Source organism: Scardinius erythrophthalmus (assembly GCF_964197995.2).
Source record: "Scardinius erythrophthalmus genome assembly, chromosome: 20".
Taxonomy (NCBI): Eukaryota; Metazoa; Chordata; class Actinopteri; order Cypriniformes; family Leuciscidae; genus Scardinius; species Scardinius erythrophthalmus.
Window position 1 is genome coordinate 15,437,234 of NC_138240.1, and position 144,179 is coordinate 15,581,412.

Genomic DNA, 144,179 nt, shown 5'->3' on the forward strand with positions numbered 1-144,179 from the left:
AATAATACTGTCAGGGCAATGACCACTAGGCTATTGAGGCTAGCAATTAACTGCAATTTGATAAATCTTAGAACCTTATTGTGTAATAAACACAGGGGGAATAGAATCCGACGGCAAATAGTTCAGCTGTCGAAATCCGTTCCCCCACCCCAATGATGAGAGATGTTGATGTAGCCTATTGGCTTAAAATACGCTTATTCTATTCTGTGTGTGGATGGAGCTTAAACAGCATCAATTTGATAAATATTAGAACCTCAGAGTGTCAGAAAAATGGGGGGAACAGAATCCGACAGCAAAAAAAAAAAAAAAACAGCTGTTGGAATCCGTTCCCCCACGTCCATTATGAGAGGTGTTGATGTAATGGCTTAAAAAATGCTGATTTTATTTTTGTGTGTGGATGGAGCTTAACTTGCATCAGTTTAAAGAATATATATATATATATATATATATATATATATATATATATATATATATATATATATATATATATATATATATATATATATATATATATATTTGCCTTTTATTGTGATAGGACAGTATAGTATCAAGAAAGTTTGACGAACCGGGACTTGAACAAGAGTAGCCCAAAGCTAAAAAAAAAAAATAACAATACTGTTAGGGCAATGACCACTAGGCTATTGAGGATAGCAATTAACTGCAATTTGATAAATCTTAGAACCTTATTGTGTAATAAACACAGGGGGAACAGAATCCGACGGCAAATAGTTCAGCTGTCGAAATCCGTTCCCCCACCCCAATGATGAGAGATGTTGATGTATCGGCTTAAAATACCCTTATTCTATTCTGTGTGTGGATGGAGCTTAACTTGCATCAGTTTAAAGAATATATATATATATATATTTGCCTTTTATTGTGATAGGACAGTATAGTATCAAGAAAGTTTGACGAACCGGGACTTGAACAAGAGTAGCCCAAAGCTAAAAAAAAAAAAAACTGTCAGGGCAATGACCACTAGGCTATTGAGGCTAACAATTAACTGCAATTTGATAAATCTTAGAACCTTGTGTAATAAACACAGGGGGAACAGAATCCGACGGCAAATAGTTCAGCTGTCGAAATCCGTTCCCCCACCCCAATGATGAGAGATGTTGATGTAGCCTATTGGCTTAAAATACGCTTATTCTATTCTGTGTGTGGATGGAGCGTAAACAGCATCAATTTGACAAATATTAGAACCTCAGTGTGTCAGAAAAATGGGGGGAACAGAATCCGACGGCAAAAAAAAAAAAAAAAAAAAAACCCAGCTGTCGGAATCCGTTCCCCCACTCCCATTATGAGAGGTGTTGATGTAATGGCTTAAAAAATGCTGATTTTATTTTTGTGTGTGGATGGAGCTTAACTTGCATCAGTTTTCATATTTTTTGCCTTGTTTTATGATAGGACAGTATAGTATCAAGAAAGTTTGACGAACCGGGACTTGAACTCGGGTCGCCCAAAGCTAAAAAAAAGACATTGTCAGAGCACTGACCACTAGACTATTGAGGACAGTTATCCATCATAAGTTGATAAATCTTAGAAACTTATTGTGTAATAAACACAGGGGGAATAGAATCCGACGGCAAATAGTTCAGCTGTCGAAATCCGTTCCCCCACCCCAATGACGAGAGATGTTGATGTATCGGCTTAAAATACCCTTATTCTATTCTGTGTGTGGATGGAGCTTAACTTGCATCAGTTTAAAGAATATATATATTTTTTTTTTTTGCCTTTTATTGTGATAGGACAGTATAGTATCAAGAAAGTTTGACGTACCGGGACTTGAACAAGATAGCCCAAAGCTAAAAAATAATAATAATAATACTGTCAGGGCAATGACCACTAGGCTATTGAGGCTAGCAATTAACTGCAATTTAATAAATCTTAGAACCTTATTGTGTAATAAACACAGGGGGAACAGAATCCGACGGCAAATAGTTCAGCTGTCGAAATCCGTTCCCCCACCCCAATGATGAGAGATGTTGATGTAGCCTATTGGCTTAAAATACGCTTATTCTATTCTGTGTGTGGATGGAGCTTAAACAGCATCAATTTGATAAATATTAGAACCTCAGAGTGTCAGAAAAATGGGGGGAACAGAATCCGACAGCAAAAAAAAAAAAAAAAAAAACAGCTGTCGGAATCTGTTCCCCCACTTCCATTATGAGAGGTGTTGATGTAATGGCTTAAAAAATGCTGATTTTATTTTTGTGTGTGGATGGAGCTTAACTTGCATCAGTTTTTATATTTTTTGCCTTGTTTTATGATAGGACAGTATAGTATCAAGAAAGTTTGACGAACCGGGACTTGAACTTGGGTCGCCCAAAGCTAAAAAAAAGACAATATCAGGGTACTGACCACTAGGCTATTGAGGATAGTAAGCTATAATAATTTGATAAATCTTAGAACCTTATTGTGTAATAAACACAGGGGGAACAGAATCCGACGGCAAATAGTTCAGCTGTCGAAATCCGTTCCCCCACCCCAATGATGAGAGATGTTGATGTATCGGCTTAAAATACCCTTATTCTATTCTGTGTGTGGATGGAGCTTAACTTGCATCAGTTTAAAGAATATATATATATTTTTTTGCCTTTTATTGTGATAGGACAGTATAGTATCAAGAAAGTTTGACGAACAGGGACTTGAACAAGAGTAGCCCAAAGCTAAAAAAAAAATAATAATAATAATACTGTCAGGGCAATGACCACTAGGCTATTGAGGCTAGCAATTAACAGCAAATTTGATAAATCTTAGAACCTTATTGTGTAATAAACACAGGGGGAACAGAATCCGACGGCAAATAGTTCAGCTGTCGAAATCCGTTCCCCCACCCCAATGATGAGAGATGTTGATGTAGCCTATTGGCTTAAAATACGCTTATTCTATTCTGTGTGTGGATGGAGCGTAAACAGCATCAATTTGATCAATATTAGAACCTCAGAGTGTCAGAAAAATGGGGGGAACAGAATCCGACAGCAAAAAAAAAAAAAAAAAAAACAGCTGTCGGAATCCGTTCCCCCACTTCCATTATGAGAGGTGTTGATGTAATGGCTTAAAAAATGCTGATTTTATTTTTGTGTGTGGATGGAGCTTAACTTGCATCAGTTTTTATATTTTTTGCCTTGTTTTATGATAGGACAGTATAGTATCAAGAAAGTTTGACGAACCGGGACTTGAACTCGGGTCGCCCAAAGCTAAAAAAAAGACAATGTCAGGATACTGACCACTAGGCTATTGAGGATAGTAAGCTATAATAATTTGATAAATCTTAGAACCTTATTGTGTAATAAACACAGGGGGAACAGAATCCGACGGCAAATAGTTCAGCTGTCGAAATCCGTTCCCCCACCCCAATGATGAGAGATGTTGATGTATCGGCTTAAAATACCCTTATTCTATTCTGTGTGTGGATGGAGCTTAACTTGCATCAGTTTAATATATATATTTGCCTTTTATTGTGATAGGACAGTATAGTATCAAGAAAGTTTGACGAACCGGGACTTGAACAAGAGTAGCCCAAAGCTAAAAAAAAAAAAAAAACTGTCAGGGCAATGACCACTAGGCTATTGAGGCTAACAATTAACTGCAATTTGATAAATCTTAGAACCTTGTGTAATAAACACAGGGGGAACAGAATCCGACGGCAAATAGTTCAGCTGTCGAAATCCGTTCCCCCACCCCAATGATGAGAGATGTTGATGTAGCCTATTGGCTTAAAATACGCTTATTCTATTCTGTGTGTGGATGGAGCGTAAACAGCATCAATTTGACAAATATTAGAACCTCAGTGTGTCAGAAAAATGGGGGGAACAGAATCCGACGGCAAAAAAAAAAAAACAAAAAAAAACCCAGCTGTCGGAATCCGTTCCCCCACTCCCATTATGAGAGGTGTTGATGTAATGGCTTAAAAAATGCTGATTTTATTTTTGTGTGTGGATGGAGCTTAACTTGCATCAGTTTTTATATTTTTTGCCTTGTTTTATGATAGGACAGTATAGTATCAAGAAAGTTTGACGAACCGGGACTTGAACTCGGGTCGCCCAAAGCTAAATAAGACATTGTCAGAGCACTGACCACTAGGCTATTGAGGACAGTAATCCATTGTAATTTGATAAATCTTAGAACCTTATTGTGTAATAAACACAGGGGGAACAGAATCCGACGGCAAATAGTTCAGCTGTCGAAATCCGTTCCCCCACCCCAATGATGAGAGATGTTGATGTATCGGCTTAAAATACCCTTATTCTATTCTGTGTGTGGATGGAGCTTAACTTGCATCAGTTTAAAGAATATATATATATATATTTTTGCCTTTTATTGTGATAGGACAGTATAGTATCAAGAAAGTTTGACGTACCGGGACTTGAACAAGAGTAGCCCAAAGCTAAAAAATAATAATAATAATAATACTGTCAGGGCAATGACCACTAGGCTATTGAGGCTAGCAATTAACTGCAATTTAATAAATCTTAGAACCTTATTGTGTAATAAACACAGGGGGAACAGAATCCGACGGCAAATAGTTCAGCTGTCGAAATCCGTTCCCCCACCCCAATGATGATAGATGTTGATGTAGCCTATTGGCTTAAAATACGCTTATTCTATTCTGTGTGTGGATGGAGCTTAACTTGCATCAGTTTAAAGAATATATATATATATATTTTTGCCTTTTATTGTGATAGGACAGTATAGTATCAAGAAAGTTTGACGTACCGGGACTTGAACAAGAGTAGCCCAAAGCTAAATAATAATAATAATAATAATACTGTCAGGGCAATGACCACTAGGCTATTGAGGCTAGCAATTAACTGCAATTTAATAAATCTTAGAACCTTATTGTGTAATAAACACAGGGGGAACAGAATCCGACGGCAAATAGTTCAGCTGTCGAAATCCGTTCCCCCACCCCAATGATGATAGATGTTGATGTAGCCTATTGGCTTAAAATACGCTTATTCTATTCTGTGTGTGGATGGAGCTTAACTTGCATCAGTTTAAAGAATATATATATATATATATATATATATATATATATATATATATATATATATATATATATATATATATATATATATATATATATATATATATATATATATATATATATATATATATATATATATATATATATATATATTGCCTTTTATTGTGATAGGACAGTATAGTATCAAGAAAGTTTGACGAACCGGGACTTGAACAAGAGTAGCCCAAAGCTAAAAAAAAAGACATTATCAGGGCACTGACCACTAGGCTATTGAGGATAGTAAGCTGTCATAATTTGATAAATCTTAGAACCTTATTGTGTAATAAACACAGGGGGAACAGAATCCGACGGCAAATAGTTCAGCTGTCGAAATCCGTTCCCCCACCCCAATGATGAGAGATGCTGATGTATCGGCTTAAAATACCCTTATTCTATTCTGTGTGTGGATGGAGCTTAACTTGCATCAGTTTAAAGAAAATTTTTTTTTTTATTATTATTATTTTTTATTGTGATAGGACAGTAGCCTATCCTAGGCTATAATTGAAATTTAGGTTCGAGGTTGTATAAGAGTATGTGCTTTGTTTCTGCTGTCATCTGACACAATGGATGATGAAAATACACCAGCAAATCGTGGGTGTTGCCTAATTTGGAATTAATTTGCACAAGTTTCATTTAGGTTACATTTATTCATTTAGCAGACGCTTTTATCCAAAGCGACTTACAAATGAGAACAATATAAGCAGTTAAACTAAATAGAAGCAGTTAAACTAACCGGTTTCATAAAAGATTTTCTAAAACTAAACGGTTTCATAAAATATTTTTGAGCAGTGAGCACAATACATATTTATATAGCATAATATAAATAAATGTATATAGACAAATATGTAATTGTATAAACTATATGCTTAAATTAGTCATATTTTGTATTAATGGCAATCCTTCAGATTCAGTTGTATTGGTAGATATACCAATACCGAGTTTCTTTTTAATACATTGGGGGGGTGTTGGTATAGACCTATAATCTCCTTTTAAAAATTGCTTTCATGCATTTAGCCTACATTTCTGAGGGATTTTTGTTTTAAACAAAAAAATACCTCATTATCAAACAACAACATTCCAAACACAACATTTTCAAGATCTCTAGCCAATAAAATCTTCTCCCTGAAAATATTTGAAAATAGCCTAATATGCAGTTAAAAACGGCAATCTGTTGTCCTTTTGTCCATTTGGGAAAATATATATTTGTCATGATCAGAATTTAAAAAAATAATAATAATTCAAACTGACTCATTACACATAACTGAATAGTGTAAAGAAACTTTTGCCTTGCGTGTAATATTCCATGTACTGTACAGGTGCATGAGATCTCGCACATGCGCCTTGTCAGTAGTGCAGTCTGCAGTAGCGCGTCCGTCCTGCGCGTGCCCACCAGACTCAAGCAGCAAGGCGTCACAACAAAGCTGGTAAGCAATACATAGGTATTGCCAATTTAATACAAAGACCAAAAAGGGCATACCTAATCAAAATCATGTGGCATAAATCGGCTTGCCGAAGTTTTGCGATATCAATCTCGTTTATGTTGTCTGCGAGTTAGCTCTGAGACTAACGGCGCATGCTTTTTTATTTATTTTTTGTAAGTAATAACGCCGTAAAACTCACAGCGATATACAGGCGTACTAACTTAATGCATGTCGAAGCATTTACACGTGAAGCGTGTGTCTCTGACCGTGACCTTCCCGTCTGCGCTCAGCGACAGTGCCAAACGAGCTTTCTTATTTTAAGGGCTGTCAGACACCCGCAACATGTGCGCCTTGACTGTACAATAGACATGTTTACACGATTATTCCCGCTTTAAACACTTGAATCTATTCGCTGACAGCATGTATTTATGTTGTGTAATTACGCAATTATTTGAACACATGCATAAATTCGAATAGGCCTGGAAAATATTATAAACATCCGCTGCACGGTGGTAAATCGATCCGCCCCATATGTACAGCGGGAATGCGGCAGTTATTGGTGCATTACGTTATTTCTTGAGCATCGTAGACAAAGACTCGTGCCTATTGCCATTGTGTTGACATTGATAAGTTGTCTATTTACTGCATTAGGACGGCCTGTGATCCTAAGAAGTAAAATGAGATTATTTAATATTAGCTTAGGTAAGTTCATCTGACCCCACCCACACCTCCATAGTCTTACAGGTAGACTACAAATGAACCCATGAGGATGTCACTTCCTATATGTTTATCTTCAGCCACATCTGAATGTATGTCTTGTAATACTGGTCGAATGTGGGGTATAGATTGCATCACCAATTTTTACATTTTGTGCATGGATTTGTTGTGGTAATTTGATTTACAAACATGACAACCCACTCACCACCCACAACAACCATTAAAACACATAATAGACATCATATTCTCAGAATTGTGTAAAATGTATACATGGTGCTATTTTGTGCAATCTTGTACAATCAAGTGACATTTCAAATTGGTTAAACTGATAGTGTATAACTCAGCCAATGTTACAGCAGTCTTCAGTTTTCAAGGTAAAATGTGTCTTTGTTTTGCATAAATATGTTTGCATTAATGCTATTTTTTTTTATTGAAGGGCAGAGTAAGTATTCTTGAATGTTTAGCTCTGAACACTCTACACTGCTGGACTGTGCTTGGCTTAATCAATCTTCTTGTTTTGTTATTCCAATTTATGTATATTTGTCTAAGGTCATAGCAATCTAGATATGCTTTTTATAGTAAATAGATGTTCAGTAATTCAGCAACTGCCCACCTTTGTTTCATTTGAAAAGTTGCAATTATGATGATGATGATGATTTAATTATCCTTTGTTTAGGCCTACACATTTTCAGACATGTCAATTCCATTTATGAGTATATGTGTATGCATTGGTCCTAGGTTAGTTTAAGATGTCAGACAAGAGTGACATTGCAGCATGCCATGAATCAGCAACTGCGCTCTCTGTCACACAGTTGGTTAATCTTTCACACAAACATAAATTCTGATAAAGTATGCAATTAATAGAGATATCTCTTATGGATTTTTATTTTTAAGTTAGTAGGCTATTGTCTTTGCGTGCTTCATTCTAAAATTAAATCTTTGTCAAAAAATGTGTAATTTTCTCCTTCAGCCAACAGGGGGCCTCTTCTACATACCCAAGAAGAAATGTTAGCAAGGGCAATGAGGAAGATGTGGAGATCAGATGACAGTAAGTTTAAAAATGTTTCTTCATTTTGTACATCTAGAAATGTTTTTGACATACGTTGGAAAAGATTGCACAGGGTATATACAACCATACAGCAATTAACAATTCTTCCTTATGTCACTGGTATATTCATATATTTCAGTTGTGGAAGAGGAGATACATAGTATGCCATCAGAGGTTTTTCTCCAGCAACCTGAGGTTCAAGATGACCACTCTGATGAAGCTGCACTTCATAGTATCTTGCAGCCAGAAGGGGGAGAGATAGAAAGAACCAATGAGAAGATGGATTGCAAAGACAAACAAAACACCCAATTGTTCCAGAATGCAAGCCAGTCTGTGTCTCAAAATCTAGCTAATCATAATCAAGCATGTCAGGCAAGTGACCATGAGCATGCCGGAATGATAAAACAGGATTATAGAACTGATTTGCCTATAAATGACACTAAGGCTGACCTTGACCACAGTACTAAACTTCAGGGTAAATTGCCCTGTCCTCGATGTGAGAGAAGGTTTACAAGTAGTCAAGGCCTGCAGCGTCACATACAAACACATGCTCTTTCAACCTGCCACACACAGCGGTTTAAATGCAATCGCTGCAGAAGGACCTTCAGTACGCTGTTTAGTCGTCGGAGGCATGAGAAAAGGCATGAAAAAAGAAATAGGAAGACGAATGATCACACAATTGCCACTTGCACAGCTAGTCAGAATGTCCCTGGCAGTGGTGAACCTTTGAAAATAGCATTACAAAACCCACAGCCAAACGAGTGCATTAATGCAGCTGATGGTGAACATAGGGATGATACAAACTGTGCTTTCAAAGTCTCACACATCTGCAAGTACTGCAAAAAAGCATTTAGGACTCATACTAGTCTAAGGAGACATCAGCGCAGGATCCATGAGCGCCAGCTTCTTCCTAGGATGGTCAAAATCACTCAACCTGAAGGACAGCAGCTTGTTGAGACAGCACAGGACTGTCAGACTCCTAACCCACGGTGTGCAGAGGACATTGATCAGGAAAAGGAATACATGGTTGACATCTCCAGTAATATTTCAGAGAATCTTAGCTTCTACATAGATGGGAAAATTGTCTCAACGAGTGCTGTAAGTAACTGTGAGGTGATTGAGATGAACTCTGGGAGCTCTGCTGTGATTGGATTGAATGCTGTTATAATCAGTCCAGCTCAAATTACACAAGCTCTTAAATTAGAAACCAGTAACAGCAGTTTCATCTCTGACCTGTCAGGACAATCCTCAGCCAAAAGAAGGACGTCGACCCCACCTTTACTCCCACAAATAAAAACAGAATTAGAGTCTGAATCCATCTTGAGTACCTCATCATCTTCCTTGTCATCTTTAACATTGTCTTCTATGTCTGGAGCTCCACTGGTCACTGCTCATTTACCTCAGTGCATTGAGACAGTTGCATTTCACAAGGAAAAAACGGTCTATCTGTCTCCCAAACTCAAGCAGCTCCTGCAGAATCAGGATGGCAGTAATCAGTCGTTTGCGTTAATTGCCGATGGCCACAATCTGAGCCCTCCCTTATCCCTGACTGTTTTACCTGCAACAACAACTAGATTTAAGAGAAGGACAACCTCGCCTCCCAGCTCACAACAGCAAACCCCTGATCTGAATGTAGAAAATCAACATCAGGATTCTACAAAAGCCAAGATGTCTAAGTCGGAGAGCCACGAGTTGAGCCTTTTGGGCAATGAAGAAATTGATCCTTTAAATTTACCCATAAACAGCTCTGATGGAGCTCAAATGCAGCAACAGATCTTGCCATTGGACTGCTCTGTATCAAGAACAGGAGGAAACTCCTGTAATCAACAGCCATTGGACCTTTCCAACTCTGTAGGTAAGCGAGACAGCAGTGAAGACTTAGCGGAGTCCATTTTGGACTTAAGTATTAGTGGAAAGAGTTTAGACTGTGAGTCCACTGGAGTCTACCTCACTCAGCCTGCTTTGAGGAAGAATAAACCTAACTCTAGTATGCTTCAGAAGGTGCTTATGAATGAGTATGGTGGAGTAGACAATCCTTCTGTTGAAGATTCAGCTGCTGCAGGTGTCCTCACTGCTCCTGACCTAACAAACCTTGCAGTTGTGCCAGTGTCTGATGCAAGTCCACCAAACCCTGAAAAGCTTTTGTTTGAATTGGCTCTTCCTCCTGCCTCAATCCATTTAACCCCTCCATTGCTCGCTCCTGTCAGTATCCATCAAACTGCCCCAGTCCCTCCACGTCACTGTTCATCTTCTTCATCTCCAACTTTTGTATCCTTTCTATCAACTCCCACAGTGGAACCCAATCAGGACATTCAAACTCACCATTCAACCTTCCTGGTATCTGACACTGTACCACCCACAGCGTCTGTAGAAGACTGCGCTGATAATCCTGTACATCTCTCACAGGATGATTTGAAAGTGACAATCCCTGATTGGGTGTCCTCTGCAGCCCCTTCCCTGACTTTACAAGGCCCTCATTGGGTCGCTGATCCTGCCACATATGAAGTAACTCAAAGAACGTTGGTTGTAGATTCTGTATTAGCTTCTGACACACAGATGTTTTCTCCATCTCTGCCTGTTAATCAGTCCAACATCGCATCCTTGACTTTTCCTCCAAACACTGTTGTTATTGAGTATACAGTTGCACTGCAATCTACAGAAAATATTCTCCCAGCTCTCCAAGCTAATTCTGTTCATTGCCTCGCAGATAAAATACCTGTCGATGCATTACAACAAGAACCTTATATCCCATCTGAGCCGCAACCTCTCAGTCAAGACACCTCCCTACTTTCTGAATCATCCACACAGTCGGTTTCTATAGAGCAGTCATCAGGCTCTACAGATGGTACACCGACCCTCACGGCTTCCACTAGTGTTGTAAAAGCAGAGAGCAAAGAAGAGGGACAGGATAAAGCCCAGTCCTCTGATTGTTCTAAGCTGGAAAACACAGTTGAAGATGAATTGCCTCCCTTGCATACTTTTTGCAAGAACTTTATGTGCAATGTTTGTGAACAGCCCTTCCAGTCCATGAAGATTCTCAGCCAACACGTAGGTGAACACTCTAAGGAGTGGCCCTATAAATGTGAATTTTGTGTACAGTTGTTTAAGAGCGACACAGGTTTGCTGGAGCACCGTTCCAGTTATCATGGCATCGGTAAAATTTATGTTTGTAAAACATGTTCTAAGGAATTTGCTTTCCTCTGCAACTTGGAACAGCATCAGCGAGATCTCCATCCCGGTCAAGAGTGCTCACACACCGAAGTAGTACATGGCAAGTTAAGACCTGAAAACCATAACAGTCCCAAAACTGACATGACTGATCCAAGCCTTCCAATCAAAGAAATTAAGCAAGAATCTGACAACATAACCTTAAAAGCAGAGGAGGATGCCTTGGACGACTTGAACACTTCTGAAGAGCTGTTTACAACAATAAAAATCATGGCATCTGGAGGGATCAAACCAAAAGGCCCAGATGTACGTCTAGGCATTAATCAACACTACCCAAGTTTCAAACCACCTCCTTTTCCATACCATAATCGAACGCCAACTGGGATGACGGCTGCATCAGCCACCAACTTTACCACCCACAACATCCCTCAGACTTTCAGCACAGCCATTCGTTGCACCAAGTGTGGTAAGAGCTTTGACAACATGCCCGAACTGCACAAGCACATCTTAGCCTGTGCTAACGCTAGTGACAAAAAGCGCTACACTCCTAAAAAGAACCCTATACCACTTAAGCAGTTTGCAAAAGCACAAAATGGGGTGTTATCAACTGCAAGGATTGATAATAGTAGGCAGAATCTCTCTCAAAAGGTCGGACAACCGAAAAAACTGAACTTTCACGAATCAGCAGTTAAAATAAAAATGAATCTCCTGAATAAGAAGAAATCTCAGCTGTTGCAAAGGGGTAGACCTGCTGGTCTGAGAAAGGCCTTTGCTCAGGATGACCTAGACATTTTTGCATGTCCTCACTGTAGCAGGGAGTTCACATACAATGCTAGCTTAAAGAAACATGTAGCTTTTAGCTGCCCCATGAGGCCGGCTAGTAGAAACTCCAAGAAAAGAACACTCAATATTGCTTCAGCTCAGGAGAACAACGGGAGCCTTCGCAGACAAATTGCAAATATGAGTGCAAAGCCACAAGGGTCAAACCATGGGCCAAAAATAATAACAAAGAGTCGAATCATCAAGCAAGATGCCGCAGTTGATACCACTCAGGATTTTAGACTCAAAAGATCTTCCATTCTGTCAACATCTGTGGTTCAATCTGTTAAAAAAGGCAAGATAGTCCTCTCCTCTGTTGCTCAGGTTAATTCTCAGGAGCCGGGTGTTCGGGTACATGTATTAGGTAGAAAAATGGAGCAGGGAGTGGGCGACGTGAAGCTACAGCCCAGAAGAGAGGACCGTTTGTCTCTGAGGTTGAGAGAGAGAGTAGGAGGACCTATTACTCGCAGTGTGCAGCAGGCCAGCACCACAACAACAGTCCTTAAACAGCCAGACAGCAACAACATCATCATGCATCCTGTCATTCTTCAAGTCAAGAAATGAGAATTGTAAACTATTGACTTGAATCCGTTTTCTCTTTGTTTTTTTAAATGCCCCCTTAGTGCAACATTTACCTGTAAATATGCATCTAAATATTGGACATTGTTGAAACAAACTTAAAAATATGTCTGAAATAAGAATGTCCTTACTTTTTTTTTTAATCTTTTTAAATTCACTGGCTCAAACACAGCAGGCTGTAATATTTACATTGTAAGTATTATTTACATAGTAAGTATTATGAAATGCCATTATATATTCATATGAGAACACAGTCAACATATCAACTTGTCATATGTAAATACTTTTGCCATCTGAAACATTTTAATATGCTATCACAGTGTCATATTCACCTGTGTCAAAATGCATTGCAATACAGTCAATTACTTCCAATTATTTATTAATGTATGTATACTGTGTTTAAGAGAAGACGCGATGTGTTCAGTGAGGTTCACTGGAAAACAGGTATTTGTTGTAATGGTTTCTGGCTTCTATTTTTGTAGATTGTGTTAGTTGTGTTTTATTTGTTTGTATTGATGCAGTTTAGATTATTCATGCATGCCAGAGATTCCATATGGGTGAAGGGAAGGGTCAGAATATAATATATCTGCACCACAAGGGGCAGGAGAAATGTATATTCTGTTCACAAAGAATATGTATGAATATATTTTAAAAGTCTCTCTAGTTCTCTCCATTTCTCCCTTTTTGTGTTATTCTCCTTCTGAAATAGGCTATAAACATATTTGGTCAGCTGTCAAATGAGTAGGTCTCTTTTTTAATGCACATTGTGTAGCATTAGGGAAGATAGTTATTCATGTCTTGTTGGCCATACTGATGGTAAACAAAAAGTCTTAAAAGGGTCAATGATTTAACAATAATGATGATATAAATATGATGCATACATACACAGTGGGGAGAACAAGTATTTGATACACTGCCGATTTTGCAGGTTTTCCTACTTACAAAGCATGTAGAGGTCTGTAATTTTTATCATAGGTACAATTCAACAGTGAGAGACGGAATCTAAAAAATCCAGAAAATCATATTGTATGATTTTTAAATAATTAAATTGCATTTTATTGCATGACTTAAGCATTTGATCACCTACCAACCAGTAAGAATTCTGGCTCTCACAGACCTGTTAGTTTTTCTTTAAGAAGCCCTCCTGTTCTCCACTCATTACCTGTATTAACTGCACCTGTTTGAACTCGTTACCTGTATAAAAGACACCTGTCCACACACTCAATCAAACAAATTCCAACCTCTCCACAATGGCCAAGACCAGAAAGCTGTGTAAGGACACCAGGGATACAATTGTAGAACTGCACAAGGCTGGGATGGGCTACAGGACAATAGGCAAGCAGCTTGGTGAGAAGGCAACAACTGTTGGTGCAATTATTAGAAAATGTAAGAAGTTCAAGATGACGGTCAATCTCCCTCGGTCTGGGGCACCATGCAAGATCTCACCTCATGGGGCATCAATGATCATGAGGAAGGTGAGGGATCAGCCCAGAACTACACGGCAGGACCTGGTCAATGACCTGAAGAGAGCTGGGACCGCAGTCCCAAAGAAAACCATTAGTAACACACTATTTCGTCATGGATTAAAATCCTGCAGCGCACACAAGGTCCCCCTGCTCAAGCCAGCATCTGCTTTTCTGCAAAGGGGACAGGACGACTGCACCATATTGAGGGGAGGATGGATGGGGCCATGTATCGCGAGATCTTGGCCAACAACCTCCTTCCCTCAGTAAGAGCATTGAAGATGGGTCGTGGCTGCGTCTTCCAGCATGACAACCCGAAACACACAGCCAGGGCAACTAAGGAGTGGCTCCATAAGAAGCATCTCAAGGTCCTGGAGTGGCCTAGCCAGTGTCCAGATCTGAACCCAATAGAAAATCTTTGGAGGGAGCTGAAAGTCTTTTACAGTATTGCCCAGCGACAGCCCCGAAACCTGAAGAATCTGGAGAAGGTCTGTATGGAGGAGTGGGCCAAAATCCCTGCTGCAGTGTGTGCAAACCTGGTCAATAACTACAGGAAATGTATGATCTCTGTAATTTCTGTACCAAATATTAAGTTCTGCTTTTCTGATGTATCAAATACTTATGTCATGCAATAAAATGCAAATCATACAATGTGATTTTTCTGGATTTTTGTTTTAGATTCCGTCACTCACAGTTGAAGAGTACCTATGATACAAATTACAGACTTCTACATGCTTTGTAATTGGGAAAACCTGCAAAATCAGCAGTGTATCAAATACTTGTTCTCCCCACATAGAGAGAGAGAAAAAGAGAACTAGTAAACAGATAAAGTTAATGAACAATGAAAAGTTTACACATTGATTGTTGTGACTGAAAATGTTAAGCTTGCTAGCAGAAAGATACAGCTAAATAGTCTACTTTATAATACTTCTAATACAATGCATAATACTTTATTTATAAAAAATTTAATCCATTGCTTACTTTCTGCCTAAAAGTTTGCTTTATGGCACTAATATTCTTGACCCAACGGTTTCAGGCTTTGAAAGGGTTTCAGAAGCAACTTAATGTGAAATGTGAATGATTGAATAAATTGCTCCGTTCTAAGATCATTTTATGAATGTGATTGATTTTTTTTTTAATTACATAATATCACAAGCTAAACTACACACTGTATCTTAAACATAAATGTATCAGTTTATTTTTGTTTTATTCTACCCCAACAATTATGCATCCCAAGGGTAAAGGATGTCAGTGGCATTTCAGATGCATTCCAATACCACTCACAAGCCTGATAAACACAAACTTACTATTGTGACAATGTTACAGTGTATATCTAAATATGACTTATAACTAAAAACGAAATGTTAATGAATCATGGATAGTGTTTGTCTTGCACAACTGGTTACTTAAGTAAATATATTTATCATTCTATATATTTTACGTATGACTTTTATCATGCCAAAATAAGCTTATTCTATCTAAGTGTGTGCTGATGTTATAGTAATAATATCCACTAGGTGGCAACGTTGACTCGCCGCATGATCGCACCACCACGAAATTTACATCACAGTAGCCCACATCATTGTTTACATTTACATTTATGCATTTGGCAGAAGCTTTTAGCCAAAGCGACTTACATTGCATTTCAAGGTACACATTTACATTCTTATCAGTTCTTATCAGTTCGTGCTTGTTCTTGTTTAGAAAATATATATATTTGTAATGCATTTGCAGAAGAAAATCTTTAATTTGTCCATCATATTAAAGCACTTTGTTAACATGGATGGGTCACGGTACATTTGTAAACCCACGGTTTATAAACATTATTCAGGCTGTGCAATGTAGTTTTAACATAAGTATCACGCCATAAATGTTCCGCCCTGAAAATATTCCTTGAAAGCTGATTGGCTAAGAAAATTGGCGCTGGGGGTTGATGGACGTGTCAGGTCAAAATAAGGGCGGGACCAACAGTCCTTTAAGGCTGAAATGAGGATCCGATTTACTGCATTGTGTTATTTCTGTGAACAGTACAGATCACATTTTACTGAGAATAGAGGAAAGATTAATTTGAGACAGGTTTGATTTTACTTAAAGACATAATTTATTTACCGGCTGGTTTAATAATGTCTTTAATGTATCTATAATGCTTGATTTCTCTCCCCCATCGCCCCTCCCTCTGCCTTTCTGGGTGTAAACAAAGCCAAAAGTGGGTCATTTTGTCGTGGGATGATTTGATCTCACATAAGAATAGTAAGGGTTCTGCTTCCGTAACGAATTGTGTGAATAGCCCCCAAGTGATGTATTTGTCACTAAAACAACAAAATAAATTAAACATCGCCGTTAACGTTGCTCTGAGACATATCCGACATCTATCTTTCAGAGGAAAAAAATCTTCAGTGTTTTGTTGTTATGGGGTTGCCACGACATTAAGAAAACGCTGGTTGAGCTACACAAAAGAATGAGGATGCGCCTGCAGACGCGCTCATTCCCCACCTCCTCGGGGTGGGGGGGTTTCTTCGCTCAAACCGTTCTTCTTTTTAAACGTTTCAACACGTAGCATGAGCGAGACAGGCGTTGGTATCCAAACTAAACCAAACCAAACCTCCCCACGCCCGGTCTGAACCGGTTCGGGGGTAGTGCGCGCTCTAGGAGACTCCCTCCCCTCTCCTTTGCTGAAATTCCTGCCACGCGCTCACACACAACAAAAAAAATCCAAGCAGAGAACGAGCGCGCGCACGCCTGCGCATACGTCACTCTCTCCCCTCTGCCTTGTTCACCCCGCATCTCCCATTGGTTCCTGCGGACATCTCGAGCCTCCTCTTGTTCTCTCCCCCGATTGGTTCGCGGTGAGGACTGTGGACTGCGATTGGTTAATGTGAGTGCGAGCCCTTCTTGCTCATTGGCTGGTGCGGGCTGTGCATGAGCGCGAGGGAAAGAGTTGTAAACGCGAAGCGCGTGCTGGAAAAGACGAGGCGTAGAGCTGAGAGCGGCGCGAGCACCGGAGATCAGCAGGGGCATCACTCGTCACAACATCCAGCCTCTCATCCGCCCTCTCTCCATTTTGTCGCGATTTTTTTCGGTATATCTTTGAAGTCTGAATCGAAGTGAGCAAAACGGTACCGAGTTCTGTTGCGAGGCTTTTGTTAGCCCGTGTTGGGGGCAATTACTGTTGCCCTCAGTGGGGGGGAGCGCGTTATCATTTTTTGCTTATTTGGGAGGCAAATTTGCCGCCTCTCACCGCGTGTTCGTTAAAAATCGATTTTAGGTGCGTTTTTGCTTCATTTTGGATCTGGCTAGGGCGGATTAACTGGGTTTTGTTTTGTTTTTAAAACCGTGTTGCGGCTCTTTGTGTGGGTTCAGCTTCGTGTCCCTGTGATAAGCTACCCGAAGTTCCGCACTCCGAGCTCCAAAACATGTGTTCCCGGGTGTGGTTTATCACAGACCGGCGGATCAGCCAGGAATACCCGCAGGTCCAGATCCTGCGAGCTCTGAAGGAGCGCTGCGTCGAGGACGATGTTGAATTCCGCTATCTTCTAATGGATGAAATCGTCCTGACCATCACGGACGGACAGCTCGGTAAAAAACACCGCGCGCACATACACATTCATACACGCATACATTCCATCTGTACGAGCGCTGAAATGGTTGTTGTTTAAACTGTTGAGTTGGCTAAACTGGTCAGTGTGGATGGTTAGCATGCTTGCTTTGAGCGGATGTGCATCACCGTGTGAATGTTTTGTGTAACGTTAGATGTGCTGGTGGGTGACCGCCTAACCCACTTTCAGTCCGCCACCACAGCCTACCCGATGGATGGATCGCCGTTTAAAATAGTCGAGAAGTCGTTTTAATCTCATATCAAATATATAAATATATTCACATCAGTATTTAGATATAACCGTTTATTGTTGCACCATGTGCGCGCGAACAGTCACGAGTGTGCGGCGCGAGCGCGTTCATTATCATCACATAAAGCCTCGAGCGCAGATGGCGCGTCGTTCACAAAGACCCGTTATATCCAGGTGCTACACACGCGATGGTTTTAGGTTTTTAAAGCTTTTTTTATATGCAATCGGCAAGCTTTGATCGGAAATGAATTAAACTGGTGTGCTATGACGCATTTGCGCGAGGTTTCACAAACAACGGGGTTCAATGAAATTACCGAATCGTCACGTGCAAACCTCGACTGAAATGCGACTTTAGTCTAAAGATGTTTGGTCGGTCGTTTAGACAATTACTGATGTAATAGCATCACGGTCTGGTAGTAAAGCACTATTAAGAATACAGACAGACATTGTCTAACTTGTGGTATCCGGGATGCTTAAATATACACACCTACCTCTTCTTAGTCATAGATTATCTTGTTTTACCAGTCTAGTTTTAATAGTCACTTATATGCTTAAACATCGGAGTCAGTATTGGTTACTACCAAATATGACTTCAGGGTCACTTAAAGGCTTGAATTGATCTGACAGAACTCCTTATATAATGTGTGGGGGTCATGCTGTTAAATTAAAAGGATAGTTCACAAAAAAATCGAATCACCCTTGTGTTGTTCCAAACCATCATCATGCTGATTTTCTTCAGTGGTAAACGAGATGTTTGGCAGAATGTGAGAGGTTGGCAGCCTGAGTCACCATTCACTTTAATTGCATCTTTATTTCCATGCAATGCAAGTGAATGGTGACCTAGTCTGTCATTCTGCCTAAGGTCTTCTTGGAAGTAAAACATACTGGTTTGGAACAACATGAGGGTGAGTGAATGGTGACATTTTCATTTTCAGCTCAACTAATCCCTTTCATAATAAGCTGACAGCAAGTTGCAAAGTGTCTCGTAAGATAATAATCTGAGTTATAGACACCGGTGTTGCCATTGTGGAAGGTGGGGCTGTTTAGTTTTGTTTTTAGGTGGTGCAGATGGGCACCGGACATAAAGCATTTTGCATGGACCTGAGGTATAGGGAGTGGCTATGCACCAATGCAGCTCTGCCTTGAATCAGCTACTTTAAGTTTGGTGGTGTGACTTCGCGACATAATGGATTGCCAGTCTAACAGAAAGACCCGAATAGACAAGATGAGAAGGAGAGAAGAACTAAGACCATATTGAGCTACTTTAATGCAGGTAGACAGCTGTATGGAGAACGTGACAGCAACACAAATGGAGCAGGTTGTTGGCCTGTCATGTTTATGTCTGTGTGTGTTTAATGCGCTGTCCTGGATTCTGTCTTGGTCCAATAAAGAGGTGGTTGACAGTTGGTCAGCTCTGGGATTTAAACCCCCAGAGATCCTGACATTCTGCTGCGTTACATCATCAACGTGAGATGCATGGAACAGAGTAGGTCAGCACATAATCATGATCACTGATGTCAGTAAAAGCATTGCAATTAAAGACCATTGTTTGAGGACATGCCATAATTTCTAAATAATAATTTCCTGAATTTATTTGTGAACCTGTTGACAGGTGTGCCACAAGAGTGTGTGTTATCGTATCACCTGCTGTGTGTTACGCCACATGCAGCAATCAAACAATCAATAGGCAATCAGGGTTCAGGACTTTTGGCAGCGTGATTTTTCAGTTCGTGTGATGGTGTGAGCGATATGTGTGCATTACTTTTTGATGTCAAGTGTCCATTCCTCTAAGACATGTGAAAACTAACACCAGTTTCTCACACATGCACAAACTGCAAGCCTGCTGAAAAACAAACAAATATGCAGATAATGCATACACGTGACTGTATAAGACCGTAGTTAGTGGTAAGTGAAACTTCAAACTGGAACGATTTAATCAACTACTTCCCAAGACATTTCTTTCTATCAATAAGGTCATAGGGAAGATTTTATAGACATAGAGGAGGGTTGAGAAGTGTAGTGTTTAGATAGCAGTGGTGTCTGTTGTGCACTAAAAATGAGGTACCAGTAGTTCCCCTTGTTTATCTCAACTGGGAAAGTTGCACATTTGTAAACCCAAATGTACAGGGTTTCTATGCATTATGGAAAAATATTTGCATTTCCAGACTATTGCCCTGATTTAGTTTTCATAATTCAACAGATAATTAAGAATTTAACGAAATTAGTTATCATTCAAGAAGTGTGTTTTCATGGCAGATATTTAGTGATTCTTTACTGATTGTCAAACACGACTGAATGAATTCAAGGTGCACTTTTTCAATATGAAAATTTTTGGCTATCTTCTCATAATATTTTTAGCACAGTATTGCAGTGCCTCTAAAAGGAAGACCTTTGCAAAAATAAAAAATATACAGACTTTCGTGTGCACGAGAAACCATTAAACTTGGCATATAGGACAATGCATGGTTTTGCACACTGAGCCACCTATTGCGCCATCAGCCAATTTCCCAGTGTGGTTTCTTGGCCGCCACAGAGTATGTGTTCAAGCAGACCTAAGGCCTTGAAATATGATGTACTGCCATAGTGAAAGCTACAATTTGAACAGGCAGTTTTTACAGTACCAGTCTTTTTTAAAGACCCTTGAACTTGGCAAATAGGACAATGCACATAGTTAGCACGTATTGTGCCATCAGCCCATTCATGTCATGGTTTCTCCGTCACAGAGGATGCCTTAAATTGGACATTAGGCCTTGATATTAGAGACTGCGGTCACATTCTCCGTCTTCATTAGTTGTGGTCTCTGTTTAACAGTTTTGTCAAAATGCATTACTAGATGGAACCATTAAACAAAGAATGTAAACTGTTTACGAAAGAGTATCATAGCTTTTGCTTTTATATTATTAGTAACATAAAGGCAAACACTATTAATACTTTCTCATTTACCGTCAGCATTCAGCATATGTGCATTTATATAATTTAACAAATCTTTCAATATCTAATAAACATTTAATTTCACAAACCGTGCAGGTTTAGTCGTCAACGTGTTACTGTGCGTGACTGTCAGATCAGCTTCACTGGAGACGCACGATCAACAAACTTTAAACTCATGATTTCAAACTATGCTGTGCTATATTCAGTTGCCCACTTTCATACTCGTATCATTTTCACTGTACTGTATGTAAAATTACTGTTACCTTGTCTTTAAAAAAAAAAACATTACCAGTATGCACAAATTTACCAGATTACTAAGTTTACTTCCTTTTTATTATTTTTTCCAAACAATTTCTTGATTCTGTAATCATATTACTGTATTTTTCACGAATAAAGAAGTTACAATCTTAAGTCGATATAATTTAGAGATTTCTTTTTTAATTCATTTTCATATTATTTGGCCAGTCTGCTCTAAGATATCGGCATCAGCCTTCAAAAACCAATATCGGTCGAACACTAGTTTAATGACTATTTTGACAACTGATTGTTTAAAGCAATACTGTGTTTTAAAGTGAGAATTGATCAGTCCATAGCTTGTTCCAATATTCTCGATATAGTACATCACAAAATTGTCAAGATCACGATTTAGATCGTGATTGTTTGGTATAAGATTGTGATATGAAATTTTGGGAAGATTGCCCAGAATGCCCACCCCTAGTTATAGTATATACAAAACTAGAAATTGTAGCGCAAGCACGCAAAATATTCCTGTGCGCGTGTGAATAGTTTCTCGAGGGTTCTTGTGCATGCATATTTCTAAGTTTCTTTATTTTAGGGGCTGCTCTGTTTGTCACTTCAAGAATCAATGAAAAAACCCCATAGAAAATAAAAATATTTACAGATGACTGTATACCAATTATAAATCGTTAAATAATGCTGAATTTGCTAAATATAGTCTTAAAAATCTACAGAGAAAAGTATGAAATTTTGAAATGGAAAATGTGTAGGAACCCTGAATGCAGAAGGTGGTACACTTGAGTTAGGAACCTCAGTGTTTGATGACACTATGTAAATTCAGTGGCTGAATTTCCGGTTTCTGCTAGTGTAATAAAGCGTGGAGTATACAGGAATAAATGCCAATTCTAGCCCTTAACATGCACGATTTAGGCTGTTTGTGTATGCGAGTTGTTTATAGCGGTCCAGCTTGTTTATGAATGGTAGGCCAACACTTATTTTTGTGGTTGAAATTCTACAGGATGGATTTAAATATGGTAGTAATAATGTAGATAATTTAAATAATGTAGTTTTGAGTACTGCTCTCTCATTGGCAGCTGAATGACAAGTATTCAGAACACAAAAATGCATTTTAATTAAGTAAAAAATGGATTTTCACTTGCACTACTGTTTAAAAAGTTTAGGCCCAGCAAGATAAAAAAAATAAAAAAATATTTTATTCAGCAATGATGCATCAAATTGATCAAAAGTGACTGATCTTTTGTAACAATGCTTTACTTTTTTACTAGCTGTTTTCAACATGATAATAAGAATCAAATTCTTGAGTATAGAGTGATTTCATGTGACACTCAAGACCAGAGTAATGATACTAAAAATTCAGCTTTGCCGTCACAGGAATAAATAAGTTTTTAAAATATTTGCAAATAAAAAAATATTTTAAGGCCATCCTTAAAAATATTTTGGTTTGCAGTAACAGCAAAAAAAAAAGAAAAGAAAAAAAGGGTCGGTAGGTGATTACATAGGTATTAATTTAAACTAATTTGCATATCGTGACATCACTGACTGGGTCAGAATCAAGAAAGATGCCACTAGATATCAACTAAAGTGGATTTTCAGAGGGAAACAAATAAATTAAATTGACTTTAGAATTCACAAAATGACAGTTAATTGCATTAACATGCAATGTAATACCTATGAAAAAAGCATGTTAATGTGTTACATTAACAATGCATCTCTATTTAGTTTTTCACCGATGTCTAGGGGCTGTTTACACCAGGCCATTTCATGTGTTTTCTCAGATCGGATTGCTGTCTGATTTATCAAAACGATTCCATTTACACCTGGTCACATAAATGTGTGTTGTTGTTTTTTTGCGGATATAAATCCGATCTTCAATTTCCGCTATATGCAGATTTAATGGAGTGCACGTCACGAAAGCAACAGTTATGAGATGCATTATTTTATTGATCGTCAGCTAAAATTTCTGAATCAAAGCCCGCAATAAGAGAAAGCGGAAACAGCCCTGGTAAGATCATTTTGTTTCTTTACATTTAATGGAGATGATTGTGTGTTAAGCGTCTGCGACTTACTTTCACTTTGATTTGCGATAGTTTGCACGTTGGCTTGATGAATAGATGCTCAGATTCTCATCTGCGGCGATGCGTGTTGCAGTAGCGTCGTCATATCTGACTATAACATTACATATAGCCTATAACACGTTCTCACATGTTAATTTTTTAATAAACCATATTCAACAACATAAAAATGAAAAAATCTTTAGAGTAATTTGATAAAGCCGCAGCCATCATTACCAAGCGCGAACCATTGACAATGAATGAAACGAAGCGAACTTCGCCTGCAGGCCGTAGTGTGACATGCGTAAACCAATGGTGTAAACATAATCATAGATGACGCGCCACGGGTTTTTATTTAAAAGAAAGAACGTAGCTTATGTTTGTATGTAGGTCTAGGCAATTTATATTCACAATACTTAATAACTAATATTATTTTATTGCATTTGTATTAGTTGTTTGAAGAGTTAAAAAAAAAAAAAAATCGGTCGGTCTTAACGCAAGTTTACAACCGGCAAGTCGGTCGGACTAAAAGGGAAAATAAATAAATAATTGGGTCGGTACTAAATTGACAGGGTCGGTCGGGTTATGGCAAAGAATAATATTTTTAAGGATGGCCTAAGTGTGGTAATATTTCACAATATTATTCTTTTCACTATATTTTGAGGAAATAAATACAGCCTTTATGGGCATAAGAGAGACTAAAAAAACACACCCTTACAACCCCAAACTTTTGAGTGGCAGATTATATTGAATAATTGTGGTATTATCCAGGCACTGTTTTGTCTGTTTATATACCTGTATCTAATTCCAGCTCACCTCACCCTTACAGTTACCTCTGAAGTAGGTTAACCCTGTGTCTATACTGTGCTTAACACAGTAGGTTATCCTGAAATCCTCACTTGCTCTGGATTCAGTGTGTGAGTGTGAGAGTCAGTCATGTTTCTTAACCCACAATGACAGCTGCTGCAGGACTGACAGAAGGGGGGAAGTTAGGGGAACTGACTTTCTTCTGTTGAACACAAAAGAAGATATTTTGAAGAATGTTGGTAACCAAACAGTTGATGTAAAAAAAAAAAAATACTATGGAAGTCAATGGGGCCCATCAAATGTTTGGTTACCAACATTATAATATGTTGTGTGTTCAGCAGAAGAAAGACATTTATACAGGTGGGAACATCAACTTGTGGATGAGTAAATGATCACAGAATTTTAATTTTTGGGTGAACTGTCCCTTTAAGGGTTGATTCTCTGTGCTGCAGTGAATGTATGACTATCATTTCCTCCGGAAATTTGTCATACTGGTATGAGCGTCAGATCTGTTAGTGTACCTGGCTGGTTACAGTTGGTCTATATAATGTACTGTTTTATAGGTTTTATTGGGAATTAGTCAGGTAATTAGATTATTCAAAACCAAATAACAAATTAATGTGCAACCACCATGTTTATCAGTGTTGTGAAATACTGAGTAAGAATTGTGATGTTTTAAAACCTAGTGGACCACTGACACCATCCAAGATGGTGGACAGAGAGAAATGTCAACTACGAATATAGACTTACTTTGATGCATAAAAAAATTATCAAAAGTGACTTTTACATTGTTGCATAAGATTTTTATTTAAATGCTGTTGTTTTGAAAGAATCCTGTTTTTTTTTTTTTTTTTTTTTTTTGATAAATAAATGCAGCATTAGAGATTTCTCTAAAACAATCTTGCAGACCCCAAACTTGGTTATAATTAATATTATAATTGGTTGTAATTTTAAATGTATTTTTGCACCCAATATTTGTGTGCTCTGTATTTTTATTCTTTTTTTTTTAGTGTTATGATTGTAGGTTAGCAACATGCTAAAGTCAAATTCTATTAAAATCAGTTTCCAGTGTGTGTGCACTGTTTGTTTAGAACGTTGAGACGCTGTCTTTGTAGAGTAACTTATGAGGCTAATCTGCATAGACAGTGTGACAATTAGGATGCTGCCTATTTAGGGAATTCTCTAGGTTTTGGAACAGAGCTATTGTCCTCACAATGGTTGTTCAACAAGGTGGTAAAAAAATCTAAGCAGATGACTGTCTGTTAGTCAACATACAATACAATACAATACATAATGTTATATAATTTGGGAATCAATAATGATTGTACTTTATATATGCCCAAATCCCATATAGTCCTGTCATGCCCGTTTAACTGCATTCAAGTCCCATCTGCTTTGATCCATGAGAGGAAAAGAGAGTGCTGATGTAGCAGTTGCTAGTGAAGATGCTGAGTCGTGGTTTGTGTGTGTTGCTCCATCCTAAGATGGCGGAGAAGCAGGAGAGATTAGAAATACTGTGACGCATTCATGTTTTGCCTCTTGTTCCCTTATGGCTCCTTTTATATCCTCCGTTTTACATTTCCTGTTGTCTCTTGAATTACTTAATCACATGCTTGGCTTTATGTAATCTCTGAAATCCTTTCTTGTCATGCTCTATTTTGTGTTTTGTTTCATCCAAACAACAAAATTACATATTTGCAATTTTTAGTAAAGTTTGATTGCTTTCATCTGCTCTTGTATTTGTAATCAGTCAAAATGCAAGACTTAAGTCAAATCCAATGAGCGCTGACTTTAAAACTGATTTTAGATTTTACTAAGTGAAGGCTGGTGTTAAGTGAGCATAAACCCAAACTGGCATCTTAATTAAAAACAGAAAGCAGTGCAAACTGGGTTAGTGGGTCAGCGTGAACGCCGCAATAGCGAGGCAAAGCAAGCGACCTTCTGCAGCATTGTGTAACTGCTCTCAGAAGGAGATCCGCAATTTAGTATTAGAGAGATGCTGTCGTGTGTTTTATGAGCCAAGGCCAGCTCATATGTCATACTGAGTGTTTGTAAGTGAGCGAGCGAGAAAAAGGGGCAACACATCCAAATGAAAGTCTGGCTCTCATTGGTTTGCTCAGATACATGAGTGTAATCCCTCCACACAATACTGCGGCGGCCAAAACACAGACTGCACTGCCTGTACTGCAGCATGTGATTTATCTTCCCTTTCTTTCTCTCAGGTCTGCGGGTTGGGCAGGAAATCGTTACCTCATACCCGCAAGTTGCTGTGGTGCGTGTTCCGACCCCATGGGTCCAGTCGGACAGCGACATCACCGTACTGCGTCACCTGGAGAAGCTGGGCTGTCGTCTGGTCAACCGCCCTCAGGCCATCCTCAACTGTGTCAATAAGTTCTGGACCTTCCAGGAGCTCGCTGGGCATGGAGTGCCTCTGCCAGACACGTACTCCTACGGTGAGAGATCATCTTTGTCTGTTAATGAATCATTCCCCAATAATCACTTTGTAATAAAACAAATAAAGGAATACATTTTTCTTACTTGCATCTTATATACACCACCTTATGTAGCCTACACAACCATTCAAAAATTTGGGGTTAGTAATTTCTTTTCTTTCTTTTTTGAAAGAAATTAGTACTTTTATTCAGAAAGGATGTAAAATTGATAAATATATCAAGAAATAGCTTAATATTTTAGTGGAAACAGTGATATATAATATACTGTATCACTGTTTCCACAAAAATATTAAGCTATTTCTTGATCGCCAAGCCAGCATATTAGAATGATGTCTGAAGGATTGTGAAACTGAAGACTTAAGTAATGGCTGCTGAAAATTCATCTCTTGTTCTTCACATGAAAAAAATAAATTTTGAAATATACTAAAACATAAAACAGTTAATTTAATTGTAATATTTTTGTCTTTACTGTAATAAATACAGCCTTGATGAACATAAGAGACTTTCAAAAACATTACAAAATCTTACCACCCCCAACATTTTGAATGGTAATGTATGTGCACTCCTGTATTTTTCATTTATTCAGACATGACAACTGCTGTTTATGTGACACTCCGGTTTGTAGAATGAAACGGGAAACCCTCATCTTTACACTAAAGAAAACCAGAATGGAAAAACCAGAGAGATAGTGAAAAGGGGAGTGGGGTGTTAAACAGTGGTTACAGCTGCTGTAGTGACGTGTTCCTGGCAGAGCAGTTCTGACATACCCTGCATTTTCTCTTTTTCTTACTGAACGCTGAACGAGTTCATCTGTTCCTATCAAACCAGCCAAACAGATTCTACATCCATAATGTTCTCTTCAAAAGCATGACGAATATATTTGAGAATGCACAGGGTGCTGACACATTTAAAAGTTAGTTATACTGGCTTTGGTTTGGCTTTGAGCTTAAATTATATTTCTACCCACCTCTTAGGTTTCTCTTTCTTCTACTCTCTTTCCATATGCTCTCTGTTTGTTTCATCTTGGACACGTTTTATCAAACCAGAGGTTGCGTTAATTTAAAATCCTGTCATTTACTTGACATTGGCTCATTTCAAATGCTGTCTAGCATTGTAATATAAATACAAGGAAAACAATTCAAACCTGTTTTTTTCCCTTTAAACATCTCTAGCTTGTAGTCTGTTTTGCCAAGTTCAGGTTGTTGAAGACCGAAACATAGACTGTGACTTATATTCAGAAAGGTGCTACATTTATATCGTTAAAGCATGAATAACAGACCATACATGTCCAAAGCATGAATTGTCATTTTTAATTATTGAAATTGTTCATATTGGCTAAATTGAGATTATGTAAAATGTACACAAATAGAACGGCATAGATCTACATTCTTAAAGGGGAACTGAAAACAAATTTAAAGTATAAAAATAGACCATGAGGGAGATTTTTACAAAGTAATACAATTATTTATAGCACAACCTCTGGGTCTAACATGTGGCAGTCATGTATCTTCTGAAGAACATATTTTCCTAAAACATCTTTAAGCCATGAACCTTCAAAAACTGGCCACGTAGTTGAACTGAGTGCCATCCAGGAAATGGGAAACGTGTGTGGCAAAAGAAAAAATCTGTCAGTGTTGCAGTTCTTCTCATGTGGATATTGAATGTCGCAGTGTTGCTTGTTTCATTAGAGCTGTTTGCGTCTTGCTCAGGAATCTGGCACTCAAATTAAATATCACTTTTAATTACATTCATTACATATTCACTAAGCTGTGTGTGTGTGTATGCATGTGTCTCTAGGAGGACACGACAACTTCCGCAAGATGATTGATGAAGCTGAGCCGCTGGGTTACCCTGTGGTGGTGAAGAACGCTCGTGGACACAGAGGTATATAACTGATACTAGAACAGTCTGTGGGCATAATGGCTCTTTTGGGGACTGAAAGAAACAGGCCACATTAGACTTCAGATCTGGGTGCTGATCTTCTCAGGAGCCCTGAGAACACAAACGCCTCAAAGTTACACTGCTGGATCTCTGAAATCAAGCAGCTTAGAAACATCATCTCTTACCTTAAAAACAAAGGTTGTCTTTCTTTCTCCCAGTGCACATAAGGCGTCTTTGTCCTGCACTGCTTTTTTTTCCCCAAGCAAATTTGAGGTGTGTGTGCTGAAAGCATAATATTTTTTTACTACTGCTATTGTTTTAATGGTAGTTGCCTATGATCAGCAGCAATACAGAATTACACAAACTGCTCTGGATGAGTCTCAAGGTCAGATGAGATCTTGCCTCATTAAAGCTAAGACCAGTGGCCACACCTGAAGAAAATTATGAAAATTTCATTCACTTGTTAATGATTTAATATATAAATACTTTTTTATTTTTTTTTAAATGCTCCCAGATCAGCCCAACCAGTCTCCTAATGCGGTTTCAGAACGCTGAGTTTTTTTTATGTTCCATTCAGATCTCATCTTTAAAATATTTATGGCCTATTAGTCACTTTTTTTGCAGTCTTTTTAAAAAAAAAAAAATTTTTTAATCCGTACCTAGTTTATGATCACTACTGGATAAGTAATTTAAATGTATTGGTTGAAGGTGTTGGAGAACTGGTTATGTAAAGCAGGACGCACACATTTAAGTCAAATCTTTGTTAAAAAGGTACTGGGTTGATTGAACTACAGATGAAAATAAAATTGCTCACAATGTTGGGCTGTGACATGTTTTGAAAGATTTCCTCTGATCCAGGAGGAATAGGGTGGGGTGGCGGCAGCCTGATGGTTGAACATCTGGGAGAGTTCACAATCCTGCTGTTTCACCTTTGTGCCCTTGAGCGAGACACTTAACCCCTGGTTGCTCTAGTGGTCTCTCCCAGCAATTTGTGTCTTGCATACCTCCTTGTAACTGATAGATGACTTACCTACCAAAATTGATTATTCAACCCATGGATAAATGGCAAAATTTACAGACTTTCAGCTGTTTGCAATGAACAAATTAAACAAAAGTAATTGAAATCGCTCACCACAACAAATGTGGTTTCCCCAAATTTAACTGAAAATGCAACTTTTAATGTCTTCTGCAGTCTCAAAATGATTAAATCCCCTGAATAGAATCCCTCACAACAGCACAAATCTGCAATACAGGTGTTGTCTCAAGCACATATGATGCAACTAATCAAGGGCTTCATTAGTTGCACCAGGTGTGCTTGAGCCAAGAACACATGAATTATCTGAACTGGCTTGGTTTGGTGAGACAAATATGGCTAAGTCAAAAGGTGGCTGAGTCGAAATGGTCCAAAAAGATAGTGAAAGCACTAAATGTTCCAAGGGACACAGTTGGAAGCATTGTTTGCAAGATCAAAGTTAAAGGAACAGAGGTTACTTGCTGGACAGGTCAGAAAAAGGAATCTATCAATGGCTGAAACCAGATTTCTGGGAAGGCAGGTTCAGAAAAACCTTTAAGTGGCTGCAAAAGACCTGTGGCACAACTTGGTGGCAACAGGCACTGAGGTTTCAGCTGCACAGTAAGGCGCGTAGTAAACGCATGCCAGAACTCCAAGACGTACACCACTACTGACCCAAAAGCACAAGAAAAGTTGCCTCCAATTTGCTCAAAATCATATAAATAAGCCATAGAGATCTGTTCTGTGGAGTGATGAAGCAAAACAGGAACGTTTCATCCCTATGGATCAGCTGTATGTTTGAAGGAGGAAGAATGAAGCATATGCTGAAAAGAACACTGGTTGCGGCTCAGTGATGCTCTGGGGCTGCTTTGCATCCTCTGGCACTGGAAACCTGCAGTGTGTGGAAGGCAAGATGGATTCATTGAACTATCAGGAAATCCTAGTAGAAAACGTCATGCCGAGAAAGCTGAAGCATCATTGGACCTTCCAACAGCACACTGATCCCAAGCATACCTCAAATTTCACCAAGGCTTGGTTGCAGAAGAAGTCCTGGAAGATTCTACTGTGGCATCACGGTCACCTGACTTGAACCCCATAGAAAATCTCTGGTGGGATTTGAAGGCGGTTGCAGCACGCAAACCAAAGAAAAATATAGCTGCGAGCAGCGATTACGGGCCCAAGCCGGTGGCACCGCAACCCTGGTGCCTTTACCTAAAGGCACCGGGGTGGCGGTACCGCCGGCTTTGGCCCTTCATCGCTGCTCGCAGCTATATATATATATATATATATATATATATATATATATATATATATATATATATATATATATATATATATATATATATATATATATATATATATATATATATATATATATATATATATATATATATATATATATATACATATAAATAAATATATATATATATATATTTATATATATATATACACATATAAATATATAAAAGACAGAAAATATTACTTGACTTAACTTATTCTGATTTTATGATACACAAAATATTCCACAACAAATCCTTTAAATTTAATGTAAAAATAAAAATGAAAGTAAGCAGTGTTGGGTTCACGTAACCCTCTCATTAGAATCAAAATGTTTCAACATTTGCCATGTATTTGGATGCTAAACTATTCTTTATTATAGGCTTTGTTCTTCACTCGTGTTCCAATATTGATGGAAAAAATCATCCTCTTCACATGCGCAATAATGTGCTTGGAAACATCACAGTGGAGCGGTGCTTACTGTGAATGTACGAATTGTACTACTGACTATTTAGAGCAGTGTAATTGTTATATGTTAGGTTGACTATTTTATTATTATATTTTATTAAGGCTATAATGATCAGGCTGCGATGTCAAGATTGCAATGCTGGAATGTGTGTGTGTGTGTGTGTGTGTGTGTGCAGGGCCGTTTCTAGGCATAGGCAAACTAGGCGGTCGCCTAGGGCGCAAACAGCTGGGGGGCGCCAGTGAGAGCCCCCACCACACCAAGAGATTTTTTTCTCGTCCAAGCGAGTGGAAGAAAAATCCTTCTTTTTTTACATTTCCGATAATGGAGCATATATTTGCACTAAGTGCCTGTCTTTTTGGCAAAAAGACGCCCATCTCTAAAAATCTACAGTGGCCATAGGTCGTAGGGCGTGAAGTGCTTGAAAGTAGCTTTTGATGCGTTCGACCGAAGTTCGAATCCGCCTTTTGCCGAACTCGCTCTTCTTCTCCCTTTTCCAAACACATGAGATGTAAAATTTATAGCCTAACATAAAGGTCTCTAGCGTTATATTTTGCCAACGAACTAAAATCGAAATCGTGATATGGCTTTGTGCCTTTATAAAACAGCACAATACTTTAATTAAGTAGCCTATAGGCATTCTGTTTATGCTGCGTGATTTAAAGAAAAGTGCGCACTTTGCTCACGCGATCAGAATGGTGATCTGGTGTTTTCTCCAAAATAAAAGCTAAAGGGTTTATTTCTTGCAAGTGAAGAAATTAGGACAAAAGTATTGTAATTTTCCTATACTATAGTGTAATGTAAAATATACTTTTGAAATATTCATTTTAATTTATACAGTACATATTATTGGCTATATGGATTTTACGTCATAGGAATACTTATATATTTGCTCTTAATTTTTAGCTCTCAAAGTGCATCAGATTGATGCATTAATTTAACCTTAAAATGTACAAAATTTTCTTGCGGGGGAGCATGCCCCCGAAACCTCCTAGAGGGACAGAGGTCCACCCAACATAGTTTCACAAAATCCTATGGGAGAGAACGATCATTTATTAACTTTACTCCAGCATAGTGCAACAAAGTCCTTTTAAGTGAGTAAAACTGTTAATGCCAAATTTTAATTGGGGGGGGGGGTTCCTTATTACTCAATATGAATCTTGCCTAGGGTGCCAAAAAGGCTAGAAACGGCCCTGCGTGTGTGTGTGTGTGTGTGTGTGTGTGTGTGTGTGTGTGTATATGTGTGTTCATGTTTTTCTGTCCCGGTGGGGACTTTAACCTGAATGCACACAGACTCATGGGGACTCGTATCACAGTGGGGACCTAAATAGAGGTCCCCATGGGTAAACAAGCTTCATACAGAATGAGTTTTTTTGGAAATGTAAAAATGCAGAAAGTTTTCTGTGATGGCTAGGTTTAGGGGTAGGGTTAGTGTAAGGAGATAAAATATACAGTTTGTACAGTATAAAAATCATTAAATCTATGGAGAGTCCCCACAAAGATAGTAAACCGTGTGTGTGTGTGTGGGTGTGTGTGTGTGGCGTGGGCGCGATTGAACAGTGGACACATAAAAACATACTCCGTCATTATACAGGACGACATCCAAACTGCAAAGTCTTAACTTATGTTTGTGTACAGTCGCAATAAAACACAACATTGTGCTTTTGTAAAATAATTTCAAGCAATCCACCCCCCGAAAGGCGCTAATTTTAAAATTAAACTAAAATGCTCATGGCTGCACGGGCATTCATAACGGTGCGCATCCACGGCGAGGAACGAGCAGAACAGAGTGAACGTTTTTCAGTTAATTCCTACTTCAATAGGAATTCATTTGAAACGCTCGCTCAACCACTATCAATGTCAGTGCGGACGAACATATTTTACTTTCGTTTTTAAGTTGGCGATTCAAAAGCCCACAGCGGTGTCACACGTCGATTAACCGGTGGTAAAATATTCTCACCGTCACATACCTAGTATATTTTTATGTAGATAAAATAGGCCTACCTGATTTTGAACACAAGAGGGCAGTATAGCCCTATGTATGACTTGACTTTTATGGGACTAAATAGTACAATTACTATTTTTAAACTTATAAATAATTATTAAATTGAAAAAAAAAGAATAAAATGGGTTTAGTTGTGATATTTTTATACTTTTATATAGAAATAAATGGTGTTACATTTTTAGAAGATGAGGCTTTAAGTGTTACTTTACTTTAGTCCCTCACTATAGCAAAACCGTTTGAGATGTTTAATATCCGTTCACAATTTAGCATCTTTAATGTATCTTTATCATTTTGAAAAAGTTTGGTGTGAATAAAATAAACCAGTTAGGAAGAGTAGCTAAAAACTCAGAGTCTGAAATATCCAAAAAATCCACATTCAAACCAAAATATCTGACTTCCTTTTGCTCTGAGCTAATAACTGTAAATTAGAAAGTTGTCCGGCTCGGTGAGACCAATATATATACTGATTTTTGTAACTGTTGGTAAAACTAACCCCCCCACTTTTGTCAAACGCATGTTGAAAGTGACACACTTCCTGCTGCCAGTTGGTGGCGCTATAATTTTGACTCACAATAGTTACATCCATCTGATCGGCCTCTTACCACGAACACACTGCTAAACTTTCATCAAGATCAGTTAATGTATGCAGAAGTTATAACACTTCGTCTCCTCTCTTTTCTCGCCATAAATTTGTTTCCTCGCCACGGCCAAACCGTTCGCGATATCAAAAATCCGTCCACAATTTAACATCCTCAATGTCTTGACTTCATGCTGACTGAGTTTGGAGGTGATTGAATGAATTCTCTAGGAGGAGTACATCACATTCCAAAGCAAGCGTTTTCCAAACAACCCATAATAGCCGACTTCCTGTTGGGCTGGTGTGAAACTTGACAGAGGGAAAGTTGTTCGGCCCGATGAAATCTATATGTGTACCGAGTTTCATATTAATTCATGCAAGCGTGTTTGATATATGGACCAAGTTTTCAGACCCTGTTCAAGAGGGCGCTGTTGAGCCCCCCTGCCACGCCCGTTTCTGAAACTTTTCACATGTCTACTGGCTAATAAGTGTTATGTGTCTGTCTAGTTTCATCCAATTTCAAGCATGCTAAGAGTCTCAAACGCATCCGAAAAGAATATTAAAATTTGATGCGTTGCCACGGCAACAGTATCTAAGATATCAATAATCCTTTCACAGGTCTACATCTGCCGTGTGTTTACATTATACACATAAAGTTTGAAGCAAATCGGGTAAAAGTAAGAGGGTGACTTCAAAGCATTTTCAAAGTGACACACTTCCTGCTGCCAGTTGGTGGCGCTATAACTTTGACTCACAAAGGTCACATCCATGTGATCGGCCTCTTACAACGAACACACTGCGGAAGTTTCATCAAGATCAGTTAATGTATGCAGAAGTTATAACACACTTCCTGTGTCCCATTATTCGCCATAAATTCGTTTCCTCGCCACGGCCAAACCGTTCGAGATATCAAAAATCTGTTCTCAAGAATTCATCCTCAATGTCTTGACTTTATTCTCACCGAGTTTGGTGGCGCTCGGATGAAATCCCTAGGAGGAGTATTTCACATTCCATTGTATGCGTTTTCCAAACAACGTATAATAACCGACTTCCTGTTGGGCTTTTGTAAAATTTAGAGCACGAAAGTTGTTCGGCCCGATGAGATCTATATGTGTACTGAGTTTCATATTATTACATGCAAGCATGTTTGATTTATGGACCAAGTTTTTGGACCTCATTCCAGGGGGCGCTGTCGAGCCCCCCTGCCACGCCCCGGTACCAGCATCAGTCCGGCCCTGATGGCCGCAGGTTCTGACGTGTGTGCAAAATTTCAAGAGTTTTTGAGCATGTTAAGGGCCCCAAAAGTGGCAAAAAGGCAAAAAAAAAAAATAATCCTTACGAAAACAATAGGGCCTTCGCCCTTTCAGGGCTTGGGCCCTAATTACTGAACTGGAGGCCATTGCTCATGAGGAATGAGCTAAGATTCCTCAAACACCACCAGAAGCTGGTGTCTGGTTAAACATCTTGTTTTCAGCAGGTCATAACAGCAAAAGGGTGTTCTAAGTACTAAAGATGCTTGCCATGAAGGGGTTGAATAATTTTGAGACTGCAGAAGTCATTAAAAGTTGTATTTTCAGTTTCATTTGGCGAAACCACTTGAAACATTTGTTGCGTTGAGCTATTTCAATTACTTTTGTTTGATTTGTTCATTGCAAACAGCTGAAAGTCTGTCAATTTTGCCAATAAATCTGATTTACATTGGGGGTTGAATCATTTCAATTACAACTAATTATTTTCTCTTCCTCCTTGTGTTAATAAAAAAAAGAAACAGTTTTGCATGTGGCCAAATCCATGCTGCTACACCTGGCTGTGTATCAAGAGTGTAAAATTGTCTGTTAATGTGTGAAAGGGATGCATTTGACACTGTCCTACAAGATTGTCGTCACATGAAGGTTCACGCATTTAACCCTGGATTGTTACTCGTTCTATTTGCTCCTTATGCAGAGGAATCAATCATTGCTTTAGCTTTTAGTAACACTTTGAAACTTCTTAAATTTTACACAACTTGTTAAAAGTAGACACATTTTGTTTAGGTAGTTCCAAAAATTAATTCTGAGTACTTTTACAGTCAAAACCACACTACTGTTAAATTTGCACTTGATCATAGTTGGTCTTTAATGATGTCACATTTTGATCTGTGCAGGTAAAGCTGTGTTCCTGGCCCGGGATAAGCACCACCTCTCAGACCTATGTCATCTGATTCGACATGACGCCCCATATCTGTTTCAGGAGTATGTGAAGGAGAGCCATGGGAGGGATGTGCGGGTAGTTCTGGTCGGAGGGCGAGTGATCGGGTCCATGTTGCGCTGCTCTACCGACGGACGCATGCAGAGCAACTGTTCACTAGGTATGCAATTGTGCACCCCCCCCCCCCCAAATTTATTATTATTTTTTTTAATACCTGCTGATATTTTTTTGTGTCTGTGGATGTTTTTGTTTTTCTGTATCAACTATTTCTTTTTAATTTTATTTCCATATAAATGTAAGATTTATATAAGAAAAGTTATAGGGCTGTCCCTAAAGATTATTTTGGTAATCATGTGATTGTCGATTTTTTTGACAGTTAATCGAGTAATCAGATATAAACAATAGTCTTTATAATGACTTAAAATACATAAATAATAACAATGAGGCATTCATTTTTGCTTCAAATAATGTATCAAAAGCAAGTAATCTTATGGTTTTATAGAAAAACATTGTTAAAACGCAATATAAACAATCAATTTATGTACAATATGTAATATAACAAATGATTGCAGAGGGAACCAATGGCCTGGTGATTCTTGTTGTCCCACTTTACAGCAGTTAAAATCCTTGTTTAATATTGGCCAAACGACACTTAATTCAAATGTTAACTTAATCTTTAATATTTGGCCACTTCTTTATGATAGAAATGCTACAGACACTTTTTTCTTGAACAAGAATATGTGGACATCAAAACAAGCTAACTCAGAGCGAGAGTTTAGCTTTCATTTTGAAATCATGATTAGTTGAAATCAGTTTGCATATTTAGAAACATATTGATGTATTGTCCTGTGTTAGCGTAGGTTTATAAATGATTTACATTACAAAGCTGTTGATGGCGCACATGAACATTATAATCAACCCAAACTCACAACATTCAGAGATAGAGTTTGAGGCATGCTCCATGCATGTAAATAACAGTTCATGTGGAAAAGCGTTAACAGTGAACTGAACCATTCTGAGACACAAGTGCATGGGCCTATATATTAAACATGCAGGGCATAGATTTATTTAATTGAATTGCAGCCTTTGTGAATTCACAATAGTACTATGCTATAGTATGGTTTTAATACATCTTGCAGCCTTACAAAATGATCTAATAATGCGGTTCATGGATTCTTGTCCTTGGAATGCGCCACTTCTGGTAGTTTGCCGGTTACTCGATACGGGTAAATTGCAATCAGGGATTTTTTTTAAATCGAGTACTCTAATCAAGGAATCGTGACAGCCCTAATAATTACAATAATAAATACTATGAGTTTAATTTTCAGTTCAAGGCAATATTTATAATTTTCATATACTTTTCTTTTTTATATTTCAGCTTTATTTAATATAGAATAAAGAATATAGAATATTTAATTGTTTTAGTTAACAAAAGCAACACTGACCATAATTTCCAATTAGCCCCTCTGCTCATGATTTCACTCCTTTTTCTAGGTGGGGTGGGAATGATGTGCCCCCTTAGTGAGCAGGGGAAGCAGCTGGCCGTGCAGGTGTGCAATATTTTGGGGATGGACGTCTGCGGGATCGACCTGCTCCAGCTAAACGATGGTTCTTTTGTGGTGTGCGAGGCTAATGCCAACGTAGGCTTCATCGCATTCGACCAGGCGTGCGGGATGGACGTGGCGGGTATCGTGGCCGACTACGCCCTCTCACTCCTGCCAAACCGCCTCAGCAGGAAGATGTCGCTGCTGTCTGTGGTCTCCAGCACCAGTGAAACTAGCAGCGAGCCTGAGGTGATAATCCCCACAGAGGTGTGTATTCCCAACGAGATCTGCCCACCCGGCACTAGCTGTACCATCCCTGACGGCGTGTCGACCATGAGCACAAGCTCCACCTCCAGCGAGAGTGAGGGGGATCTAAACGAAACGGGCCCCAACCCTGTCACTGCAGATCCCGCTTACAATATCAACTCCCTCCTCGCGAGTGAGATAAAACTGTTGACTGAGTGAGCTGGAATTACAGCCACAAACACACACAGATACACAGACATCAAAGAGCAACACATACTGAAGTGGACATTAAATGCATACAGATGCACACGTGTAATCATACTAACCCTCCCTGTAAACCCCCGTCTGAGGCTGCTCCCCTGATGTTTCTTCTCCATTGACAGACTATAGAATTAAACAAGTGTACAGTGCAGTTTGGAAGTGCACCAGATAGTGTACACTCCAGTCTGGCTGTAGTGCACCAGCTGAATATGCGTTTTCCACTGTAATTTGAGGGTGCATGCACTGTAGAGTGGTTTTATCAGGACACGATTCCCAAATGTAACCTTTCAGTGACCAACAAACTGGATTCTGATGTTCATACTTTGGGTTAGGACACACACACACACACACACACACACACACACACACACACACACACAGACACACACACACACACAGACATACACTTAAGGACATATTAAAGTCTTCTGTATTATAGAGAGAGAATGAATGAATTTTGTCTGTTACAAACCTTGTGGTAAAGCCTGGCTGAAGGCATAATGCATTGCATGCATGGGGTGAGAGAAAGAAAGAGAGAAAGGAAATGAATGGACCCAAATTTCAACTGCCCACCAGGATACAAAGGCACATACCTCCCTGCCCTCAAAAAGCCCATCCAGACAGATACATAGAGGGACACCAAGAACAAAAACTGGAAAGCTGTGAATATTCTCATCCATCCCGACTCTCTTAAAAGCATGAATGAGTATGAGTTATTTTAGTCTGTTGCAATGGCTGCCTGTAGTAAATGAATTACTGCTGATCAGACAAGCGTAAAGGTTTCATTTGCTTTGCCGGTGTCTGTAAAATTGAATGACTGATGTGGGACCCATTTTGAATTGCCATCCTTAATGTGTAAGTGATGATTTGGCCTATAGGAACTTAATTGGTCAATGGGCATCTTTTACTTGGAAATTCTGTAATTGAGGCGGCCATTTTAGAAACCTCCACTGTCCACCATTTTGGATTGGTTAATGTACTCTGTTTACTGATCAATAGTATGGAACTTAGATAATGTGAACAGGGAACAATATTCTTAAAAATAAAAAAGCTGCTTTATCCAATGTCTAATTCAAACCTGCTAATGCCCACACGTCAATCTGCATGTCTGCCACTCCAAAAGCAAATCTTCCACATATTAGAGTCTGAACAGTGAGTTGCATAGAAATAGAGTAGACTTTTAAATACTAATGTTTTTACCACAAGGGCTGAACGTTTTGCCAACACTAAGCGATGACGATGAATAAGCTATTTGTCTTCAACGATTTGTTTGTACAAAAATACTGCAACAATAAAACTGAAGTGTCAACTCAAACGGGTGCTACAACTTCTCTTAATTCAGCCCAGTGGTCTAAAAGCCAATAACCTGAAAGAAAACCAGGAATTGTATTGATTTGAGCACTGCATATTCCTCAAGTCTAATTCTTCTATGTAACATTAAGTGACTCTTTTAATGTCCCTTTTCAATTTGGAAATGTCTAAAAATCCTTTCTCTGCATATTTGCATATTCAAATTTACATTGAGTCTTAAATTGCATATAACGAACTTCAAATGGACCAAACTCAATCCAAACCAGCTCAGAATGGTTTTCCATGTTAGACGTCATAGTTTAGATCAATTAAATGTGAGTTCAGACTTTAAAGGAAATACTGTTTACATTAAGATGATATATAGATTTTAGAGTTAACTCGGGGAAGCAGCCTTGATCAAATTCCTGTCCTTGGAAACGTGACATTCATGTTAGACAGTCCTGCCTATGTGTATCAATAAACAAAAGGACAAAGCGTTATAAAATATTAAGAAATGGATGCTGTAAGACCTGATGGTTAAATGCAATCTTTTTCTTGTTTGTTTTATATTTAGTGTTCTGTTGTCTTTTGTTTTCCTAATTTATAATTTTATGTTTTGTTGAGAAAAAGGACAAACTGGTTTATATGCGATAATCTTGCTTGGGAAAGGCTGAAGAGTGGCGAAGGGTTTTAGTGTGAGTTTGACTGAACAGACGTTGACCACCTGAGACACACACACACACACACACACTCTTCTCACCACCCCCTCTCAAGCGTTGTGATTTGCTGTCTTGTGTGTGATGTGTTCCATCATTCCATGCCACCAGAGACTTGCACCCTCCACCTCATCCCACTCAAGAACAAGTGTCCCTGTAAACTCTGACACTTTTCGGTGTTTGCGATAACGCACCATATGGTTGTCCAACTCTTACACACTCTGCCTCCACTTCCGGTAGAATTGAACAGGAAGTTTCTTCTCCCCTTATGTTTAGTATAATAACTGTGTGACTCCAAATCTAAATACTTCAATTCAGAATGGAGTCCTAAATCTGAACTGAGAGCTAAAATGGCGTCATCAGATCTGGCTCAGTGGAAAACACAGTCTATATGAAATAATACTCATTCTGAGTATTAAGGTACCACTATACTCCTCTGACTTTGCAATTAACTTAGCGTCACAACTAAAAAAAAAAAACAGTTGCTGCTAATGAACTGTTCTATGGAATGGAAAAGGGAAATGTTTTGAGACTCCATGTGTTCATTTCATTGCGCCTCTTGTTTTGTTTTTGTTTTCCTTTTTTTAGTGGGAACCTAAATGCCAAAAACCAAGCAATGTTGTATAATTTAAAACAAGAAATTACTAGTGATAGAACGCTAACATTGATGTTATGTGTCATTACGTAATAAAACCAATAATACCAATAAAGACATTCAAAAAATGTCCAGAACATGAAATTTGTGTCAGCTTGTCTTTATCTCACATCACAGTTGACAGACCTTTTCCATCAAACTTTTGCTATTGTTTGCCTCACTAAAGGTGCAGTCACATTTCAAACTTTTGCAGACAAAATCCAATCAATACAATAGGAATCCATGCGCTTGGGAGTTTTGTGAAAGAGTTCCCTACACAGATTTCGCAGCGGGTTAGAGTTAGTCACAAATTTTACCAGCAGAAAGGTTTGAAAGTGACTTCTGTGTGAGCTGTGCTTCGTACACCATTGACAATGGACCCTTTTTGCCAGTGAAATTTCACTAAAGTGACTGCACCTAAATTGTACATCATTATCTCCCAATATCCATTGATGATAGATTAACGAATGAATATGAGGTTAAGCAGGATGCCACCGTACAGTGTAAAGTCACTGTTTGACTGTTGATTGTGCTGTAAATTGTGGTCTCTTTTGATTCATTGTTTTTTTGGAGGTCTGTGGTGTATAGGTTTAGCGGGCAATCTCATTCCAAGTGTTTTTCAGCATGTTGTATGAGATTTTGGATTGACTCTCTCAGTCTGTTTTGTTCACTTAACCCCTGGATCAACACCTCAGCCTTCTTCCCATACTCCAGAGCCTATATACACAAACACAAAAACATAAAAGGAGTACCAAAAACAAAAAAGGAAATCTGATTTCCAAACTTATAATAAACAGACCAATGTTTCCAATTTAATCTGGTAGTACGACAAGTGTAGCTGTTTATTTGAGAGAGTTTAGCATAGTTTGATGAATGTTAATGAATGGGATGCTAACAATTTGGTGTGTAGTTGGATATGAGAGCTGGGATGTTAAACTAGTTAGTAATTAAGGATTTAAAATGTAGGGGAAGTAGAAGAAAGCCTGAAGGAGAATCCCATTACAACCAGAATAGCAGGGTCATGGCTTTAGTCATTAGTGTTATTAGTGTTAATCTGCACTGAATTCAAGAACTTAAACGTGTTTAAAGCGCAGAATGACTTTATATACACCCATGCATCCCGATCTAGATTCAAACGTTTCATCTTAGCACTTTCAATTTAATTTAGATGTTTGGGTGAGGTTTTGGTTATGCAGGGCAGTGGTGAGGAGGTTAGTGTTGAATTCTGGAGCATGAATGTATCATATGAAGTTTCTTTATAGATTATTTCATTAGTCAATCTTCATTGTTTACCTTGGTGTAGTTGTTGCATAGCAACCACAGCATAGCTAGAGAATGAGCCAACAAGACTGACTGGTCAGGGCGAGGTTTCACACTCTGTTCCTCAAACTCTGAGAGACATCTCAACATCTGATCAGCCTCTACACCCTGGGCCTCATCTATATAGACACACAAAAGAGGAATCTCAATGTCAGATACAAAGGTCACAGGTCAGTGTAGTATCTGAGAAAACTGTTTCAAGTGTCTGTATTAAATAAAAGCTTCACCACTGTTCGATCTTGCGAGGTGAGTAACCCAGGGAAATGCCTGTGAAATTGTACGATGAATTCTGTTGCATAATCTCAAATCTATGAGATATTCAGCAATATGATTCTCCATTTAGTGTTTGAAGCATAACACCTTACACAGAGTTGTTTCCATTTGACGTTGTTTGCCAGGCTGATGAATCAGCCGATATTTTCCTACTTCGAGATTGTCTGAATCGGCTGATAACCATGATCACTCGGTCCATTAAGAGAAATACTAGCTCTCCCTTGAGCCAGCTCAAAAATCCTAGTCTAGAATAGGAGTAGTCTATGAATAATTTGTTTCCAAACATTTTTAGTGTATTTCAATTAAATATTGCATGAAAATGTTCTAAAGCTTCGGGGTCAGTAAGTTTTTTTTTAATGAATGTATTCAAATTAATAACTTTATTCAACAAGATTGCATGCAATTGCTAAAAAATGACAGTAAAGACATAACATTAAAAAAGATTTCTAGCTAAAAAAAAATAATGTTCTTTTGAACTCTAATCATCGAATAATTAAAAAATGTTTTCAACAAAAATATTAAGCAACATAAGTGTTTTCAAAGTGTTTCTGGAGCCCCAAATCAGCATATTAGAATGATTTCTGAAGGATCTTGTGACACTGAAGACTGGAGTAATGATTCTGAAAATTCAGTTTTGATCACAGGAATAAATTAAACTAGAAAATGTATTTTTAAATTGTTATGATATTCCATTGTATTACTGTTGTACTGTATTGTTGCAAAAATAAAAGCAGCTAGGTAAGACTTTCAAAAACATTCTTTTTTTAACAAAAATGTATGTGTATGTATAATTGACAAGTATTCACTTATATCATTGGTTTAGTTAAACATTTCAAGTTGTGTGTATTCCGAACAAACATAAATGCACAATGAACAATAGCATTTTTATACATTAAAAATACATTGATTTGCTAGTAAATGTATTCATTTATAAATTAAATAAGAGTAATTATGATGATACCTATTGCATTTACGAGTGTCTTGACTGAACGGTGATGTAAGGCTCCACTGACATGATCAGACTGTCTGCCCTATAGAGACAATCAAAAATAAAACTGGCTAGTCTGTGTCCCTGATTGATATCAGGTCATGCTTGTTGTTGTTGCTCAGTGCAGTCACATCCAATGTGACATGCAGAGCAAGGCCGGCTGAGCTGTTTCCTGCTATAGAGTCATCAGGTCAGAAGTTATAATGTGATGTGGCTGGCCAGAGGGCGGAACCGGCGCCAGTCTACTGACCTCAGGTCAGTCGTTAAGAGGCCAGAGAGCAGGAAGGATCAAGTGTACTGACCAGTGACCAGCCAGTATGGACACAGAGCTAAGCCAGCCACGTCACTGGAAGACTTAGCCAAAACACAGCTGAGGTTAATAGGCTTAGAGAGAGAACTAGGGCAGGAGTGCGGCACGTACTAGCGGCTCTGTCATATTTGATCTTAGTCATCAGTAGAATAAAGTAGCTTTTGCTCTAGGACACAACCTCATGACATGACTCTAAATATATAGATGACCTCATACAAACTACATACAATACACACACAATCATGATGGTACAGGCTGTCGTAAAAGCTTATAAATAATTAAATCCGCACCATACAGATGTGACATTTCGTGAGAGATCATATTTATGTCAAATTTATGAACTACATTAAATAAAATTTACAAAATTATTTCATTTATTTTTATATGTATGTATATATATGCAGGATGCAGGTGAAATGGGCAGGAATTAAGAACTGATTGACTTCTGATTGACTCGGTAAATTATCTCTGAAACACCAAGGCTTGTGTTGCTTGTGTCAGCGGCGGTGAGAGTTTACCAACAGTGGTCCGAGGAGGGACTACCACAAACCAGGCTGTTGGGCACCCAAGGCTCATCAATGCATGAGGGCAACGAAGGCTATCCTATCCGGTCCAAGCCAACAGAAAGTCTACTGTGGCACAAGTCAAACAAATGTTTAATGATGGTTATGGGAGGAATGTGTCATAACACAGTGCATTGCTCTCTGATGCATATGGGGATACGTAGCCGCAGACCAATCAGAATGCCTATGATGACCCCTGACCACTGTTGAAAGTGCCTACACTGGGCACGAGCATCAGAACTGGACCCTGGAGCAGTGAAAGAAGGTCGCCTGGTGCGATGAGTCCTTTTTTTTTTTTGTTTGATGGCCAGATCCAATCCAATTGAGCATCTATGGGATATGCTGGACCAACAAGTTTGATCCATGGTGGCTCCACCTCGCAACCTACAGGACTTGAAGAATCTGCTGCTAAAGTCTTGGTGCCAAATACTTCAGGACACTTTCAGGGTCTTGTAGAGTCCATGCCTTGGCATGGAATAAAGATCTGCTTGACTTTAGTTTAGTTTACTCATTCAACCTGCATGCTAATATGTGTTTGCAGGAATTTAGCACATTATAAGCATTGAACTTGTGGGAATGAGTAAAATTATGTTCAATACCACAATCCTGAGCTAAAATCTTGGCCCTAAGACAATATATGCATTTATATATTCAGGATTATTTCAGGACTTACAGTTATAACTATATATTCAGATTTACAATTATATGGCTTCTAAATAAATATTCGGATTTACATTTACATATTCACAATTCATATATGTGACCCTGGACCACAAAACCAGTCTTATGTGTAATTTTTTTTAAATTGAGATTTATACATCATCTGAAAGCTGAATACATAATCTTTCCATTGATGTATGGTTTGTCAGGATCGGACAATATATGGCCGAGATACAACTATTTGAAAATCTGGAATCTGAGGGTACAGAAAAATCGAAACATTGAGAAAATCGCCTTTAAAGTTGTCCATTTCTATTGGCGATAGTGCTGCATCCATTCACAAAAATAAATGTTTTATATATTTAAGGTGGAAAATTTACAAAATATCTTCATGGAACATGATCTTTAATTAATATCCTAATGATTTTTGGCATAAAAGAAAAATCGATAATTTTGACCCATACAATGTTTTGTTGGCTATTGCCACAAATATACCCGTGCAACATAAGACTGGTTTTGTGATCCAGGGTCACATATTTATAAAATTTATTCCTAATTGGCCCTTCATAATATAAATACATTTGATATTTGATAAACAATGAAACCGTTACTGTCCACAGAGATGAGACTGTTTGCGGATATGTCTTTGTGTAGGTTTACTGTCTTTATGCCACTTACCAAAACATTCTTCTGGTTGAGTGCCACTCCGACTGATATCATCCATCAGCTTACACAGGTGAGAGTGCCATGAACTCGCCACCTGTACACATGCACGCAATGCGATGAGAGACGTTTCACAGACACAGATGACTCAATGTGCACTGGAGGTGGGTGTGTGTCTACCTTGGCGTAGAGCGAGAGGGCAACGTCAGGCTTGTTTTGCTTCAGAAACACATCAGCCATCAGGAAATATCCTCCAGACGTCACAGTACTGTCCAAACCAAACATCTCACTGGCATAGTACACCTGCACAAAGGAAAAAAATATAAATTAAAAAATTAATGTAGTTAGTCAGTACCTCAAAATGAACTTTGAGATAAACAAATAACTGACATAAATAACTGGACATTTTTAGTTAAAATTAAACAATAATATCTAATGCCAGTATACCACTGGTACATTATTATGAACATGCAATCCAATCACAGTGTTCCACGCATATTAGGACTTACATCATTGGCAAAGTGAGTGAGTGCAGATGTGTATTTTCCCATGGCAGCGTGCAGGCGGCCCAGGGTTCTGTGTAGCTGATGAAGGACAGTGTGACTGCAGCCTGGTGTTTTCATCACTGTCCACTCAGCCTTAGACAGATACTCATGAGCCTGGGAGAGAGAACCTAAACCTAAACACACACAAACAACATACACTATGACCAAAGTGTCCTTGATGCCTCTTGAGTTGGAGTGAGCCTGGCTATTAGAGGGCCTGTCTGTGTCTACTCAATACAACCATCTTTGATGTTTCTATTGGAATAGACATCTAGTGTTTTAAAGATTTATGCCTGGTTTCCTCAGTTGTCAAAAAGTCCACTGTGTGGATTCTCAGCAAATAAAGTGTCTATCTGTATAGACAGAAGCCTAATGATCAAGGGTGTGTCTCAATCCGCTCCCAAGTTCAACAGTGCACTGCCCATGCCCGAGGAGTTGGCTATTCCTAGGGATGCCTCACTGTCAACATTGGCAAAGTGAGTGAGAAGCATCAGCTGCTTACTATATTCACTTACTTGAATTGTCGTCATGTCATCTGTCTCTCGATTTGTGAGAAGATGAGTGCAAGTGTAAATGAAGACAAAGCTTTATTACTATTACTTTTATTTCTAATGTGCATGGAAAGAAAACAATCCTGCAAAAAGAATTATACAGGAATTAAGGGGTTTTATAAGATTGATTTGAAAAATAAATGTATTTATTCATTTATTTGTTAATGTATGCATACTAATATTAAAATAACTGTTTTCCTATTTAAATATATTTAAAAATGTAATTTATACCTGTGATGGCAAAGCATCATTACTCCAGTCTTCAATGTCACATGATCCTTCAGAAATCATTCTAATATGATGATTTGGTGGTCGATAAACATGTTTTATTATTATCAATGTTGAAAACAGGTGTGCTGCTTAATATTTTTGTGGAAACCGTTATACATTTTTGTCATGAATACAAAGTTCAAAGCATTTGTTAGAAAATAGGAATCTTTTATAACAATGTAAGTCATTGGAATTTCATGCCCCCTTTCTGGATAAAAGTATTTTGTAGAAAATAATAATAATTAAATATATGAGTAGAAATGCAAGTATATTGTTAAGTATTTTGTACCTTGTTTATTGCCTGGCTGAATAAAACAAAAAATGTACATACGTTTTTTTTGTAACAGCTATAAAGTAGATGCACTTTGATGTTGTTTATAAATGTCAGATGCATTTTGATGCAGAATTTCTTACTTCTATTTTCAGAATTTCTTGACACAGCAAACTGAGTCATCAGTGTCCCAATATTTAATGGATCAAGGCCCCAATTCATATTCACAATATGCAAATTGATTTCAGAGAATCATCCCATGCCAACTATCAAATCTCCGGTCACATAAAGATGAATCTTTCATATGCTTATGTCAAAGAGCTTTCAGTGAAAGAGGTTTTCACTCAGACAGTACACATCTGCATGACTAGTCTGCCACATCCTGAATTACATAACAAACGTCTCTCCGTTCAGTTCACGTCCAAGCACCACCCTTGAGTCCACCAATAGACCGTCCCACAGGAAGTAAATAGGGCTCGATGTCAGCCTCGTTTTTTTAGCAAACTCTTGTTTCCGTTCTCAACAGAAGTGAAAGTTACTGGCTGTTAGCCTCCAGAGAAGTTCAGAAAGTTAAGCAAACTGTGAAGTTTGTTATCTAATGGACCTTAGAGAGAATTCAAATTAGTTAAGCCATGGGTTGGTTTTTGCAGGTTTAATACATGTCTTTTGTTAGTTTTGAGCATATCTCACCTATATTAGCCTGCGCAAGCAGTAGATAAGCTGGTACCAGTTCAACAGAACAGGTCCCGTACACCTGCATGGCCCAGCGCAGGAAAAGGAGAGCGGCTGGCAACACATCCTGGAACCTCTTCTTGGACACCCACCTCTGCGCCTCTAACTGAGCAATCTCTATTAGATACTCCTAGTGTCGAAAACATACAAAACACACACTTATCAGACATCTGCCCTGTTAACAAACTGATTTGCTCAATTTTATGTGCTGGAGTGCATTTGAACCTGTTTTTTCACTCTTTCTTTGTGGTGGTGGTCTTGGTCGGACTGCATTGTGCCGAATGGTGCAGGTGCGTGAATAGATACCAGCAACGGACACACTTTTTCATGAATACTGATCCAGTCGGTCAGCTGGTGGTCAGGGTCACTACACACACACACACACGTTTGGTTTCCATATTTCATGGGGACTTTCCATAGACATAATGATTTTTATATTGTACAAACTGTATCCCCTTACACTAACCCTACCCCTAAACCTATCCCTCACAGAAAACTTTCTGCATTTTTACATTTTCAAAAAACATCACTTAGTATGATTTATAAGCTGTTTTTTCTCATGTGGACCCCAAAAAAAAGTCCCCACAAGGACAAGGATTTCAGATATTGCCATCTTTGTGGGGACATTTTGTCCCCATAATGTAGGCTTTACCAGGACACACACACACACACACACACACACACACACACACACACACACACACACACACACACACATTACAGCTAGCTAAATGAGAACATTCAAGAGACTTTTATTGTTTTTAGATACAGAGAGTTTAACGTAACCCCAACAGAAACATTCTGTAGTTTATATCAGACTGGTTTATATATATATATATATATATATATATATATATATATATATATATATATATATATATATATATATATATATATATATATATATATATATAGCAGGGGTCAGATTTCACCTCATTTCGCCTCACTCTTGATTGAAAAGAGGATGGCGGAAGATTTGTTTTCAAATCGAAATGGAAAAACGCCTATTTAAGCGATTTTGTCATTGTATTGTTTTGTTGTGTTTTTCATCAACAATAATAATAAACAGAATTGACCGTTCGCCAAGACCCGCCCCCTTTCGTTACTGTCGCTATGTCCGTCACGCCGCTCTCACGCCCCACCATGTTCTCGTGCAGTGAAAAATACAGCGCGGAGCAGAGAGGACACTGACAACGCGCTGACAGACAGGACAGACCTCGTTACTTTTAATATGAAACAAAGTTCTCAAGTTCCTCAACTTTCAAATTTTGTAAATTAAAAAAAAAAAATGTAAACAATAAATACCATTTTGTGGGTCTTTCATGTGTCTGACAAGATTGCTGTAGACTCGTCTCAGTTAAAGCTGCTCATGAGCAGATTATCTCTTCCTTCTAGTTAATTTATAGCATCAAAAAAAATTAAATGAACATAAGAAGGCATGTTGTTTTAACCGCGGAAAGGCGTCAATACACACCGTTTTTCAAGTTAAAATCCTCCAACGTTAATCTACTAACGTTAACTCTCCTGACTGCTTTGTCGGAAAAATATATCGGATTCGGCGGATGGCGGTTTATGATTGGTCAGATCGCCTGTCAATCAAACTTCATGCGAAGGGTCAATTGGCGTTAATTAAAAAGCGAAAGTAAAATGCACCGTTACGTCACAATATTTGCGTTTTTATATTATTTTACTTTATTATATTAATCTCTCATCTCGTTTTTTGAGGAGGACACTGCCCCTCTTGCCTCCTCGGAGGAATCGCCCCTAATACATTTTTAACTATCGCTTTAAGTGCTGCCCATACGAAAACATTCTGTTTCTGGAGAAAGAAAAAAACGTGACCGAATTATAATATAGATTAGATTAACATTTGCATGTTGACACTGTGAGACCGAGGTCGTGGTTCGTGGTGTCTTTAAAACGGCAAGTGAAACTCCACGGATGCACACTAAACACATATATTTTTCCAGTCATATTTCTTTCTTTTTTTTCCTGGTTGGTTTTAAGCACGCATGGCTGGCTATTCTCTTCCCTCTGCACATAATTTCTCCTCCAGCTGTTTGAACTCGTTCAACCTTTCCATTTCTGCAGTAACACGGCCAAGAAGAATGCGTGCGTAACATGTGTGCCTATAATGCCACCTGCTGTCTGTACGCGCAATTACACCGTGGCGTATTCTTTACCAGTATAAGGCGTTGTATTATAAAGACAAAAACACATCATTGAATAACCCGAAGGCTCCAGACTCACCAGTAAAATGTGACCAGGCATTGTGTGCACTTCAGTTGAGCAGGTTTCTGGCAAAGTTCGCATAGCTTTTTCACTCCTTTGGGATTTGCTAGAGGGTTTATAGTGAACGACATCCCAAATGTACAAATCTCTACTAAAACTCTCAGCCTGCAAAATGTGCTTAAATATAAAACAAAACAAAAACAAGCTTTAATTCTCCGTTCTTGCCACAAACCGTTGTTTCAACAGTTTTCCAATTACAAATCAGCTCACGCAATATTTCTTGCTTTGTGTCTGAATAACTTGTGTTTTACAAATTGGTTCCCATGGAGACGACCTCAACTTAACCGACGAGGATTTAACTGGCCCAGCGATTTTTGTTTTAGATATTTTATACACTATTTATAGTGTATAACAATATCATTGATATTGTGTTTCCAAAGATATATTACGTACTTTCTTAATGAAACAAAACGCTTCTTTTGCATAACCTTTTTGTCTCGAAATACAGGTAAAACGTGATCTACAGTTTATCGCCATCTGGTGGTGAACTTATGTCTCCTTGATAAAACTTGAAGTTAAATGATTAATCTAACTGTAGTGTATATTTTTCCTCCTCTAGACTAGGGATAGTTGTCACATGTTTTATATATAACATGTTTTATAATAAATAATAATAATTATAATAATAATTCATTACATTTTATATAGCGATTTTCTCGGCACTCAAAGTGCTTTACATATGGAAGGGGGAATCTCCTCAACCTCCACAAATGTGCAGCATCCATGGATGATGCGACGGCAGCCATATTGCGCCAGAACGTCCACCACATACCAACTTACTGGTGGAGAGGAGACAGAGTGATGAAGCCAATTAGTGTGTGTATATATATATATATATATATATATGGGGATGATTAGGAGGGAGGCCATGATGGACAGAGAGACCACTGGGCAAATTTGGCCAGGATGCCCGGGGTTACACCCCTACTCGTTTCGAAAGACATTTTTTTATATAGCATAGGCCTACTACAAGCTTTATATTAAATGTAAAGCAGCGATTTTGTTGTTGAATATTTATTTATGTCCTCCAGCTTTTTATCAGAAGGGACTCACAAATGGAAATAATACAAGCAAAAATGAATCCAATGCAACAATACAAATAGTAGTAGCCTATAAATATCATTGAAAGACAATGCAAGTGCATGGTTTAAATGTAGGCCTATAATCTATTAGCTATAATGGTTTCATATATTTTTGTGCACAATTTTTCACATTTTGCATTGCAGTTTTGTTTCATGCCCTTTTAAAAACTAGTAGAAAACCTAGTTTAATGTGTCACAACTTACCCTATACTCACAACCTAACTACCATTATGCACATCTCATCAGTCTCCCAGTCCCAGGGCGTATGCAACAACAACAACAACAACATGACAGTTATATCAGAATTTATATATTAAACTCAGTAATAACACATTAACATTTTTTAAAAAGTTTATTGATTTGCTCATCCACAACAAAACATCCAAACATACAAAATTTCACAAGTGATCGTGTTTAAAACAGCCTACCTAAAAATACAATTATTTTTCCTCTGCGCTGAAAACCTTCCAGGGGCCAGACTCTACCCCCTCTCCTAAATTAATCATGAAACCATGAGTTTGTATGGAATCTCTGTGCAAAAACACACACAAATACAGTCAAAATCAAATACTTCCTACCTCAGCCTCTCTTGACCTCAGTCAATCGTCTTTCTGACAGGAGACGTTTAAAAAGCACTCTGGTTAGTGTTACTTCTGTTCAATTGGCCAACAAGAAAAAGTGGGAATAAGATGATGGAAAATTCTCAGGGTACGTGGTCCATTTTCTGTAGGCTACAGCAGTAGCCTTTTGTCCTTCGCACAATTACCAAAACTAATAAGAAATCCACCTGCACACACACACAGTCGAGTGGAGTTTAGACAGCTCTTCCTGTGATCCGAAGTGCAGTCGGAGCAGCGATGAACTTTTCGGAGATACTGAAATTGAGTCATTAACACTCAACTGAACCTCTTTCTGCTTTTTGTCTAGCAGCTGCTATTATTCAGCTGAGCTCCGAGATTACCAGAGAACTGGAGCACACATCCCACAGGACCCAGACCGATCCATTTCTACTCAGGAAAAAAGCGAAATAAATCGCCTTACACTGTGAATGCCGCATGAGCATAATTCAACAGTATGAGTTTCACCTTAAATCTAACTGTAATTAAAGTGCACTATACAAAAACTGCCATCTGCTCTGACTAAACGTTACTAGAAAATAATGACTGACTTGTGTTTGGACACAAATGTTTCTCAAAAATACTACACAGAAACGGCAGTGAACCCGCATTTTTGATTGACCTGCTGTTAGGCCGCCGTGTCGTAACGAAGCGGCCAGCAGGTGGAGGTGTTTCCTCGCGTTTTCAATGTATGTTTTTACCTGAGAGTGACTCAATGCAGCACTCCAGGGTGCCAAAACTGCCACTTATGTTTGAGATTGTGTAACTTTTTCTTTTTGCAGACCTGAGAGTCGTGTTGTTTTCCACATCATCAGCAAATGTACTCTAAAAAAGCAGAAGGAATAAAATGGCTTCGGAAACATTTGCACGCGTAAAAAGTACAAGCACCTTTGTTTTGCACTAGCAGAACTTGAAATGAAGTCTATCTTTAGTCGACAAATTCAGTACCTTGTTTAATGCTGGCTCAGGTTGAAATAAAGGACTCTACTCTCCCTTAATATGGCACAAAACAAAAATTCATTTCAGACTATGAAATTAAAATCAATGCACATCCTATTGATAATCTCAAACAGCTCTGTAAAAAGAGGTTTCAGAAATTAGTATTGTATGTACCTGTATGTAGACAGAAAGGCACTCAATCAAAGGCACAGGATCTGTTGGCAACCGTAATTAAACGTTTCTAGACATCTAAAAACAACATGGTCAAAATGGCAAATCAACACACACTTTAATAACGATCCCCTATTTGAATGTATCCTAGTGAAACAATTATCATCTTCACTAAATTAAAAAGGGAAACATAGAAGCTAAAGCACCAACAGACTGCTCATGTGAAGTGAGAATTGCCTCAGACAAAAACAAGACCTTCGCAATTTAGTGTTTGCTGCAGTTCCTAAAAACAGTAACCATGTTAATTTCCATGGTTACAGTACAGTGCATGAATAGATGAGGAGCAATGTGAGATCATGAGATCACCAGATCAGGAAACAATCTGTCAAAAACGCATATTAAACTGCACTTGGAAACTAACCGTGAATTCTTCCGCCACTCTAAAAGGCAAAACACAGTAACTTCATATTTTAACTTCATAAATTATATGAGTCTACGATCTGTCCTACGACAGATGGGTTTTCCTAAACTATGTTCAGATTCAGAGAAAACGGAGCATGAAAGTTGACATTGAATCAATCCAAAAACTTTTTCCGGCTGCGTTTTGCCTTCATGTGGCAGTCTAGCATTGCCTGGCACTATTTTCAACCCAGCCAATCAGAACAGAGAAAACTACAATACAGATACATAAAAAGTTCACACTCAACTTTAAAAAAAAAAAAAAAAAGGTGTAACCTACATATAATGACCTTTAGTCCAAAAAACTATTCCTATGATAGATATCCTTCTCCCATGTCTTGATCCGACAAATTCTGTGCGCACGTCACCTTAAAATGACACACGTGGCAATTCTCTTATGAAAATCTGCTCTATTTTGAAATGTGCATTTTGCAAGTTTCATTTAAAGGCAGATGAACTGTGTAATTCTGGAGTCTCAAACTAGGAATGCTCTCGTAATGCTTTCGTAATGCTTGTAATATACCAGAAAAAGGTGAATTGGGTCATTAAGGTACAGAGAGTCTCCCATATGAATGTTGGGAGAATGAAAGTAACATGTGAGGTGTGTGTGGGATTGCATAAAAAATACTTTTTGTGCTTTTCAAAATTTGGCTGAATCATTAAGTAATGCTTTAGAGGGAACATTTCTGTGTTTATCATTTTGGACGGTCAGAATGGGAAGACATGGATTGTTGGCATGTGTGCGCAGTTTTTAGTGTCCTTTTCCGTTTGGCAACGTCCGCTCATGCATAACATTCGTCTCCATCCGCCTCCTTTGCCTTCTCGTTCAGGGCATTGTCTACATTTGTTTCTTCATCTTTCTCTTCCTGCCTAGCTCTTCTCTCCTCCTCCCTCTTCTCTTTGTCCAATAGCCGGTAGTTGATTCCCATTCCCACGAACAGGAATACGCTGGCGACCACCAGGACGGCTCCACAAGCCTGATATGTGTATCTATAATCATGGTAGATATCATTGAGTCTTCCTGCAAGGAAAGAAATGGGAAAATATTTTCAGCAATCTCTGTTACACAGTAACTGGAACAGGACATGCAATGACGTTCATTGATTAGTGTAGTTAAAGCTGAAGCACGTCAAGTCCCGACTCAATCTTTGGTCTTTGTTTGAGCCAAGACAAACTGGTCAGGACTGGACATTCTGAAAGTGCCAAAGGGCTTGTGGAACTTACAAATAGATCACTTAGCTCACTTAGACCTAGATCACACCAAACACGTTTTTCAGGTTCGAAAACGCAAGGTGCACAGCTGCACTGCCCCATCACACAGAACAAGCAGTGCGCTGCGTTTTTCGTGTTGCTAGGCAACCACTGAAACAGCTGTCCTGTCAGTCAAGTACATGTCAAATCAGCCTTTTATTAACTTTATTTACTTTCTGTTAACATTGTGGTAGTTACGGTTCGTGAAGTTGTTAAGCTCCTGGTAACCCGTGAGAGCACCACAAGTTTATCCTCCATCATCGCACTCTCCGGGCGTTCAAGCAACTGTTGCTTTCATCACTAAATCGGAAGGCCCGCCTTTCACTTCATTCGATTGGACAGTGGGAAAAAACTAGGGATGGCCCGATACCGATACTGGCATCGGGGATCGGGCCGATACTGTCCTCATATACTCGTACTCATAAAAATTCGCCGATACCACGCACCGATACCACGTACATTTTGCAAAACGAAACTGGCCGCCGCGAGTGCTTTGTGGAGGTGAACTGAGGCATAGGAAAGTATAATGTAGACGGTTTGGGCTCATTTCACAGGGTTCGTACAAGGTGCGTGTGTATAGTAACATAGCTGTGGTGCGCGAGCTGATAAGAGAAAAACGCGCAGTGGATTAAGTTCACAACGGCACAGACGCGCGAGCTGGTCGAGCACATCCCTTTAAACAGACATCAGTGGAAAGTTTGTTCAGTCGGATGTCAATGGCAAAGAAAAGAAAACGAGGCATGTAGCTTATTAACGTCAACTGACCAGAGAGAGAGAGAGAGAGAGAGAGAGAGAGAGAGAGAGAGAGAGAGAGAGAGAGAGAGAGAGCGAGAGAGAGAGAGAGAGCGAGTGAGCGCACTTCTGTTGAATGCTCTTGATTGCTGATCGTTCACTCAGCACGTTATTTGGATGAAAACTAAATAGTTTAAGTAAAGTAAAACATGAAATGTTACCTGATTTAAGTATAACGAGTGGTTCCCTACATTATTACAGGACGTGTGCAGGTCAAGAAGTTCCATGAACGCAAACATCCAAAGCCCGCGCCCCGCAAACCAGCATCTCAGCGCGCGAATACTGAATTAAATTGTCTTGCGCTTGTACTGACGAATTCACACAAAATTAGGTAAAAACGCCCGTCTTGGCGAGTATCCTATAGTAAACAAAGTCAGTTATATCTCAAATGAACGTAGCATATTCAAATGCGGTCCGTGCGTTTTGGTCTTAAAGGGGCAGCAGTTTAATAAACCTGCTTCTGTGTTTTAATGTTAATCACACAAAGGACAAAGAAATTACTCACTGCTCTTGACTAAATAGGCTAACCTTTTCAACTTTACAAAAATATCTATCTATATATAATTTATACAGTAATGAAATGCTTTTTTTCACATTTGATTACTTTATTCAAATTTCTGTACCTGTTAGATCTACCCGAAAAACTCTACAAACACTGTTTATTTCATTTGTAGCCTTTCTTTGTTCTATTTTATTTATTTGTCCTATTTCTAATTCGATTGTTTGTTCTTATTTTGTCACTGACTGCTTACTTGTTTTAAATTCACATTAATTAGGATGGTAGCCTAGTTTTTGTTGTAGTATCAAGATTGGATTAAATAATTGATATTTCACTGGTTTTGACAAACATTTGAACATTTGAATTTGATGAACAAATTAAGCCAACTAATATGATGTATATTCTTTTGGTTTATCAACTAATACATTTAAAAATTACAAATGCAGTGTAAATTCAGGTATCGGTTACGGTATCGGTATCGGCGAGTACCAAAAATCAAAGTATCGGTATCGGACTCGTTCTGCAAAAAGTGGTATCGGGACATCCCTAGAAAAAACGTGATGACGTCGAGCAAGCTTTTTCCGCTCGGAGTTGGGTTTTTTCAACTGCAAAAACGTGAGGCGCAGCAGGCGCATAAACAGCGCGCAGAACGCTCACTGCCATAAGAAACCAATTGAAAAAAGGCGCCTCACTGCAAAAAACGCGTCAGGTGTGATCGGGGCCTAGAGTTCATTTTTAAACAGTGTTTTTTTAGTCACAGTTTAAAAAATGAAATAAAAACAGCTTTTATATTTAGTCAATATTTTAACAAGTCACTCATTTATCTCAGTAATAGCATTTTAGTTGATGAGAGTATGTAAAATTAGAAGCATTTAAAATAATTATATGTAAAATAATAAAGCATTTTATATATTAATTTAACATTCATTAATTTATATTAATTAAAATGTTTTTAATATTTAATTTTATATATTGTTTTAATATTGGTTTTATTTGAAATAATTTAGTTGATGAGAACAATAAACCAAATATTCAAACATTTTACATATTAATTGTAACATTAATATTTGATATTCATATTTTTGATTAAAATTCCTTTAACTTTAGTCATCATTATTATATCATGTTCATACATTTTTGTAATTACATTTTAGTTGATGAAAACATGTACAATTAAATTCAATATTTACATATTAATTTATTTATAATATTAATTCATATTGCTTTTTAATATATTTAATGAATATTTATTTTTGTTTTTATTTATTTATTATTTTTAAATGTGATTATTTTTTCATATATTTATTTATATTCATAATTTTGAAAAAACTAAAAACATCCCATAAATTGTCACTATTTTGTCATGTCATATTAATATTTCACAATATCACTTTCAATGATGAGAAAATATTCAAGCATTTTATATATTAAATATGTATCAACATTTAATAATAATAAAAAAAAAACATGTGAAAATAGTCTTTAAAAGGGACATTACACTCAAAAACTAATTTTGTCATCATTTACTCTATCAATCCAAAACTGCTTGGATGCCGCCTTTGGATGATCAAATGGTCAGTGGTAAACAAAACTGTTTGGTAGCCAACATTCTTCATACAGATTTGGAAAGACAAGAGGGTGAGTAAATGATGAGAGAATTATAATTTTGTTGTTTTTGGTCTATACCCAGCCTTACCCAGTAACGGCGGCCCCAGCAGCACAGGTCCACACTCCACGATGGTGACCAACCCGACAGCACTGGAGAATCTCTGAGTGCCCACCAAGTCCATGAGAGTCTCAAACAGCACAGAACTGAGCCAGCCGAACGCCACACCGAAAAACACTGCATAAATGGCAAAACCCAAGTAATCGGTGGAGAATGGCGCCATCAAGTGGCAGACGCCATTATACAGCACAGATGCTGCGAAGAAGTACTGGATGCGTGGACGGACCCAGCGTGTGTTGGCCAGCAGGCCCATGGACGGCCGAGCGATCATGTCAGTGAAGGCCAGGATGGACAACAAGAACGCAGCCTTATCCTTGGAAATGTCTTTACTCTTCGCGTAGTTACTGAGGAACACAAGGGGTGCGAAGAGGCCGAAAAACATGATGACGTTTCCGAGCAGGTACAGCAAGAAGCCTCGGTGGGTAAACAGGGTCAGATCCAGAAAGCTGTTGACGGTCTCAAGGCATGTTTTTTTCTCTTGCCGTTTGGGTTCGCCATCCTCTTTTGGAATGGCAGGTTGTGGTTTTGGTCCAATGGGTCGCATTAGCGACCCTGCAACACAGCAGTTTAGCAAAGCTCCTCCCAGGATGAGGAAACTGCCCCTCCACCCGAAATATTCAAACAGCCAGCTGTTCAACGGGGCCAGGGTGGACAAGAACACCGGGCTGCCCGCCATCGCGATGCCGTTAGCTATTGGTCGCCGCTTGTAAAAGTATTTGCCAATCATGGTCAACGCTGGATTCAGATTAAAAGCCAAACCCAGTCCTAGAAACAGAGGAGAGGAGAGAAAGCTTGAACGCATGATTCAGAAAGTGAGTTTGTAACTTTATTTAATTGCACTCACCCTGTCTTCATGATCAGTGTCATTCAATGTACTTACCGCCTATAACTCCCACACAGAAGTAAAGACCCTCTACTGTGTTACAGAAGGATGCTGCGACTAATCCTGAGCCTGACAGAACCCCTCCAGCAATCATGATGGGTCGACTACCATATTTATTCACCAGAATACTGCTGATTGGTCCTGTTGAGAAAAAACAGGTTGGTTTTAAATAAAATAAAATAAAAATCGGACATAATGTCTACTTACAGTTTAAACTGATTTGTGTGGTTATTTATTATTTGTACAGCTAAATACAAATTAATTATAAGACACTAGATTGGGTAACATTTTTGTAAATCTGATTAGTCATTTTAACAGAAAATATGTGGGTAAAAAAAAAAAAAAAAAAAAAAAGGTAAAAACAAACAAACGAGCTAAACCTAAATTTGCAAACCACTTTGGTATTTTATAAAAAAAATATTTTATAAATTGTACATTTAATTTGTTTATCTAATGCTTAGAAAATAGGTAAATAAGCAAATAAGTAAATAGTTTTCATTTCAAACTGTATTCTGTATAGCTAAATAAAAAAAATAATAACACATATCACCCTGTGTAACAGGGTTGCAAAAAATTCTAAACATATTGTAATAAATAGAATGTATATATAAAAAAATGGTAATTTGACCCCCTGAGGTTGACAATCAACATTACCAACCATTTGTTGAAAAAGAAAAATCACTTTATTTAAGAGTTTTAGGCTACATTTTGTACCCTTTTAATGTTCCACCACAAGATGGCATCACAGTCATTCACACCACTGACTGTTTCAAAGCAAGACTCCAGGAGGACACAGGAGACAATTCAGAGGAAGGAAACTTCACTACATGGCATGTGATCAACTGAGGTGGTGTGAGGGAGAAAAACTTAATCAGCAGAATGAAGCTGACCCAAAGTGATCAGAACAGGAACAGACTACTGTTCATTTCAGTAAACATGGCTCAAACATTATGGAAAGCAGACAAAACAAGCAGCCTAATACAACCTTCCTTTCTTCGACAGATTTAGGAATTCCCACACAAATACACAATTGCAAGATTTAATAAGCGGTTTCAAAGATATACAGTGAATATTTCTGAGCTGTACTGTGCATCACAGAAGACAGCAATACAAGTACAAGAAAGAGCATTCAGAAACAAAAAGAACCTGGCTATTTCTTCCTCTTTTTCTTGGTGAATAAATAAACTGCTTCATCAGTGCAGTGTTCTTCTTGTGAAAGGCCCCATTTAGAGCAGCTTCACCCTTAAAGGGCTAGTTCACCCAAAAATTAAGATAATTTTGATGAAATTAAAGAGGTTTCTGACCGCTGTTCCCTCTCATTTTTTTTCTTGCTGGGCAAAACTTCTCTATTGGGCAGACATTTTTCGCCACCTGAGCAAAAACATTCTTTATATCTGACCTGTACAGCATACGTAGAAACACAATGGTTTCAACATGCAGTTGTAACTTTTAACTTGAATGGGCCATTTCTATTGTATTTGAGCCTTGGTGTAACTTAGTATTAAATCATATTTTTGAAAACAATCAGTTAATTAAGAAGTCACTGAATTAAGGTTACCTTGTAGGTTACCCGGGAATCTTTTTTTACAGTGCTGTTAACTGTTTTAACTATTTACAAAATCTTCTGCAGGACAGTTCAATTCTTTACAATAAATATAATATAGTATGAAGTATTTGAAGTGATATAATATGTGACCCTGGACCACAAAACCAGTCACATGGGTAATTTTTTTGAAATTGAGATTTATCCATCATCTGAAAGCTGAATAAATAAGCTTTCCATTGATGTATGGTTTGTTAGGATAGGACAATATTTGGCCGAGATACAACTATTGAAAATCTGGAATCTGAGGATGCAAAAAAAAAAAAAAAAAAATCGAAACATTGAGAAAATCAGCGTTAAAGTTGTCCATTTATGTTTGCGATTGTGCTGCATTCACTCACAAAAATAAATGTTTTATATATTTACAGTTGGAAATTTACAAAATATCTTCATGGAACATGATCTTTACTGAATATCCTAATGATTTTTGGCATAAAAGAAAAATCGATAGTTTTGACCCGTACAATGTCTAGTTGGCTATTGCCACAAATATACCCGTGCTACATATGACTGGTTTTGTGATCCAGGGTCACATATATCAGTTTAAATGCTTCAATTTGTTTTCATATTATATTATATTATATGAAAACAAACTGAAGCATTTAAATAGATCTAACAGCTAAATATTTTCAAGAAAAAGTGAATGTGAACTTTTATAGTAATTTAAACATCCCTGAAACCCTTAAATTTGATTCACGTCTTTGCATTTCTCATTGCCTCTCGTATTTGTTATTCAAATATTGGTTATTTGGTTCGCAAACATGACAGTATTCTTACTGCGACAGATTTGGCTCACTGGCTGCAACTTTCTATGAAACCTGTAAACTGTTTTCACCGGTTTTTACTCTCCCCACACATTTCGCATCTGTCCTCTACGTGAAAAAAAAAAGCAAAGAAGACTATTTAACAACTTCTCTTCCCTTTCAGTCTCTGACGCTGTTCACGTTGTAAACACAGTGCAGCACTTCCAGGTTCTACGTCAGAATGCCGGCTCAGTATTGGCCGGCTCCTGCGTCAGCATCACATATGCACTCACGTGAATAGGTTCGAAGACTGACAAAGAAGAGAAGAAATTGTTGAATAAAGTCGTTATTTTTGTTTTTGCGCACAAAAAGTATTCTCTTCTTCAGGCGCTGCGTCATATCATTACGCCTGCTGCACTCATGGTACGGCAGTAAAGTTTCTTGATTATTACGCAGGAATGAGAGTATAGTTCCTAGCCATATTCCGTCGGTCTTAGTGCACGATGCAACTACAGAAGAGTCAAGTTTTAAATGGGAAAAATATCGAAACTCTTTGGTCATTTTTTTGAGAGAAATGCTAATGGTCTTGTCCACTTCAATGATGTATGCTAAGCTATGCTAAAAGTGGTACCGCCAGAACCGGAGATCGGCTGGAATGGATTCAAAAACGGTAAAACTCAACTGTTTAACTCTGGGGGAGTTGTAAAATGAGCCTATTTCCAAAAAAAGTGGAGTATCCCTTTAACAACCTTTCTGAGCCTTTAAAGTACGAGTTTGAGAAATATGAGAAAGTTATGACGTTGCTGTGTATAGAGCTGGTAAGTCCCGCCCCTTCCGCAAAACCCCGCTGGACCTCAAAGTTGAAAAACCGTCAATGCAAGTGAATGGGAGAAAATAATTATTTTCTGGTCCCGTTTGAATTGTGCCATGAATGTGAACATATGTTGTCTGTGAATTTTTTATATAACTTTTCGTGTAAAGAATGATACAATTTAGCGGGTAGAAGTTTGATACGGTTAGACTTTGTGTGAGAGCACTTTGTGGACTACAACTCTCGACACGTTTGAAACGTCAACACCACTAGCACACGGACACTAGCTCACGGATCCCGCTAAACATGGCTGTGTCTTTGGTGCACTTCACCGCCTTCTTTCAGGGAGAGGACAAAATTGTTGAAGTTGGTGAAAACCACGGGTAAGTCAACTTTATGGGGTGACGTCACATAGGCGACATGTAGTCTTTCTCGTTTTGTCTTTTCCACAACTGCTAGCCGAAGAATCATACCATATACTGTCAAACTCGTAACATGAAAAGTCATATAAAAAATTCACAGACAACATATGTTCACATTCATGGCACAATTCAAACGGGACCAGAAAATAATTATTTTCTCCCATTCACTTGCATTGACGTTTTTTCAACTTTGAGGTCCAGCGGGGTTTTACGGAAGGGGCGGGACTTACCAGCTCTAAAGAGGGGTCAGAAAGCTCTCAGATTTCATCAGAAATATCTTGTATATCTCTGTGTTCCAAAGATGAACAAAGATCTTACAGATTTGGAATGACATGAGGCTGAGTAATTCATGACAGAATTTTCATTTTTTTGGGCGAACTAACCCTTTAAAGCAATCAAAGTTGGATAACTTTAAAATGAGGTTTGGTCACGGTAACTAAGACTTTTAAACAATAAACAGACACAGAAAAGAATGAGAATCTGAGAATCCATCACAGAGCTATTGAGAGTCTGAAACAGTGCAGAAGAATCTAGTGCTAACTCCATAAAAGTCATAGCATATAATTTTGTGTACACACAACCCAAGCTAATGATAACATGTCAAGGTAATGTACATTTAAAAATAATTTTGATAGATAATTCTTTATAGTACACATAAAAATAAAGACAAAAAGCACTAAAACTACTATAAATTCTTTATGTTTGCAAATTTTTAGTTGTAAATATCTGCAAAATTTACATGTGCCGGTTCGCCATAAAAGCTAATCTATCATCAGGAGGAGGAACTTTCCAGTATGTTCCATGCAGCCAATCAGAGTTCAAAGCAATTTGTCGGTTCCCCAGTCACATTCCTTGAATTAATTTATTCTGACAGGCTTTGTGTAGCACCAAACAGGCCATCCTTTCCACCCCACAAAAAAAAGGAAAAAAAAAAAAAGGACAAAAACAGCAGTGATTCAAATACACACATACACGATTATATAAACTGGTTCAGAAACACGGTAATCAGAAGAGGATTTTTTTTTTTTTTTTTTTTTTTTGATATTCAGTCTGAGAGCTACTTGTAAAGTAATTTTTTGCAGTTTTACAGAGATAATTTAAAATTTACAGGAGCACAGCAGTGTGATTCTCACAAACACTGCAGAAAACTCGAACACTCTACAAGGCCGAAACCAGCCACAGATCACACAGTGTTATGTTTTTACACTTACACAACAGTAAGAAAGACAATCAGATCGGAGCTCATCTTGAACACGTCTTTACTGCGCAATTGACCCTTCGCAGGGAGCTTGATTGACATGTGATTTGACCAATCATACTTCGCCATCCGCCATTTTGTCCGACAAAGCAGTCAGGAGAGTTAGTAGATTAAAGGACAAATCAAGTGAAAAATGAACCTGGGGTTAATTAACACATGGTTACCGAGTCGATCGTTCCCTGCGATGCATTTTCATGAAAATCGAATGTAAAGAGTTTTATCTTTAAAAACAGATTAGCTCATAACAGTAGTATATTGGGCACAGAGTAAGTAAAAATAAATTGCTAGTTAATACCACTAACAAGGCTCAAAATAGCCTCACACTAACACGGTAACATGAGGGTCCTTACATACAAACCGAAGCATTGAGAACTTTGTAAGTGTACAGACAGTTTAATAAGAAGATACTTTATAAAGACAGTACATTACGCGTTGACATGAGGATCCATCTTGGAAAACAGTCTCGACTAATAGAGCCACGAACGCCGTGCTACGTTAGATTTCACCTACGTAATTCCTATCGACCAGCTATCCTATCGACGGCGTTCGTGGCTCGATTAGTCGAGACTGTTTTCCAAGATGGATCCTGCATGTCAACGCGTAATGTACTGTCTTTAAAAAGTATCTTCTTATTAAACTGTCTGTACACTTACAAAGTTCTCAATGCTTCGGTTTGTATGTAGGGACCCTCATTATGCTCCCGTGTTAGTGTGAGGCTATTTTGAGCCTTGTTAGTGGTATTAACTAGCGATTTATTTTTACTTACTCTGTGCCCAATATACTACTGTTATGAGCTAATCTGTTTTTAAAGATAAAACTCTATACATTCGATTTTCATGAAAACGCATCGCAGGGAACGATCGACTCGGTAACCATGTGTTAATTAACCCCAGGTTAATTTTTCACTTGATTTGTCCTTTAACATGGGAGGATTTGAACTTGAAAAAAGGAGTGTAATGACGCCTTTCCGTGGCCAAAACAACATTCCTTCTTATGTTTGTTCATGTTTATTTGAGGCTATAAATTAACTAGAAGGAAGAGATGATCGGTTAACAAGCAGCTTTAACTGATGCTCTCCAGCGATCTGTCACGACACATTAAAGAGCCACAAAACGATATTTATTGTTTAAATTTCTTTTAAAAAATGACCAAATTTGAAAGGCGAGACTTTGTTTAATATGTTTAATATCAAACTAACCGAAAAGTAACCTGGTCTGTCAGCGTGTTGTCAGTCTCCTCTCTGCTCTGCGATGTATTTTTCACTGCGTGAGAACATGGTGGGGCGTGAGAACGGCGTAGCTTGTCGGACATAGCGACAGTAACTAAGGGGGGCGGGTCTTTGCGAACGGTCAATTGCAACGATCTCATTCAACACTACAGTGCGCAGATGCGAAATAACTTTTTAGTTATTGACTCAATTCACAACAGTTCCTCTCCTCCAGCCTTGATGTACTCACTTCCGATGATTTGAAAAGAAATAACCTGTGTTGCATCCAAAAGTTAGTACCATGTTGGAACTAACTTACTTTGTAAGTGAGGGGCCCAGTCTTAGTCAATATTTTACCTGGTTGCCACTTTTGGTGTGATTTGTCTAGTCTCTAGCAAGCACATTTTTACCAACTTGCAAGGTCCTGAGTACGTATCATTTTGGATTTTGGCTACACTGCTTAGTTTGCACGTCGGCACAAGTCAGATTTGCGTAAGTCTAGGCGTTAACAAAGACTAACAAAGACAAAGGGCCAAAAGAAAGTTTGCAAACTTTTTTCACAGTGGCACTCTCCTTCCATGGGATTCAGGGACTGAATAAAGTGTTCAGCCAGGCCATTCGTTACAGGAATTCTTCTGAGGTAAACTGTGTACCATCATCGCTGACCAACTGCTCTGGTAAGCCAGTGAGGGAGAATAATGTGTGGGGCAGTTCATCAGTCAGTGTAGGTGTAGCATTTTTGACAGGAAAAACCTCTGGCCATTTTGAATTTGCATCCGCTACTACCAGGCAAATTGTCAAGAAAGGGTGTTGCATAGTCGATGTGGACTCGCTGTCAGGGACTGGTGGGAAATTCCCACACATGTAAAGTGGCTGTCGTTTAATCTGTTTTTGAATCTGTCATTGGATCTGTGACACCCAGAACAGTTTTAGCTAGATCTTCAATTTGGCGATCTAGTCTAGGTCAGCAAATATAACTTCTGGCCAGGCTTTTCATTTGAACAACAACTAAATGTCCTTTGTGTAAGGCAGTGAGTACTTTGCACACTCACTATGTACTCCACATGACACATCCTTGTGTTACAGAAAGCTGCTCACGGTGGTTTGACGCTCAACGCCGCTGGAAATGGATTGGACATGTCTTACGTATGCAAAATAATCGCCTACCATTACAAACTTTTATGGCCATTCCTGGCCCCCTTTGGAAACGCCCTAAAAGAGGCGTTCGTATGACAACGAAAAGATACTTTCACAAGGCTGCCGAATCCTTTATCATGGTACCCTTTGGATTGAGTAGAAAGAAATATGACAAAGAATGGCAAGGACATATTCAAACCTTGGCTATGGGCCGAGTACAATGAAGGTGCTAAGCAAGTAAGCTAAGCACGGTGGTTTGAGTAGTCAGGAAGTTGTGGATCTCCTCTAGCTGGCCATCCTTTCATGGTTAGGTCAAACACTTTGGCCATTACAGGTTCTTGAATTGCCTCCCTTTGTATTTGAGCACTTGTGACAGGTAATGGTTCCATTTGAGCGATGTGAAACATATCAGTGTCATCTTTGACATCATCTAGGTTCTCCTGAGGAAGATGCAACAATCTATCTGTATTGCCATGGTACTTTGTGCCCTTGAATTCAATTGAATAGTCATGACCACCAAGGAACAATGCCAAACGCTGTAGTTGTGCTGTTGTCATCACTGGAAAACTTAAAGTCACCAGAGACTCTTGCATCACCACTTTTCTTGACAATTGGAACTATGGGTGTAGCCCAGTCAGTCAAGCTTACTTTAGACAGAATTCCTTGGTCTTCTAGTCGTTTTAGCTCAGCCTCCACTTTGGGCGTACCGAATATGTTACAGGCCGTGCCTTGTGAAATTTTGGCAGCAAACCAGTCTCAATAGAAAGCCTTGCTTTTACGCATTTCAATGTTCCTATGCCATCTTAGAAAACTTGTGAGGATTGCGCAAGCACATGCTCTAGTTTGTCCTGCACAGAACACAATGTTACCTTGGGGGTAACTCGCATGTCTTTTATGGACTGCCAATTGAGCCAAATGCAATTCACATCCAAATAATGGTACTCCACCCTTTTTCAGCACACAAGGATCTAAAACACACCTTTTGTTTCTCATTTTGGTCTGACTCATAATTTTCCCATGGGTGCAATTTTCACACCTGTGTAGGTCTTGACCATTACTCAAGTGCATTTTAGTTTAAGTTTGTCGAATTTGTCTTTGTAATCCATGTGTGATAATATTGACAGCACTGATGCTGTGTCAAGTTCCATCTTCAATTTTACCCCTTCAATAATTGGAGTCACCCAGATCATTTTGTGGTCCATCTCTGCAGCTCAATGTATGGAAAGCCTGCCATATCAGCAATTGCAATTATCGCATTCAACACTAGAGTGTGCAGATGCAGAATACCTTTTTAGTTACTGACTCAATACATGACACAAAGAGATATTATATTACATAAATTCAATAAGTGCTGACATGAGTCAAGATAAGAGAAGTGTCCAAACCTTGAATAAAAGTAAAGGACAAAAGGGCCACCACACTAGATTTTGTGTTAAAATCAATTTCTTTCATTCACTCATATACAAAAGCATATGTACAGAACATGATTTTAAAAATGCTGAGTTGTTTCAGCCCATGTTTAGGTCAAATATGGACAAAAATGTTTTGTTTGTCCATATTTTACCCAAACACGGGCTTAAACAACCCAGCATTTTTTAAAAGAGCGGGGTTCATGTGGAAACAAAGATCTTTACCTGCAGCATGTCATGTGACTATTAATCGACATCAGAGAACTGTGAACAACTAATAATCCCAAAGGGAATTTTAAGTAAATATTTCAGGTCAAAGGTGATCAGCAGACCAAAGTAGTTTGAAAATGGTATAGAATATTTTCATTTTAGTGTGCCAAAGTTCACGTATGGTGAACTCTCACCTTCAAATTGTATGGCAACAATTTGTTTGACCAAGAGAGGGTCTAAAAGTCACAGATTGGTCAAATCAAAGACAAACAAATTTTTGAAAGTTTAGATAATATAAACTTTACTCATTAGGAGAAGTTGCATGTTTGGCAATGTCAAGGGAGTATTTTTTTAATGTATCATTAATATTGTATTTTTTTTTATAAATGACAGACAACATACGCTACTATTCAAAAGTTTAGGGATGTTACGATTTTTTCCAAATGTTTCTGAAAGAAGTCTCTTATTCTGACCAAGGCAGAATTTATTTGATAAAAAAACGAAAACAAACAAAAAATGGTAATATTGTGAAATGTTAAAAGTCTTCAGTGTCACATGATCCTTCAGAAATCATTCTAATATGCTAATTTGGTTGTCAAAAAACATTTCTTATCAATGTTGAAAACGATTGTGCTGCTTAATAGTTTTTTGTTAACTGTAAATCAATTTAAGGATTCTTTGATAAACAAAGTTCAAAAGAACAGCTTTTATGTTGCAAAAGATTTATATTTCAAATAATAAAATGTATTTACTGTCACTTTCGATCAATTTAATTGAATGCATCCTTGTTTATTAAAAGAATTAAAAAAAAAAAACGTACTGACCCCTAAGTTTTGAATGATACCATATATCAGTGACATTATTTTGATTAGTGTGACCACCCCTTATGAAGAAAGAAGGAAAAAAAAAAGAGGAGAAAGTAATAAAGATTGATTCATTCATTAGGTTACAGCACATGCTCACTTGCATCAACTCTTTACATTTATTAAACTACACTTTTCCTTTCAAACATTCACTTTTTTAAATTCAGTCACATTTACAACAACTGGTTCACAAAAAAGAAAAAAGAAAAGGGCAACTATCTTTCTCTCCCCCTCCCCTCCCACGCTCTGCCTTTCTCAGATTATGGGCGACTGGAAGAGCCTCTTTGTTGAATTCAGGCTACGTGCAAAGCAACATGAACCTAATGTAGTCAGTGTATTTAAGTGAGAGGTGGAAACCACAGGCACGTTTGACACCAGGAAGTGACACCATCAGTATACTCTATGGTGTACTCAGCCACATTTTCTCTGACGTGGTAGTTGACTGCAAACATTAGTCATACTATGTGCAAATTTGTATCCTCCCTAGTAAAGTGTCAAGTGACTGCAACTTTTCAAACCTTAAACCAAAAATTAATAGAAGTAAAGAAGGGTGGTTTAACAGTCTAATGACAAATCAGCACAGCCTCCTGGGTGATTGCCTGTTAGAACATCAGGTAGGAAACCTAGTTTAAACCTACATTTACCTAATCAGCTTAATTATATGAAAACCTATTTAAACATACAGCTGTGTTTCAGATCTGACCTTATTTTACTCTACCAGAACACAGAAGAAACAAAACAGCTAGAGAGAGTTAAAGGGGTGGTTGAGTATGATTTCACTTTTCTAACTCTAGTTAGTCTGTAATGTTGCTTTTTGAGCATAAACAACCTCTGCAAAGTTACAACGCTCAAAGTTCAAAGCAAAGGGAGATATTTGCTTTTAAAGAAATCGTTTTTTAAGGACTACAACAAATGGTAGGGACAACAGCTGGTAGGGACTACACGACATTCCTCCAGGGTTAGTGACGTCACCAACCAACCCTAAAATTGACATAAACCCCGCCCCGGGAACACGCAGTCCATGTTGAGAAGAGGAAGAGTTGTTGTAGTCGAGTACATTTGTGAGTCAGCTCAAACTGTAGCATCCTTCTTTTCACATGCAATAGAATGTCACTCTGGGTGCATCTCACAACAGTTCCAATATGAGCGATTTATAGATTAGCATGACAGAATATGCTAATTGAAGATAGTTAAAGGTTGTATCAGCGATTTCAGGCCCAAACATAAATGATCACATTCATCGAATCTTTCCTAACGATCCGCTAGCTGCCCACCCCATAAGCAGGTCGTCAAAATACCGCGTCTCTGTAGGCAGCCTAGGCTCTGAAATCTGCACACAAAAACAGTTGGTTTCACCAACACTCAAAACCAAAATAAATAGTGTTCCAACCAATCACCGACAGGGGTGGGTGTTGTGAGGTTTTGCGCTCGTGCACGGCTGCCTATGACGGCTGCATGCGAAAACCTCACAATACCCACCCCTGTCGGTAGGAAAGATTAGATGAATGTGATCATTTATGTTTGGGCCTGAAATCGCTGATACAACCTTTAACTCCACATCAGCAACATAAATTCATCAACTAACCATTCAGAGACGTCCTGTTGCATTCTACGTGCTGTCACTTCTTGAGTCTCTCCATCTTTGTCTGACTCCATTTAAACATAAAAGGCAGAACAGTTTCTGTCATTTTAGTGCGTGTCTGCGTGAGATAATTGGAGCTGCTAACAAACGAGCTCTTGAAACCACGCCCTCTGTGTCAGGAGCAGCAGCATATTTGCATTTAAAGGGCCAGACACAAAACGGGGTCGTTTTTGCTAACCCTCAAAAAGTGACAACTTTAACATGCTATTTAAAAATATCTGTGGGGTATTTTGAGCTAAAACTTCACACACACACACTCTGGGGACATCAGAGATTTATTTTACATCTTGTGAAAAGGGCATTATTATGGAAGCTTGTTTCCGCCACAAAATAAAAAAAAATAAAAGATAATTGCGACTTTTTATCTCACAATTGCGAGTTTACATCTCGCAATTCTGACTTTATTTCTCAGAATTGCGAGATATAAAGTCAGAATTGCGTGTTTTAAAGTCGCAATTGCGTGTTATAGTCAGAATTCTGAGATATAAAGTCAGAATTGCGAGATATAAAGTCAGAATTGCGTGAAATAAAGTCACAATTGCGTGTTATAAAGTCAGAATTCTGACTTTTTTTCTCGCAATTGCGACTTTATATCACACAATTCTGACTTTATATCTCAGAATTCGGACTTTATATCACGCAATTGCGTGTTATAAAGTCAGAATTGTGAGATATAAACTATTCTGAGGTAAAAAAAAAAGTTTTCCACCCTTTTCCCCCCTTAGAATTGGACTTTATATCTCACAATTCTGAGAAAAGATGTCAGAATTGCGAGATATAAACTCGCAATTATGTGTTATAAAGTCAGAATTGCGTGATATAAAGTCATAATTCTGAGATATAAAGTCAGAATTGCGTGATATAAAGTCGCAATTGCGAGAAAAAAAGTCAGAATTCTGACTTTATAAGACGCAATTGCGACTTTATATCTCGCAATTCTGACTTTATATCTCAGAATTCTGACTTTATATCACGCAATTCTGACTTTATATCTCAGAATTCTGACTTTATTTCACGCAATTCTGACTTTATATCTCACAATTCTGAGAAATAAAGTCAGAATTGCGAGATGTAAACTCGCAATTGTGAGATAAAAAGTCGCAATTATCTTTTATTTTTTTTATTTTGTGGCGGAAACAAGCTTCCATACATTATACCACCCCTTTAAGGCTCGTTCACACCAAGAACGAGAACTATAAAAATAACTATTAGTGTCCACACCAGCAGACGATATAAATGTTCGGTTTATTATAAGCGCGCAACAGCAGTTTTGTCGTCTGCCACTTTAAATGCTTGAGCTCTTTAATGTTTGGTGGATTCTGATTGGCTGTCACTGTTTTTATCCTTTATCAGCTGGACAAAATCATTCTGAAAGTGATTCTAACAATATCGTTTCCCTTTGCTATTATTGTTATAGCTGTGGTGTGGACTCAGATATTCTCTTATATTTAGAATGATTTTTAGAACCACATCTTTATTGTTATCATCGTTGGTGCGAACGGGCCTTTACACAAAACTCAGAATTGAACAACTCAATAGTTTTCAGTCAGGTGGCTGGTGCGGAGACCTGGAGGGAAACGCATGAATTGAACTGCAGCACAGGACTGTTAATTTTCCATCTGTTTCATGCCATGAATATTTAGATCACCTCTCAAAAGAAGGAAAACTAATTTATGTGAACAAACCGCAAGTTCAGGGCACTTTCGATCCATATCACCTACCTCAGTATTTCAATCACCACAAACAGTATGATATTCACACAGAATTCGTTTTTAACAGGCAACTGCGCTGCTTTTCCATTGTTTTTTCTATGCAAACATTTTCTTTATAATGGTTTTCTATGGGAAAAAGCTTAATCTACAATATAGCGTGTTGCGTTCATATTTTCGGCACAGCTGTTTGCAGGCACTAAAAACCCTCACAGATTACGTTTTCAAGTAATTTTAGGTTTGAATGCGACAAGTCAAAGCTGTGATAAGTGAGTGGGTTGTTTCCCAGAATCCAGAATCCAGAATCGGTCTGTCTTCACCGGCCAAAAGTGGTCAGCGCAGACCACAACGATCTGTCCAGGTCTGTCGGTCCTGGGCGAGCCTCATCCTATTGTGTCCCAGATCTTGTCGTAGCGAGTCGCGCCATCGTGTTGCAGGGCGTCCACGTGGCCGCTTGATGTCGATCGGCAGCCAGACGGTGACTTCGCGCGTCCATCTTTCGTCCGTACGCCGCATCAGGTGCCCGGCCCAGCGCTTCTTGGCCTTGTTGGCCAGGTCCACCGCGTCGTCCACCCTGGTCATGGCCCGCAACTGCTCGTTGCGGACGTGGTCGGTCTGTTTGACCCCGATCATACGGCGCTCGATTGCGCGTTCAGTCACGGCCAGCTTTAACCGGTCGGCCGCCGTCATTGTCCAGGTCTCAGCCCCATAGAGCATGGCAGGCAGGACGGTGCTGTTGAATAGGGCAGCCCTGATGTCCGGGTCAATGGCTCTATTGTTGGCCGTCTCGGCAATTGAGCCGAAGCTGACCCAGGCTGCTCGGCGTCGTCGTGCCAGTTCTCGGCCAATCTTGTGGTCGATGGTCAGCTCCTGGCCCAAGTAGATATAGCTATCTACTTGCTGGAGCTGATGCTGGTCGACATGGAGGGTGGTGTCGGCCACCTGGTCGTTGCGCATCCACTTAGTTTTGGCCAGATTGATTTTGAGGCCGAACCGGGCACCAGCCTGGTTGAGCTGGTCAAGCCGCTGCTGTACATCAACCGCCGAACAGCCTATCAGCACGATGTCATCGGCAAAGCGCAAGTGATTGAGCCAGCGGCCGTTGATCTTGATGCTGACCTCGTCCCAGCTGAGCTGCCGGAAAATTTGCTCGAGACAGGCGGTGCAAAGCTTGGGCGAGATGGTGTCTCCCTGCTTGACCCCGCGGCCGACCTTGATATTAAGCGGCCGGTCGAACAGGGTGATGGTGGTGGCGCAGTTGCTGTTCAGCTCCTGCAGTAGGGCCACGTACTCGTCACCGATGCCTTGTTGTTGGAGGGCGAGCAACACGGCGTTAATCTCGACCGAGTCGAAGGCCTTCTCATAGTCGACAAAAGCCAGGACCAGCGGCATCTTGTATTCCCTGGTCCGCTCGAGCAGCTGGTTCAGCACCTGCACATGATCCATGGTGCTAAAGCCAGATCTAAATCCGGCCTGCTCGACGGGTTGTTGTTCGTCTAGCTGCTTGGCCAACCGATTGAGCAGCACCTTAGTGAAGATCTTGTACACGGCCGACAACAATGTGATCGGCCGGTAGTTGCTGAGCAGCTCGCGGTCGCCCTTCTTGAACAGCAGTACTGTCTTGGCCGTCTTCCACTGTTTGGGGGTTTGACATTGTGCCATATAGCGGCTGAATCGGGCCGCCATGGCCATCCAAAGTGAGTGGCCGCCGGCTTTGAGTAGCTCGATCTCAACGCCGTCCAGGCCAGGCGCCCGGTCTGCCTGTGCCTGTTCGACTGCATGTCGGACCTCACTTTCCAGTACTGGCAAAAAGGACGGCAGCTGGTCGAGCTGAAGGTTTGGTGGAGGGATGGAGACCTTGCTGGCGAATAAGTCACTATAGAAGCGCCTACACTCGGCCTCAATACCGGACCGAGTCCTGATCGTCCGCCCATCTACAGTCTTCAGTGCTGGTATTTGGCGGCGCTGCTGTTGCATTGCCCGCCTACACTTTTTCAGGCTCTTGCGGTCCTCGGCTGTTACCAGCAGGCGCCTCTGTCTATATTGATCGAGGTCGGTCTTGAGCTGCTGCCGGATCTGCCTGCACAGCAGGCCGTACTCGACGTGTGTGGGTCCGTCAGCGCGCATCGCGGGTTGTTTACTTAAAACAATAACAAAGATGTAACTTGATGATGCAGTGATGGAGCATAGAATCATGGGAGTTGTCGTGTTCACCTAATTCTGATACTGGTACCATTCTGATACATCGACCTGTAGACGAACCTGTTTGAGTGAGTGGAGGCGGGGGTTTGCATATTCATACTATACTAAATGATCCACGTATGCTAAATGAAGCAAGGGTGTAGAGATACATTCAAGTTATTTTAAGGCATGAATACATTTTTTAATAAAAAAAAAAAAAAAAAAAAGTTTAAATGTACCATTTTGGTGATCAAAGATGAATTTTAAGGAATTAAATAATTGACAGGGGGACTTTAAGTACCAAGCAGGACAGAAGTGAAAGTAGTAAAACAAAACTGACCTCCCGCATACATGACAGCCAGCATGATTGATGAGATCCATGACACTTGGCTGCTGGTGGCATCGAAAATCACCTCGATCTCTTTGAAGAACACCGTAATGGATTTGGGGAAGGCATAGGAGAAGCCAATGCTGATAAAGGCCCCTACTACCACTGCCCAGCCCCAGCCGCCCTCGGGAGGAGTGTAGCCTACCGGCCCTCCTGTTGCTGGCGGCATCTTTACACACACACACACTGACGAGGATGACGACGAAGAAGAGAAGAATCAGCTGAGCTTCAAGCGAACTGGATCAGTCTGTAAGGGGAAAAAGAGAAGGATTTAGAGAAGGCGGCACACAAGCATAGACTAAAATAAGAGGATTCACATGACAGATCTCAACCCTAACCCTGTGAACTGTGTCAGACGCTGTTGTAGATCACACTGGACAAGATCCAATTCAGGGAAAGTTATCCACGCGGACAGAGCAAGAGTACAGCATGTAAATGAACAAAGCGTGAACAAAAACACTGTGTAAACAGCTTGTAGTTTGAGCGTAACTGCTATAGTTAAGTTACTCTTTAACAGAGCTGATGTCAAAACACACAAACATACGAGACCTCATCAAAAGACATCAAAAACATTAAAAGAACAGAGATGTTGGCACAAGTGCCTTCACACACAAACAGTCTTTTCTGTCTCTCTTAGCCTCTAGAGCACAGAATAGGTTTATTTGAGCATGAAAGTCATGGTCTAGGCTGGTATGTGTGCTTGGAGGGGTGAAGGCTAAATCACTGCCAGGGCCTCAGATAGGAGGAAGGGTCATATATCAGAGAAGATAAAACAGATGGGGGTAAGGATTCCCATTTTAATTAAGTCCTTTCTTTGTTGCTTCAGGCAGAACTTACCTGAGAACTCAAATAGCTGCTATGATGCAACTACTGTGGGGTAATGTGTGGGGTTACATGTGCACTTCAGGGGCTACCGTTTAAGCGAAGCACTGTTTTACTTGGTCAAAACAATCATAATAAAAATACATTTGATTACGTTAACTTTACTCTGTGCCTTGTGGCTAATATGAGACACTTGTTGCACACTGCAGTAAGCTAGATCGATATTCGAATATCATATTAATAAAAGATGGATGACTTATGTTGCTAAAAGACATGCAATTATTTTAAAACATTGTATGGTGGATAAAAAGCTGTATTACTACAAAAAGCTATTTCTGATTATGCTATACGTAAGCCACTTGACAAAATAGTGTTGTCTAATTTACTTTTTGGGTATAAACATGTAACTTGTGGTAAATAAAAAAAAAACAAGAGATTCAAACAATATTGTTGAGCTATGCAGCAATTATAAGTTCTTTGGATTTAAACATTGTTGGAAACATTTGGGATAATGCACGCACACAAGTCAACTTATTAACATTGTTCTAGTGTTTTTTTGAAATATTTTAATCAAATGTTTACATATAGTGCCTTAAATGTGCCTCTGGTCATTGAACTTTTTAGATGAATGCCGTGGGTTTTTAGGTCAGGTAGAATCTGTGATCTCTGACCCAGTTTGTTTGTTGGCTTTCAATGCTGCAATTCGCTGTGTTTTCTGCCCGAGATGTCGAAATGCTATTAGGTATATTGGCAGTAGGCAGGATCACACATACCAAAACAAAAACAGACATTCCGCCACGGAACACACATTTCAAAGCAGAATTACTGGTTGTAACATTGTTTTTCTTAGAAAAAAAGTATGTGAACCTAGCATGTTTCCTAAATATCTGCGAACATATGGTATTTTTACGTTTTAGCACAGCCCCCCCAAAAATTACATACAGCACCTTTAAAGGAATAGCCCTGAACTGTCAATTTACACACTCTCATGTCAATAAAAACCTGTATGGCTGACTTTCATTAGTGGAACATAATAGATGATATTCTTAAGAATGTTGGTAATCAAACAGTGTCAGTTTCCATTGACTTCCATTGTATTTTTTGTGGAAGTCAATGGGAAACCAAACTGTTTGGTTTCCAGCGTTCTTCAAAATATCTTCTTTTATGTTCAACAGAAAAAAAAAGAAAAAGAAAAAAAAGTCATACAGGTTTGGAACAACATGGGGGTGAATAAATCCTTTTAACCACATCAGTCTAGGTTATGATTTCTGAGAAATCATGACAAAGTAGTTTCATTTTGTGTTAAAACCGGTTTATTAATAAGGTCATATGGTATTTGCAGAATCATGGGAATTGTCAAGGCCAGCTGTTGCATGTCTGAAGAAGCTAAAAGCATGAGAGTATGTTAGTACACTCCAGCCATTCAAAGGATGATGAGAGATTCAGCAGTTTTTAGGTAATTGGTGAAATCGAGTGCAGTGAGCAGGGATTTTTGGCATAAATATTAGAGTGAGTTTTGTTTTTTAAGATAGCAGCTAACACTAACAAATACGTGAAGATGTGCCAAACATTCAAGAGGGTTGAACTGAGACTAACAGTTACCGCACATTAAGCCAATACAAATATAAGAGATAACAAAATTAAGAGACTTTTCCATTTTAAAAGTGGGCGCACATTGTTCTAGTGGGGAACGGCTCTTGTCATTCTGCCACTAGACACAGCGAAGACCTCTAGTCTCGAATAGCCAAACTTTTGACAAACAACAAAGTCTGATTCACACAGCAGAGTATCCTGCCCAAGAGCTGCTACAGAAAAACCACTACCTGACCGACATCTAAATTGTTATACCAGGGCTCTAGAGTGCGACCAAATTTTGTAAGTGTGCGACTAACATTTTTCCTAGGTCGCACCGGTGCACCTAACGTCCTCGCATCCGCTGCCTCTCCACGAACGTTTGTTGGCGTTTGTTCTCCTTTGACGGAACTCGCACTCTTCTCTCACGCGATGCCACAGCTCGCACAACACGACAGCCCTGCTTAATGAGTGACGACGGAGGACAGAATTAAACATTCAAACGTAGCCTGGTTACACTTAAGGTCTGTTATATTAGTCTGATTTTATTTAAAATTTCGGCTTCCAAAGATTATAAAAAATAACATATTGAGGTAAAACCATTAAAAACTATCTAACTACGCGCAACTTCTTCCCTTCGCAGCATTACGCTGTCATTTCTCCCTAACACTCAGAATCAGAATCAGAACGATCGGTGATTGTTGTAAATGCAGTCTAGCTACTGTTGCTAAATTGCGGGACGCGTTTAATAATTGAAAGAGCAATTAAAAACACACAAATCTGCGCAAGAGATGTTGTTCGCATGGCGGCGCGCGCTCCGAAACAGACCGAGACAAGCAAATTATACTTTCGGTTTCATGTGCAGATTGTGCGCGTCTAAACGATCAATTGTACACAAAAGCGTGTCAAAATTACCGGCTTTGAGATTCACTAAAAACAGTTTATGTCTTAAATGGACGTAGTTATGGAAATAGTTGGAATATGAGAATATGGTGCATCAGTAGCCTATTAGATCTGCACCCGGTCTTAAAGGGGCCGCAGTCTAATAAACATGCTGACGATTGCGCCATTACTGCAAATCAAACAACAAGAGAAAAATCCCTCACAGCTCTTGAAAGAATAACTTCAGCTTTAATAAGCATTAATCTATTTATGATAAATTTTACAGTGTTTTACATTTTATTACTTTATTAGATTTCTTTTTAGACCATGCCTGAACAGTAGTAGGTCTTCCTGAAATTAAAGCACTGTGTTGGCCTATATAAAGTGTATCTTTGTTTAATTGTTTATCTTTTGTTTATCTATTGTTTATCTTTGTTTATTATATATAAAACAAAAAGAACCATAAGAATACAGTTAAAGTACTGTATCGATAAGCAGTATCGGTAAGAGGAATACCGTTAATAATTGTGCTTCAAAAAAATAAATAAAAGTTTTTACCTACACCTTCTTGTTTAAATTCATTTACATAATATATATGAATGTGTATAGAGCGTGATAAAAAGGTGACCTTAAAATTGTGGCGTTAAAGGTGATACAGCCGAGGAAAAATTTGGGTGCACCCAAATTTTGTGCTGGTGCACCTAAATAAAAAAGTTAGGCGCACCAGTGCAACCAAGGCAAAAAGTTAGTCTGGAGCCCTGTATACTGTTATACACAGCCAAAATACTGGAGAGTTTGCAGATAACAATGAATGAGACGCTGAGACATCTAAGCAGCTGTTCGATCTTCAAGTATTACACATATTCCATCACTGCCAATACTGAAATGCAGAACACTTGTTTTGAGAAAGAAACTCCTGCTGAACTCAACATTTCTAAAGAGCAGCTTTCACTGGCGCCACACGTAAACTTCTATTCTCTCTGCTATATGCATAAACTTAAAACTTAGATTTTTCACAACTTTATGAAGTAGCCTATTAAAATCATTCAGATATTGCAAGCATTTGTGATATGCTTATTGCATTATGTACATTTGCTATATTTCAATGTATTGTGCAGCCCTAAAAATAATAATAGGCCTAACAACAATAAATCCTATGGTCTTAAATAATGAAATAATGGAGGCTTATACTCCTTGGCTGACTGAAGGTTGTCATGAAAATGCTTGGTGTATTTTGTATTAATGTTTGCATTAGAAAAATGGGTAAAATGGGGTAAAATGTATTTTTTATTGAAAGTACACCAACCCGTCGATAAAATTGAGAGCTTTAGAATATCACACATAAATAGATGGACAAGATTATGACACATAATTCTTTAAATCTACTACAAATTATAGCCCTACAACAGGGGTCGGCAAGTAAGTTTGGCATCGGGCCAAAACATATTCAAAGGATAATTTAAGAAATTAATTGATGAAAAATGCAGCTACATTTGCCTGTGACAGACTGTTAAAAGTGTCTTTTGTAACTGGTAGTGAGCTCTGTGTTAAATCCTGTAGTAGGGCAGTCATTAACAAAAAGCCACATTTGTGTGGCGGTGTCCGGGTTTTACTCTGGATAAATTAAAGGATTAGTTCACTTTTTAAAAAACTTTTGCTGATAATTTACTCACCCCCATGTCATCCAAGATGTCCATGTCTTTCTTTCTTCAGTCGAAAAGAAATTAAGGTTTTTGATGAAAACATTCCAGGATTTCCCCCCATATAATGGACTCCAATGGGACCCAAACGGTTCAAGGTCCAAATGACAGTTTCATTGCAGCTTCAAAGGGCTTTAAACGATACCAGACGATGAATAAGGGTCTTATCTAGCGAAACGATCGGTCATTTCAAAAATAAATAAAAAAGTTTAAGTTTTATAAGCACAAATGCTCGCCTTGCTCTGTTCTGTGATGCGCGTTCGTGACGCAATTACGTTGAAAAGGTCACGTTTGACGTGTTTACAAATGTGCGGAAGGAGGACCATATACACATATTCAAATGTATTTGTGTCAGTTTATCGTTTAAAATGCCCATTTCGTGTGCGTATCCTGGGTGCTTTAATATTAAAAAGCCTAAAAGAAAATTTTTTTCAGGACACAATTTTTTCAAGCGTGACCTTTTCAATGTAATTGCGTATTACGTGACGTCACGAACGTGCATCACAGAACAGAGCAAGGCGAGCATTTGTGCTTATAAAACGTAAACTTTTTTATTTATTTTTGAAATGACCAATCGTTTCGCTAGATAAGACCCTTATTCATCGTCTGGTATCGTTTAAAGCCCTTTGAAGCTGCACTGAAACTGTCATTTGGACCTTGAACCGTTTGGGTCCCATTGGAGTCCATTATATGGGGGAAAATCCTGGAATGTTTTCATCAAAAACCTTAATTTCTTTTCGACTGAAGAAAGAAAGACATGGACATCTTGGATGACATGGGGGTGAGTAAATTATCAGCAAAAGTTTTTTTAAAAGTGAACTAATCCTTTAATAAAGCAGTAGTGACACGTAACCTGCCAATTAACCACAATGGAGCCTAACTTATTGTAATAATTATTTGACGTAGCTTACTTTTACACTCAGAATTATTCCTTGGCATCCTCACATACTAAACTGCATTTTTTTTGGTTTGCGTGCTGGAGGTATGCTATTACGTCATGTGCAGAGTGATGTTAAAATTTAAGCTGGTGAGAGAAAATGGCACTATCAAAGAGTCTAAAAGAGTAAAGTTGACAGTGAAAATAGGGCATACGAAGAATGGAAAGACTATGCGTTCATCCTACCTAGTTTTGTGAATGCAAAGCCGGTGTGTCTTATCTGCAACAAAGCGATCCACAGACTCTTTTGAATGTATTGCAGAAAAGTTTTAAATTAAAAGCTCTCAATTCATCTCAAAATAAACCATTGCTGCAAAAAACATTCTCGTACTTTTATTTTGAAGGCAAAATCACTAAAGACGAAGGTTTTGTGAGTAACTGTTGCTGACAGATCTATTTCAGAACCAGCCACCATCAAAATAATCTGGCTGCGGGCGCAGGCCAGATATTATTGCTGGCGGGCCAGTTTTCACCTGTTGTTATTCTTAGACAGTTATTCTTAATAACACACAATAAAACAATAAACAGAAACAATTGTCCTTCTTGTGTGAATAGACTACAGACCTAAAATGAGGGACGGGCCACAAATCCATGAGTACAGTTTGCAAAACTGTGGAAACGGTTTTTGATTTTGATTTCATGTCAACTTGCATGTGACTGTTTCAATCCAGTATGTGATTTCATCTTGTATTGATGCCATCAAATGTACAAACATCTGTGGTCAGACAACCTCAAAGACACAGTAGCTGAATTGTTCTGGAAACAAACTGAGAATGGAGACTTGAGCATTGTGATCCCACATTCTCCAACTTCCTTGTGATGTTTTATTTATGACTACAGACAGACTAACCTCTGTTTGGTTTGCCAATGAAGTGATGCATTAACCCCTTCTCTTAATCCTAATTGGGCTGCAAATCTGTCAATCACCTTCACAACTTGCTTATTTTGATTTTTTCCACTGTACTACACACACACACAAAACAACGTTCCCTATGAGAAATACCAGACAGCACATAGGAAGTGAAACGAGCCGCAATAAATGCTTAAAAATTTCACTTGGATGCCCGGCTGCTTTTTCACTCATGCGCAATGGGTTATTGAAGACAATCACATGTCGACAAAACCCCTGAGTCTGGAAAAATCTGTAGGTTTGAGCACTTTAAAGTGCTGATCTGTTTCCTAACAAACTCCATTGAGACCTGTGAGGGGCCAAAACCCCAGCAGAATACCAGATCAGCTGGATCCAGATCAACTCATACATAAGACTTGTGCATTCCTACCCACTGTTCGTTTAATCCTCTGGAAATGTATGCATTTAATCTTACTTATAACTGGTACAGGAAAAAATAAGGTGCGTGTTTGTTGCGACCTCAAGATATCCAGCAAGATATCTAGCAAAAATAAGCATTTTTGTTTTCCGCTGACTTCGCATATATGCCCTTGTAAGGGCAGTGTAGCTTAACTGCCATAACGTTATTTATAAATCATTAATAAAGTGTGACAACCCTGCAAAAACAAATAAGCAAAGATTAATACTTCTGGTTACTGCAAAACCATGTTGTAGCCTAATATTCAGGGGTCAGAAATGAATTTAAAATCAGTACAACGTTATTAAAACATCTACACAATGTATGCATCCATATCTATGTGGAAATCATGTTGGTTTAAAAACTGCTTGAACCATGACCATGTCTAAAATTAAATAGCCTGTAAATCTCCCAGAATGCTTCAGTATGGCCCAATTAAGTCATGAAGAGTCTCTTTCCTCCTGAGACTGCAGTGTTGGACAGGCTGCTGGTTCAGCGGTCTCCTGAGAGTCTGTGGATGTCCTGAACTGCTCTCCAAAGTGGATCTGTGTGTATATCAGTCAGACTCTCAACACAAGAGGTTATGGCCTAATATTTCTCTACTGGGAGCTGCAGGACATTGACTAGTCATAGGCTGAGATGATGGTCTTGTGCTTTTTACAAGAGACAAGAGATCAGCACTAGAAGGAAGCAGATATCCATTCTTACCCTCTCAGTGTAGGTCAGGTGTTGCATTTAAAGTCCCTGTAAAGTCAAAATTAAGTATGTGTTCTGAGTTTGTCACACCACAGAAAAATGTGTTATTAGCCACCCAGCCAAATTTTAATGATAAAAAAGCCGGCAAGTACATAAAATAAGCGATCAAAATCTTAAAAAAAAGGGGCAGTAGTCTCTGCTCTCAAACGCTGGGGGCGTGTCCGCTGGCTGCGCTGAAACCACGCCCACTCGCGGGAAAGCTCGGCCTCGTTGCCGTCGACTCGCCACACTCAACTGTCACTGCTACAGCCGGAAAGGATGCTCCTAGCAGCTTAATTTGTTTTACAAAGCCATACATGTTCGAGCCTGGACTACCTACTATAATTATAATATAAGCACACAAGGCAACTTACACTCATTGGTGGGCACGCACTGCCGATGATGGCACCAGTTGTCGGCGCGACGGGAGGATGAAGGCCGAGGCGGGAGATAGTCGGTTCGGCCACATTCACTACCAGTAACAGCGGATTATCAGTGAATGTATCCCAGTTGTCTCCGACGAAAGTTTATAAAACTATCCCGTGTAAAATGATCACTACAGAGGCGGGTTTTGGCGGTGATCCTCAGCTCTCCATCAAGGTGGCTCTTCACAAAATCAATCCACCTCTTGTTGATATGATAGTTTTTCGGAAATTTAAATAAGGACACCGATCTGTTTTATACGTGATCGCATCCAGGTAATACGCATTTCCGTGACGAAAGCATAGCTAGCTAGCAAACTGTAGGATGTAGTAACTAATTGTACTGACAGTAACTCGCGATTGAGTTGCAAACTGATGTGAATGGGCTCCAGTGCGTCATCAAGTAGGGGCGTGTCCAGGAGCTCAGGGGCTCCAGTGCGTAATCGAGCCCCTGTTTTAGCCCCGCCCAAAAAATCTAGAAACACAACAATGGTGAAAAACTGTTTAACGGTCTAACTCCACAATTCAGTACTTCACAGTGCACAGTCTTTGTAATATGATTTAGCAAAACATTTCTAACATTTATAATGTGTTTAGAATTTTTTTTTAGAATTGCCTTTACAGGGACTTTAATCTAAAGTTGGGATAAGTCAGAATGGTTGACTAGTTGGTCAACAGATGATCCATCATCAGCCAGCATTAATTAAATCCCATTAAACATGGATCATTTTGCATATACACCATGATGGTGTTATTCCATATTCTGTTCACATTTTCAATGGATTTTCACTTTGCTCTCTGAAACTTAAAGGGATACTACACCGATTAGCATTAAGCTTTGTATTGGTAGAAACCCGGTAATATTTTCGAATGACCATGCTTCCCTCCCTCATGTCCCCCTGAGACGAGAGATTTCTGGGGTGGCATCTCACGATAAAATGGCGTCTTTTCAGTTTCGAGTCAACTAGTAGCCTAGTTGTATAATTTCTTCCAATATTGCCCTCTGTAACCGGTAGGCGTGGCTTGGGAGTGGCCTTGTAGGGCAGCGAAGCAAGTGCATTCTGGGAGTTGTTGTCTTTCATCCACATGAGCCAAAAATACATTCTCTGCCTTTTCTCAGTCTAGAAGGCACCAACTTCTAAAATAATTTCACATTTCTACTACATAAACGACCCAATTTAAATACACATTCATCTTTCCAGCGGTGAAGTATCCCTTTAAATGAAATTATGACATTTTAAGTGAAATTCTTTGGAGACTGAAATGTCAGTTCATGCTTTTCAATTTAAATCAAATCTGTTTCTCAACAGGCCAATCAAACAGGTACGTTTTTCAGAGCAGCCTGATTTAAATGTTCTTATAATTCAGGACACAACAGGTATTCATCACAATGAATGGTGGCTAGGGAAGAATACTGGTGGTACAGGAATAAAAATAGTTTGTGAATTCACAATAGAGTGTCTACTATGTGTGTAGGGAGCAGCGGCACTGAACGCAAATTTTACAAGATGAAATTATTGTCAATGACACTCAGGGATCTGTTGCGCACCAAATCCTCCGCCATCGCCATCATTCATCTCATCTTTCCTTACTCTCATCACGTAATAAGTGAAATCTGACTCCTGTTGTATGGAGCAGAGCAGATGCTTTCAGTTTATAATTGTAGCATCCTTTATCCAATTAAACAAAATGGTTTATATTTCTACAAAAAGCAAAACGACAGTGGGGCTAGTGCCGCAGTGCCATGTATTGAAGGCCAAGTATGGTAACCCATACCATTTTGTTGTGGCGCCCGGGGAGCAATTAGGCTAGGTGCTTTGCTCAAGGGGTGCAAGGCCACCTCAGTAATTTCCTGTCAGTATTGAGAATCGAACCCGCAACCTTTGGGTTACCAGTCTGACTCTAACCATTAGGCCATGATGGCAACAACTGCGTTGGGCAAGTAATGTAAACGGTGTATGGCCAAATACTGTGTATACACCAACTATCGCAGAAAGTCTCATATTAACTTGACAGGTAGTTAAAAATAAGTACTCTGGTGATTAATCTGTCAAGTACTCAAATATACAAAATGATAAGAATGCATATCCCTAGTTTTGTATGGCTTAATTGTTAAATAAGTCTGAAAGAAATATCACTTCCTATACTAGGGCTGCACGATATATAGCGTTAGATTTTGGTGTATTTGGCCGAGCAGTGGTTTGAGTGGCTCGCCAATGTATTAGATTTCTCCAATACATAAAATAAGTAAGCTTGACCAGAGTTCTTGTGGGGAGAAGAATTTATTGAAGGTTTGTAGTGTAGCAGTCCTTCAGCAGCGATGTTAGCATGTCGTCCTTCAACAATCCTGTTAGGACCTCCCACAGGAGATCAATCTAACTTGCTAATCCACTCTGAGCAATGCTGATTCTTTCTATTCATTCACACCAATCAGTTTCTATGGGCCATACATCTGAATGGGCCATTCATCTGTATGGGCCATTTGGCACACAGCTTTGCAGACACAGACAGAGTGGATTACATCTGAGTCACAATGTAAATGAATCTGATAACTGAAAATACAGAATCTTTCAATAGAAATTATTGAAAAATCGCAAATGTACATATCGTAATATGTATATCAAGCTTTGCATAGCCTAATCGCAACGGCTTGCGATATCTGAATCATTTTAATAGGCTACTACAAAAAGTTGCGAAAAGACAAAGTTTCAGATCGACTCCCTTAGCAAAGAATAAACTGGGCACATGACTGTTACTTGGGTGTGAATTGCATGACGTTAAAAAGAGTTAAGCTCAATAAGCTGCAGAAAACAACTCACTGCAGCACTCGCACTGTCTGACAATTTAAATAGCATTTAAATAGTTGTTTTGTATGTTTAAATTGATGTTAAAATGACATTGTCAGATTTGTGACATTACTATTTATGTAATGCTAAAACACTGCTGTTCACTTTTAGAAGTTGTGATGCTTTCCTTTCCCAGAAAGAATGTGAAATATACACTCACCTAAAGGATTATTAGGAACACCTGTTCAATTTCTCATAATGCAATTATCTAATCAACCAATCACATGCCAGTTGCTTCAATGCATTTAGGGGTGTGGTCCTGGTCAAGACAATCTCCTGAACTCCAAACTGAATGTCAGAATGGGAAAGAAGGGTGATTTTAGCAATTTTGAGCATGGCATGAGTGTTGGTGCCAGACGGGCCGGTCTGAGTATTTCACAATCTGCTCAGTTACTGGGATTTTCAAGCACAACCATTTCTAGGGTTTACAAAGAATGGTGTGAAAAGGGAAAAACATCCAGTATGCGGCAGTCCTGTGGGCGAAAATGCTTTGTTGATGCTAGAGGTCAGAGGAGAATGGGCCGACTGATTCAAGCTGATAGAAGAGCAACTTTGACTGAAATAACCACTCGTTACAACCGAGGTATACAGCAAAGCATTTGTGAAGCCACAACACGCACAACCTTGAGGCGGATGGGCTACAACAGCAGAAGACCCCACCGGGTACCACTCATCTCCACTACAAATAGGAAAAAGAGGCTACAATTTGCACGAGCTCACCAAAATTGGACAGTTGAAGACTGGAAAAATGTTGCCTGGTCTGATGAGTCTCGATTTCTGTTGAGACATTCAGATGGTAGAGTCAGACTTTGGCGTAAACAGAATGAGAACATGGATCCATCATGCCTTGTTACCACTGTGCAGGCTGGTGGTGGTGGTGTGATGGTGTGGGGGATGTTTTCTTGGCACACTTTTCTTGGCCCTACTTCCTACGCTGTCCCTGATACATAATCTCCATTTGTAACACAGGTGACATTTAGTCTACGTTCCAAATGCCATATGTTCTTAACATAAGTTTGTAGAACTGGATCTCCCTGTGAACATCAGTCCTCTCTGGCACTGAACAAAACAGATAACAACAAATAAAACCATCATAAAACCTATAACTTTATATATGCTAGACACGAGTATGCATTTCTGAGATGCTCAAAAGAATAACAAAATCCCAAGAATTATAAATAGATTGCCTTACTGAATATAAATAAACCTTCAATTCAACCTCCATCAAAACATCTGTAAACATTAAATGCATCTTCCGTTGGAATGTTTAAAATACAGAACATTAATGCAGAAAGGCCAATGACAGTGTAATAAGAGAGAGCATGGTAGATAAACAAAAGAAATATGTAGTCACCCACTTAGAGAAGATAATACTTTAGATATGGCCAATTACAGCTGTCTAGACTAGAGCGCTGGTCTGGTCAACCAGTTTACAGCTGCCATTATAATAAGAGGCATCAGCTATGTTCAGAAGAATATACTATATTCTTACTATAGCTGCATTAAGTATGCACATTTTCTTTACTGAGATAAAGTATCTGTATAAGTGTGGGAGAATAATTTATCCCACAATGCATTGTGCTCTATTTTATCTTTTATACTGAGTGTGATGGATGAATGTGAGATGTTGCAATGTCTATGGCTCAATATATGACTCATGATTTGACTGCCCAGAATTGAGACATAACGCAAAATCGTATTTATTTTTAAGATGTAAACTGGGACTCCACTTTTTTAAACATTAGGCTAAACATGCACTATTTAAAAACAAAGCAGGTAGTTGGCTATACAGTGTATATTGAGCAGTACTAAAGCTTATCACAACCCACTACAATGCGAGTAAATCATTCACATATGCGACTAAATCTTCAATTTGAGTTAATTGGGTTAATTATTAATTATTATTATAATTATTAGCCATTGGATATCTAACAGATTCTTAGATTTTACTCGCCAGTGTGTGTGTTAAGAGGCCAAGTATAAGTTTAGCATAGCATAGATAGTCTGAGTGTTCAGCGAGTGAAAATAATGTATGAGCGCTTGAGAGCTATGCTTATAATTGTGCTCTTACAAACTATTCCAACTAAAACATTCTGGGAAAATGTGTTTAGATAAAAACTGAAAGAGTTGTTGGAAGCTTAATGATGGTGACGTTGAATTTGTGGGACTGTGGTGTAGTTTGTTTATTTAGTTGTATTTTCCTAATACACACACACACACACACAGACACACACAATATCAGTAGTCTGGTAAGTAACCAAAAATGTTTTACTAGCCAATGGTTACTTGAAGCGAATTATCTTATTTCACCAAAGACAATAGATGCATGACATCTGGCTGCATCTCAAAAGAAGGAAGTGATCGTTTCCTGAAACTTCTTGGTCTAACAAATTTACAAGTGTTAATGTTTAGTCATTAATGGTCAAAAAGTCAGGGGGGAAAGTGTGATAAAATGAATATGTAGCCTATGCCTTGGTGTACAATCTTTTAGGTTAAGGACTTTACGTCAAAAGTTATTTGCAGAGAGGACATACTCCATTGTTTTAACTTAACCAGTGTTACTAAACTACACTCTATGACTTGGAACACCACAAAAGAAATTACAAAGGACGGAGTGTAGGGTTCAGATTTAAAAAAAAAAAAAAAAAACACATTATTAAAGTATCACTATATTCTAAGTCTTCTGAACAGACTGATATTGTCTATATTCAATGAAAATCTTCTCTCCTTGGTGGGCTCATGAGAGAACAGATTCATGAACGGATCATTTATTGTATGGCTTCAGAAGAATTATGATGTATGGTCCATACTTTTATGGTACTTTGAATTCTGAAAGCTTAACATTCATCCACATTAGAAAAGGAAGCCATATGGAATGATATGCAATGACATGACAACATGAGTAAATATTTGCAACAACCCTGAAGAACTCCTCAAACCATTTCCTCTTCTTATGAAATCCAACACCTATGTGTCATAAGTGAACCACTCATGAAATCTGCATCATAATGTGTGTCCTCTAGTCAGAAACCAGACTGTTCATTTAACAAAGTTTTGCTTACATGCATTTTAAATTTTGTGAACTTTTACAGTTCATTGAAACCAAAGGCCTTGTAAAGTCTATCAGACTGATGTTATTTTTCACAATCCCTTGTCTCTCACTCTCAGTAGAGCAAAAAGGATGGTACTGAGTGACATCCTTTATTCATCCATTCACTCTGCCAAAGTACACACACACACACACACACACACACACACACACACACACACACACACACACACACAGAAGGTTATTTGCTTCTGAAAACAGACTGCTCAGTATAATGCCTGATGGAAATCTAAAAGTGGGCCCACAATCATTAATACATAGAAAGAGCCGTTCATATGACTCTGATTAATTATTAACGGATGAAACAAGTAGCACACACACAGTATAAGGAATAGCCTTTAAAAAAAAAAAAAAAAAATCACAGGCACTTACACATACACAAAGACATTAAAATCACTTGCCCCTTCAAAGTCTTGAGTCCTGAGAGGTGGGTTTAAACACTCCCCCAACATTCATTGGTCTCTGACTGATATACGCAACGTTTGTCTCCACAGGGCTCTGACGAGGAAACATTTGACTAAAGCAATAACCTTTACATGTGAAGAGAGATTCTCTTCCACTCAGAGTTAAAGCAATAATTCATCCCACAAATATGAAAATTACACTGACAATTAAGGACAATAAATGGGGACTGAAGCTTTCAAGCTTAAAGGCAAACAAGCTCTAAAAAATACCATAATAGTAGTCCATTCCAAACATGCTTGCTATACAAGTTCTTGAGTCATAAAATAACTTTGTGTGAGGAATAGAACAAAATTTATTCTACACTGATAAACGCTGTTGAAAGCTGCAAACGGATTAAATGAGTCAGTTGAGCACAAGAATCCATCCAATTTGTAAAAGAATCATTCATTCATAGGTTTAAGTCATTTTTTAAGTTCCTCTTCACTCTTCACACAAAAACAAAAGTCTCACAATTAAAATAATGTTATCTTCTCAATATAATTTTATGTAGCCTTTTATGTAGCCTATATGACAGACTTGCGCTGCACATGTCGCACTTAACTGTATTTTCCATTTTTTAAGAGAATCCAGTCAATCAATTCAAAAACCATAAAGGCGAACAGTGCGCATCTGAAGTCTCTCAGCAGAAGGAAATAATTTATTGGCTTTAATATATCAGCCAAATTTTCTTATTGGGTCGATAACATCAAAAATGAGCATATATCGGTTGACACCAATATATCGTGCATCCCTACAAGATATTTATTTTAATTCACCCCCGTAAAAAAAAAAAAAAAAACTTTGAAGAACCAGGATTCCCATGGTCTTGGAATACCAGGATTTATGAGGAGGCCTTAGTTTAAAAGTGTGATTTCTAGACCTGTACAATTCATGTACATTAATAAAATCTTGGGCATTTTTATAATGAACACATTTGACAAGATATGCCAAGCTCTAAAATATTTAATGAGTAGAAATTGTGAATAAATATATTCTAAAAGTTATGGCTCCTTTGAATATTGTTGTGGACAAAGCAGGCCTTGGAGTAAAAAAAAGGTTCAGAACCACTGCTTTTGGTTTTGACAAGTGTTTAAGAGTGCGCATCTCAATAGAATTAACATTTACCACCAAGAGAACAGTGGAACAGCCAGATGGACCGGCCCCAAGCCATACACACCTCCCCCTTTGCTCCATTCTCATTCAAATTCCCTTTTGATTCTCAAACTTGACACACTCAATAGATAGATGATGAGAAAGCATGTCTTTAAGCTCATCTTTTCCCCCCTTCATTAAACCACAGCCTTTAAGTTACCCAATACGTTCCCGCTGCTAAGACTGATGGTGCTTTTACACAGCATGGTACGGCTCACTTTTTTTGGGGGGGTGGGGTTCCACTGAGTACAGTAGCTAGTTTTTAAGTACCTACCTCAGTTGAGGTTCCAAGCAAGCCGCCATACCAATACTAAAGCGTGACGTGTAAACACTGCAGATCACTGATTGGTCAGAGAGAATCCTCACTACCAGCGTAATTTAATTTGTGACACGAGACACCAAACCCGCTAGATTTAAAAAGTCAACAACATTTCAAATCATTTGTTTGCACAACTTTTTTAAACGACTTGCTTTAAACGACTGGTTCACGCAACTTGAAAAAAAGAAATGGCTGTATCGTGGTCAGTAGACGAGGTGTCGGCGCAACTATAACGATCAGTCTATAATCCCACCCACTTTGAAGCGGTACTAAACTGCAGTGGAAAAGCAAACCGAGCCAAAGTAAAGTGAGCCGAGTCGTGCCGAGCCATGAATGTCACAACCATTGACTCTGAATTTTGAGTGTCTACTTTAAGAGTGGACGTGCAACATGCACATGCAACAGTGAGTTTGTGGCATTCATAACTATCCAACAATAGAACGTCCTTTAATTGCCACCTAAACAATACCTGTAACGAAATATAATATCCATCACGGTGTGCTTGATGGTGACAGTTTGGCATCCTACACAAATCAATTCAATTGTGTGATCTTGTGACTCTTTTGAATTGCTAAACCCGTTTTTCTCCCACAACCTCAACATTTGCCCTTGTGTGAACCTTTGATCAATTACAAATCTGACGTGACCGCTGAACTTTACGTCAGCCAACTAGAACTCAAACACATAACAGCCCAGTCAAATGGACTTAAACAAACATTACATACGCAGTTTTATTTATGGGAGATTATCTTTACACTCTCAACGTGGGTCAAGGTTGGAAATTAAATTGCATCAGAAGCCTTCTGGAATTCATTACTGAAATAGTTTCAGGTTGCTCTTTTGTCAAGTAATGATTGTGTGTGCATCTTATGCCTGATTTCCATTTCCAGAGACAAAGTCATATCAGATTTCTGATAGTACCACACACAGAGTGCCACCATTTGTGCCCTTATCACATTTTGACCTCACTGACATATCTCTACCAACCATTGTTCTTCTCCATGCTAGTTCTTCTCCTAAATTGAGTAGAGATCTGTTTGATTCAATCTGAGGTGACTTGGCGACCTACATTTAACCTCATGAGATTAGCTTGCAACATTGATGATACCAATAAGCTCATGATGAAATATCAGAGATGTTGAAACTTTCCCCTGCAATAAAAAGCTGATAAACTAAATCAGATTCTCCTCATGAGAATGCACTATGAAAATGGACTATATAAATACAGCTAGAATTTTTACCCAAATATTTGTTTATTCAGAGTGTCGGTTTCCTCTCACGAATGGAAGCGGAGCTCTAATTTATCTTAAAGGGTTAGTTCACCCAAAAATGAAAATTCTGTCAGTAATTACTCATCCTCATATTGTTCCAACCCCGTAAGACTTTTGTTCATCTTCGGAACACAAATTAAGATATTTTTGATTAAATCTGAGAGCTGTCTCACTTCTCCATAGGCTTCTAGGTAATTGAAATTTGCCGGCCCAGAAAGTTAGTAAAGACAATGTTTAAAATAGTCCAAGTGAATACAGTGGCTCAACCATAAGTTTATTGAGCGACGAGAATACTTTTTGTGCGAATAAAGTTGAAAAAAAAAATGAATAAAGTTGTTATTTTTGTTTTCTTTGCACACAAAAAGTATTCTCGTCACTTGATAAAACTTATGGTTGAGCCACTGTAGTCACTTTTTTAAAATAGTCGACTATTTTAATGATGTCTTTACTAACTTTCTGGGCTGGCAAGTTTCAATTACCAAGAAGCCTATGGAGGAGTGAGACAGCTCTCAGATTTAATCAAATATATCTTAATTTGTGTTCCGAAGAAGAACAAAAGTCTTACGGGGTTGGAAGAACATGAGAGTGAGTAATTACTGACAGAATTTTCATTTTTGGGTGAACTAAAAAGGCAAACAAGCAGTGTGTTTCTAAAAGTCAGACCATCAGTGTTTATCTTACCCACTTTTGGTCCGAGTTGCTTGGTGACATTGGTTGAGAAGAAATATACAAACTGGCCAAATTGCTCTGAAAAACAAGCTACTCAATGTCTCAAAACCTGGTGATATGCCTGCCTAGAAAGCATCTGAAGGCATCATATAAAACACAGCGCATGCCTCGGATGCTCAAAAACTTATCTAGGTAGGCATCTCATCAGGATTTGATCCAGCCTGAGACAAGCCTAAATGACTGAGTGAAAGCACAAAAGTAATCTTCCAATAACTATCAAAATGATAAAACAAAGGATATATCCGCAACTGAACAGATGCTTTTTTAATTATATTTTTTTTCACCCCACATCCTTCATTGCGCACGTGACACGTGAGCGTGGCGATAAACTCAAACTGCGAGAAAAGCGAACAACGTAATAACTGAGACCCACTGGTCTGTGAGAGAAGGGTCTGTTTCGGTGTTGGAGGGTCACAAACCCCCTTTTCACTCAACAGCCCGTCTTAAATGTCCACAACTGTCTCAATCTGCAGGTCCGCGCGCACTACAACATCGCGAATGAATCACAAAGAGAGTGTGCTCGCACCACCAGAGTTCATGCTCGCACCACTAGAGTTAATGTTAATTCATTGTGTTCTTCTAAAGCTTCAGATGTACTTTTAAATGGATCCCTCTCTCTCTCCAGCCGGACCGTGTGGTCCACAGCCTGTAAATACACACAGGAAACACATACCTGCGCGTTTCATTCACCAGCTCCGGTTGCAAGTGTGCGATATCCTTCTGTGGTGTGAGCTCCCGGTTCACCGAGCAGCATGGAGAGCTCGGAATGGCTCCGTGGATTCGTGGATATGTGTGGTGTGACTTTTCCCATCCGCTCGTCTATGATAGAAACGCTGCTGCGCATGCGCACAACTACTGAACGGCCCCACGAGCGCTGTTGCAATATAGTCTCCAGTTACAAGGACATGAGGAGTTATGATGACTTTGAACGTGATGTTAAAACTTCACAGGGACCCTTTTAAGTTAATGCCATATGTTATTTACAACCCCATTGCCTTTTTAATGATAACGAAAAATGCGTGATTTAAAAATCAGGAAGTAAAAGTTCAACTGAAGTTGACTCCAGGCCAGCTCTGAAACGTGTTGAAAACTATTTTGGCCGAATTATGTGAATTACGAATTATTATAAATTCTATTTAATGTGGATAGGCTACTTTTTACTTCCAGTATTTTTCTTTCTTTAAGTAGGCATACATTTTCTCAGTAGGCTACTTTTGCTGTAGTCTACCCTTGAAAAGACATGATTTCTTATGCAAGATTACTTCTCAAGCCAAATTATTGTTTAAAAGTATGCTTAGACATCCTTAGGATGTTTTTTAGGGATGCACGATATATTGGCCGATAAATCTATCGATATGTTCATTTTTAATGAACCCGATGAGAAAATTGGGCCGATATATTTAAGCTGAAAAATAATGGATTATTTCCTTTTGCTGAGACACTTCAGATGCGCACTGTTCACCATGATGGTTTTGAATTGCTTGAAATATGATTGGAATCACTTAAAAAGAAAAAAGAAATACAGTTAAGTGCAACCTATGCAGCACAAGTCTGTCATATGGGCTACATAAAATTATAATGAGAACATTATAATTGTGTGCTTGGGACATGGCTTTAAATGTTGAGACTTTTTTTTTTTAAATCAGACTTTCAAAAATTATATAAAAATGTGGGTTTAGATTTATCGGCCAATATATCTGTTATTGGCTTTCAAATATAAAGAATTATCGGTTATTAGTATCGGCCAAAATCTTTATATCAGTGCATCCCTAATGTTTTTAGACTAGTTAATGTCTGCAGCTTCTTTTGTATTCACCAATATTCTGCTGTCTCCCATTCTCTCATTTCCAGTTGACAGCATGTGAAATTGCTGTGCTGTACCAGCAGAGATTAATTAGTGCCTTTTGTTAATAAGCATGAGTTCCAGTTACAGCAGCAAAGAGAACAAATTCCTGCATACTGAATCAGAGATTGACATATAAAAGAACACTGAAATGAAATACATTTTTTGAAAATAAGTCTTGGTTAACAACTTGTTCTGTTTATATGAATATTTCTGGTGTGCACAGGCATGCAAACACAGACAGTGGCCACAAAGTCCATAACCAAAGAAGCTCTTGGTAGAACATACGGAATAGCCGCATACATAAATCACACGTGACTCAAAGCGAAATTCAGTTGCTTCAAATGATTTTGCACATCTAATTTGGAATAATTATAGTCCAATTTGGACATTCTCACCACAACTGTGCATTTGTGAAATTACTGAAACATTTGTGTGAACATTCAACAGACATGCAGTTTACAATGGTTCACCTTTATATAGTGGGTGCGTCTTTAGTTTATGATTGACAGCAATGATCAGGATTTAATATATTTTTTTATGTATTGAAGCTGATATATTTTCATAGAGGCCAGGAGTGAGAGTAATAACTCTATCAAAAAACGGAAATTCCAGGAAACTCCCCACACAAGCATTCCAACTTTAAATAGGAGTGGACATCAATACAAGTGGAATCTCTCAGATCTCTATAGTCATGCGCTACAGGCACCATATGTCCAAAAACATTATTGCTAACATGATCCACGTGTCAAATCAATTAGATTCAAATGTGAAATTATTACCTTTTCAACACATTTTTTTTTTACATTGTAGTAAGTTCAGTATGATGTTTAGCACAGCTCAAAACAAGCACTTCCATTATTCATTCACTGCATAAATAAATTATTAATATGCTAACCTTTCTCTCTTTCTTGCACTCTCTTTTTAAACAAAGACTGGCATTCTATGTAACTTGCTTTCATCATCTTTTAGGGTTCGAAAGCCATAAGGACGGCTTTATCAGGAGCAGACACACCCATCACTGCCACCGTTAAAATCTCAGACTTCACCTATACAGGAATAGTACATTGTGTCATTGTACCTATTGACCTCTTTCAATTGCCCTTTCTCAGTCTAAATCACCAATTCATTTATTTTCTCAGCAAATGTTACTTATTGGATCATAGCAAGGGATGGTTTCAAGTGTCAAAGTCAAGAATTGCGTGATAATGCAACCAGTCCTCAACCCACTCTAAGCGGGATTCAAAACGGAGTCTCTTGCATGGGAGGTGGGTGTGCTAACAAGGACTCTAAAGACTGCAAACTCCAGCATCAGTCGTTAGCACACCTCTTGAGGCCAGGGGAGTGAGGTTTACACTCAACCCCCTAAACCTCAATCCAATCCGGGTCACGGCACTAAATGTAATGGGTCCTACTCACCGGCGTCTCCAGAGTGAGGCTGCGGTTTTAAGCGCCCTTGTTAGCGCACCTGGCTCCCACACCAGTTCAAATCCTGCTCGGAGCGGGGTGAGTAGGACCGGTTAGTGCGGTTACAATAACATAATTTGGTTAGATCTACGTATAGCAGGCTAAAAGCTAGATTAGGTTTAGTTTTAGAGCAGTTTCCATAAACAATGATTTTAAAAGGGATGGTTTTGAATTTTTATTTCACCCTTATGTTGTTCCAAACTTTTATGACTTTTTTTCTATTATTCTGTGTAACACAAAAGAAAATGCTTCTGTTTTTTTGTCCATGGAATTAAAGTGTACAGTGTTGTTGGCCACACTGACATATGTTAAATGAACAAAACAGTCATTTCAAATATCAAGATATCTTCTTTTTTTTTTTTTTATAAGTGTATCTTTCCCATATCACAGAGCCAAATCCTCTCCCTCTATCTGTTGTTTTTTCACTACTGCAGATGTAGAATGACCCATCTCTGTTTGAACAGATCACATGTGGGAACTTTAACCCACAACACAAGCAAACTAGTCCGCAGGCCTGTTTATCCACGCTGCACTTCTTCTCTTCTCAAGTCCCTTTCAAAACATCTCCCTGCAGTTCATGAGGAAAAACCACCTGTATCTTCTCCGGTTTCTGTTCCATTTATGATAAACAGAAGTCTATTTTTCTGCACACAAACCAAATATTTACATCGGCAGCTGAGGTGAGCAGTACTTTAACAGAATAATGTGATTAAACTGTGGATACGGTCGGTCACAACCTTTAACAGGGTGGATGGCTCTCTGATTTCAATTGGCATGGTTAATGTTGTATAAGCGTGTTCTAATATCCCTTCTGCTTATCTCAAAGTCATTTCCAGAATTCGTAACCCGAAGAACAGCACAATTCAAAAATAGTCTGTATCTATGGTTGTTTTAGTGATTCATTTTTATGTAAGAATGTTTTGTGTGATTCTGACAGTACTGGATAAAGCCAGGTGGAAAGATTCCAGTGTAGAGGCCGGATTAGTTCAGGTCAAACGACCATTGAATACAAATTGAACTCACTACCCCTGCATCACAAGACCTTCAGTACAACAAAAATATAAAGTGCAAATACTGTTATACATTTAGATAGCCAATACAGGACCACAACTGTCACCATGACGCTCACCAGAGACACGCAGAGAAGTTGTGCTCTTTTTTTCCGTTACTAAGGGGAGGCATGTGGAGGGAGAAGCATGTGACATGCTCTAGATAGTACAGAATGTAGTATAACACATCTGATTTAACTGCCTAATTCAGATGCACATATAGACCAAACTAAAGAATGTATTGCCCACTGGGGATTTTATGTTCTCTGACTGATCAAAGCCAAGAATGATCACTATACCCATCAACACGTATTGATCACAGATTGAGAAACAGGTTCTAGGTCCAAATATGTAACATATAAGCCAGACTGTCTTGTCCTCTGCTTTCTGTACAAAATAAAAATGGTGTAGAGCAGTGGTTCTCAACCAGGGTCCCTCAAGATGACTTATAGTAGCCTAAGAGTTCACCTAAAAATGAAAATTCTGTCATCATTTACTCACCCTCAAGTTGTTCCAAACCTGTATGAATTTCTTTTTTTTTTGCTGAACACGAAAGAAGATATTTTGAAGAATGTCAGTAACTAAACAGTTGACGGGGCCCATTGACCTCCATAGTACCATGGCACCAAATTAAGAAGCAAAACTTGCGATTGCTTTCAGACAGACTGTTTAAACAAACAGAGCAATGTTTTAATTCCACTGCACATGCACATTGCACCGTATTTACATTTTTTTGTAATGCAGACCAACAAATGGCTTACTTGTCTCTGCAAATTAGACATCACAAAATTATGCACTTCTTCTGCTTTTATATATCTATACATATACGTTTGTTGTGATGGTCATGCGCGTCATATTTATTGCATATGGAGGGGGCTTTTCATCTTCACATGCACCCTGTCACCCTTCAGTACACCAGGAGGTGGAGCCTGCACCCGCCTCTGCTGTGATTGGTGGACAGGAGGTGACTGTGTGGCCATCTGTATCTGATTTAAGGAAGGGATTTGAAAGTGTAGGGGGTGGTTGCTTTTCAAAAAGCTTGTGAAGGAAATGAGAGATCTGCTGGCTGCTGGCTTTGACCTTTAACAATGTGCTCAAGAATATGTGTATGTAGTAAAACATGGGAAGAGAACAAGGGTCTTGAATTCTTTAGATGTGATGATTCCTGATGGGATTTGATCACGGCCTGAATGAGTATATGGATACTGACCTGTGACCTCTGTTAAGACTTCTTATAAATCACTTTGAACCCTTCACAGAAGTGTATTTATACAGATACATACATGTGATTAGTGTGTTTGTAATGCATTTGTGTGTGCTTGTGAAAAGTGTTTTTGCATGACATGTTCCTCTTGGTGTGGGGAAGTTTTAACCAGAACCAACAGGCTGGAGTCGGTTTCAGTGTGTGTGTGTGTGTGTGTGTGTGTGTGTGTGTGTGTGTGTGTGTGTGTGTGTGTGTGTGTGTGTGTGAGAGGTGTTCTCACTATAGTCCTTGTGGAACAGTGCATGACATAGTAAGTGAAATGCTAATATACTAATTATAGCAACAGTGCTGCAGATTTTCCAATGAGTTGAAAAGGACAATCAGCTTGAGCACATGAGAATCAGTTTGTCATTCAGTAATTCTATGTTTTTCTCAATGTAACAAATCTACAGAATGAATGAAAGTTGCACTTTATGGAGTTTATAATGACCTCATCTGTCAAGGACAAATTAACCCTGTGAAGCCTGATGTGTGAAATAATAGTCAGAGAAATTAATAATAAAATAGAACAGTTTATTGAACCTTTAGACAAAATATTTTAAATATATATTTTTAAAAAAATTGTGTTTTTGATTAGTAACAAATTTGATAAATCAGGCTCATGGAGCTCATACTCTGGGAGGAAAAAACAGAGGCTCAAACTGAGGAAAAATATGCAATCTGGTGCAGTTGTTGATATTTATATGGCAAAAAGTAAGATAAAAATCGTGATAGCTTAGGGCTTTTCACACTTGATAGTTAACCCTAGGTCATTCTAAACCCTGGGTAAACGGAATCCTGGGTTATTTTTATTCACGTTTCACATTGCTCATAGCCTACCCGAGTAAACATTTAATCCTTGGTATTCTTAAACTGCCGTTTTACACTGCACATTCCTAAACCCATGGGTTAAAGTTCTTTTTTGCATATTTGCTGTGTCAGTGTTACTGACTGGACGGACGCGGCACGTGATCTGTTTACATGTAGGGGCTTGCGCATCCTCATATTACACATTGCTTACTGTAATATCATGTTTTTTTTTTTCTGAGTGAACTTTTCAAACTATAAATGTAAGAATGAAATGAAAATCTCTTCTTCACTTCAATTGTCCCGTTTTCCATCGGAGTTTGACATTTTTCCTATCAAACGCAGAAACGATATTTAGTCTATATTTTGGGCTGGATGAAAATGACAGGTGTTTGCCGGATCTGGGGTAGGCTTTATAGGGTTAAAGCACCATTAAAGTAGTCCATAAAATATTGCGCATAGGCCTATCTCAGATTTATGTTCCCTTGATAATCTTCCTCTCTGCCAAAGCTCGATTCTTAATTGTGTCCACGTTCGAACACACAGAACAGAGAATGAGATTTAGAATGGGCAGCAATGGGGAATATTTTGCAGGAATAATGACTTAAAGGGATAGTTCACTTTGAAATTAAATTTTGGTATGTTTTAGCTTACCTCAAGTACATCCAAAATGTAGGTGTCTTTTTTTCCGCAGTAGTTTCAATTTTGATATTTTTAGGTCAAACCGTTCTTGTCTGTCAGTCATTTAATGCAGGTCTATGGTCACTGTCTCAAAGAGCATGCACAGAGTCCAAATTAAAACAATTCCCCATCGTCCAAATTAAACAATTCCCCTTTGTAAGTACACATTGATGGCCTAAGACACGAAACGAGCGGTTTGTGTGAGAAAACGAACAGTATTTATATCGTTTTTACCTCTTATACACAGCCACGTCCAAGTGATCTGAGGGCGCTCGCGCATCCTGGTGTGTGACGTGTACGCAGACTGGTGCATAGATATATACACTAGATGTCGCCTTAAAGACATTCGTTCCAATGAACTGCCGTAGACAAGGCAACATCTAGTGTATATATCTATGCACCAGTCTGCGTACACGTCACACACCAGGATGCGCGCGCGCCCTCAGATCACTTGGACGTGGCTGTGTATAAGAGGTAAAAACGATACACTCTTAACCCGAATTAGTTGACTTTACTCGCAAATTGCGAGGAAACCCGTTGCCTTATACCACTTTAGTTTTTACACAAGCAGAAACTAAACATGTTGAGTTGTATTAACATGGAACCCTAACCTTTTACACAAGCTGAAACTAAACATGTTGAGTTGTATTAACATATATCCCTAACCTTTTACACAAGCTGAAACTAAACATGTTGAGTTGTATTAACATATATCCCTAACCTTTTACACAAGCTGAAACTAAACATGTTATGTTGTATTTACATGGTTTAGGATAATAGGTTTACTATTGGGTACCCAGCATGCATTGCAAGTGTCACCATTGTTGACATTCATATACAATTCCGTTGGATTTTCTGCTGGAAAATAACAGCAAAAGTCAAGTGCTACTGACTTTAGTGACTTATAATCTCTATTGATAACAGCATTAATAGGCAGTTAAAATCGATTGATCAGTTTACTCTTGGCTTTTTGCTATAATTATTGTGCCTTTCAAAGTCACAGTTTAAGCAGCTAGAGAACATATAATGTTTAAATGTCAAAGGCAAGAGCCCAACTAAAGGCAACACCTTTCACCATCATGGTGACTACAAATGAAACAATAAATAATCAACATCTAAACCTCTGTTGATTCTCAACAAGATCTTTTGTAGACGTCTGACAGAAATAAAGTCAGTCTGTTTAGTAATAAGTTAAGCTGGTAATGTTCGACTCTTTGGTTCAAAATTTAAATGGCGCACTCTGCGCACTGTCACCTGTTTAAATAGGCCACGCCCCTCCCTTACAAAAGCTTAACATAGCGAGTTATCTTAGCTTAAAGCTCCAATATGTAGGAATTTTGTAATAAAATTTCCAAAAATAACTTGCACAGTGTGATATATTTCCTCCAGTTGTGTACTTACAATATCTCAAAAGTCTCCAAAGATTTTTTATTTCAGAGAAATTCCGATTTTAAATAACTGGCCGTCCCGGAAAAGAAATGTCGCTCCTCAGTGACGCAATATCTCTTTTTTCCGGTGTGGACCATGTGATAGGATATTCCACCACACCGGATTTTTTTTTTTTTTTTTTTTTTTACAACAACTTTATTGAGGGTTTTTTTCTTATCACAATAAACAATAAAGACGTCTGACAAAGAATAAAAAAAGAATAAAATAAAAAATATGACCCACCACACCGGAATATCGCATGGTCAAATGCGGAAGTGGTGGTTATAGCGTTATAGCCATAGACTGTATGGTTATAGCTGTTATGGATCACGAACTCTTTGGCGAGTATGGAAGTGCCAACAAAACGAAAGCGTCCATATTCGGATACACTCAGACTGTGTGACAAACGGAGGAATAAAACCCAGATAAATATCGGCCAGGCGTTTTCGAGATGGAGAGAGCTGCGCGTCAATCTTGGACTTGACAGAGACTCTGCTCTCGCGAGTGTATTGATAGACAGGTAAGACATGCAACTGTCAATAATAGCACTTATAAACAAAGTTATATTGCTCTTTGTACTTTGGTAAGGCTTTTTATCACGTGTGGTGACCGAACTTATGGCAGTACAATTAAATACAATCGGATATGATGTTAAAAAAATATATTTAGTCATTACTTGCAAATGTTCGTTCAAATTTACTTTTAGATATTGGTTTGAACACGTTACACAACACGGCATTAACCATAAAAACGTAAAACTGCACAACATTAACCAAACAAATCATTTGACAAATAGCTGTAAGTTGTAACGGGATAATATAGCATAACATTTCACGTTCCTTGCAGTTCATTAATTATGATGAAATAAAATAATACGATCAGACATACAGGTAATACAAAAACGAATAAATTACCTCATCCGTGATCATGATTCATTAATTCCATGTAGATATATCGCTAGATGGTGAAAACGCATTAAAAAAAACGACATCTCCCATCGTCACCTCCTTCATAGCGTCATCAAGCTTCGCCTTTGTTATTGTTGAAACTGCGCCCTCTTGTGGTCAAATACCAAAGTCGCATACTGGAGCTTTAACATGATTAGTGCAATGAATCTTTCAGCTAAATAGTACAAACAACTAATGTTGTTTAGTAATGATAGCAGGTTTTTACTAAACATAAAAGAATAAGTAATGATTACTCGTAAGTTTAATTAGAAACAAAATCTGGGTTTACAGTGTATAAATACTGTTCGTTTTCTCACACAAACCGCTCGTTTTGTGTCTTAGGCCATCAATGTGTACTCACGATGGGGAATTGTTTAATTTGGACGATGGGGAATTGTTTTAATTTGGACTCTGTGCATGCTCTTTGAGACAGTGACCATAGACCTGCATTAAATGACTGACAGACAAGAACGGTTTGACCTAAAAATATCAAAATTGAAACTACTGCGGAAAAAAAGACAACTACATCTTGGATGCCCTTGAGGTAAGCTAAAACATACCAAAATTTAATTTCAAAGTGAACTATCCCTTTAAATTTTGGTCCGTTGCTCGTACTATCACAGACTTCAGAAGACCTGAAGTATCATGCACAAGCCACGTGAAACACTTTTATGGTCCATTTTTGTTCCAGTTAAAAAACAGAAGCAATACTATATCCAAAGTGCTTTGTTCAAGGTTATAATAGTGATAAAGCAAGACTCTAATCTCTCCATTTCATAAGCCACCCAGTTTACATCTCTCTCAACGATTTACAGTCTCCACTCAAGCAACTGGAAATCATTAAGAAACACACGAGGCCTTATTTAACCCTTACTTAAAATTATAGCCTATAGTTAATAATTCAGTAAATTAAAGTTAATGTTTATAAAAAAATATATATATATATACAGTATATATATATATTTTTTATTATTATTATTAAAACCTTAAAAGAGATACAGCAGGATGCTAAGGAGAACTGTGACCCAAGAATAATCCGTTTCAATAGGAAGGGCCTTTTATAGGCTAGCCTACTTGCTTAAAGTAGCCTATTAACAATCAATTAGATGACAAAAGGTATGACTGCTTTTAAACAAAGCTTTGATCATGGTGATAATTTAGAGGCCGTAGAAAATTGTATGTTAAATATAAATCTGGATATCATATATATAAAACTTGAGGATCAAATCCGGACTAAGCAGAGACAGAGCGCCGGATGCGGATTATGTTACCATGGCGACATCTAGTGGAGATCAGGAGTTATTACAAAGTCGGTTGCAGGCGGTGCTGTGAGTGAACTTGATGTCCAAAAATACGACTGATAAATTATTATTATTATTTTTTAATCTGTCACTGTTTACTTGCAGATGAATGAAAGTAAACAGATGTTCAGATCCTCACACGGGTTTTCTGTCGGCTCAGGATATTTCTCGAACTGTCTGTAGCTGCTGGGTTTCTTTCTTCCTGTCCGACTGGCAGCTGCAGGCTCATTCTCAGCATCAGATGTTCACAGCAGGTGCCGAGCAACCCAGAGAAATGATGATTCATATTTCAACTAAACAACATTGACTCTTATGGAAGCTTGTTTCCGCCAAAAAAAAGAAAAGAAAAAAGAAAAGTAAAACAAACATAATTGCGACTTTTTAATCTATTTTTTTTCCTCAGAATTATGAGATTGCGTAAACGCGCAATTGCGAGTTCATATTTAAAAAGAGGGGAAAAGTCAGCTCACATTCATTCTGACATTTTCTTACAATTGTGAGTTTATTTCTCACAATTTTGACCCATATCACGCAATTCTGATAAAAAATAAAATAAAAATAAATAAAAAAAGAATTGGGAGATGTAGCCTAGGCTAGGCCTAAACCCGCAATTGCGAGAAATTATTCAGTGGCGGAAACAATCTTCCATAGTAAAAAATAAATAAAATTGGTAACACTGACAGTCGACTCAATCTTCACATGAATCTTACCTTGTTTGCAACCACCCCCCTCTAGTGGACAAGATGAGTCGGCTGGTAGGACTTGAGTAAAAATGACAAATAAAAGGCAGGTTATGTCATAATTACACCTTACTTTACCTTAGCTGCCCTTATTTTGGGCACGTGATGTGTGAATAGATATCATAAGATAAAAAAATATTGATTACTTACCTTTGCACCTCTGTACTTGCTATCTTATGTACATAAAAGACAATACATTTATTCATTTCATGCAAATACTTTTATACAAATTCTTCATAAACACATTAAATGAAATAAAATAACAACTCACCCAAGAAAATTCTTTAATATCCCTGAACTATGAATATAGCCTACACAGGTTCCAAAATATTGGAACATGTTAAAGACATGCATGAATGCCATTATTTGCTACATTAGTTCATCACATGAATGATCATGTTCAACAAATATTTGACTGCCAGAAAGTTTTCAAATATATTTTTGACTTAATTTTGAACAATATTATATTTATTTATTTATTTTTATAATATTAATTTACTTTGTTTACAGTTATTTAGTTAGAACAGTTAAAGTGAAAATCTTTTTAATGTCAAGCTTTTAAATGTTGTTTATATGTCTATGTGGTGTTTTTAATATGCTTTAAGACAAACCATGTGCAAATTCATAAGTCAACACCATTGCTGAGTATTTTCTCCTTAAAACTGCCGTGAACCAAAGACAGTCAAGTCAAGTCATCTTCATTTATATAGCGCTTTTAACAATGTAGATTGTTTCAAAGCAGCTTTACAGAGATAAGCGTATAATTTAAGGTAACAGAGATTGTTTTGGCTTCTTTAATAAAGTTATTTTCCAGCTAAAGTTAGTTTTGATCGATTCGCTTCTGTCGCAATGATCATTTGTTATTAAATTAGGGGCCGCTAAGATGACACCATTCTCTCTACACAGACTTTAAATAAGAACCTGTGAGAAACGCTGATGGCGTTCACATGCGCATTTAGAATTGGTTCTATAGTTATGTGCGTTTGAATATATGTGCGCAGGCAGTGGCGGCTGGTGCTAAAAAATTTTGGGGGGGCGTGACAAACTGAATTATTAATCCAGGACTGAATGTAGGCTAATTGTTAAATAACAATATAACAGTGATAATAATGTAGCTATCATTAGCCTAAAGTTTAGCTAAAACCTCAGCCGGTTGGGAAATATCCAATTGCCAAATAAATCTGAATATTTGGGCTAAATGACGATGTATGGTATAATCTGAGTATTTAATTATTATTTATCTATTTGAATAAAAACAACAAAAAAACTTTATTTAATAATAATAAAAAAAAAAAGAATATCCTGATCAATATTGTCCTACAAACAATGTTCATATTGAAGGTTATAAAAACAAACAGTGTAACCTTTCTGTCTATCTGCATTCTGCAGTCTATCCAAAAAGGGGGTCACATTACATTCTAACATTGCAACATTACAATCTAAAAACAAAATAATGCTTTATAAATAAGTAGTTAAATTTACTAAACTTAAAAACAAATAAAAATAAAAACAAAGCTAATATCATAAAAATACACATGTAGGTTTGAAATTCTCTAGCACATTTATGTTCACCAACAACAAATATTCAACAACAAATGTTTTAGCTAAATATATTTATAATTTAGTGCTAATGTATATTTTAGTCAGAATAATTGCGCTCCTATTCTATTGCGCTCCGTCTGTTCGGCGCGCATGCACGCGGCGGCGCTCGTTCACGGAAGTTTAGCTTGCAGAAAGCTCGTTCACTCAATATTTCCAGTTTGCTGTCGACTCGACAGCAAACTGGAAATATTGACTTTCAGATGGAGAATATGTAAGTGAATATGTGTGAAATGTAAGTTATGCACTGAGGAAATTATTGGATGTCACTTCAGCTTATGGCTAAATATTATTAGAGGTATATTTTGTTTCCACCAATCGCTGCACAAGTGAAGTTTACGTATGATGACGTAAGCACGTTAGTGCGAGCCCTCCCGGAACCCATAGAGAATGCATTGCAGTGCCTGCAGTTCGAAAAAATCTTTGAATGTAAGTCTATGGGAACAGGGCCGGATTAACAATTTCCTGTGCCCTGGGCAACAAGACTCAAGGCCCCCCCGTAGTTAGGGGGGTTCGGGGGCATGCTCCGCCGAGAAAATTTGGATTTCTCTGACCTACATATGTGCAATTTAAGACTTATGAAGGCCAAAAAATTATAAGAAATAGGCTAGCTTTAAAACCTTGTCATTAGATTATTTGTCTGCTCTCTCCTCATCTTCATATTTCTTATTCTCTCAGTATTCTTATACTGGCCTATTTCTACCTCTCCTAAAGCTGAACTTTGACTGATAGTCTTTTCATTTTCGTCTGTGTCAGTGACGAAAATAAACATAGGCTCAACTGATATTTATACGTTTTATGAATCATTTTCTTAGACATGTTAATTTACTCAAGGCTACCAGGAAAGCTGTATAGCTGTAAAGTCAGTATTGACATTAGGAACCTTCTGCAAGCTTTGGAATTTGAAAACGTCTGTTTTTAAATGTTAAAAGTAATTTTAAATAATACAAATTATAGACTACGTTTACCGCAGTTGGTGGAATTGGCAGATGTTCCCTTAAGCATCGTGCGCTGTGGAAACGCGTCAAAGCATTCTCAGGTATAATTATGCAGCATTAATGCACGAATGATTTTGAACGAATATTTCATCATGTCGATATACAATGGTCACATAATGTTAAAACTAATCTTGCTATTGATATCTTTGTTAGACTACCGACCCTATAGAACAAATGTCCGGCTAATATCGAAACTGAAACGAACTTTACCGCGCTCAACCAGCGGGAGTGCATTTCACGAATTAGTAATCGCTGGCGTTCAGCGGGGAGGGAGGAAAGTTGCGTGAACCCGCGTAGATGCACTTTATGCAGTGAAGAAGATCGTAAAGAGTTTGATAACTTTATTAAATTTCTGTGTATTTCCTACCTGTCAGGGCCCCCTAGATGTCATGGGCCCCTGGGCAAGTGCCCAGTTGCCCTAATGGTTAATCCGGCCCTGTATGGGAAGACTCTGGGCGATTCTCAGCCAGAGTGAAATCGCCCAAAAAGAGGCGGTACTCCACAGAACGTGACTTGGCGCTGATTGGACTATATCCAGAGGCAGAACAACAGTGAGTGACTGCTGCTAGCGTAACTCTGTGGTTGAATGAGATTGATTGAAAAAGTCCCTTTCACACTTTGGTGGTGGTGGTGGGTCGCCCGATCGCCCTAATGAAGAAACCGCCGCTGTGCGCAGGTTTGGAATTCCCTACAAACCAAGCCTAAACAAAATACTGGTCTTTCCTTATACATTTTGATACAGAATTTTATTTTATTTTGTCACTTCTGGGTAGGTACGTGAAACGAATTTTCCCGACAACGCTTTATCTGTAGAGTGGTAAAGGGATCCTCCATAGGGAAAGACTAGTTGGCACTTCAGCACTGCGTTGTCATCAGGTCCAGGCGAAGGTCCTTCATCAGATCTGGATACGGCCTGGATCCGGCAGGCTGCGGGAAAACCTCGGGATAAACAAAGACACTAAAATTAGCGTAGATGCCATTCTTCTTATGATGTAACAAGTACATCAGGATTTATGGGAAGTGTTCCCGGTTCCGGCTGACCTAATCTATGCAGCCTAACATTGAATTATAGAAGTCTATAATGTATTATGTGAATGCTAGGTCAAAGAGATGTGTCTTTAATCTAGCTTTAAACTGACAGAGTGTGTCTGCTTCCTGGACAATGTTAGGAAGACTGTTCCAAAGTTTTGGTGCTAAATAGGAGAAGGATCTACTGCCAGCAGTCGATTTTGATATTCTAGGTATTAGTAACTGGCTGGAATTTTGAGATCGCAATAGACGTGAAGGACTATAATGCGTTAAGAGCTCGCTCAAGTTCTGCGGAGCTAAACCATTAAGTGCTTTGTAAGTAATCAGCAATATTTTAAAATTGATGCGATGTTTAATAGGGAGCCAGTGCAGTGTTGACAGAACTGGGCTAATATGGTCATACTTCCTGGTTCTGGTAAGAACTGGAGATGCTGCGTTTTGAACTAGCTGTAGTTTGTTTATTAAGCGTGCAGGGCAACCACCCAGTAGAGCATTACAATAAGCCTTGAGGTCATGAACGCATGAACTAATTGTTCCGCATTTGTCAGTGAGAGCATATGGCGTAATTTAGATATATTTTTAAAATGGAAAAATGCGATTTTACAGATACTAGACACGTGACTTTCAAATTAAAGATTGGTATCTAAGAGCACACCAAGGTTCCTAACCGACAACGAAGACTAGACAGAGCAGCCATCAAGTGTTAGACAGTATTCTAGGTTATTACGGTGTGGGAGTTTTTTGTCCAATAATTAGAATCTCTGTTTTTTCAGAATTTAGAAGTAGGAAATTACTAGTCATCCAATTTTTTATATTAGCTATGCATTCCGTTACTTTTGTGAATTGGTAAGTTTCGTTATATAGAAATATACAGCTGAGTATCGTCAGCATAACAGTGGAGTCTCAAAAACGCGGTTTGATATCGCTGGTGTTTGTGTTTCTGACGTCATAAACTACCTTGTTACCAATAATGTTAACGTGATCGTCAAAGAGTGGATCTCTGAGCTGGTGTGAGTGAGTGGGGGTGGTAATTTGTGAGTAATTTGGGAAAGTAATGTGTTAAGTTACTTTTGTGCTTTTTGCTTATTTTTTAATAACAACAAAAAGTTATATTTTTGGGAAATGTAAAGGACATTTTACACCAAAAGTGAAATGAATAAGCCTCAGGCTGAAGGAAATGCAAATTCACGTCTGTACAGTAGAGGGTGCAGCTCAAACAAACCTTTCAACTGGTCTGCTATTCTGGATTGCAGAAAAAAAAAGAACACAAAAGTGAATGTTTATCATAGTAGGTTTGCATCACAGACATTGATTAATAAAGTGAGATTAAATACATAAGGACCAGGTTTCACAGACAGGGTTTAGATTAAGCCAGGATTTGGCCTTAGTTCAATTAGGGCATTTAAGTAGCTTTTATAAATGTGCCTTAGAAAAAAAAACATTACTGGTGAGCATCTTGAGACAAAACAATGGCACTGTATGGCACAATAAATGGGAAAACAAAGTAACTTGCATTACTTATTTAAAAAAGTAATTTAGATATTTTGCTGTCAATTTTAAAGTCATGCTTTATTTTACTAGTGAAAAGGTAATCTGATTACGAATATCTTTAAATTGTAGTATAATTGAGTTTTACTGACATTCAACATTCTGAGCTGACTTTGCACACTAAAATGTTAGTTTTACTCACAAAAAAACTTGCTTTTAGGCCAAAAGAATCTGCAGTAACCCACTAAATCTATTGTTTTCCATTCTGCCTAAAGAACACTTTGCATAAAGTGAAACTCCTTTGAGTGCTGATTTATATGCTGGCTTTCCCATAATACAACAACTATGACAGAGAAAACTACTTTCAGTGAGAGCTGGTAAAGGTCAGATGAGGTCAGCGTTTTGACTGTAGACCTGCAGGATTAAATTAGAATAGATTAGATTAGATGAGATTAGAGGGATACGATCAGAAAGTCTTGTCAGATGCATGTGTCCTGAAAAGCCAAAGAACAATAAGTCATCAGCATATTCAGCCTTTAAGATGATAGGGATTCAACATTACAACACACTAACACTGATGGCCATTTTTTTGTCTGTAAACATGGTTTGAAATGTAAAAGATTTTTATTTACTTGGAACGTTAAAACATTCAGTTTTAGTTTAAACGGTTTTCAAATAGAGTTTTAAAGCTGTCAGAGCCTGAAAGACTTCTTTTATAGGCAGATAGAGAAAGAAAGAGTGAGAGAGGGAATGGTCTTCTCTTCGACAGTGGTCCTGACAGACTCTGAGTCCATTCTGATGAGGAGATTAAAGGCCCCAAATTCAATAAATGCACCCAAGTGCGTGCACGCACACACACACACACACACACACACACACACACACACACACACACACACACACACACACACACACACACACACACACACACACACACACACACACACACACACACACACACCTCAGTGTCACACAGATACGCTCACTGACACATAATTAAGATAAGTGGACAGGGGCATTATTGCAGCCCCACAGAGACAGACAGGTGAGAGCAGCAAATTAACCCCTGTGTGTGAGACAGAAAGGCAGAGGGAGATCACTGGGCTAAAAAGAGACAGGTAAATTGACCTTTGAACGAGAGTAAGAGTGCGTGTAATTGAATAAAAAAAATAAAAGCATGCAAGAGGGTTTCTGTCTGACATTGATAAAATGGCTTCTCATGACTCAAAAACATATTTCAGAGATAATGATGAATAATAATGGATGGCATTTTATTTAAGGGACACTCTCAGCAGGAGTGTTCTGCTCAACTGCCTGGTGTCTAAATTAATTTACATAATACACCACGGCTGCATATATATCACATCTGGGCAAAACTTACAACTTCATTGATGAAATAGCAAAATTGGGTCATATATACACAGTTAATGTATAGCTTCTTTAAAATAATCAAATCAAATAAAGTCCCAGATTATTAATGTGGTTTTGTACTGTATTGTATAGATAATTTGGTATGTCTAATGAAGATTTACTTGTTTTTTAAGTGTCTGTTTCACACAGAACATGATATACAGTAAGAGCATATAGCCATGACAACTGAGGACATCTCTCTTTATCACTTTCATTCTCTAGTTTTGTCATTGTCCATCTTTGTCTTCTGTTTTTCTCTGACAGTGTCCTGTGTCCCGTCTACACATCAGCGTGTGAGAGTGATGTGTGGGGAGGTCTCGGATGTCAGGCCGTTGTTTAAAGTGCTATCTGTGGCCTCAGAGGTATGCAATATTAACCACCACTCACCGGAGGCTCTCGTCCATCCCTTTCTGTCTTTACAGTGTTATCAAAAAGAAATGCTATATATTTTGTATATACCCTAGACCTTTTGTATTTTATGCATATTTGTATTGGTTAATAATGTAAAATATGGGCACTTTTAGAAGGAGTTGTTAAAAAAGAAACACATTTGAACCTTTTCCTTTTTATTATAAAAAGGTTATTTTCTCCACTCAATACTTCAGTCTGGGGACATCCTTATATATATATAACAAAATAACAATAACAAGTATCAAATCAGCATATTAGAATGATTTCTGAAGGATCATGTGACACTGATGACTGGAGTAATGACTCTGATAAAAATTCAGCTTTGCATTACAGAAATAAATGATATATTATAGTATATTCAAATAGAAAACCATTCTTTAAAAATGTAATAATATTTTACAGTATTACTGTTTTTTTTCTGTATTTTTGATAAAATAAATGTAGGCTTGATGAGCATAAGATACTTCTTTCAAAAACATTAAAAATTGTAATGTTTCCAAACTTCTGACCAGTAAAATGAATGCTAAAAAGGTCCATATTAAGTTTCCTTTTAAAGAAAGTAGTGTAGTTAATATAATTACGGTAGTTTTTATAAGAACAATACATGTCCTAAAGTATGTCCTGATTTGAATTGCGAAGAAAACGCTTGTGTGTGTGTGTGTTAAAGACTCCTCTGTGACTGTCTGAGTAAGCGTCTGCTTCTAAACTGTTCTGCATCTGTTCCTGCTTCAATGGGTTAGCATGACAGCAGGACAAACCCATCACTACCACGCTTAAGAGCAGCAGAGGAGGATTTGAAAGTTGTGATACACAGAAAGGGGATGTGAGTGGATTACTGTGGGATTCCAGACAGGGATATTTAAAAGAGACGTCTCTGGAAGAACAAAAGATTGCAGGATGTTAAACTAAGAGTCTCTTTGTAAACACAGGTTTGGTAATTTCAAATTGATTTTAAGACAGAAGGCTAATGGAAACGAAATACACGTTGGCTCACACACGGTATGCAAATATTGGACATTTTCTCTGATTTGGTGGGAGGCCGCAAGCGAGGGCACGCTAGCTAGCGGAGGTTAGCGTGGACTCATTAGCTTGTGCAGGTTAGTGATGGCTACTTAGCTCACTCTATAGGGGGTCTCTCAAGTCAGCTGGCTAATTACTCCCCATTCATCTCTTCTTAACAGTCAATTAAATAATTAATGTTTGATAAAGGTGCGATGTCAGGCTGATCTCGTCTGTGAAATATTAATTAGATCAGGAAAGTAATTTATGAGAGTAGATTAGTGGAGTAATTTCCCTCACCCATGAAAGAAAGAGCCAGAGTCTTGGACTTTGATTGTGGCTTTGATTTTATAGTAATTTTATAGAAATATTTTGAAAAATGAATGAATATGCAAATGAGCCCCGCCTCCACTCACTCACACCAGCTCAGAGATCCACTCGCTCAACTCATAAACAAGTTGATGTATTAGAATGGTAATGCATTTTATGTATCACTCTCTACACTGTAAAAAGAGATCAGTTGACTAAAAAAAATGAGGAAACCGATTGCCTTAAAAAATTAATAAACTTCATGTATAATTGAAAAAAATAAGTTATGTGAACTTGACAATTCCACATAACTTATTTTTTTCAATTACGCATGGCTTATTTACTCAATAATTCGAAGGCAACAGATTTCCTTGCTTTTTTTAAGTTATATCAACAGTGTACCTCTTTGGACACAGCTGTAATTAATATAATTAGCCTTTGGCTTGACTACGTTATCAAACAGCTAATAATGTGTTGCAAATGTTACACAAACCATGTTCTCGTTCGCCATCTTAGAGTCAGAGAGCTGCCTTTTAACAATCAGCATCCTAGGAATGCTTTTAACAACTTAGGCATATAGTTCATCATAACATTGTAATATAGATCATAATATACATTGCTAAATGTAGGCTACCCAATATTTTCATAAACAGAAAAATATACCAGGATAACCTGGCTTCTCTTGAGACTCCCGTGCTTCGCAGCATAGTAATGATGATACGCTAAAGCCTGCCTACATGTTGACGTGATTAAGGTAGTTTGTGACGTAAAAAACGTCAATTTCAAACCGCGTTTTTGAGACTGTTTTTGGTTAACTGCAGTTTCAAGGAGAAAATACTCAGCAATGTTGTTGACTTATGAATTTTCTTAAAAGGTATTAAAAACACCACATAGACATATAATCAATATTAAATGTTTGATTTTTACCACAGGGGGTCTTTAATAGTTTTAATTACTCCATCACACTATTTGCTCCAGTTTGACAGAATGACTCATCAAATAACTCATGTACATCTAATAAGTACAGTAATATAATTGGATGTTGATTGTATAAGCTGTAGAGCAGCATGTGAGGAGAGGCAAAGTGTTGTGTCTCCACACCGTTCTCTATCAAACACACAGTCACTTACACACAAACAATTGTTCTCTGATTCTGGGAAAGGATAATATCAGCAGGAAGTGGTGGCAAGGGCCTTAGATCAATGTTCTCTTAATAACAGCACAGTACAGATCAGGACGAGGCTCTTCCTCGGAGCACCGTTAACTCGCACACACAGCACTGCTGGGCAAATGAGAGAAAGATTAGGGGAGTTTATTGTGTGTTCACTCACAGTAAGTTCGGGCCCAAAACTTGCTCCAGGCTGCAAGTTGAGGAGAATACCAAGGCAACAAATGACTGTGCGTTCGTGTGTGAATGCTTTTCGATTGCTATGGAAACGCATCTCCGTGGGCAACTGGCACCCTGAGAGAGTTATTGGATTAGCATAAAAGCTTCTTTCACAATAAAAAGCACTTTTATTGCTCTGATCGTTTAATTTCTAATGAAGTTATGGCCAGTGGGAGATCTCTGACCCGACCCTGCATGGTCTGTTCTTCCTCTTTGGCTCTTTCTTTTCATCATGGAGTCCTCTCACATAACAACAGCTAAAGTTTATTTAAAAAAGACATCATACCAAACACTTGGACATTGATGAGAGAGGTTTGAAAGTAAATATATGGATAGACAGACAGAGAGACAAACAAACATATAAAGATATGTAAAAGCAAATATTGTCAAAAGAAACATTTTAAGAGGTTTGAAAGTTGACAGATGCGACAGGACAGACAGATGTACTGTAAAATATTTTTCTGAGTCTGTCAGGCTGCTCTAAGATATTGAGATCCGTTTTGTTGTGTCTGAGTGAATCTAAACCCGCTCTGGGTTTCCTCTACACTGTTAAATGTTTCTGTTAATTTACACCCAAATTTCAACATGATTACCCTGTTATTTTAAGTAACTGCGCCTTACTGTTATTTTTAGGAAATATATGTTAAATAACACCTCATTTTTGTTATTTAACACCTCATTGTTAAATAACACCTCATTTTTGTTATTTAACCGCAAAATCGAAAATTCAAGATGTCGGATCGAGTACGATGGTCTGACTCTGGTATGTATGGAGATAAATGCTGATATGCAATTTTATGCTCATTATAAAAAAATTTAGGCTATTATTTATCAGTAGAGAAGTTAGCAATTTCATTTCGGTTTTTTTTTTTTAGGTTGCTAAACAACGACTGATTCATTCGTCGACGGTGGCAATCCATTACTAACAAACTAAATATTGTATGCATTTACTGAATGAAGATTAGACAAATAAACACCCGATTTCTCTACTGCAAATGTTATCAAGAATAATATTGCATAGCCTATTCCACAGACAGAAATAAGAAAGTTTGCGGTGTTTTCTGCGCATACGCAAATGTGTTTGTTATCGTGGGTGTAAATAGCCTTTTATTAATACCCTACACTCCGGATTTTACGCGAGACGGCCTATAGCCTACATTTAGTTGAGGAACTGCGCTCCCAATGTCTGTCTCCGCTGTTATTTCTGAACACGGTGTAAATATCCGTATGACACGCAGCACGCAGGCATGCGCCACTTTATTTGGCGCCACTATCTGAAATAACATGTTCATACAGTATTTTTTTTGCAATCTGGGAAGGAGCGTAGAAGGCGGCATTTGAACCTGCAACGAACACGAGATCCATGTCTGAAGATCGCGGTGGTTACATCGACCAAAATCACAATAATCAGGTGAGATTAAAGAGTTTTTTGAAAGTCATGCATAGTTTTAACATATATCAGTGATGTTGATGTGACGTTATACTAAACGCCACGGACTTTCACCACATGAATAACTGCTAATGAGCCAAGGTGATTCAAGCTAGCAACATTTCGATAGTTTGTCCATTAATTTTAGAAATGCGCTTATTTTAATGTCCATTTATGTATACGATCTAAATAAACAATAGGCTAACGTTAGGCCTATAACGTTTAAGTAGCATTCCCGTTGTCAAGTTTGTGTGGCATTCTTTCCATGTGCACGTCTGGTTAAAGCAGATTCATCCTGAAAATCAAACGGCTAACATAAATCTGATTCTGTTTACTGATGAATTTTTTTTTTTATTTGATGAATTCATGTCTGCTGCTCGTCTTTGATGGATTATAGCTGTTTGGGCTAACTTACCTGACATGCTGGTGTGATTTTATGTGCAGGTTTTAGCCTATCAATGTAAATCCAGCAAAAACAGCTACTACTGATCGGGCTAGTGCAGTATCTAGCTATGTGAACAGCTATTCTCTTTTAATTGCATTGGCATAGTGCACCCTATTTTTTATTTTTATTTTTTTTGCTGTTTTGATTATCATTGAGTTGTAGATCAATGTTTACAATTTTTTATTTTGTTTTATTTTTTTTTATTACAGATGCAGATGCAGGGTACCACCCCTGATCACACTGCTGTTCAAGATGATATCCCAGGATTTATATCTCAGAACCAGGTGGGAATTTGAATGGTTTCTTGCTTTAATCTAGCAATTTACTGTTAATCTATCAATAAGTCTAATTGGTTTGCATAATGTTTTCTTGCCAAATTTGTGGACAACAGTCAGCCACCTCTGTGGCCTATGTGAGGCACATAAAAATTCACAGCAACATACCCAATTTAGTACTGCAGTGCTGTATGCCTAATTGCCAAAGGACATTTAAAAAATGTGCTGGTCTGAAGGGACATATTTACAGACATCATAAGGATAGTATTGTTCATATATATATATATATATATATATATATATATATATCTCACTCAGTGGTAGTCTTATGTCATTAATATTGTGTTTAATTTGTTCTGTGTCCTAGGGATATGCCACTGCAGCTGACCTTGAGAGTTCACTCTCAATACCCGCAACTCCTCGTCTGATACTTCTTGGTAAGTTGGTTTTAGATAAGACAGTTGGCTTTAGTGTTGTATGTAGTGAATTCAATGGTATCAAACTAAACTGTATTCAAAATGAAAACTAAAACAGAAATTTGACATTTAAAACGTTTCTGTTTCAGGAGAAACGGGAAGCCGCTTCCAGCGCTGGATGCTCAGCCTTGAGGGCCAAATCATTTGCGAAGGGATCCAGTCCACCTTTGTGACAGGGCTGGCGTCTTTTTTTTCCTGTTTTTACATTTTTAACCTACAGTACCAGGAGGAGGCAGCCTGCACGCTTGAATTCATCCAGAGGTAAGATATTGTCTGTTAACACCTGGATTTTTTCTGGCCTAGCTGTGGCTCAAGCATGGTTTCAACAGGTCTGGTGATGGGATTTAGCAATTAACTTTGATTTAGAAAGTTGAAATCGTCCCAAAAAAGAAAGTTAGAAAGTTTTAGTGCAACTTACAATATTCAGGCAAGAAGATAGTGCATGTTGAGGATAGTTCATGTACATTTGTTGTCTTTGTTGTGCTGTTAGTCTGTGTGAATTACTAGATTTTTAACCAGTGTATAATTTTTCAGACACTTTGTGGGGATAAACCCAGAAAAAGGGACAAAGGCTGCAAAGGGGAAAAAAGGAAGAACTGTCAATTCACACGTCGCCAGCCTCTTGCGCAAGCTCATGGACTTTCAGTGGGATTTCATTTGAAAATGGTGAGTAAGATGTATACATTACACATATGTTCAAACAGCAATGACTCAGGAGACTGGGGAAATTCATTCTAATGTTCATTCTCAACTGCCTTTCAAAGTTAGAATGCTGAACTCCTCTTCCATGCTCTTTTGCTCTTTTCCATTCTTTTTTTGTTCTTTCAATGAATTGTCACACTTTCTATTATTTTATGTTATTCTGTCTGTTTTGTGCTCTGTTTCTAAAATTAGCTTTTGTTAGGTCAAGCCATGTGATATAATTTTGGATAAAAAAATTGAAATTATGGAACTCATCTCTCTCTCTCTCTCTCTCTCTCTCTCTCTCTCATACAGACCCAAGACTTTGCAAAGGATCCTCATTGTGTGCTTTGAGAAAATGGTTAGTGTTCTAAGCAGTGACAGTGTTTTTATTGTTTATTGCTCTGTATTGATGAAGAGTTCCATTAAAGGAGAACTCCGGTAGATTTTAACATTGAGCTCATTTTTTTGTACATTTGGAGTGCTGTCAATACAGAGAACAACGACAAAAATCGGTGTTGCCTACACCGAGATATTCTATTTTTAAAGTTTGCACCCTGTTGACTTCAATGGGGCAAGTACTAAACCTGCTTTTAGCCTCTTAACATCCTTGATGTGTCATTACAAGTGCACAGAAAATGTGAGTGATTCCTTCAGAGTGAACACGAGTGGATCTGACTGCAGTAGATGTAAAAGATATGTATAAAAATGATGTTATTTAAGCCAGCGCAAATACCTGTGTTTACATCCTGTTTTCGGTGGAAGTCCAAAGTAGTCGATTGCCGAGTTAACGCGCGTGATCATAGGTAACTAAACCTATGCGCGTGAACTCGGCAATGGAGTTACAGGATGTAAACAGGTATTTGCGCTGGCTTAAATAACATAATTTTTATACATATCTTTTACATCTACTGCAGTCAGATCCACTCGTGTTCACTCTGAAGGAATCACTCACATGGCTGTGCACTTGTAATGACACATCAAGGATGTTAAGAGACTAAAAGCAGGTTTAGTACTTGCCCCATTGAAGTCAACAGGGTGCAAATTTTAAAAATAGAATAACTCGGTGTAGGTAACACCGATTTTTGTCGTTGTTCTCTGTACTGACAGCACTCCAAATGTACAAAAAAATGAGCTCAATGTTAAAATTGACCGGAGTTCTCCTTTAAGTGTTAAGTATTGGTTTGAATGTATTCATACATGTTGAATTTTAGTGGTTTAGGTAACACTAAGTGTTGAGGTTCACTATTTTGTTATAATGAACAATGTATGTGGGTTTAAAAATGTATTTGCTACTTTTTAAGCCATGAACATGAGAAAATGAGATTTGTTAGTGATTAATCTGAGCCTATGTGTAACATTTTTATGTGACCAGGAGTCACAGTGTATATCCTTGGTTTGAGTCTTTTTGGATGAATTTTAGCAGCAGTTCAGGGAACATTAAATGTTGAGGTTTAGGGCCCTATCTTGCTAGTTTAAGACAGACACAGTTGTTTTCCGTCCAGCGACCACAGATGTAAGCAATGAACATGATATCTGTGATTGGTCTGATCCATGTGTGCCTACATTTGTATGTATTTTACCTTTCAGTGTTTGTATTACAATAAAAAAAAAGTTAATTTCAACACGGAACTATTCGTTTTCTTTCACTTAAGTGTTATCTGATGGATTATGCCTATTCTTGTATTAACTCAAGCTAGAATATGTCTATAACAATCAGTGGTACATGTTACTATGCTAAAAATAATTAATATTTAATGGAAATAAAATAAATAGTGATTTAACAGGAAAATAATGGTAACACTGCTGCCAGTTATTTCCTGTTTTTTTCTGTGATTCACAGTAAATTCCTGTTGAAAAACATTACGGGGAGTGCACTGTAAAAAAAACATTAACAGTAATAAACTGTTAAAATAACAGGAAAATAATGGTAACCCTGCTGCCAGTAATTTCCTGTTATTTAACAGGGAAATAATTAACAGTGTAGGTATGCTAAACGCTTAAGAAAACTATAGCGCATTCTGTTTCATCGATTCTTTGAAGAGTTAGTATGTGTTTGTGAGGTCAGAAGTTCCTATCAGCTCAGCCTGGTGTGTGATGATAACTGAAATCCTGCGGCCTGAAGCTCCTGTGAGGGAGTGAGGAACATCACATTCACCCCTCTGATGTTCCAAACATACCAGGAAGTCCCTCATGTCTGGATATCAGCTATAAAAGACACCTGCGGGATGTGCTGTTTTTAGGATCGCTTCTCCTAGTAGATTCTGTTGTCTTTCATTTGAGTTCATGTAAAAAAAAAAAAGAGTATTGGAGCTGTACAGTAGCAGTTAGAAGTTAGAACACACTTGACGTTGTATCTACATTATGGTGATACTGTTTTGAGCCCTTGTCATGTCCCGATCCAATTTTTCCCTCTTCTGCCAAACATTTCTAGTCATCCATTGGGATATCCAGACTTTTCTAAATGGACTGACCCATATGGAGAAAAGATGGCATGAAGTATTTGTCAGGATAAACATACTTGGCAGGGAGGTAAGTGAATCCACACAAGCTTTACTGAACGTACAAACTGAAGCAGAGGTAAACAGTTGAGTAGTTATCCAGAGTTGTGAATGGAATGCATGCAGATAATAAAGAAATGACTCGTACAGGTGATTGATGGAAGGAGCGGATGGTAGGGAGGAAGGGATTGTTGAAGCACACACCACAGCAGGTAGACGTAGGAGATGAGCACAAGCACGTGTCTCTTTAATCCACAAGAGAAGAATCAAAACCGGAGTTCAGGTGACGATCACATAAGGGTCCATGTCCCAGTTCAGGGCCAGACATTGAGTGAACTGAGGTGTTTGCCTATATGTGGTGGCTGATGAGATGGGTAAATGACTGACAGGTGTCAGTGATAAGAACTCAGGGGCATGTTCAAGCTCAAACCGGTGCGCAACGTTTTGCTACAGTTTCCGGGTTGAACGACATGTTTCCTGGAAACGGTGTGCAATGGGGTTTGAGATACATTTTCTCTTGTTTGGTGGGTGTGTCAAAAATTTACATTTAGTCATTTAGCAGACGCTTTTATCCAAAGCGACTTACAAATTAGGACTAAATAAGCGAGTCATCTAAAAGAGGCAAAAACAAAAACAACGCAAGGAGTGCTCAAAATACGAAGTTCAGACAAAATGTCAGCCCAATCAGCAGCAACATATATATAAACCATGCTGTATTTAAGAGACAGCTCGCACAATGGGTCCAAGTAAAGTCGTTTACAAATGTGTCCGCTGCAGCTCGGTATACGCAACAATTGAAGATAGAAGACATGCTTGTTGTAGTTTAATAGTAAAAATATAGCATATCAACAGTGATCAGCAATAATGATAAGCCTAATACTCACAATAAAAATAATAAGGTCATATAGATCATAACACAGTCTCGGAGGTAAGAAGTGGATTATCCTTCACCTGAAATGTTTGTCTTTTCATCCTGAAATGCGAGGCAAATGTTGGATCACAATAATTAGGAACCACAGTTTCCACAAATCCCTTCACTCGATTAGGATGTTCTCTTTTATTCTGGATGGCAAGGGCAGTTACTGTAACACCAAGCGTGTACGAAAATTCTTCAAAAAGAACACAAAGAATGGCCTTCTCAGCTGCCATAGTTACAACTCTTGCATCATCATAAAAGGGTGTTCAACGCACCGACGTTTCTGTTTAAAAAACGTTTTGCAACTTTTTGTCGCGGCTGAATGCAGCCCAGGTGACTGGGATCGTTGAATGGTGGTGGTGAGAGAGCCTGGTGTACCACAGACAGAATTATCCAACTTTAATAATAATAATAATAATTTAAAAAAATTGTCAGGTGACCTAAAAAATAATAAATAATGTAAAAATAGGTAAGTTGATAAGATAAGTTGAGCACACATATTGCTATATAGTAACACCACCTTACAGTTAGTTATTTTCTGAGTTGGAGCCGGTGGTATAAGTTGTAGAATTATGGCGAGAGCAAACTGTTCTTAATCAAATTAGGTTTCATAGACATGGTAAGCTTCAGGTTTACTAAAGGTCCCGCCTTTGACTTGACTTGGAGACCAATTCAATTTTAGAGCATCGCTCTGGCCATCTGGACACACCTGTGCTGATGTAATCTCTCTCTCTCTCTCTCTCTCTCTCTCTCTCTCTCTCTCTCTCTCTCTCTCTCTCTCTCTCTCTCTCTCTCTCTCTCTCTCTCTCTCTCTCTCTCTCTCTCTCTGTTTATAATAGAATTTTTGGGAGGATCAGATAAGCTGTGAGCAAGTCAAAAGTATCTCTGGCTAGAAAACAAGTTTTATTCAGTACCATGGGGGAGCATTACACAACAGAAAGATCACCAATCATAGAAATTATAGAATATTAGGATATTTATGAAGCACAGACATAGACCCCAGACAGTCAGCTCCACCTGTCTGAGAAGTATCAGGAAACAATGAGCACAAACAGCATTGATCTACAGTATATGTGCTGTCAGCCCTGATGACTCAGAATTATTTAAAACATTTTCTGTTCTCTGATTTATTTATGGCTGAATGGATTAAAATAAAATCAAAAGTTGAGATTTTTTTTTTTTTAATTGGGCATAGGTTAAAATCTGCTTATACATTTGCAAATGATGCTTCACTGACAGCATTTTCTGCTGTAGGACTTATCAAAAGCTCCCATTTTGTTTGAATCTCACATTTCTGATATGATGCAGGAAGTGTGTGTGTGTGTGTGAGTGTGTGTATGTGTGCGTGAGAGAGAGAGAGTGAGAGAGAGAGAGAGTGAGAGAGAGAGAGACATATCATAGTGTATTTGCTGTTTGCTGCCACACGATGATGTTCCAAGCCGGATCAATATCCAATCAGACCTGCATTTCTCACCTACCCAGAATTCCCTCTTGCTGTTGGAGCGCTGCATCCTGGAGATGTGGAAAAACAGACTAGATGAGAACAGCTCTGTGCGTATGAACAATATATATACCAGCTACAAGGACTCGCTGCCAGAGATCAGAAACTATCCCGCTTTATTAAGGTACATTATTTTAGGTTTCTCCTGCTGAGATCTGCTCTTCTAAAACTTCATGAGTGTTTTCATTTACTAAGGTCCAGTGTTGGGGAGTAACTAACTAAAAGTACCAAGCTGAAGCTGAAACAGACAGACAGACAGACAGACAGATAGATAGATAGATAGGGATTATTTGACATTCAAAGCACATTTCTCTTAAAGTGAATCAGTTTTAGTGATCAGTGATGCTTCAGAGATTGATCACCTGTGAATCTGAGTCACAGGCTCAATTGAACACACATCACTCAATATCCTGCTTATTGCAGCTGAACGTGACGTCTCATTTCAAATACAAAAGACATGCTGATTATCTCGTTTTCTCCTTTCCTTTTCTTTCATCTCTCCATTCTCCTGTGGGTTCGAGCCTTGGGCGTCAGATCTGACCTCTTTTGTGGAGGGTTTTTAGGGGGGACGTGATCGATTAATGAGAAATTCTCAGCAGAATAATGAAGGATGACAGGAACACTAATCACTCTCACTGTGATTGATCTGCATGCTAGAGTGATAAATTAGTAGCTTCACCTTCTTTCTCGCTCGGACGTATTCTAATCACTCTCACTAATTAAAAGCTATTGATGAACACAGTGAGGGGCGTAACCGGGCGGCTGCGACAGAGATGAACTCTCAGTGACACGTAACTCTGTCTGTACTGTCTCCTGTTTGCATGTTAAGTGTGTTCTGTAAGTGGCACTCGTCTTGGTTTCATTCTTTCATAGTGAATTTTTTATTAGAGCATCACAGACAGTATGCAGGCTCCGAGGAAAAGATGAACAATTGTCAGGGGCGGTTCCTCTTTAAATCGGCATCACTAGTAAGTCAAAAGTAGCCTACCAGTACTTTAATTGGTACCTAGTCAATACAGAAAATACATAAATAATATGATGATACCAGTCTTTCTGCAGTACAGTTCAAATCTGTACTTAGGATTTTCTTTTTATTAAATCAAATATTTATTTGCCCAGCCAAAACATTTACTGACCCTTCCTAAATAAATAAATAAATAAATAAAGTTCTTGCTTTCGTTGTTTTTGATCTATGTAACCTTAGGATACCAACATTTTAGAATTACCAGTGAAATTTCACAATTTTCAATTCCAGTTTACAATCACAGCAAAAACTAATACTAGCCAAAGATTAAAGGGACACTCCACCCATTTGCACTAAGCTTTGCATTGTTAGAAACCCAGTCATACTATTGAATGGTCGTGCAACACTCTCTCATTTTCCCCTGAGACGAGAGAAATCCGTTATTTACCTCTTACACTTCCTCCCACAATGACGCAAAAATCGTCATTTTGCGTCATTGTCGGAGGAAGTGTAAGAGGGGGGGATTTCTGTTGAGACTACAAGCACTAGTTCCTCATCTTTCCCAGGGGGCAGGACCCGCTCACGCTACAGACCTATTACAGATCAGTGGGTGGGACTTTACTCTCTGAAACTGAAAGCAATATCCTCCATCTTGTTTGAAGCTAAGCTAACAGGCGCTGTGGAGACAGATGTACAGTTATGACAATAGCGGAGGAGAGTACTCAATATGATATAGAAGAAGATGATTTCGGAAGTCTGATGCTTGAATCAGGTGTTTATGGCTACCTTTACAAGCCGCATTATAGCGAAGAGCAGCCGAGGCAGAAGACCTGCCTGCCGCAGACGAGGAGCCCGGACTGGCTCGAGTTAGGGCGGACTGGTGGCGCCGGTGATCTCACTATGCAACTCATAGACTGTAAGATGCAACTACGAACACAGAGATAGAGTCCGTCTGCGGCAAAGAATTTCAACGATGACAATTTCTCCTGGACGAAATCTCTGAATCAGACGAGGACACAGACGTTTGTGTTGTGAACTATCCTAGTTTCGCACCGCATATGTTCTGACTGAACATCCCGGTACCATGCAGTAATTCACCTTTTCGAAAGAAATACAAACGAGGAGTAATGCTCTAATGTGTTCGCCAACTAACTAGACATTTTGTGTGAAATGAATTTCAAGCTCTGGTGGTAGCTAGCCTTGTAGACGGAAGAGTGATTTCTCTTATAGGCAGATATGCGCTGTTCTGGATTAGTGGGAGTGGCTTGCGGAGCTGTGCAATGTGGTGCATTGTGGGAGTTGTTGTCTTTCATACAAATGCGTCCTGAAGTTATTTTTTGTCTTTCCTCGGTCATGAAGGCACCAAATTCAAAATTTATTTTACATTTCGACTACATATATGACCCACTTTCAATAAAAAACAATGTTCCTATGGGTGGAATGCCCCTTTAAAGGCAGGTAAACAGTCAACAATAAAATAAGAAAGAATATACAAATTTCAAGCAATAGGACAAATAAATACTATAGAACAAAGATACAAATCAAATAAAAAGTACTTTACAGTGCTTGTGAAAACTGCATTACTGTATGAAGTAAAAACTGTGTATACAGATACCAATTACAGCTACAAAAGTAATTTAGTTAGAAGCAGTAAGTTATTCTCTCTTTTCATTTTGTTGTTTGATTAATATTATTAACAGAGGAAACATATGATGCTGCTGTCACTTTAAGACCTACTGAATGGATCCATTATATTGACACATATCCAATATTTTCGAAACGGTTTAAATTCAATTAAGACTGTGTTTATGTGGATACTTGTCAAGACGGGCATCTTGAATTTTGTGTACACAGTGGGGGAAATAATTATTTGATCCCCTGCTGATTTTGTAAGTTCGCCCACTTACAAAGAAATTAAGGGTCTATAATTTTTATGGTAGGTTTATTTTAAAGTGCCCTTATTATGCTATTTTAAAGTTTCCTAATGTTGTTTTGGAGTCTCCTACAACAGGTTTACATGCATCAAAGGTAAAAAAAACTGAGCGCGATTCCGATGATGAAACGTTGGAAGGATTCATTCAACACATCGACTCGAGCAGGACGTCTCTCAGTGATACTCTACTTGGTTTGAGGTACATTATGAGATGTTGCAACTGTAATTCCTCAGCATTAACAAGTGCATGACCAACAACAAACCGATTATTTTACTTGTATAAAAGTAAGGGGGGCTTCTGTCACAGATCTGCACTACATCTCCCATCACTCTCCTTGGTTCCCAACTGCACGTCATTCCCAATCACTCACACCTGCACCTCATCACCCTCATCACTGCCTCTATGAATACAGACACCTCACCCCAGCTCATCGTCCGGTCTCGTTTTCACATTGTGGACTATCTCCAGTGCCTCGTCCTTCCACAGTGTCTCCATTCCCTCCTGTGTTCATCTGCCTAGTTACCCACCGTAATATCCATAATTCCCTCCACTTATTGTTCAATAAACACCCTGTTTATCACCCATCATCCTCTCCTTGTCTGCATTACGTAACAATCACAGAGCACGAGTACCGCATTGAGTTCTCTTTCAAGTGTCTTGAATGGCTTAAAATAACTTGAACGGCTTAAAAATCACTTGAATGTTTAAACCGAAAACTAAAAACATATGCAAATGCTAAACTTTCTTGAGGAAGCAGCACTGGCCTGATCAGAGGTCTCCAGGAACAACCCACAAATGAAACTGACAATAAAAGGGTGTCAAAACACATTGCCATCCTAACTTTTTAAGTCTGAAGAAAGTCTGTGTGTGTGCGTTTGTGTGTGTAAATCCCTAGATTAGTCCAGAGGCCTTCTCACTCCACTTACACATGCTGCTCTCACTGGGGAATTTCTGTTAATTAATGCTAGATTGGAAAAATTAATTTAGCTGCAGGGTAGCTAATCAATAATCATGTCCCAAGTCAATTAAACATTTCTTTCACTCTCTCCTTACCCCCCTCCTCTGTTTCTTTCTGGACTCACAAGGTGATTTTCTCCCCAATTAATCATAAAACCCTAAAACCCTGTTACATCCACTAATGCCGGTCAATCAAATCAATAGACTCATTATTGGATGACACACTCCCAAAACACACTTCTAACATACCCACAATATCTCTGTTTCAGAAGCATTGTGGTTATAGAGACAGTGCAAAGAATATTTGTATATCTTATACAATCAAGTACCCAACAAATTTATGTTTCAAAAACTTTGTGGAATCAGTGTTTTGCAATGTTTCTAAATGTTCAAATATCCAGTTTTCCTTCCTCCCAACATTTTTGTTCAAGAAACAACCCTGGTTTAAGTGAAAACATAATTTGAGATGCATGTGAGAAATATTAAACTCTTTGCACTTCAACCACTTCGAATCTCATTAGTTGTTCCTCAGAGCTCTTTTTTTTCAGGTTTCTCTCTTGAGTGTTGATTTAAAGTTGGACATTTAATATTGCAGATATTTTTCTCTGCTAAAAAAAATCTTCAGCTCCAGCAGACGGAATCTATAAATATGTATTATGATGTAAATGACTCAACATGAATGCTCAACTGCTTCAGACATATTTTCATGTCTTTAAAAAAGGTATTGATAACTTTAAAGATCTATCTATCTATCTATCTATCTATCTATCTATCTATCTATCTATCTATCTATCTATCTATCTATCTATCTATCTATCTATCTATCTATCTATCTATCTATCTATCTATCTATCTATCTATCTATCTATCTATCTATCTATCTATCTATCTATCTATCTATCTATCTATCTATCTATCAGCATGTGTTCTTAAAAGAAAACCTGCAGATGCTAACAGAACTATTTATATAGTGCGAGACAAGTAATTAGCAAATCTTTTTCAGTTTCTCAAAACACAAACTAATTTGAGTGTTGCTAGTCAACATTTCATTAACATAGAAAACTCATACTTTCAATTTTACTAAAAACTTGTAATTTTAGCAGATTTACAGTTTTTCTCGGTCGCTTTGGTGCATTTCTCACATCACTATTTACATTTGCACAACAGTTAGTGCAGTTCTCAAAACAATTAGTACAAACTGCAAAACCAAGTTGATAACCTTCAAAAGTGTGTCACTTGCTCAAAATGGATAGCTCATTCCTCAAAAGCAAGTATTCATGTCAATGAAAGTGTCCGTGTCATCAAGATGAAAAGTCCTGACACCATTGTTTATGAACAAGATAGTCAAATGGCTTTGTCATGTTTTCATTATGACAGTTTACTCTGTAAATGTTTTCCAATGCAAAAAAGTCAGATCTTGGTGACACTACCTGAAAATGCTCAAGACAGCAACTATATACTATTTGCACAGCCATTTGAAAAATACAGTAAAGTTACACATTACAGTATTTAGTGAGGTAACTGAGTACAAGACACTGAATATGTATGTTTCACATTTTTACTGCATATGCTCTTTGCAATTCTAATTTGTTCACAGCATTGTGCAAAAGACAAAATACACCCTTATTTACAACAAACATAAACTCCCTTTGGGTAGAGCTGTGCACAACTGTAAACAATACTGCAGTACATATTGGAACTGAACATACAGCATACATAGTACTGTAATCATTCATGCACATCCAGACGTTCCTCATCAGTGAAAGCTGAGATTCACCTGAGAGAAATTGTTCAATTTAGGAGACATTTTCAAAAAAAAAAAAAAAAAAAGATTTTAAAAAATGTGTAAAATTTGCTTGACAGATTTTGACAACTAGTTCAACATTTTTTTATGTAATGACTCAAGCAATGAAATGAGGACTATTAGTTTTATATGGAATGACTATTCAGCATTCACAAGTATAGTTAATTTTGACTGACATGACATAAGCAAATGATAATGTTATAAAGCAGCAGAGAGTTGTATGAAAGCAATTGATGCATGTCCAAAAGCATTTGCAATTTGTTGGAAGGAATGAAAAACTGCTACTATGATGTGCACAAATGACTAAATGTTGTGGAGGTTGAACTAACTGTTGTGCAAATGTAAATAGTGATGTGAGAAATGCACCAAAGCGACTGAGAAAAACTGTAAATAGTTTTTTTTTCTGTGACCCATTTGTGTATTTTTGACCTTATATTTATTAAAACATATTTCAGAAGATTTTATCTTTTTGCAAATATGACAATAACATGAGAAAAAGCAAAAGCAACAGGACATTAATGAAAAATCTGAAAATAATATTCAACAAATTTCATAAAACAGATGCATCAACACAAAAATGGTCATGAAAAACAAAAATATTTTATAATTATTGAAATATATTTAGACATCAGGAAATCTTTTTTTAAATAATAATAATAGAAATCCATATCATTTATAAATAAACATTTCTTTCAGCTCTGTGAACTAAACAGTATATATATACTGTATATATATATATATATATATACTGTATATATATATATATATATATATATATTTTTTTTTTTTTTTTTGCTGAATCTACTGCAATACACTGCGTGATTACCTTTTCCACAAAGGAGACATGTATTGCTGCCTTAAATTTAGCCAAAAAAAATGAGGTATCCTTCAATTTACTTGCTTTAGTTTGAAGAAGCAGCCATATGCTTCATAACAGCTCACATATGGTGGCTAAAATTCAGTCTATATAGGCAGCTTTAAAAAGTTTAAAGCAACGTTTCACACCGCATTTGAACATCCCTTGGGAAGTCATTCCTCAAGGGAACAGCTTCTCAGTTTGAGACAGGAAAAAAAGCAGTTGCAGAGTGTTTCTTAAAATTTCATACCCCACCATCACAAACTATGTGTGAAAAAATGTGATGAAAACAATCTTCTCTGCAGGAATATAACTTTGATTTGATTGGTAAGACTTTTTTGAATCATTGTTCAATGCTCCATCTAACATTGTGTAGGTCTACAGTATATACCACAATATGTCTGAGATGCATAATGATGCATATCTCCATGACAACCTAAAATTACCTGTTTGTATTTATATGGTTTCTGTTCTGTAGATTGAAAAGTTTTGCTTCTGAAAGTCAACTGGGTTTAAACAAGGTATGAGCTTTCAGTGTCTTGTTTATTTCCTTTTTTTGCGTTTCTCTCATCAGGATTATTAACTCGTGTATCATTCAGAGCTCTGAATAATCAATACAACCTCTCACACAAGCAATGCACTAATCCAATCACACAAAGCCTAATATTAATTACAGTTGCATTATCCACACCTGTATCGATCTCTTTCTCACACACAGATCGTAACCCAGATCAATCATTAATCAAAACCAACTTGTCATTCTGAGTTTCTGAAAGATCTTTAACATTCAATTAATTTTTTTTTAAATGTCTTTCTCTGTTAATATAGATTTATTTATTTAGCAGTAAATGTAATGTAAAATCAAAAAATTAGAAATGAATTATATTGGTACCATATTGATTATCAGCCCATAAAACAGATTCTTTCTTTTAATGGTATTTATTGTACAAGCTAATTTAGTCTATTTTATGTTTATATTTGTAACTGCCTGGCAGCAGAATACAGCGTTTTTAGTCGTTTACGCGGATCCCTGTGAATGGGGATTGTTTTGACAATGGTGTCGTCTGTATGCCGAAAACTCAATGGAAAAACTTCTCCATTTTCAGCATACCGTTGTTTTAAGCATACACGACACTTGTTCTAGGAGCGTCTGGCCCGGAGAAACAAAGGTCTGAACACAGCAGAGAGTTTGGCGGCAGGCCGGGTATTTGTCACACGGAGCGTGCTGCTCTGCCACGGCCACCTCGGGACTTGTTCATGAAGCCAGTGCTGAAGCGGCCTTCATATGGAGGAAGCCGAACTATAAGCGGCTGCGTCTGCCATATGCCCCAGGAGCCTCTGAAAGTTTCAGTGGGACCCTTTCTCACTTCTGGCACCGACCGGACACGTTCCTGCTGAGGAACGTGTAGACCGAGTCCATCTCCATAACTGAAAAGAGATCCTCAGTCTGTGGACGAGTTTACCCTTCCCCAGTTGACCTGAAGACCCAACTGGCTATGTAGCACTCGAAGGGAGGGACTTGTACTGAGACTTCGACCCCTCAAATGCAAGAGCACAGGCATGGCCTGTGTTGCGGAAGGGTAGAGATCTGAAGTACGCGTCCTTCAGGTCGAACGCTGCAGACCAATCTTGGGGACGGAGCATTAGGAATGCGTTTCTGTGTTTGTAACTTGAACAGAGGGCCCAAATCAAGAGGCATAGATCCAAGATGGTCGTAACTCACCATTGCTTGAGTACAATGAAGTTCGGGCAACTTTCAGAAGCCGGCCTTCATATCGGCTGGAGGGACGGCTCAATCGCATGGATTCCCCCATCCCTGGGTGGCCTGTCTCAGGGACGCTTGGTCTGATGCTTGCCACCTGGTTTGGCAGCGCCCGAGATGGGCTGGGCGGCCTGCCTGCGGCTGGCTCCATGCTGAGGCCTGGTTGGAGGCTGCTGCGGTGGCCTAGAGGGAGTGGAGGCAGTGGCAGGGGGACGCCCTCGGCGACGAGCAGGCAGAAGATCTGCCACCGGTGGTGTGGTGGAGGCAGCAGCGGGCCGCCGGGGCAGGATGTGCCGGATGGCCTCTGTCTCCATCTGGGCGGTAGAGAACTGTTGAGCGCAGTCCCACGAACAGCCCAACCTGGGAAATAGGGGAGCCAGAAACCGAACCTTGTCCGCATCCCGCATATTGACCAGGTTGAGCCAGAGCTCCTGGACCACTAAGGTGGACATCGCCAGACCGATCGCGCAAGGAGGGTGAGGTTGGTTGCGGTGCGGAGCTCACCTTTGACAATGGTCTGGGCTACCCTCCTGCATGTCCATGAGTGCCTTGGCCTGGTAGACCTGTAGCAACGCCATGGCATGCAAAGAGGAAGCGGCTTGCCCACAGGCTTTGTAAGCTCTGCCCGTAAGAACGGACGAGAACTCACAGGCCTTAGAGGGGAGACGAGGATCACCCGTCCAAGAGGCAGCGGCCGCCGGACACAGGTGCACCTGGTGGAGGATTTCACGTGAGCCCGACAGCCTCGGCGGCCCGTTTAAGCATAGCTGACATTTCTGGATCTGGCTCAGGCAACGTTACACTCCCAGAGGGAGATGCAATCGGCATCCTGTCCTCTGGAGGGGCCCCGAATGAAATGGCTGGTCGGTCCATTACAGAGGGACCAGCGTGCTCAACGGGGGGCTCCACTGGCTGCGGTGTGATAGAGGAGTGAGGGGCCCACAGGGATTGGTTACCGGGCGGGGAAGCCATCACTATGATCCTCTGATCACCCATCCCACACGGCACCCTAGGGTGGGGCATGATAATGGGGACTACACCTTCGCGGACAAAGGCGAGTCTCAGTCTCAACACTCACAATGAGAACATGAACTATCCACAAAAGCTGCTTCAGCATGCTGTAATCCCAAACACGTGATGCAACTAATGTGACCGTCAGAGGGGGATAGGGAATGGCCGCATCCAGAAATGCACGGGTGGAATGACATCTGAGTTATGAGCTCAGAAGGCTCGCGACCACTGCTGCACTCGCGCTGTAGAACCACCAGCACCGGGAGAGACTTCCAGAAGAAGCACCGACACACTCGTTCGATCTTCAGACATACCGTCATGAAGACAGATCGGTTTTATCAGTACTCAAAGATGACAGGCTCCCTAAGCGTGATCCCAATTCAGTCACGTGAGCGACTGAAAGGGAACCAAGATTTGCCAAGATACCAAAGCCAGCAATCAAAAGTCAGAACTCAAATATTTCTCATCAGCAGATGCAAATCACCTATGCTAGCCACATACATTTTTATGCCGTTATTAAAACTTCCATCCTATTTGTGCCCATTTATTTTTTTGAATACATATTTTTAGGAGAATTAAACTAATTGGTTAGACAAATTATACATACAAAAACATGAGAATTAGACAAATTATACATCCAATATCATGCAAAGCTTTTTGAAAGATCAAACTATGAGCAATATAACTTTTATCAAAATCTCCTTACTCACTCTACACTCACATAATCAGACATTCAATCCACAAGCGGAACACAACCACAGGGGTTTGGGAACCAAAGTTCAACCTTGTGGACAAAATCCATTATTTTTTGCCAGAGGGGAGATTCACTTTATTAAGTCAGTTTAGTGTTGGTCATGCCAGCTCTCCTCATGCTAATGTTTCTAAATAATCCTGTGTCTGAAAACAGGCTTTAAGTTTCAGCAACCATGGGAGAGTGGAATTCAACCACAGAGGCCCTTGTTAAGCTTGTTAATAGACTTTTCAAAGCTGCTGATTATTTACTTACTGTGTAGAGCTGCCAGGATGAGAAAAGCCTAATACACAAAACTCAACTTCAGACTGTCTTATCTATCCAACGCTAAATGACAAGTTCACTCAACAGTTTAGCGTGTGGTATTTCAGCGCAAAAACCTGACACATTTTTTCTGTCGAAAAATAAATAAACAACAAACAAAGTGAATTATAACTGAATGTGTGGTGGAAATCTTTCCCTCAACAGTCTCCTGTATTTTCATCTGTGTCTGTCTGTCTCATAGCAGTAGGTTTTGTTCTCCTATCAGCATCTCATTATGTGACAGTAAATGAGAGATTTATTATTCTGATTAGTCATGTTTCTCCAAATTCTTTGTTTCCGATGGGAACTATAAATAACTCTGTAATAGCTGGGAAAAACACTTTAAACCTTTTATACCAGAGCTGCTTAATAATGCGACTCTTAGAAAAGTGATTATTTCTCATTTGGCGCTGAAGATCAGAGGCCGTATCGTCTTTGCGATTTACGTTCCACTTCAAGACATTTACAGCGAAATGAACCAAAGAAATAACCCCAGCTTCACCTCATACTCTCTCCGAATATGATGAAAAAAGACTCAGTGAAGTGATATGTCGAACTACAGCTCATTTCAAAATGTGCAAACATTGTTAAATGTGTGATATTTATGAAAGGCTATTAACATGATGATGATCATCATCATTATATACTCCAGACAGTGATATGTAGTCATTGATGCTCAACCAAATGAAATTCCCGTTTTCAAATAAGATAAAATGAAGATTTACTTTCTAAACACTACTGTTCAAATGTTATTTTTTTTAATTAAGCATTTTATGCTAAACCAAGGCTGCAATTATTTGGTCAAAAACACAGTATAACATTAATATTATGAAATGCAATTTAAAATAACATTTTTTTACTTTAATTGATTTAAAACGGTAATTTATTCCTGTGATGGCAAAGTTGAAATTTCAGCATCAATACTCAATACAATACACAATACAGCATCAATACTAATTAGAAATCATTCTAATATGGGGATTTTGGTGCTTGACAAAACATTTCTTATTAGTATCAATGTTAAACAGTTGTCTTGCTTAATATTTTTGTGGAAAAGGATTCTTTGATGAATACAAAGTTTAAAAGAACAGCATTTATTTGAAACAGAAATCTTTTGTAGCATTATAAATGTCATTACGGTCACTTTTGATAATGCATCCTTCATGAACATAAGTATTAATAAAAAATCAGTCATCGTACTGACCCCAAACTTTTTAACGGTAGATAATGTAGATAATTATATCAGTTGCATTTATGTAAATATGAACCCAAAAAGAAAAAAGCGACCATGTAGTCCATTCTTCAGAATATCTCCTTTGTACTTCTGAGTAAAGAAAGTCATAAAGTAAGAGTGATTAAATAATGACAGATTTTTTATTTTTTTGGTGACCTGTCCCTTTAATTGCAGAGGATTGTGGTTAAAAATAGAGCTGTGCCAGCTGCAGGAAACAAGCACATTTGAGTGAAATTCACATCTCCATTACAGAGATGAGAAAAAACACTGATCAGTCAGTCAGCAGGCAACAGGTCACACACGTCTGCACACATTCACATGCTGTAATTAAGAATGAAGTACACCATTGCCTTTCATAAAAGAGATGATGTAGAGTTCATTGGTTGTAATTAATAGGTTTAACCTTTGTCAGTGCAAATAATCAGTATGAATAGATTTTGATTGCACTGAATTGCTCATCCTGGCTGCTCATCGCTTTAAATAGCACTGAATAATGCATTTGAAATTTTGTTTTACGTATGCCCTTAGTCCCATCATAAAGCCAGAGTACCTGTATAAGCACACATAAGTACACTTTTTACATTGACTGTAGATTATAAAAAATATTCAAAGGGCCATGGTTACATTGATTTACATTCAAACTATCAGTAATCAATACTCTGGGGAAATAAGACTTTCCAAATAGCTTATTCTTTTAGCTGATTATTTGCTGTTACAGAATACAAACAAAACTTGATTTGATGATGTCACATGATATTGTAGGATCGGATGGTGTCATAAATTCATATGCACGTTATACCATCATACAAATAAACTTAAATTCTCATATATATATATATATATATATATATATATATATATATATATATATATATATATATATATATATATATATATATATAATATTATATATATATATAATATTATATTATATTATATATATATATATATATATATTATATTATATTATATTATATTATATTATATTATATTAGATTAGATTAGATTAGATTATATTAGATTAGATTATATATATATATATATATACACACACATACATACATTTTTTTCAATTAGTTTCACAAAACAAAATCAATTTACCCTCTAAACATAAACTGTTTTATGTGTAGTTTTTTCACTTGCAAACAGCTGTTTTATACAAAACTTCCCCTCAGGGATAAAAACATTTTTACCAGCTGCTGAGTTCTGCAGTGCTGTATAAAATATTGCATTTGGATGTAATAATTCCATCCGCCTTGAAGGGAAATGATTATTAAAAGGAGAAAACATTAATTTAGAATCCCGGAGCATGGAGAGGTCAGCATCTTAGACAGCCGTCTGACCTCGAGGCTAAGACACACAGATGAGAGAGAGCTTGGAGCATCACACAGATAGATGTAATCCATGTTCACCATCACACCATTCTGCTTGCTTTGTTTCCTCTTATTTCGCCCAATTTCATCCCTCTTTCACGGATATTAAAGAGATTCAGAGCCACCAACACAAACTCTCAGACACTCAAACAAACTCTAATCCTCAGGGAACATCTCATATCTCATTTCATGCACTCACTCATGAACGACAGTAGATACATCAGCATATAGGAGGTGATGCGTTTGTGTGGGGGAGGCTGAAATGTGTGTGTGTGAGTTCAAGAGTGTGTGAGAGACAAAGGCATTGTGCATATGCTAGTGAGTGGGTAGTTAGTTGTCACATTAACTATGGGCAGGGATTGAGTTTTATTCAAACTAACCTACTTAAACTTTATTTAAAGGTCCCGTTCTTCGTGATCCCATGTTTCAAACTTTAGTTAGTGCGTAATGTTGTTGTTAGAGTATAAATAATATCTGTAAAATTATAAAGCTCAAAGTTCAATGCCAAGCGAGATATTTTATTTAACAGAAGTCGCCTACATCGAACGGCCCGTTTGGACTACATCCCTCTACTTCCTTCTTTAATGACGTCAGTGGAACAGTTTTTTGACTAACCTCCGCCCACAGGAATGCTCCCTCAACTCTACCGAAATTCGTTTATGTACTTGCGCACTTCTTATAACTTACTGTGTTTACTCAGCTCTTACGGTGATTTTCTGAAGTAAAAGTGACGCTTCATCTTTTGTGTGATGTACAATACACTTTATTAAACTCATCAGTATATGTTTGATCATCATTCGGACAGCAGACTTGTAGGCTATTAATAAATAATGGATACATACAAGCAGATGACAAATACGTTATAATAACCGTAATTAAACTACTAAACTATTCCTGTTTCATCTCTATACAGCACTCTGACTCTGTAGGCATTATTGTCCGACTCGAAATGAACACCGTTACTGAGAGTTTCTGATATTATCATCATTCCGTGAGATGAAATTGTCCTGAGAGACTGAGTGCGAGCTCATGAAGCTCCGCCCCCTGTGTCGTCCAGCAGCAGCTTATTTGCATTTAAAGGGCACACACTAAAACAGCGTGTTTTTCTGATCCCCCAAAAATGACAATTTAAACATGCTGTAAAAAATGATCTGTTGGGTATTTTGAGCTGAAACTTCACATACACACTCTGGGGACATCAGAGACTTATTTTACATCTTGTGAAAAGGGGCATAATATGGGACCTTTAAAAAATAACTTTTTGTTATATGAAGGTCACATTTAAACATAGGCTACTTCAAATGTTTTACTTTGCTTTTATCAGTGTCCCAAAATCAATTTAAAAAAATCTCTGTAAAATAAAAATAAGTGAGAAAATAAATTAAAAAACCAACAAATGAATAAAATGTGTGTGCAGTGGTTTGGAAAATGGAAAATTGGAAAATTTACTGTATAAAATGTTTCAGTTTGGTTCCAAAAACGTCCATCTTAAAATATAAAAATGTGATAAAAATGTATTATAAAATAATTATATAAACAAAGAATTATCATCATTTTCACCATGGCAAACAATATTTTTTTGTCATAATCAAGTTGTAATTTTGGAAAATTATGCAAAATGTTATAATAATAATAAATGTGTATTTTCTGTGTAGCTGTAGACAAATGAGTGAACATGACAATGTGGTGGAATATATGTATGCATATTATGTATATTAGAATCAGAATCAGTATAGTTTATCCACCGTTGGACATTGTTAGTAGACAAAATAGTTCATTTTCCACAAGTCCACAGGCCCATAAGTGTCCATAGTTGAAGAAACACCCAATTATTGATGCTTCTCTTGTGTGGTTTGTGTGTGTACATTTTATGGGTTTTGGCTGAGTGTGTTCACAAACAGGCCTATATCTGTAATGTGTGTGTGTGGTTGAGTTGAGTGTGGCCATGTCATTTCCTCTCCAAAAATGACACAGACAAGGTGCCTTAGCCTTCAGCTCTGTTTCCTCTTTATCCAACATTATACGATTGATGACCAGATGTGTTCCACCACCTCGAAGAATGTGACTTTTGAGAGATTGACTCATCATTTAAAGGAAAATAGTGTGTTATGCTGCAAATTTTCCGGGAACATCAAAAGTGCTGTCATCCTAATCAATAAAAGTACAGGCACACCAATAAGGTATCCACTTCAGTCAACAATCCTTGAGGTTTGGGGATATGTCAAGAATTTAAATCAAAAGCTAAAATTTCAGTAGTTTTAATAAGCTGATATGCTCAATCTATATGGAATACAGCCATTGTTTTCCATGGAGTATTGCAGTTGTCAATGCTTGATTTAAAAACTCAAAAAGTAGGTATAAATAAACCACAGCTTTGATCCTCTTTTGTCAGCATGAAAGGGATAATAAGCCTTCTAATACTAAAATGACCATAGTTTATCCCTGAATGGCCGATATGGATCCATAACAGGGTAAATGAAGGAGAAAATTAGCATGTAAATGTAATAAGATGTCATTAGAGATTTAAGAGTGGGTTAAATAAAAAGGACCCAAAGGCAGACCTTCTGACAAACGGCTATCTACACAGAATTGCATTAGAGTTTTTATTTAATGGGCCTAATAAAATGAGCATATGATCATAGTTATTATAGATATGCACGGGAAGCGCTTCGGTACGCGAGCTGTGAGGAAAAAGCGCCGTTAGATTAATGTTTTCTAGTGTATTCATAAAAAGCAGACTGCCTTCCCCGCTCAAAGCCCAATACATCTCTTCCAACTATGCGGCAGCCAATGGCACATCACTCAGAAAAAGTGACAGATGCCCCCGCACCGCATTCCGGAATGTTCTCTCGAGTTCTGAGTTCCACCTCGGGTCAATCTTACAAACGTGATTATGGCTCAGGATAACTGAGCCTGCCAGCGTTCTTCAATGGCCGACATGATAACCCACGAGAGTGCTTCGCCTAACCCTTACCTTCCCCGCTCGCTCTCTCACTCTCTCATTTTCTGTCTTTCCCCATTCATAACATCTGCAGGAAGGAGAATACTTATCTGCAGCCTAACGGAAAACAAACCTGCTCAATTAACAGCGGTAGACAAAGCTCTTCCCCAGGTGATCCATTTATCTTCGACTTGGTAAAACAAGTGCAGCTTTGAGTTAAAAAAGGAAACGGAAGCTTAAGGACGCAGAACCAAAACGAAACGAGCCAAAAAAAAAAAAACAGAATGACAGTCGGGAAATGGACTAGATCTGTAGTCTGCACACAAATAAGGACGAAGAGAGCGAAACAAAAGAGGAAAATATGAGATGGATGAGTGAACAGCAGAATTGGGGTACACAGCGGGAGCCAATTTCCAGCCCAGTGAGAAAAACCCATCTTTATTTCACACCTCTGAACCCTGCATTCGCTTCAGTTCGGCTCTCACCTGCCAGCTGAACCCAGACCAGCGTGCCGTTTCCTCATACAGTAGACTGAAGAAGCTTAAAAGTGCAGGAGGCTGATCCCGGATCCATGTTTATGTTATTGCTTTATTCGGAACAGGCAGAAAATCAGCACAGCAGCAGAAAGCAAAGTGCATTTAAGGTCCCGGCCTGACATCATTTGAGCTGAAACTGCAATACCTGACAGTTTTCTCATATACAACTTGCTTGGCTCCGCCCACCTGTTTGCCCGCTGTGAACTGATTCAGGCTATAAAAGTGGCACTGTTTTATAATTTCACAGATGGTCCCTGGAAGCTGCTGTCCTTACTGTTTTTCAGACCTATACAACACCACTCAAACATGAATCACACAACAAACATAAATAGAGCTCTTCAGTTTGTAGAGCTAAAATGTTTTGAGTTTTGAGTTTATGAGTAAAATAAAGTCTGTGGTTAACATTATTTGAAGTGAACAAATGTTTTGTTCTACAACACATTACAATCACAATAATAAGTCAAGTATTAATTCTGAAATAATTGTGCTTTAAAAAAAGAGGTGCGAACAAGTTGCAGTAGCAGTAAGTCGCAAATAAATTCATACTTTTATTCAGGAAGGATGCATTAAATTGATCAGAAGTGACATTTCTAAGGTTACAAAAGATTTCTGTTTCCAATAAATGCTGTTCTTTTGAACTATTAAAAAATTCTGAAAAAAAATTATCACGGTTTTCCACAAAAATATGAAGCAGCACAACTATTTTCAACATTGATAATAATAATAATAATAATTGAGCAGTAAATCAGCATATTAAAATGATTTCTGAAGGATCATGTGACACTGACGACTGGAGTAATGATGCTGGAAATTCAGCTTTGCCATCACGGGACTAAATTCCATTTTAAAATAGAAGACAGTATAATATTTCACAATATTACAGTTTGACTATATTTTTGCCCAAATAAATGTAGCCTTGGTGAACATAAGAGATTTCTTTTAAAGAAATCTTCCTTTTAAAATCTTCCTATATTTCTTTTAAATGTATTGAAAGCACACATGGTTTCAAGATTATATTTCAACAACTAATGTTCACAACAAAATGAAATTCTAAGAGAATCCATGGTGAATTAGCCTTTCGGGTCTGGCTACAAATTGTCAACGTGAATCAACAGATCTCAACAGGCCATCTAGTTGAAGAGAATTATTGTGGTTGTCCTTGTTCCTTTGTTTGCTGTTCCCAATTAAAGTGAAACGCAGGAGGACACCACGCTAGAGGTTCAGTTTAATCATGAAATACAGGATAAATGCTGATTGTTGAGCTATCAGTCACTAGACGTTGCTCATCCTAAACTGATCCAAGCACAAACATCATAACAATAATATCAGTGAAGAATTACACCACCCAGGGCCTGACACTTAATTCATTTTTCAACAGTTTCACCAAAACATTTTTCACAAAGTTTGCATGAAAAATTGTTTATTATTACGAAAGTTTCAAGCAATTCATCGTTATGGAAGGGGTGAATATTTTTAATATTCTTCCCACACCACAAAACTCACGCTCTCAACAGAGCCGGAGAGAAAAATTCAGCTGATATCCTCTTATGTATGGGATTTAATACGATCTTACTGTCTGCCTGGCTCTCACTGTCGATTTTCTCTATTCAGAAGGCCAAATAGGATATCTGGTACTGTATATTTGGTAGGCTATTATTATTTATTCACACATGTCAGCTGCACTCAGTGGCCTTACCAGTATGCTTAATAAAGATTAATTAGCACTGTAGATAAACAGATTTTCAAAAAGGCTTGTAACTCAAATACTAGGGCTGGGTACAAATATCGATTTCTCTATTTTAATCGATTCCCTTTTTTAACGAACCGATATCGATTCTTAAATTCCAAGAATTGATTAGTCTATCCTGTTTTCAGTTGATGAATGAACGGAAAATTGCAGCGCACTTCCCATCCAATAAATCGATATGGTTTGTTCTTTGTTACTTTTGATATGAAACAAAGTATCAGATATCAAATCTGTCCAATTTAAAAAAATAAACCGTTTTGGCACTGTTTAATGAGGCGTGACAGATCGCTAAAGCACCTCAGTTCAAGTGAATTGGCAGCACGGAGAGCACATGAACTCAAGGATGGACTACTGACCGGACCTATGGGGCCAGTGCCCAGGGGCCCTTGACTACCTGAAGCCCGGGGGGTGGGCCCTGGGGTTTAAGGCCGCGCGATGCAGTTTGGTTCAGAAAAACCATTAACAATGAAAACAAATGTTTATTAATGCTGTAATATTTGTGTCCCATAGCCTACACAAGGCCTCTTAAACAAGGCTATTGGACTGAGGGCTCCCTGGAACTTACTGTTGTGAAATACATAGGCAACAAAATGCCTTCTGTAATGCCTGAAACATTGCCACCTTACTTTGTACAGATAATATCCAGCTACCACAACTGCAAGTATCTTATTATATATTTAACAGGATTTTTTTTAAAGACCATCCAGATGCGTGAGGCCAGAGTTTAATTTCATCTTGGGGGAAACAGACAGGAGGACGCCATTTAAAAGTGTGAGGTGATAAAATATGGGACATGCTATGCTCCATATGGATTTAATACAGAACACACTTATTTTCCTTTTAAATACGTGATAATTCCGAAATATATGAGCTTGCTGTTATCGCAGGTAAATAAATATTCTTATAAACTTACGATAAAATCCTGCCAGCTGTGAGTTGCGTGAGCCAGAAAGTTCGACAAAGAATGAAAAACGTATAAACCAGTAGGGCCAAAATAACCCAACCAGCTGTTCAGCTGCGAATGAACCCCTAACTACCCATTTGACAAGCAACCCAACAATGTGTTTACAGACACAACCCAGCACTTTTTGAGTGTACCCTCCCAATAAACCAGTAAAATACAGAGAAAAATAATGAGAAAATGAAACAGAGGGAAAGAGATAAAGAAAAAGAAGATATGACGAAAACGTGGCTTTTCTTCTCACTCCTGGCCCAAAGGCCATTTACTCAACAGCCTCTCTCTCTCTTATTCACTCACTCACTCACTCACTCACTCACACACACACACACACACACACATAACTACTCAGACTCAGTTATTGCATTAGCCACCACTTTCTTCCTGAGTGATTTGTGGGTAAAAAACAAATCCGGCCTCTGATAGAGCGCTGCACTGATGTAGATTACCAGCGCTCACATACACACATCACAAACGGCAGATAGGAAATGCAGCGGCCTGATTACGAGTCTTACTAATGGTGCATTACTGAAATGGTGCTTTTAAAATAGAATGTGTTTTATGAGTGAGCTGTTTATGGGGTTTTGAGGCTGGCTCCCTTCAGTACCTCCATGGGAATTCGCATGGCATCCGCCGCCCAGCGCTGAGCTTTATAGAGATGAATATAATGTGCTCTGATGCAGTGGGCCGTTATTAGATTCTTCCATAGGCAGTTATGGTGTGAACTGCACAACAGATGCTGCTATACGTTTCTCTCCTTCCCTTCACATACTCTCCATTTCGCCCCCATTTTTCCTTCTCAATAATGACTTCTAAACAATAAATTTGATCAAGTCGAATGGCAGCTTCTCTGAATAAATCCAGTTCGATATATTTATTAAAGTTCAAGTTGTTTCTTTACTTAAAAACCCTCAAAACCAAAGGGTCAATATGCTTATTGTTTCAGGCACACAAAATGCATTAAGCTTACATTTAAATCAGCTTAAGGTCCCCATGAGATCAAAATTGACAAATCTTAATATTGCAGTATTTATTATAAATGATTGTCTTGTCATATTGTGCCGTCATATTCTTTAATCAAAATAACTTCCCCTCCCTCTTGCAGTGACATTCTTCTCTGATAATGTGTTTGCTGGCGTGAGGGCGGGGCAACCTGTCACTCACATTAGATTGACCAATAGCAAATCACAACCATCCAACAAACCAATCAATTCCTGATGGACAAAATCAAGTCACGCACTACATTTTTTTTTTTTTTGTTCAAGAAGCTGTTTCACTCTAGTCACAATAGAGAAGAAAAGACTATTGCAACTTACATTTTGTGCTGACTTTGAATGGACAGTTAGCAAGAGTAGAGTTCAGTGCTAACGTAACAAGACTAAATGATATCACAGTAAGATAAATGTTTACTGTTTCTCAATGGCCTTGCCCTGTTGATAGCCCTAGCCTTCACGGTTTATGCTTTCTGCGGTGATCTCTGGGGTTAAATGAGGTGTTGTGGTGTTTGGTGGGTATCTGTAACAGCTCTGTAATGCTAGCTCGCAGGCCCTGCTAACCTTTGGGTAACATACCTGCATCACTATACTCACTAGCAACTGACGCATTTGACATTTAGTCATCGCCATCTCCAATTAAACAGGTAATGTATCTTGTCCGGACAAAACTGGCTAAGGGTTTATCAGACAACTTTTTCATTACCTTTTAATTATTATATTTGTATATTTTACTAGACATTTCTAAGCCCCTAATCCTTTCCCTAAATCAAAAAAAAAAAAGGGATTTACATAATTTACAAAATTGCTCTCTTAGAAAGCTGCTTAGTTTGTAAACTTGCAGAAAAAAAGTCCTTTAATCTCCCAAACCAAATGCCGCTTAAAGGTGTATGTAACTTTTTCACTCTACTAAAAATACCATAAAATGTTTGCAGAGATTTAGGACACATGCTGAGTTCACATACTCGTTTCTCTGAAATAAACTTCTACAGCCAGTTATTTTACTTTGAAATGTACGTCGCCCCTAAAGGGACGTGGGGGTAAAAAAAAATCTTTTGCGTTCCCTCGCAAAATGTTTGCGTTCCCCCGAGAAACTTTGTGTTCCCTCGCCAAATTTTTGCATTCCCTCGCAAAGTTATTTACGTTCCCACGCAAAACTTTTGACTCAATTCAATGCAAATATCTTTGTGAGGGAACGCAAAAGTTTTGCGTGGGAACACAAATATCTTTGCGAGGGAATGCAAACGTTTTGCGTGGGAATGCAAATAACTTTTCGAGGGAACGCAAAAGTTTTGCGAAACCTCCAGTTTCTCCTTGCCTGTCTTTTGCCATAGTCATTAATTGAGTTATTCAGGTGTTGTGTGTTGCCTTAACGATCTCTGTGTGTATTTAAGCCCATGGTTTACTCAGTTCTGGGTTCCATGTCATTCATGTGGTTGCGTTCCCTTGGTTTGGATTTATTATTAAAGACTGTTTTCTCTTGAGCCATTCATCTTCGTTCACTACTTTACTGCAGCAACGCGTGATACCTACAAAATAAGGACAGCCCAGAGACTTTTTTTACTTTTTACTAACTTTTTTTTTTTGTTTTTTACTTAAAACTAACTATAATGACTATAGATTAATCATTAAAAAAAAGGATTGCTGCAGGAAACGGAATGTCTGCTAGAATCCTGCATCATCTAGGTAATCCTGTTATGCTCATAGGAATTACAGAAGCGGTTTGTACTCGCACACACACACAAACTGTCACAAAGTAATAGAGCACCTGTGAGTGTAATATGACGTCCAGTGGCTCAGGTGTGTTGGTCAACTACAGATCCATTAGCACTGTGAAATAACCTCCATTTCCTCAATACGAGTGTGTGTATGAGCGAGTCCAGTAATTCCAATAATCACAGCTGTTGGTCTGATGAAAAATATCTCATGTGTGCTATAATTCACTGTGTGTCTAAATGGTTTTAGCCAAGAAACGACTTGTTTAAATCCTTAATGAAAGGAGACAAAGAAACTTTATTGAAAATATGAGGCACTGGTGGGCATTACCTAAGGAATTAAAGGCAGAAAAGCATGATTGGCACACTGAATGTCAGTCAGAGACAGCGAGGGGTGAAAGCGGGAGCTGGAGTCGCTCACTCACACCTGCAGTAGAGTAATTGATTTCTGCCATGCTCTCTGCGTGTGTGCGAGCACACACACACTAAAGGCAAACAGATTAAAGTTACTTTCCCTCACACCACAAAAGCGCTGTCACGCAAACAGAACTTTTAATAAGCATGCATATCCACACAATCACATTGGTGAAAAAGTTCACTCTGCAAAATTA

At 38.3% G+C, this 144,179-nt stretch overlaps 4 protein-coding genes across 5 annotated transcripts; 2 read left to right on the top strand and 2 right to left on the bottom strand.

The window, feature by feature from the left end:
• Window positions 1-6,376: 6,376 nt before the first annotated feature.
• Window positions 6,377-13,508, top strand: prdm2a (PR domain containing 2, with ZNF domain a). 2 transcript variants are annotated; one of them, XM_081349920.1, is made up of 3 exons: window positions 6,377-6,450; window positions 8,135-8,212; window positions 8,352-13,508. In XM_081349920.1, the coding sequence occupies exons 2-3, from the start codon at window positions 8,170-8,172 to the stop codon at window positions 12,761-12,763; spliced, it is 4,455 nt and encodes a 1,484-aa protein (XP_081206046.1). In that variant the 5' UTR covers window positions 6,377-6,450; window positions 8,135-8,169; the 3' UTR covers window positions 12,764-13,508. The 2 variants fall into 2 exon arrangements, with proteins under 2 accessions (XP_081206046.1, XP_081206047.1); XM_081349921.1 differs by lacking the exon at window positions 6,377-6,450 and having other exon boundaries at window positions 8,073-8,212.
• Window positions 13,509-17,142: 3,634 nt separating this feature from the next.
• Window positions 17,143-40,785, top strand: rimkla (ribosomal modification protein rimK-like family member A). Its single transcript, XM_081349083.1, has 6 exons — window positions 17,143-17,817; window positions 26,356-26,586; window positions 28,384-28,470; window positions 35,949-36,152; window positions 37,487-38,013; window positions 38,376-40,785. The coding sequence occupies exons 1-5, from the start codon at window positions 17,655-17,657 to the stop codon at window positions 37,999-38,001; spliced, it is 1,200 nt and encodes a 399-aa protein (XP_081205209.1). The 5' UTR covers window positions 17,143-17,654; the 3' UTR covers window positions 38,002-38,013; window positions 38,376-40,785.
• Window positions 40,786-41,286: 501 nt separating this feature from the next.
• On the bottom strand, window positions 41,287-48,974 carry zmynd12 (zinc finger, MYND-type containing 12; the record flags this gene model as incomplete). Its single annotated transcript, XM_081348604.1, has 7 exons — window positions 41,287-41,400; window positions 41,977-42,122; window positions 45,476-45,557; window positions 45,641-45,763; window positions 45,970-46,139; window positions 47,788-47,959; window positions 48,936-48,974. 7 exons carry the CDS (start codon window positions 48,972-48,974, stop codon window positions 41,287-41,289), a joined length of 846 nt encoding a protein of 281 aa, XP_081204730.1.
• Window positions 48,975-51,540: 2,566 nt separating this feature from the next.
• On the bottom strand, window positions 51,541-93,262 carry slc16a1b (solute carrier family 16 member 1b). Its single transcript, XM_081349332.1, has 5 exons — window positions 93,044-93,262; window positions 74,076-74,370; window positions 58,538-58,681; window positions 57,628-58,422; window positions 51,541-54,410 (listed from the first exon to the last, which is right to left on the bottom strand). The coding sequence occupies exons 2-5, from the start codon at window positions 74,290-74,292 to the stop codon at window positions 54,172-54,174; spliced, it is 1,395 nt and encodes a 464-aa protein (XP_081205458.1). The 5' UTR covers window positions 74,293-74,370; window positions 93,044-93,262; the 3' UTR covers window positions 51,541-54,171.
• Between the last annotated feature and the right edge of the window lie 50,917 nt (window positions 93,263-144,179).

Excerpts from the sequence above, each read along its gene's own strand:
- prdm2a (XM_081349920.1), top strand. The coding sequence starts at position 8,170 with ATGTTAGCAAGGGCAATGAGGAAGATGTGGAGATCAGATGACA. Across the intron at positions 8,213-8,351 it reads GATGTGGAGATCAGATGACA|TTGTGGAAGAGGAGATACAT; the intron begins GTAAGTTTAAAA and ends CATATATTTCAG.
- rimkla (XM_081349083.1), top strand. The coding sequence starts at position 17,655 with ATGTGTTCCCGGGTGTGGTTTATCACAGACCGGCGGATCAGCCAGGAA. Across the intron at positions 26,587-28,383 it reads GCCAGACACGTACTCCTACG|GAGGACACGACAACTTCCGC; the intron begins GTGAGAGATCAT and ends ATGTGTCTCTAG. Across the intron at positions 28,471-35,948 it reads GAACGCTCGTGGACACAGAG|GTAAAGCTGTGTTCCTGGCC; the intron begins GTATATAACTGA and ends TGATCTGTGCAG.
- slc16a1b (XM_081349332.1), bottom strand. The coding sequence starts at position 74,292 with ATGCCGCCAGCAACAGGAGGGCCGGTAGGCTACACTCCTCCCGAGGGC. Across the intron at positions 58,423-58,537 it reads CTGTGTGGGAGTTATAGGCG|GACTGGGTTTGGCTTTTAAT; the intron begins GTAAGTACATTG and ends CTCTGTTTCTAG. Across the intron at positions 54,411-57,627 it reads GCTGGGGCCGCCGTTACTGG|GAAGACTCAATGATATCTAC; the intron begins GTAAGGCTGGGT and ends CTTTCCTTGCAG.